Below are 121927 nucleotides of genomic sequence, written 5' to 3'. Positions count from 1 at the left end.
TCCTTTCCTCCTCAAGGACAGGGCCCTTCCTTACGGCCTGGGTGCACAGAGCCTGCAGAGACCAGGGCACATTCACACAACCCAGTCCATAAACGCTAGGGGAATGGCTGTGTGCCTCCATGTTGCATCTCGCTCTGTGGGTGGGACCTCCAGTCTCTGGGTATGCGGACACGGGTCCTCTGTGAGCCTCTGGGATGTGGAGCCAGAAGACTGCGCAGACACACACACACACACACACACACACACACACACACACACACACACCCCAGCTCCCCAGGCTGGGCAGACTCCAGGAGTCCCCTCTGCCCAGACAGAAGATGGGTGGGGGTGGGGGTGGGGTGGGGGACTGTGGAGCCCCAGGTGCGGCCTGTACCGCCTGCAGGTAACGAGAGCCTGGGGACCTGGGGACCTGGGGGAGGAGGGGCACGCCTGCTCCACTGGGCGCCCCCACCCCCACCCGCCCCTCCCAGAGGGCTTCCCCGGAGAATCCCCCAGGCTCTCGCGGGCGCCGTAGGGGTGGGGCAGCTCTGACGGACAGAGAGGGGTGCAGGCTGGGCCGGCGGCTGGGTCCGTGACCGCGGCGGCTGTGCGGGCTCCTGGTGCGCCCACGGCGGGGACGCCCAGGTGCCGGCGCCGTGCGGGCGACAAGCGCGTCTCTGCGGGGCTGCGCGGGGTCCGCGGAGCGGCTGGGGGCGCGCGGCGCGGGCGCGGCGCTGGGCGCGGGGGGCGCTCCCGGCCGGGATGAGCTCACCGCAGTCGCGCCGGGGCTGAGCGCCGAGCCGGGCGGCGGCGGGGCGGGCGGCGGCTCCTCGGCGGCTCCGCGGCGGAGCCGGGCCGCGGGCCACCATGCTGGGCCTGGACGCGTGTGAGCTGGGGGCGCAGCTGCTGGAGCTGCTCCGGCTGGCGCTGTGCGCCCGAGGTGAGCGGGCTGGGCTGGGGCCAGGGCGGCCACGTGGGCGGGGGTCTCGGGCGGAGGGTGGGGTGAGGAGGCTTCGGCCCGGGGCGGGGGCTCGCCCTCCCCCGCGGAAACTTTGGGGGCACTAGAGGGGAAATCGTGGCGTGGTCCCCCGCCTGGGCTCTGGCGGGGTGGGGCGGGCGTGGAGGGCTTCGTCCAGGGTAGACCTTGGCTGGGGGGGGTGGGGGGGGAGGCCGGGGAGGGGGGGAGGCGGAAGAAGGAGCCAAGAGTGGGCGGGTCTGTTTGTGAAGCCAGGGTGGCTGCGAGACCCTCTCCCCTTGGGAACCTGCCCCTGAGATCCCCCCTCCCTTGGGTGGGGCGAGGGCTCCTTCAGGGCGTGTGGTGATCATTGAGGAGCCTGGAGTGCAGAGAGCATGGACTGGAAAAGATCCTGTCCCAAAACACTGTGGGAAGGGGTTTAGCGAGACCCCTGCTGCCAGGCACCATGGGAAGGGGCTCGAGGAGACTCTGAGTCTGAAGGCGCCCAGGGAGGTAACCTCAGAGCATGAGCGCAGGCAGGGGTTTAGAGAGAAGCCCCTCTGTGCGCCAGGAACACTACGAAGAGAAACCCCTGGGACAGCAGGAAGGCTTTCCGAGATGTGAAGGGCAGGGCCTCTGCCCCAGGGAAGACCTCGGAGGTTGCCACTCCACAGTGGTGGCCTCCAGTCCTTGGGGCTGTGCCCCATTCAGGATCTTCCTTCCCCCCACCTTTGGCCTCAGAGTCAGGGAGGAGCCCCGGATGGATGGGTTGCTGGGCCAGAAAAGGCAGCTGGTGCCTCCGGGGTGTCGCTTGGCTCCCTCTCTCAGGAGCCTTCTCCAACCCCCCAGCCTCCTCCTAAAAGGTTTGGGTGCAGATGCTGCTCTGTTTCTTCCCAGACCACCTCTCTTCCCCGACACCCCATGCACCCCTCCCTCTCTGAGCACACATCCCTTTCCCTAACCCACCCCCCTCCCTGAACCAAGTCCCTCTGGGCACTGAGAGGCACAGCTGGCCAGGTGGGGGGCTTCGGTTTGATGAGTGAATGCCAGGGTCAGCTGGTCACAGCTGCTCATGCACCTCCCCAACCCTCAGTCCTCCTGACCGACAAGGAGGAGAGACAGCTGTCGCCCGACGAGGCACTGGATGAGGCCGTGCCTGAGTACCGGGCCCCGGGGAGGAAGAGCCTCCAGGAGATCCAGCAGCTGGACCCTGATGACGAGAGCCTGGTCAAGTACAAGCGGGCACTGCTGGGGCCCCTGCCACCCCTCATGGGTATGTAGGGCTCTGGGCCCGGAGGGGAGGGGCGGAGGCCGGGCAGCTGGGGCGGGGCGGGGGTGGTTGGGGGGGGGGAGCCGTCCTGGTGACTTCCGGTTTCTCCTCAGACCCGAGCCTGCCCAATGTGCAGGTGACCAGGCTGACGTTGATGTCTGAGCAGGCTCCAGGGCCCATCACCATGGACCTCACAGGTACTGCCCCCCCCCCCCCGTCGCCCGCCATGGGGCTCCTGGGGCAGGGTCTCCACTGTCACACTTAGCTACACTGTCCCTCGCAGGGGAGCTGGCTGCACTGAAAAACCAGGTGTTTGTCCTGAAGGAGGGTGTGGATTACAAAGTGAAGATTACCTTTAAGGTGAGGGCAGCTGTCGCGGGGGACACCTGCCAGCACAGGGCCAGCCCCCCCAGAGGGGCCCTTAACACCCTCTGTCCCCCAGGTCAATAAGGAGATCGTCAGTGGCCTCAAGTGTCTGCATCACACCTACCGCCAGGGCCTGCGTGGTGAGGGCAGCGAGGAGGGCTGGCCTGGGGGGCTGGGGGGGGGGCGGCTGCGGCAGAGGGTGGCCCCTGACAACCTCCCCCTCCCCCAGTGGACAAGGCGGTGTACATGGTGGGCAGTTATGGCCCTAGCGCCCAGGAGTATGAGTTTGTGACCCCGGTGGAGGAGGTGCCTCGAGGAGCCTTGGTGCGGGGTGCCTACGTGGTCACGTCCTTCTTCACTGACGATGACAGGACAGACCACATGTCCTGGGAGTGGGGCCTCCACATCTGCCAAGACTGGAAGAGCTGAACGTCCCCTACCCCGGGGGCTGTCCTCAGCCCACCTGGGGTCCTTGTTTCCCCTGCCCCTGCAGCCAGTGACCACACCCCCACACCCTCTGCTCCGGTCCTGGGACACCCCCTTCCTGGGCTGGCACTGTGCCCTGAACAGTCCTATTAAACGTCACCTTGTCTCGGTGCCCTTGGTGTTGCCTCTGTCTGCCTCCCCTCCCCCGGGGGTGGGGGGAGCCTCGTGGCCTTATCTTCCTGGGACTAGGACTGGGTGCCACGTGGCAGCTGCTGCTTGGCCCCCGGCCCCCTTATCTGCCCCCCGCCTCGTGGGCCCAGCACTGCCATGGACGGCCAGCTCCTGCTTGTGCTGCTGCTGCTGCTGCTTGGGGCCTCGGGCCCAGAGGGCCAGGGGCCAGGGCCCGGGGAGCCCGAGGAGGAGCCCCCCAAGGAGGAAATCCCTGAGGAGGATGGGATCTTGGTGCTGAGCCGGCGCAACCTGGGCCTGGCCCTGAGGGAGCACCGCACTCTGCTGGTGCAGTTCTGTGAGTGCACCGGGCCAGAGGGCTGGAGGACCCACAGGGGCCCCCCGGGGCGGGGGGGGGGGGTTCAACTCCCCACCCTGTGTATCCCGGGCTTGTGCACACTTGGCCCGTGGGCACTTGGCACTTGGCACTGTGGGCACTTGGCCCCCCGCTGTGCTCCTGGGGCTCCATGGAAGGGCACCTGAAGCAAAGCCCTGGGACTGAGCTGGGCCTGGGGGCGTCCAGCCTGAGCAGGGGAGGGTGGGGCTGGGGAGGGAGGCACAGGTGCAGGGAAGACCCTAGATCACCATCCATCTGCAACTCTTTCTGTGAGGGGCCACATAGCATTCAGGCCTATAGCATTCTGCTATGGATTAGAAAAAGAATAGGGGCGCCTGGGGGGGCTCAGTCGGTTAGGCGTCTGACTTTGGCTCAGGTCACGATCTCACAGTTTGTGAGTTCGAACCCTGCGTGGGGCTCTGTGCTGACAGCTCGGAGCCTGGAGCCTGCTTCGGATTCTGTGTCTCCCCCTCTGCCCCTCCCCAACTTGAGAGTGCACGCGCTCTCTCTCTCTCTCTAAATAAACATTAAATAAATAAACATTAAAGAAGACATGTTTTTAATGTTTATTTATGTTGAGAGAGCAAGCACGTGAGCAGGAGAGGGGAAGAGAGAGAGAGAGAGAGAGAATCCCAAGCAGGCTTTGCACTGTTATCTCAGAGCCCGATGTGGGGCTCGATCCCATGAATCGTGAGATCATGACCCCAGCCAAATTCAAGAGTCAGACAAACAGTCAACTAATTGAGCCCCCCAGGCGCCCCCTCTTCGGTGGATTCTTGCAAAACTTTACACACATGAAAGCCATTCCTAGATGGCAGGCTTCCGCAAGCAGGCACAGGTGGTCCAGGCAGCTGGAGGGTTCTTCTCAAACTCACTGTCAGGGCGGTGCTGGCCGCTGCACGCCCCCCCACCCCCACCGCCCGCCGCCCCCCGGTGTGGGACCTTGCGTCTGGCTCTGCTGCAGAGGGTCAGATGGGCCCCCAAAGGATTCGGGAAGCGTGGATAGGAGTGCTCTCTGCCAGACCTGACTGATCCCAAGGTTCTGGCCGGGAGGGAGCAGGAGCCGAGGCTGGGGCTGTGGAGGCCGGTCGGGGACACTCATGGCCCTGTCCCCCAGATGCCCCATGGTGTGGGCACTGCAAGGCACTGGCCCCCGAATACAGCAAGGCCGCAGCCCTGCTGGCGGCAGAGTCAGCCAAAGCCAGGCTGGCCAAGGTGGACGGGCCTGCAGAGACAGAGCTGACGGAGGAGTTTGCTGTGACCGCATACCCCACGCTCAAGTTCTTCCGCGATGGGAACCGCACACACCCGGAGGAGTACACCGGTAGGGGGAGCAGGCACGAGGGGGGCAGGGGCGGGGGGCTGGGCCCGGGCTGAGGGGACTCTTTGCAGGCCCCAGAGAGGCTGAGGGCATCGCTGAATGGCTGAGGCGGCGGGCGGGGCCCAGTGCCACCCGGCTGGAGGACGAGGACGGTGCCCAGGCACTGATCGACGGCCGGGATGTCGTGGTCATTGGCTTCTTCCAGGTGAGCTGGTGGTACTGGGGTCCAGGCCATGGGAGCAGGGCCCGCGGTGCCAGCTGACCTCACAGGCTTGGGGCTCCTTAGGACCTGCAGGACGAGGACGTGGCTACCTTCCTGGCCCTGGCCCAGGATGCCCTGGACATGACCTTTGGCCTCACTGACCAGCCAAAGCTCTTTCAGAAGTTTGGCCTCACCAAGGACACCGTGGTGCTCTTCAAGAAGGTGGGTCAGGGCCAAGGTGGGGGTCGGGGCTCAGGGCCGTGGCTCCTGCTGACCCCCGCTGAGTTGTCCAGTTTGACGAGGGCCGGGCAGACTTCCCAGTGGACGAAGAGCTGGGCCTGGATCAGGGCGACCTGTCGCACTTCCTCCTCACGCACAGCATGCGTCTGGTCACAGAATTCAACAGCCGGGTGAGTTGGACTGTGGGTGCATTTGCAGGGGTGGGGTCGTGTCCAGGGGAGCCAGCCCCCGCGAGTGCGGTTTGCCCTTGCAGACGTCGCCGAAGATCTTTTCGGCCAGGATCCTCAACCACCTGCTGCTGTTTGTCAACCAGACACTGGCCTCCCACCGGGAGCTGCTGGCTGGCTTCGGGGAGGCAGCTCCCCCATTCCGGGGGCAGGTACCGGCCGGGACGGGGGGAGGCGGGGTGGTGGGGATGTGGGCTGACCGGCACCGACTGCCTGCCGGCAGGTGCTGTTCGTGGTCGTGGACGTCGGTGCCGACAATGGCCACGTGCTGCAGTACTTCGGCCTCGAGGCCGAGGAGGCCCCCACCCTGCGCTTCATCAACATGGAGACCACCAAGAAGTACGCACCTGCACACGGGGGGCCGCTCACCGCAACCTCCGTCACCGCCTTCTGCCACGCAGTCCTCGGCGGCGAGGTCAAGGTCTGCTGCTGAACTGCCCACCCGGGAAAGGGGGGGGGGGCGGGAGGGGAGCAGCAGTGCCCAGGAGAGCCCCCCAGTGAAGCACCCGGCCTGGTTTCCCCCAGCCCTACCTCCTGAGCCAGAAGCTGCCCCCTGACTGGGATCGGCGGCCGGTCAAGACCCTCGTGGGCAAGAATTTTGAGCAGGTGGCTTTCGACGAAACCAAGAATGTGTTTATCAAGTTTTGTGAGTGTAGCGGGCCACGGGTGGTGGGCAGCGGGCAGGTGGGGGCCTCTGCTGGCTGTGCCAACGCCCCGCTGTCCTAGACGCCCCTTGGTGCACCCACTGCAAGGAGATGGCCGCGGCCTGGGAGGCCCTGGCCGAGAAGTACAAGGACCACGAGGACATCATCATTGCGGAACTGGACGCCACAGCCAACGAGCTGGAGGCTTTCCCTGTGCACGGCTTCCCTACCCTCAAGTTCTTCCCCGCGGGGCCGGGTCGCAAGGTGAGGTAGGGCAAGAGACCCCGTCTTCCTCGGTCTGCGGCTCGGTCCGCACCTTCCTCGGGCCTCGGCCATGGCCAAGAGATAGGGCAGGGCCTCCAGTGGCAGGGCCTGGGAGGATGTGGCCGGGGTGCAGGGCTGGGTGAGGCGTGTTCTCCAGCGCCTCGTGTCCCTCCTTAGGTGATTGAATACAAAAGCACCAGGGACCTGGAGACCTTCTCCAAGTTCCTGGACAACGGGGGCGAGCTGCCCGCAGAGGAGCCCACAGAGGAGCCCGCAGCCCCCTTGCCGGTGGGTGCCTCTTTCCCAAGGTTCCCAGTCTCTGGACGTGGCAGTGAGGGTGCCAGGGGCCGGGGTGAGTCAAGGGCACAGCTTCTAGCCGGGGCTCTGTGACCCTTTCCAGGAGACCCCAGCCAATTCCACCACGGAGCCCAAAGAGGAGCTGTAGTCGCCCCCCCCAGCATCACCGTCTGGTGCCCCCACACCGGATGGTTCACTGAGGAGCCAGTGAATAAAGAGCTTTTGATCCTGCACGGTGTGTGTGGTTCCTGAGCACGGCCGGCCCCCCGACCCCCAAGAACCTCCTGGGCCCGTTCCGTCTTGAATGCGTCCTAGCCCTTGCCCCCAGCCCTTCTGGGTGGGTCTCTGACCCAGATCTGGGTCTGGGAACCCACCCTCTCCAGAGCTGTCAGTGTACCTCCACCGGACACCCCCCACACACAGGGGACCCTCAGAGGCCTGAAGTGCCGTGGTGGACGATGGCAAACAGGCCACCAGGCTCCACCCACAGAAAACAGCTGTCTCCATCGCCGGAGAAGGTTCAAAAATGATTTTATTCCATTATTATCCAAGTACCTTTGAAAAGATAATTGTACAAGTCAGCGCATGAAAAATGGGCTGGGGCAGCCCCCTCCACCCCGCTGGCCCTGGCCTGAGAAATGTACATATTTACACGGGCCCTTAAAGGGGAGGTGGGGGGGCCCGGGACCCGCTGAGCCCGCGCTCTGGAAACGGAGGGTGGAGGAGGGAGAGCGCTCCGGGCTCCGGCGCCGGATCCACACAGTGGCAGGCAAGAGACAAGCTGTGTTGAAGGCACTCGGTGACATGTACAATTTACAGAGGCCCCCGCGGGGCCCCTGGCCCCCCAGGCCCGGGCCAGGCCCGAGCGGGGCTGGGCGCGGCGGACGAGTCCCAGGGGGAGGGGCAGAGCCTGCAGTGTGAGCGCGGGGTGAGGAGCGGGCGGGCCTACCCCGCGGTCAGCAGCAGGGCGACACGGAGGGCGGTCGAGGTGGCTCCGGGGCGGGCTCCCCGCCCAGGCGGACCGAGTATTGCTGAGGAGTGGACCGCGCACCCTCCTCGTCAGCTGCAGGACGGAGGCCTGTGGGACCCGCAGAGGGACCCCTGCCCGTCCGGACACAGACGGCCCGAAGAGGCGGGTGGCCTTCTGCCAGTAGTTGTGTTGTCTGCATACACACCACGCAGGTGACCCACAGGACCCTCGGAGGCCGCCCTGGCCCCTGCCCGACGAGGGCCCAACCTGGCGCGGAGGCCCGGCTGGCGGGTCAGTCCACCTTCTCCACCTTGCCGATGATCTTCTCCTCGAAGACCGGCAGGACGGTCTCATCTTCCCGAACCTCCTCAAACACCACGCCGCAGTCAAACTCGTCGCTCACCTTCTTGAAGTAGTATCTGGAGGACGCGGGCCAGAGGCGGCGAGAGGAGGTGAGGGCCTCGTCCCCTCCTCTGCTGGCCCAGCGGCCTCATCTCCCCTCCCGTGCACACAGACGCCGCAGGGCCCCGGCCGCCAACACGTGTGCTGCCCACCGCAGGGTCTCCCGCGCCGCCCGGCCCTCACCTGTAGTTGCCCTTCCTGGTCAGCAGCTCCTTGAACTGGCCCAGAGTGACGGCTCGGCCCCGCACCAGGGTCCGGTACGGGATGGGCTCCCCGCAGAAGTAATAGGCCACCACGATGCTGTCACACGGCTGGGCGCTCCCACTGCCCGCCTTCCTCTGCGACTTCGACCTGGGGGCAGAGGCGCAGCGGTGACCGCTGGGCTCGGGGTCACACAGGACACACCCCAAAGGGCTTCGGGCCCCCTACAAACAGGGGATAAGGACTAGAGAGGATGAGCCGGCCTGGCCGTGTGCAAACACCACGAGTGCGAAAGCCCGGATACCCCTCACCCGCAGGCGCCCTGTGGCCTCACTCCGTGTGGGGCCTCAACCAGAGGCTCCGGTCCGGCCACACTCTCCGAAATCTACAGCATGGATGCCAGCTCATCTCCCCTCGTGCCCGTGGCCTCCAGCCTCCCTGTGTTCTGAGCTGGCTGGAGCACGTCACCTCCTACCCAGACCACACGAACATGGTTTCTCAGGGCTAGAACCCATGGTGGATCCCATCGCGAGGCGTGGGAAAAAACGCAGCCCCCACCTCTAGGCTGGGCGACGCTACCTGTACCTTAGGAGAGGCCTGAAGCCCTAAAGCTTCAGAAACTCTGAACGCCAGAGGCTGGGCGAATGGCACCGTGTATGGGTCTGGAAATGAACCTGCCCGCCCCCCTACCCCCACCGCAGACAGCTGGTCTGAAGAGCAGAGGCAGTGGCCGGCCAGAATTGCAGGGAGGGCTGTGAGGCCAGCACGGTCTCCTGCCCGGGACCACTCCGAAGGGCCACCTGTCCTGATGGGTGACGAGATTGCACAGGCAGCGCGCCCTCCGTCCCGTAGTGGTCCCCGTCCCTGTGACCGCCCTGGAGCTGCCCAGGTGTGCTCGGACACAGCCCCTGGCCCCCACCAGCCACCCTGCCAGGAGCGGGTGCAGCGTCATGTCGGGAAGGCCTCCTGAGCTCACAACGGGACCCCCTGTCTCCCTGGTGCTCCAGGGGATAGAGGGGGCGGTTCCTTGGGCTAGCTGGCCGTCTGCTGCTCAAGCCGGGCTCCTGGGTGCCTGCTTTCCTTCCCTGAGTGCTGCAACCTAACATGGTGGCGGGGGTCCTCTGCAGAAGGGATGCAGGGCCCCTCCCCGCCCCAGAGACCACCCTCGAGGAGTGACCTGGTGGGGAAGCTCTAAGTCACTCAGGCATCCGGCTGGACGTGATGAGCCACTGTGTGGGATGAGGCGGGGGACCCCATTTCTGCTCTGTTCTGAGCAGAGGCACAGGGGTTGGGTGGCTGGCACCGTCTACATGAGGTCCCCAACACCTGCCCTGCACCACGCCTGCCTGGGGAGCGGACGCGCCAAGCACCTGTTCCCACGTTCCACGCAAGAACAGAGCCAGACAGACTCCGTGTGCTCACGGCACCCGGACACACACGCCCGCGGTGCTGGGCCAGGAGAGGCACCACCAGTCGCAGACCACCGAGCCCCAACGGCTGGCCGGGAAGCTCAGGAAAGTAAAGGCGGGTGGGCACACGGGGCCAGAGTGGAGGCAGCAGGTCAGAGCTCCCTCCCTGGCCCGGTGGCCACGTGTCACACAGGACGGCCCACGTCTCCTCTGACAGAGACCGGAAGCTTGAGGCCGGCTCCAGCTCTTCCGGCGCGACGCCCCAGATCCTGGGAACAGTGGCTCCCCCGCGGGAGGCGGAGTAAGCGGTACCGAGACCCTCGGGGGGCGCACGTACTCTGTCTCCGAGAGCTCCAAGTCGGACACGGCTGGCACCACGCTCAGCACAGGTGTGCACGCTGGCCTGACACAGGAGCGCCCCCGCTGGATGACCTCCTGCACATACCTAGGGAACAACCACGGCGGTGAGCTGCGTGTGCTGGGGTCGGGCCTCCGCCAAGGCTCCGCCGTGACAGTGGGGCCACAGACAGGCAGACGGAGCAGGAGCCCCGGGGAGGGTCCGTCACCGCCGAACCAGGCTCCCACCGTGTGGGGCGGACAAAACACCACACCACACCACACGACGGGGGCTTCCAGGGCTCCGTCGGGGCCGGTGAGGAAACACGAGGCTCCAGTTAATCCAGAGTTCCTGGACTCCTCGGCGGATGACACTCCGGGGAACCACCGACCCTTCCTCCACACTGAAAAGAGCCTTCGGGGACGGCCTGGCTCCGGCCTCGTCCGCGTGCTCATCCTCGTCCGCGCTCCTCTGCTGCTCCATCCCGAGCAGCTTTCCCAACAGCTGTCTGCCCCGGACGCGATGTTGTGCAGCCCTGACGGTGACTTGTCTTCCGCCAGCCGGGGCGGGGTGGGGGTGGGTCACCCCACAAGGAACTCGGACCTCCATCCGTGTCTGCAGTCGCTTACAAAAGGCCCACGTTCTGGACCGGCGACAAATGGAGACGCCGGAGCCGGTGGCCAAAACCCTGTCAGGAGCCTCACGGCCCAAATACGGATTCCCCAGAGGCTTGTGTGGACCAGTTTGGCGTCTCTGGCCGGCACGAGCACACACAGGGCCTGCCGGCTGCTGCGGTGAAGAGCAGACGTGAGCCCTACACCCCCAGTGCGTGGCAAGGACGACGTTCCCAGGCTCTGTGCAGCAGGGAAGACTTCCTACCCATATGCCCCAGCCCCTCCCCGCCGGCCACTCTGCCGCCCTGTCCGCCTCCAGGTCACAGGCCCCGTCAGACGAAGCAGCATCCGCAGCACCGAGCCGGCTCTCTGGTTCTATGTTGACAGGGTCACAGGGTGTGAGACAGGTGGCCATAAACGTGGTCACACTCAATGACCAGGGGACGCAGTCAGGCTCCTGGCTCTGCCCGATAAGACAGGTAGCAGGGATGGCCTGCATCCTGACACCAGCCTCCCAAGAGCTGGACGGCCCCCCACACAGTGAGGTCCCCAGGAAACATGCCCAGTGACCATGACTGGGCAAGGGGCGCTGGCAACGTCCAAGAACAGGGCCACCGTGTGACCATGCTCCGGGGCCTCGGTGGAAAATACAGATTTCCCGGATCTGTCCGGGAATTCCAACGCGCTGGTACATTTGGGGAAAAGTGACCTCAAGGCCCAGCAGAAAGGGCAGGGGAAGGCACATTCTGGCCTGGAGAGAAGACCGCCATCCACAAAGGGGTTCTCCCTAGGGTGAGCGGCAGGGCGTGGGGAGCCGCATTGGCCTGAGGCTGCGTCAGCAGTGGGCGGGGACTCTCTGGCCCTCAAGGCCCAGGAGGGCATGGCGCTGGGGACAATGGGGCTTGGGGTCCCTTGCAGAGAAGACTGTACCTCTACGCGTACTTCAGCAACATTCACCGTCCCACCTGTGCGTGGCACCGTTTATGGCTCCCCGCCCAAGGACCCCCCCAGGACCCCCACTCTGTAGCCTGCACAGCGGCCAGGGGGATCCTGACCGTAGTGTCTAGAAGCTCCGTGGAGCCCCGGGGCGAGTGCACACTCACAGAGGGGAGACGGCTCCCTCTCTACCCCAGGAGGACCCTCCCAGCCCCTTGTCACACAGCAAGGCCACGTGCTGTGCCCCGGGTGGCGCTCAGTGAAAGAAGAAACCAGGACTGCTGGGGGGTGCCCAGGCCTCGGGGGGCTACAGCCCCAAAGCAGTGCCAAGGCAGCCCTGATTGGAGGTGTGGCCTGCCCTCCCCGCTGCCCCCCTACCTCTGCTTTGAGGGTAATTTGCTGGCTCTCTTCTCTTCCTCCTCCAGCCGCCTGCGGGCCTCCTCCAGCTGGGTCAGAGGGTTGGGGGCTGGGTTGGGTGGCATGGTGGGGTCTTGAACGAAGAGGTGAGAGGGCTGGACGGAGTTGCGAAGCTGAGCGCTGACCCAAGGGTGCACGGCCCCGGGACGCTCCACGGACAAGGGCCTGGGGCTCTCGTGTACCTGCTGCTTCTTGGCACCGGAAGACCTTTGGGAGCAAAGGAACGAGTGTGGCAGCATCTGGAACCCTGGCCACAGGCGGGGCCAGTGGAGGCCACCAGGGGCACACCTGCCACCCCTCCCACCACACCACAGGACACCGTGCTCCTCTGCTGCACCCTCCTTTTGTAGCTCATTTTTATTTATTTATTACTTTTTTTAAGTTTTCTTTCTTTTTATTTTTTTAACATTTATTCATCTCAGAGAGACAGAGCACAAGCAGGGGAGGGGCAGAGAAAGAGGGAGACACAGAATCCCAAGCAGGCTCCAGGCTCTGAGCTGTCAGCACAGAGCCCGACGCGGGGCTCGAACTCACAAACTGTGAGATCATGACCTGAGCCCAAGTTGGACGCTTGACTGACTGAGTCACCCAGGTGCCCCTGTAACTCATTTTTAAAGAATTGTTTAAAGGTTGTTTATTTTCAGAAAGTGTGAGTGGAGGAGGAGCAGAGAGAGAGGGAGACACAGAATCCGAGGCAGGCCCCAGGCTCTGAGCTGTCAGCACAGAGCCTGACACGGGGCTTGAACTCTCAGACCGCAAGATCACGACCTGAGCTGAAGTCGGACGCTTCACCGACTGAGTCACCCAGGTGCCCCTTTTGTAACTAATTTTTAACAACTTTACTGAACTATGTCATACCCTATATAAAAACTTCAAAAAAAAAAAAAAACTTTTCACTGTTTTTAAAAAACATTTTAGTATCAAAATAAATGCTCTTTGTGAGAAAACTGAACCATATAGGAAATTCCAAAGTAAAAACAATCTAAAAATCTTAATTTAGAAGTACCTACTCTCATTATATTGGTATATTCTCCTTCCCGTTAAACACAATCAGCGTAACTCTAAACATACAATTTTTCATTTTTTCAAATGTTTCCCCCGTGGGATCACACACCTCTCTCTGCCTTCATTACCCAACACAAAACGCTCTAGAGCTGTGCAGTACAGCTCTTTGCAGCACGCTGAATTATACCGAAAACATCAGCCTCTCTTAGCCTTGGCTGGAGCCCTTGGAAAGGGGGGCTTTAGCACCAGGAGGGAACCCTGGAAGAGGGCCCCCAGGCTCAGTGCCCTCGCAGTCCCGGAACTGCCCCAGGAAAGATGGCATCTCCCTCCTAAAGAGCCCACGGGGCCAGCCACAGGGAGACCTTGGCTCTGGGGCCCACCCCCAGCCTCTCCTTGCCCCCCACCCACCTCCCATCGCCTGGCCCCCCCACGTCCTCCCTCTCTCGCTGCCCCATGCCTCCACCCCCCTGCCTACCTGTTGTATGATGTAAGAGCAACAAAGACAGAGGCACACTGTCCCCCAACTCCAGGGAGGCCAGGGAGACCTGGCAGGGATACTGAAATGCCACCATTTAAAATGGCCCATCCTGACATCAAGCACCTTCCAACCTGAGACTGTTTCCAGATGGGCCTTTTATTCTTCCACCACAGAAACCCTCCATCTGGCGTGGGAGGAACGGCCAGAACAGAGCCATTCCTTGTGGAAACCCGAAAAGGAAATCCAGAGAAACCCAACCAAAGCAGGAGAGGGGCTCTGGAAAGACCCTCACCCAGGACAGGTTTTGTGACCACAAAGGTGTCCGAACACTGGCGGGAGCCTTGTTCCCACAGTCACGTGGAGACCAGACACAGGGACCCACGGGTGGAGAGTCCCACGTCTCTGCTCAGGATGGGCTGGCTGGCAGGTGGTTACCCACTTCTCCCTTTCTCCCCTCCCCACCCCTCCCCACACCCCCCCCCCCCCACCGCCGCCACACACGCGCAATCTACCGTCCCCAACCATATCCAAAACAGACAGTCAGCGAAGCGGGAGACTGAGGAAGGAGGGGTGGCCAGCCCACCCACGGGCACCAGCCCCACGGCCCAGACAGCTGGTCTGGGGGTGAGGCGTGCAGTCCGGGCCAGCCCCAGTCCCCCATGGTCCCCCCAAAACGGACGGACCCACGCGAGGCGGCAATGGCACGTCTGGGGTCCTGGCTCCACACCCTCCAGAGCAGCCTCCGGCTCTGTGGGGCCAGTACAGAGTTCAGAGGGTGCAGACACCACCGACGGCTAGGGGGTGACTAGGTGCGATCAGAGAAGACTTGTCCTGCGCAGTCTGTCTGGAGTGGCGTCCAGGTACCTGCCTGACTGCCCCAGTAACTTAGGTCACTGTCGTGTGGAGGCGTCAGCCACCCAGAAAGCAGCTCGTGAGGGCAGCTGTGTGAAAGCGGGGCCCCCCTTGGCGGGCTGGGCGCAGCAAGAGGAGGTCAGGCAGAAATGTGGTGACTTGAGAACGAGCTCAGCAGCGGACGCTCTTGCCCAGGACACCGAAGCTGTGTCAGGACCCCAAGGCCGGCACAGGGCCCCACTCGGGGCAGGAGTCAGCGAGCTCACACGGCCACGGCCACGGGGTATAAGGACAGGTGGGTGGGGCCAGGCCGCAGCTTCAAAGACCCTGGCGGAACCGTGCTGTAGGCTCGTCAATTAGTGCCACACGCTGGTGCCCGCGCCACCCAGGACGCCGGGTGCCTTTTACCCGTGGCTTGTGTGGCCACACCCACCCGGGACACCGGCGCCTCTCACCCGTGGCCGGCCTTGCGGTGCCGGCTGATCTCCTTCTCCCCCTCGATGATCCACTGCATGATCTTTTGGTTCTTCTCCGCGTCTTCCGAGGGGCCAGGCACCTCGGCTCCCGCGCTCTTCCCTGACTCCGCCTTCTTGGCGTTTCTTCTGGAGGCAGTGCCAGACTTCCCGCTACAAAAGCAAGGGGCCGGGAGTCACCTGCTGCCTTTACTTTGTGGCCTGTTGCCGGAAAGCGGCTACCTGAACGTGGTGGCTTTGACAGAGCTGTGTGTCCTCGCGGGTTCCGCCCCAATGCCAGGGGGTTCTCTGAGGTTAGGCTGGTGGGGAGCACAACGCGTCCACGCAGCACCAGCTGGGAGGGCAGGAGCACCTGTCCTTCGCCCTCCCAGCCCCGCCACCCACCTGGTGGCAGCAGCACCGGGACCCAGTCACCCCTCACCCAGACGCCTCCCCCGAAACAGGTTACTCTCTATCCATGCACCCTTCTAAGGCCAGAGCCCTGGATGGCCTTGGACCCCAGGCAGGACCAGGCACTCATGCTGGGCGCTGGGGCCCTCTGGCCACCACATGCCCACGGTCTGTGCAGGCAACCCCGGCTGGACGACTTTTAAAGGGGAACTGTGGCCCAGAAAACTGAACAGAACCCTCAGGAGACACAGCCTCTCACTGTGACCCCTTCCTCCCCGGGAAGGCGCACGTGGCCCTTACTGATATAGGTTCAGGGATGAAGAAACCACAGCCCTGATCCCAAAGCAAGGCCCAGGCTGCCACAGACACTCACCTGTAGGCCAGGCTGTCGCTGGCATTGGGGGCGGTGCCCACACTCTCTGAGTGGCTACGGGGCTTGGCTGTGTGGCCGTGCAGCTCCGGGCCCCAAGAGAAGCTGCCCGGGATGCGGCGGGCGGCCTCAGCCTCAGCCTGCTCCTTGGGCCTGGCCGCCCCGTGGTGACTGTGGTGGTGGCCGTGCCTGTGCAGGTGTGGGCCGGCTGCATCCAGCTTCACCCCGGACTTAGGTGCGTGCTTACTGTGCCCAGGGGGCACGCCCCCTAGGACCCCCACAATCTTGGGCACGTGCCCGCTGTCAGGGGAACGGTGGCCGGGTCCCGGCGACTGACAGCCCGGCGTCCTCATGACCCGCTGCACATGCTCATCCAGGATGCTCTCAGGGTTCTCCTCGTGCGCGTCCCGCAGACCCACGCAGCCCACGTCTGCATAGCGGGGCGGGAAGTGGTGCCAGGCTGTGGCCAAAGGCAGCTTATGAGTGGCCCCCGGGGGACCAGAGGGCATGTCACCATCCTCACCTTCTTCCTCCTGCAGGACAAGGTCACGAGTCACCTCCTGGCACCGGCCGAGTCACAGAAACCTCGTCCTCACGGAAACAAAGAAATAGGCCCGCAACGCTCCATCTCGGGGGCCGGAAGCACCGAGCCCAGGATGAGCAGGCCAGGTGAGGCGCTGGGTGCTGGGGAGCGTGAGAGAGTGAGCACGCCCACCATGCACCAGGAGCTCGAGGACCACAACGCCCACCCAATCCCGCCCACTGAGAAACCTCCAGAGGGACTTAGTTCTTTTACGCTTCTCAATAAAGATATTTTTATTTCTTCAGTTGATTTTCCTAGTCCTCAATTTTATTTCCATGTTTTCCATTATATTTCCTTTTGTTTGCTTTTAAAGTTTATTTATTTTGGGGGGGGGGGGAAGGGCAGGGAGAGAGGGAGAGACACAGAATCCTAAGCAGGCTCCACTCTGTCAGCACAGAGCCTGATGTGGGGCCCAAACTCACAAACCGGGAGATCATGACCTGAGTCGAGATCAAGAGTCAGACGCTTAACCGACTGTGCAACCTGATCGTCCCTTTCCCATTACATTTTCAAAGGAAATACGCCCTTGTACAGAAGAGCTCGTTTTCTGCTTAATTGCTCTGCTCTGTGATTCTGGGTCAACTGTCACACTAAATCCAGTTGGGTTTCTCTGGAGTCTCTGGCAGCCAACAGGACCCTATCTGTAAATATAACATCTGACCAGCCAAGTCCTGTATTTATTTTCTCATCTCACTGAATTGTGGACACCAGAATAACGGTGGGTACAGCCGGTAGTGACCAGAAAGGATGGGACAGCTACCCCTGTACTGTACCAGAAACAAATCTCACAAAATCCACAAGAAACTTTTCACTTATGGGAAAGCGTCTCCACGTCACCAGGACAGGCGGTCAGCTGCAGACACTTCAGTCCACGCTCAGGTCGCAGGTGGCACGGAGCAGGACAGAGGGCAGGCGCATGGCTGCGGGGAGGGTGAACACGCCCCTCTCGGGCACACCGGGGCCCTGGGCTCCCCACCCCACGTCCCATGCCGGACCCCCCACTCTGCCCTCGACGGACACTGACCCCTACGGTTAAGGAGGAGGGGCTCTTGCAGTCCCCGGGGGGCGGCATGGGGTGGTGACGGACAGCTTGGGCTGAGAGCCAGCTTGTCTCAGTGGCTCTGAACATGTAGGAAATTGGTTTTACGGTTTTGAAATGTTACAGGTTCACCAAACTGTCTAGCTAAGAATTTTCACTTTCTTCTTTGTTCTTATTTTCCGAATTTTACAACAAAACTCTTATTTAAAAATTTGTAGTTATTCTTCTTTAAAAAAAGACTATAGTTTATGGCATATTTATATGAGCCTTATTTTGTAAAATCATACAAGACAGGGACTCTCACGTCCACGCGGATTCCCTGTACGTACGTAATTAGAATTGACTTTCTCCTGTTTTGTTTTAAACACTCAGGGCATCCGATGGCACCGCACAGCCAGCTGTGGGGCAGCGAGCCCCCCAGGGTCCGAGGGAAGCCTATGGGGACAGAGTGGCTACAGGCCAGAGACTGTGACATGGAGCCTGGCAATCCTGTCCAGACGCCACCGCGGGCCTGCCGATTTGTTCCCAAATCGATACCCAGGAAATGCAAGGGGCTACTCGTTTGAACATCTTGTGTTAAGTCACAGGCACTGGGCAACCCTCTGTGGCCGGGCCCAGCCCCCCATGACAGCTCCTGGGAGATCCAGGCACAACCGCACGCCCTTGACAGGGAGGCCGCAGACAACAGGAGACTAAGACTCAGACATGAGAAAAATACACCGAATACCGATGGCTGTTAAAATGCCCGTCCCGCACAGTGACCTGCAGGGCCACGGGCACACCGAGCCACGAGGACAAACTTGACACAATTACCACAGCCGGGTTCTACGGCAAGAAGGTTTGAAAGTCTCCTTCCTTAAACTTCTTTCACAAACCACAGGGTACTTTTACTTCGTGAGCGTACTCAGGAGGCACTGACGGAGGCGTGCTTGGGCCGCGGACGCGCCATGGTGCCAGCTCCACGACGGCACGCAAACCAGGGCTTGGCTCCTGTAAAACCCGCCGTGCCTCATGGCAACTCTGTGTCCGACACTGATTTCTCAAAGAAGGTTACCTGACAGGCCATGCCCTGACAGTCCCTTCACTCACGGAGGCCTCTGCTGGACCCTGACGGGGAAGGTGGCCTCCGTGGATGCCCACTGAACGTCCGCCCCCACCCTCGCTGCAACCCAGACTGGCAAACAGGCAGCGGGTCAGCACACGCCCGGCGCCCAGGCCAGCACTGCGCTGCCTACACGGGAGTCACCGGGTCACGACGAGGGAGGGAGACAAGAAGATGCCGGTAAGAAAAACCTAGTGTCCCTGCCCAGGTGCTTAAAAATACTTTCATAGGGGCGCCTGCGTGGCTCAGTCAGTTGAGCGGCCGACTTTGGCTCAGGTCATGATCTCTCGGTCCGTGAGTTCAAGCCCCATGCCGGGCTCTGTGCTGACAGCTCGGAGCCTAGAGCCTGCTTCTGTTTCTGTGTCTCCCTCTCTCTCTGGCCCTCCCCCATTCACACTCTGTCTCTCTCTGCCTTTCAAAAATGAATGTTAAAAAAAAAAACAAAAACTTTCATGCGGGCTCCCTCTCGGAGAGCACGCCATCTGGCCATTCACCTCGATGACCACCCCAGCCTTCCTGGTGCCCACCGCGAACCCCAGGTTTTGAAACGCTATTCGAAATCTGAAAAGTGTGGGGGGTGGACTGGCCCCTCATTTCAAACCTGGGTGTCATATGAGGGGGCTCCGGAACCCTGGACGGCAAGGGCACAGCACCGTGTGTGATGCATGGAGGGCAGGACAGGAAACCGCCAGGTGTGACTGTGGCTGGACCCCATGACAACCCTTACGATGGCATCTCCAGACTTCAGGTGCACATGACTCACCGGGGGAACACGGAAGGTGAGACAGCAGGCCCCTCCTGGGGGTTCGGACAGAGTCTGAGCAGGGCTCAGGTCCGTGTTGTAAGTGAGTATCGGGTGATCAGGTAGAGAAACAATTCCTTCAAGACAATCCTGTTTTGGGTGTGTTTTTCTTTGTGTTGTGTTTTGAGAGAGAGAAAGAGAGAAAGAAAGAGAGAGCAAGCCTGCAAGAGGGGCAGAGAGAGAGGGGAAGAGAGAATCCCACCAGGCTCCACGCTCAGCACAGAGTCCTATGTGGGGCTCAATCGCATGACCCTAGGATCACGACCTGAGCCAAAATCACGAGTCGGATGCCTACCAAGCGATGCGCCAGGCACCCCCACAGCAGTCATGGTTTGGGTTTCAGGCATCGGGCATGAGGTATTGAGGGAAAAAGTGCAAGACGCCACTCGTTGGTGACTGTTTTTCCTTCTTCTTTTTTTTAAAGCAAACTCCACACCCAACGTGGGGTTTGAACTCACAACCCTGAGAGGAAGAGTCGTACGCTCCACCGACCGAGCCGGCCGGGTGCTGCCAGTGGTGACCTTTCTTAGTTTCAGAAGGAGATTCCTACCTGCTGGAGAAAAGCAAAGGCCTGTCTCCAGCGACACAGTGGCGCCTGGCTCCGGGAGCACGGGGCACTGGGGCCTCGGGGACACACAGCCTGGTGAGGCGTGAGGAGCACGGGGAAGGCCGTGCTCAAGGGACATGTCTGTCATCAACATCTCAGGACGGAAACCCGAGCACACGTGGGAATGAGTCTTGCAGGATGACGCCCACAGGCCACATAAGCCACATGTCTCTTTGACAGCTACAGGCCGAGAAGTATCAGAGCAGGTAAGTCACAAACCACACGCAATTGTCCCAGCACTCCACGTTCTGCCCGGCAAGGCCACGGGTCAGAAAACAAGGCACAGGAGCCTATTTCTGAACGTGACCCTTTCTGCACTCGGGATGACAGGTGGGAGCCCCCAGGCCCCGTGCCAAGGGCACACTCTGCTCCACACGTGTGCCCGGCGCCCCTGGGACCTGGCGGGGCCGCGGGGGCATGTGGGACACGGGAGGGAGCGGGAAGGGGGTTGGGCTGAAAGGAGAGGTCAGTATGCACGTGGTACGCGTTGAGTCGTCTGCCAAAACTGCCTTCCTGAGCCGAGCCGATGTAGCTCCGATGTGGCCACCGCCTGGGGATGACAGCAGGGCGTGGTCTCTGCCAGCCTCTCCACACGTCCCCAGAAGCAGGTGGCACAGGAACCCCAGCTCCCCGCAGGCCAAGGAGCGGCTGCTGAGTGCCTTACTGGTTGCTCTCAGACCGGGCTCGGGGTCCCCGCCAGGGGGACCTCCTCCCCAGGAGACGGTGAAGACCGCACAGGAGCGGTGGCGGCTTCAGACGGGCCCCCGTCACAGGAGAGCGGCCAGCCACCAGGGCAGGGTCAGAGGGCGTCGGGAGCCAGCACTCTGGGAGACCCAGGAGGGAGCTCGTGGGAGCCTGAAGCTGCCCTTAACTCCACCAAAACGCAGTAAGATCATCCAGAACCCGAGCCGCACCGTGGCCTCTCCCAGAAGGCTCACTCACCATCCGGACGCGTTTCAGCCGCTCCTCCAGCTTCTCCTCGGCCTCCCGTGTCCGCTGGATGGCCTCCAGGCGGTGGATGAGCTCCGCGGCGAACTTCTGGGGCTCCACGCGGACTTCCTTTGGCATTCGGTAAGTGCGCTGCAAGGAGACACTGATTAGCCAGCCACGTGCAGCCTTGAACTGCCAGCCCCGTCAAGATGGCACACGGGCACTCTCTGGGCGACCAGGAGGAGCCCCGAACGTGCATTTTGTTTCGTTTTTTTCACTTGTTTTATTTTTTGTTTTTTTAAATTTATATCCAAACTAGTCAGCATGTAGTGCAACAGTGATTCCAGGAGTAGATTCCTTAGTGCCCCCTCCCCATTTAGCCCATCCCCCCTCCCACACCCCCTCCAGCAACCCTCCGTTGGTTCCCCATATTTATGAGTCTCTTCTCTTTTGTCCCCCTCCCTGTTTCTATATTATTTGTGTTTCCCTTCCCTAATGTTCATCTGTTTTGTCCCTTAAAGTCCTCACAGGAGTTTAGTCATGATTTTTGTCTTTCTCTAATTTCACTGAGCATAACACCCTCCAAGATTTCATTCTTTTTGATTGCCAAGTAATACTCCATCGTATAAATATACATCTTTTTTTAAATTTGTTTTTATTTATTTTTGAGACAGAGAGACAGAGCATGAGCAGGGGAGGGGCAGAGAGAGAGAGGGAGACACAGAACCTGAAGCAGGCTCCAGGCCCCGAGCTGGCAGCACAGAGCCCGACGCGGGGCTCGAACTCACAGACCGTGAGATCACGACCTGAGCTGAAGTCAGCCACTCAACCGACTGAGCTACCCAGGAGCCCCATATATCGCATCTTCTTTATCCATTCCTCCAGCAATGGACATTTGGACTCTTTCCATACTTTGGCTGTTGTTGATAGTGCTGCTATAAACATCGGGATACATGTGTCCCTTTGAAACAGCACACCTGTATCCCTTGGATAAACGCCTAGTAGTGCAATTGCTGGGTCGAAGGGTAGTTCTATTTTTAGGTTTTTGAGGAACCACCATACTGTTTTCCAGAGTGGCTACACCACTTTGCATTCCCAGAAACCTGCGTTTTCTCTTAAAACGAGTGTTCACACTTGCCCCTTCTGCTGGGTTCCTCACTGCCCCCTTTTCTTGTCTAAGGTCTCCTTTACCCAGCACTGAGCCAGGAGGGACAACAGAGCCCTGGTGACCATCACATTAGGTCTGTGTTAGGTCACTACATGTTTTAAAAGTCTAACATTACTGTTACCTAATCAGGCCTTATTTTAATTTGATCAGCTGTCCTAACAATATCTTTTAGCACAAACGTGTTTTAAAAATCTAAGCCACTTGGGCGCCTGGGTGGCTCAGTCAGTTAAGCATCCAAACCCTGATTTCAGCTCAGGTTCCAATCTCATGTTCAATCTCATGTTCTCAGCTCAGGTTCCTGAGTTCAAGCACCACACTGGGCTCTGTGCTGACAGCGGAGAGCCCAGTTTCGAGCCCTCTGTCCCCCTTTCTCTCTGCCACTCTCCAGCTTGCACTCTGTCTCTCTCTCAAAAATTAAAAAAATATACATATTTTTTAAAATCTAAGCCATCACCCCCCTGTTGAGGGGGATGGGGTCACCGGGGAGCTGCCAAGAGGAGGGGAGAGAGCCCAGGGGGCTCGGACAGGGCAGGAGGGCAGACGGAGGAGGGAGTAGCCCGAGACAGGGTGACACACAGGAATCCTCTCTGATCTCCTGGATGGATAGTGGCGATCTAGAACCCTGGACTTCAGATGCACAGCAAGCTGAGCAGGGAGGACTCCGTGTGGGGCAGGAGCCTGAGCGGGGGCAGTGCCCCTGGGCACAGTTTTGACTCTATGTTTCTCATCTACAAAACGACAGAACCTCAGAAACAGGTAAGCTTAAGTGAGAAAATCATGGGAAGGGCTCGGGGACAAATGCCCACGTGTGGGGCTATCACTGGCCTCGATGAGCTCAGGGGCGGCTGCAGAAAGCTCGGAAGCGTCCGGAGAGGGAAGCAGGGGAGGGCAAGCCCAGGACACAAGCTAACACTTCAACAGAGAGAGCTGGTGCGGAAGGTCCGGGGGTGCCCAGTGTTCTCAGAAGAGGCTGGGCAGTAGGGACAGCCATGAGGTTGAGACCCGGAAGGGAGTCTTTGCAGACAGCATATCCCAGTGGACAAGAAAGGCCCGAGGCCAGCAGGCTGGCTTCTCCGGGGACTGAACTGAGCAGAGGGCAGTGACCTGCATGAGACTGAGACAGCAAGGCCAGACGTCCAGGTGGCAAGCGCTGAGCAGCGCTGACCGTGAGACGGCACACGCAGAGAAAGGGCAGAGTGAGAAGTCCCCACGAGACGGAAACGCACCCACGTGGAGTGAGGACGCGTGCGAGGCTCGGCCCTGTGGCGGATGCCTGCCCCCAAGCTCAGGTGTTCTGGAAAAGAGCCTCTAGGCTGCACGGCTATGCTTCTGAAAATGGGAAACTGTCAGAAATGACAATAATTACCAGCTCTGTGGAAAAACGGGTAACGTTCCGGCTGTGGAGGAACAAAAGAAGTCACAAAGGAAAAAGTCCCAGTAATTACAACTGTGGACCTTCTGGGGAGTTCAGATGGCCCCTCCCTCGGGCATCAAGGAGTAGACCTTTCATGACTGGAAAGTCAGCGGGGTCCCCCACGTGGTGGTGCCTCTGTGCCCCTGCACCGACACCCACACACAGCCCCTCGTCCTGGCCCTGATCCCCTGGAAGTCACACAGCAAGGACCACCAGGCACAGCCCACCCGCCTACCTCGGGGCAGCAGAGCGTCTGCCTCTCGCCCGCGTTCCTGGACCTGCCTCCCCTGAGACCCACCCCAAGTCTCCGGCCCAACGACAAAGTAGACACGCACAGGTTCCTGGGGCAGGCGGGTGTCACCAGCCACAGAAGAGACACCCAAATCACAGGACTCCACGACCTCGGCCAAGATGGGAAACATTTTCTTCTGGTTTGTTAGATAAAAAATGTTGCCCTTAAAAGTAAAAGTCAGTTATTCTACTAGCAAAAATGGTTTTATTTAGGAGTAACAAAGAACTGCAACTGGGGACAAGCATTGTATGGCAAAAGTGATAGACTACTCCCACGAACAAAGGCAAAGACGTCATCTTACGGAGAAGGGGAGTTGGGAGGGCTGCTGTGAATGGAAGTCCACTGGAGAGAAGCAAGCGTCTGGGGCGACAAAGGCTTCTCCTTGGCTGAGCTGCAGGGGTGGGACGCAGTGGGTAGGGGACGCAGCGCGTCCTTCCCTGTAACGGACGCTCCTGCTGGGTTGGCACGAGAGCTCCCCCCACTGGCTTCCCGACTCCCCTTCGGTGAGTTTTCTCCTGCTTCATTTCCACGCCGGACAGAACGGATGCAGCATGCCCTCTCTTCGCTCTTAACTCCGAGCCACGTGCTGGCCTGTCTGACCTGACCACACAGCCAGGCTGGGCTCCAGGCTGTGCCCAGTGCTGACGGCAGACGCCAGCTCACCCAGGGAGTGCTTCTGCTGCTGAGACCCCCCCCCACCCGCGCCCCACCGCCTCAACGGGCTACCCAAGCACACCCCCGCCAGGCCCCTCTGCTGAGCTATCAGACAGATGCAGAGGGGCCCCTGGAGAGACCACGAAGCTCCCCACGCCACCGAGAAGCACGCGGGCGACATCTTCTAACGCTGGTCCCCGGAAAACGAAGCCCAGGCGGGTGAGGAGGCCGGTGACCTCTGCCCCCCCCCCCCCCCCCCCCCACCGCCCCCGGCATCTGCACCAACCGCCTGGCCGTGCCCAGTCCATCCCAGCCACGACCTGTTCCCCTGAACGTGTGAACAGCTCAAGGAGCAGGGCTCATTAAGCCTCCCCTGGAAGGTAACCAGCACTCAGAAGTCACCAGGACGCATAGGACTCCTACTTTCAACGAATGGTCGCACAGGGTCAGGCCCGAGGGTCAGCGTGGTGCCCAAGAACGTTCTTACCCCTGCCGGGGGGCTGGGCGACCAAGGCTGGAAGCCTGTGAGCCCACAGCACTGTCCACACCACACGGTAAAGCCAGGCTCTCGCTGCCATGCCTGCCTCTCTCAGCTCTGCCTTCACGCTGACTTGGCCAGGACCTTCCAGAGACTGAAGATGCCTTGCTTTCCTCGATTCTGGAACATTCCCCCAATGACACTTCTGACTCTTGTCTCTTCCTGATTCTCTGTGCCGCATTCTGAGACATCTTTCCAGGTCTATATTGCAGCTCACCAACTTTCTCTTTTGGTTTTCTTGAATATGCCGTTTAATTGCTTGAATCAGATCCTATCGCCAGAATTGGTTGGTAGGCGTCCCACAGAGGAGGGCTCCCTGACACGAGCATCCCTGGACCCGGAGGCCCCACAGGCCCTGCACGGCCACAGCGCTCAGCTGGACCGTTTCTCTGCACTCCCTCAGTCTGGAACGAGGCTGTCTCCTCTGGACTTATGTGACCCTGTGACTTTTGAAAATTTGAAGCCAGTTCTTGGGCAGGGTGGCCCTCAACGTGGGCTGTGTCCTGCTGATTTCTCCGGCAAGAGGCCCCGGGCCTCTCATGGTCCTCGAGGGGGCAGCATCCACAGGTCCCCTCACGGCCGAAGATGGCACCCCTGCCCCAAAGTCACTTTTTCCCATGGGAGCGACAGCTTCACCTGGGCCGGTGCAGGTGTCCTGCTGTTCATCACACTCCCGGTGTGTTCAGTCCGTCAGCAGAGACGTGCACGCTCCCGCCTCACCGCCACTGACCCTCACGCTTTGGTGGCCTGGTGGGAGGGAGCACCTCCACGTGGCTCCTGTGTCCACTCACCCCCTTCCTTTCTGGGACACAGGGTACCCAGGCACCCCTACTACTCCCCCTGCCCAGGCCCAGTCCTGAGTTTACACATCCATGAAGAGAGGAACCTGGGGGGTCAGTCAGTTAAGCGTCTGACTCGGTACCGACTCAGGTCACCATCTGAGACCGAGCCCTGCATCAGGCTCCGTGCTGACAGTACAGAGCCTACTTGGGATTCTCTGTCTCCCTCTCTCCCTGCCCTTCCCCCACTCCCTGCCCCCTCTCTAAAAATAAATAAATAACCCTTAAAAAAACCACAAAACACAAAGAACAAAAAAGATCTCTGAAGAGAGCTAGGAGACACACGCACCAGCCTACAGCGAGGTGAAGATGTGTGCAGGCCCCGGCTGCGCTCCGACTCCGGCTGGTGCTCCCTACGGGGGAGCCCTGAGGGGCCCCGGCAGCGTACACGCACACGCAGGCACACACGCGCACACAGACCACCGGCAGCAGCATGCACTCCTCCCGAGCACACGCTGTCGGCGCCTGGCTTAGGTCAAGTCTGTGCTGGGAGGTGACAAGATGCTTGACCAGGCTTTTCTGTTTTTTCCTTTTTTTAAACATTTATTTATTTATTTAGAAAGCACGCAAGCAGGGAGAGGCACAGAGAGAGAAAGAGAGAGAGAGAGAGAGGGAGAGAGAGAGAGGGGGAGGAAGAGAATCACAGGCAGGCTCCGCGCTGTCAGCACAGCACAGAGCCCGACACGGGGCCTGACTCCGCCAGCAGTGAGGTCATGACCTGAGCCGAACCTGAGGTCATGACACTGAACCGACCGGAGTCCCCCAGGTGCCCCTAACACTGACCACCCATCCTCTTCTCAGAAGCAAGAACACACCCACAACCTTTCTGCTCAACCATAAAAATCACCTTTCTTACCTGGAAATTAGCTAAAAGACTCTAAGCAAAGAACTGGCCACGGATGAGTGTGCGGTGACCCCGAGAGACGTCCCCTTCACCTGCACAGGAACCGCGGACAGCTGCTCGCAGCACCAACGGTTTGAGACTCCTGCAAGCCCTCCTTCTCTTCCCTGAGAAGTCTTTCCCGTTCGGTCGGCACGCCAAGATAAAGAGGTCTCTGCAGGTGGGGGCGGGCTGCCTGCCTGCTCTGCGAAGCCCCCCCTCCGGCTCCCACAGTCGGGGGGACTACTGTCACCTCACTATTTCCTCCCAGGAGGCGAAGCTGAGGCACCTCCCACAGCAAGCGCTCACAGTAACTTGGGATCAGAGGCGCTGAGCATCGCCACCGTCAGGCTTCCGCATGGAGCCACAGTGAGGTGGCCCGTGCAGGGGCCGGGCCCGGTATCGAGCCAGGGACAGGGGTTCAGAGCTGCTCTCCCACATCGAGGAGCAGCACGTCACTTAGCAGGACGGGAAGACTGCACAGCAGGTGCTACGTGAGGCCCTCCCTGCCCCTGTGAAGGGAACGAGTGGGCCTACAAGTCGCCCACGCTGTCCTCGCCAGCCTGCAGGGCGTGACCTCGTGTTGACCACACGCTATGCCTGGACATGAGCTGAGCCCGCGGGAAGCAATGCCCTTCCCGCTGCTCAGTGCCACAGTGGCCAGGGGTGGAGGGAGAAAGGGTGGGCATGGTCCCAGAGGGCCCAGGAGACAGGGCGCAGGGCTGCGCGGCCAGAACTTACAGGGATGTGAGGTAGGGGCACCCGCCCGTTGACCTGGACGCTCTCTTGCATCTCCCGGCGGTGCTGCTTACGGGTCCTGTACGGCGGGACTCCATCCCTGTCCGGAGGAGAGAGAGCCCGGCGTGAGTGCAAGACAAACAGCTCAGGGAAGTGCAGCTGGCGAGGCCTGCTCTCTACGGCCGGAGAGCTAACAAGGGTGTCTCCGTTTTCTAAAGCAGTGGACAAGGGGCACCTCGGTGGCTCAGTAGGATGAGCGTCATTTCATTTTATTCTTCATTTCAGCTCAAGTCATGATCCCGGAGTCGCGGGATCGAGCCCCTGTCGGGTCCCACACTGAGCATAGAGCCTGCTTAAGATTCTTGCTCTCTCCCTCTGCCCCTCCCCCACTTGTGTTCTCTCTCAAAACTTGAAGGGGAAGGGGCGCCTGGGTGGCTCCGTCGGTTAAGCATCTGACTTCGGCCCAGGTCACAATCTCGCGGTTTGTGAGTTTGAGCCCCGCGTCGGGTTCTGTGCTGACAGCTCAGAGCCTGGAGCCTGCTTCAGATTCTGTGTCTCCCTCTCTCTCTGCCCCTCCCCTGCTTATGCTCTGTCTCTCTGTCTCAAAAATAAATAAAAACATAAAAAAAAATAAAATTGGGGGTGAAGAAAAGCAGGAAAGGAATATGTGACAGAGACCGTATGTGGCCACAAAGCCTGAAACATTCACTGACCTGTCACTGAACGCCCAGGTGCCTGTCTGGCAGCGGTGCTGTAAACAGACCAAAACATGGACAGCCAAGACAATTTAGATCCCACTGGAACAGATCTCCCAGGTTCTATATTACCTGCTGTCTTCCAAGGTAGACTGGAAAGGCAGCGTTCTCTCTCTGAGGGTACACAAATTAGCTTCCTTGATGTAAGTTTTAGTTATAAACCCTCTTGAAGATTGTAATAAATGTATGAATCAAATCACATGTTGTCTGTACATGACTGAATGTACCTACTCAAGACACATGCCAGCTCTAACACCTCACCCACTGCACGGACCCGATCCCTCCAGCTCTCCAGTCCTCTCCGCACTTTATATCTACGCTAAGAAGCACAGTGGCCAACAGGAGCCACTGTGACGTGACGATGCCCGCCAGAGCAGGATGCCTAGAGAGAGTGGCTCCTCTGGGTCCCCACCTCTTCCTCACTGAAGAACTCCTGAGCGGGTTCCCAGCTCTGACAGCTGGAAGGGAGGGGTCTGTAAACCATCTGGCTGTTGAAAGACCTCGGCCTCCCTGGCCTCCAGTGGGTGAAGATCTGCGTCCCCTGGCCTCCTTCCCGAGCACGGCCCAGGGAAGGGGGTGTGGGGGGACAGGGCTGGGGCGCTCTCAGAGCAGTGCTCCTACTTGCCAGCAGGATCCACACGTGCACACAATTCTGATCTCATTTCTTAACTGCTGGGCCCCCAGCTCGGCGGCTTTGCTTACAGGCAGGGATGCAACATTCTCCTCTTAAAATCATATTCCTGAGAGCCCTGGTCTGGGTGGAAAGGGTAGACTTTGGCTGAATGAGGCAGAACGAGGCTGGGACAGCCCATCTCTCCTGTCACTGCCTCGGTGTCCCGGCTATCAGGGCACCAGCTGGGTGTGCAGTGTGACTGGCTCAGCACTCCAGCAGGGGCACCTCAGGGGACAGCTGTCAAGCAGCAGGCAAGTCAAATGCATTAAAAGATGTCGTCATCTGCCCGGAGGGTTTTGCCCAGGTGTCCCGAGCCACCAACTTGTTTCTCATACGCTTTGACCAGGCACTGGTTAAAGGTCCCACATGCCTCCGGATGAGGCACTGTCTTTGGACGCCCACGTCCAAAGTCTAGTGAGCCATGCCACCGTTTTTACTGTGTGGTTGACGTGCTGAGGGCAGCTGTGCCCAGGAGAAATAATGTAAAGAAACACACCGTGCTACTTTTTGCCTCTGACGTATATTCAAATACATTCTAAATTTATTCCTACGTTTTTTTGAAAAAAATTTTTAAAAAGCATATATTTATTTATTTATTATTATTATGTTTGTTTGTTTGTTTGTTTTTTACTTGAGAGAAAGAGGGAGAGCACACACACACAGGGGAGGGAGCAGAAGGAAAGAGGGGGAAAATGTTTTTAATGTTTATTTTTTGAGATGGAGAGAGGGAGACAGGGAGACAGGGAGAGAGGGAGTGCACACAAGTAGGGGAGGGGCAGGGAGACAGGGGGCCACAGGATCCCAAGCAGGCTCTGTGCTGTCAGCACAGGGCCCAACACGGGCTTCAAACTCACGAACCATGAGATCATGACCTGAGCCAAAGTCGGACGCTTAACCAATAGCCACCCAGGCGCCCCTACTATTCCTATGTTTCTCAGTCTTAGAGTAAGCCAACATGAACAGAATATCAGGAAAAAAATACTTTAAAAACTTTAGATCTTCCCTTTAGCAAACATATGGCCTTTTCTTACAGTGAATTAACAGACTTTACGAGAAAAATGTGCTGGCAAACGAATCTTCATTGTAGTAACCAGTTTCTGGGAGGAGAAAACCAAACAGCACGAAAGCACGATCCCGAGCCGTCAGGTGCGAGTGGGGGTCACAGTGGGCACAGCTAAAAGCACAGTCATTTCAAGTAAGAAACTGCTAAAAACACGTCAACATTTTATCTTAAAGATGTGATGCAAAGGGGGTGGCTGAGGGCTGAGGGGCTCAGTTGGTTGAGCCTCCTTGGGATTCTCTTTTTCCCTCTCTCTGCCCCCCCCTCCCCGCTTGCTCTCTCTCTCTCTAAAAATAAACTAAAACAAAGGGGGGGAGGCACCTGGGTGGTTCAGTCGGTTGGGCATCCGACTTTGGCTCAGGTCACGATCTTGTGATTTGTGAGTTCCAGCCCCGCATCAGGCTCTGTGCTGACAGTTCAGAGCCTGGAGCCGGCTTCAGATTCTGTGTCTCCCCCTCTCTCTGCCCCTCCCATGCTCTTTTCTGTCTCTCTCTGTCTCTCTATAATAAATAAACGTTAAATAAAAAAAAAAAAAGATGTGACACAAAGATGGATGAAATAGTCAATATACACACACAAGTTGAACCCAAAGGGAGAGACCCGTCTTGTGACATCACCACCATGTGGCCACCAAAGAGGAAAAGAGAAATGGGCCCTGGATGCGCGGCGACACAGGGTAGCCTGCAGAAGCGGCGAGTGCACACCACAGGCAGGGGCGTAGGCAAAGGGGAGGCAGCAAGTATGAAAATGGTGCAGAAAGTGGGACCACAAATTTAAAAAAGGGTTTAGTAACCCTTTTTTTTCTTTCTTATTTAACCCTACCTGATTTTCCAAAATGTTTCCCGTGAAGAAACAAGCTGGCTGGGGAAGAAATCCCCCAGCGACTGGTTGACAGTTGCTGCCCACCCCCCCACCCCACTCCCCGCCCCACTGGTGGTCCTGGCCCACACCCCTGCAGCCTCTGTGCGGGGAGGGTGCCCGCGGTTCGGCCCCCAGCCCCTGGCCCTGGCCGGGACTTGCCATCAGTGGTGGTCAGATGGCGAATGGCACACAGTCTTAGAGCTGGGTACGTCTGATGTTCATGGGTGGCCAAGACCCCACATGACGTTGATAGGCTGGTTGGGCAATGCCCTGATATAACAACAGGGTGTTTTACACCACTCTTTGGGTGGTCCCAAAAAGCCACCTACCAAAGCAAAGGAAGAGTGTTGGAAAATAAGTACTTTCTCACAAAGGGAGGGCTTCCCTGGGGAGGACGATGGGAGAATACGGTCCACTGTCACGACCGAGGGCCGCTAAGGCTCAAGGTGGTTCTTGATGGTCACTGAGGCCTCAGAGATGTGTTGCAGCCCCAGTAGCTGTCCCTGAATCGACCAGGGAGTGGGGCTGGCCCGGAACCAGCTGTAACGACTCCCCTCCGGCTCCTGTCTTCCCATCCCCTATGCCAAGTAGGTGACAGGGAGTAGATTTTGAACAGTGACAAGTACGGAGAGGCACCCCTGCCCAGGAAGCAGCCCTGCCACAGGAGGCCTGCACCCCCACCGCCCACCCTGCTTGGCCACCTGTCTGTAAAGCGAACCCCAGACCGAACGCCGAAGACAAAACTGAAGCACGGCATGAGAATCTGGGCAGCTCTGGAATCTGCTTCCTTAGTTTCTTCTCTTTCAAAGGTCCCAGCAGCCTTGGCCTGGGGAGAAGCAGTAGCTGCAGCCCCGGGACCATCAAGGACACGTCCCGCAGCGCGGACTGTCCGTGCAGCAGCGGGGGTCCTGCCGGGGTTCGCCCAAGAAGGGGGGACTCACACGCTGCTGTCGGTGAGGGACAGGCTGTCGGCATCACTGGATAGGCTCTGCTGCTCACTGTCATTGGCACTGGTGGCCGGGGCGAGGGCGTAGCCGGAGCTGACGTAGTAGGGGTTGGCAGGCTCCCGCCATGACCCGCACCTGTAAACAGGGATCAAAGGTCAGCAGCAGCCCAAGGACACGTGCGCAATCACCCACATCCACGGGCGAGTATCCGTGCAGATACCGATTTATGAACCGCGCATGTAAAGAATCCAGAAAACACAGCACAAGGGGCCGGTGCCTCCGTCCTGCCTCCGGCCCCTCTGCTCTTCCCAGAGGGATCGGTTAAGCCCCGGGCATCTTCCGGATCTTTGGCGTGCATTTAGGCAGACGTGTAAGTGCGCACACACTTGTCACCTCGGTTTGCGCTTTTATGCATGTCACTACAAACGGGACGTGTGCCATTCTGCTCTCGGGCCTTCTAAAGAACGCTGCTGGCAGGCTTACTTGCCGCACAGCGGGGCGCACCTCCACCACCAGCAGCAGCGACACCGGTGCCCCTACCCCCGCTGCTTCTCCCCAGAGTCTGAGGCCACAGGAGGCCACGACCCCTTCAAGGAGCCAGCCGGGACTCTGGCGCACGAGTGTGACAAGGCTCACGGGACGCAGGCGGGAGCCGGGGGTGAAGGTAAACGTGCGTCTACGGAGGCTGCAAGCTGCCCGCCGGGTGTGGAGTTGGACGCTCAATGGACCGAGCTCCCGGGCACCCTCGGGGCCAGTCACACCGCAATGACTTCTGGGGGCAATGACTTCTGGGGGCCGTGCTGTTCTCCTGTCAAGGAACCCCCCCCCCCACGCCCCGCCAGGCACCTCCTCCTCCCAGATTGCCCTCCGGTAGCGACAAGGGGCTCAGGGAAATCGAAGATGTTCTGTGATGGCTGCCGGGATATGGGGGCCTCGCAGGACCCGCCCGACTGCCGCCCCGTCGGGAGCCCCGGCCTCACTCTGTCGAGCGCACCACGACCCACAGTGCCCAGCGTGCGCCAAGCGCGGGGACCTGGGGCACATCACGGTGGCCCTCAGACTCCAGTGTCCTCAGTGCAGAGAGGGAGAGGAGACCGTCTCTACGGGGACGGAACCCCTGTGGACAACCATCGCCTCACTGGGCCCGATTCGTGCCACGCACAGACTCAGAAAAAGGTGCCCTAACGAGACTGGGGACCAGGCCCCTCGGTACCCTGAACCCCATCATGCAGGACGTGCAGGGCCAGGCAGCACGGCCAGAAGAGAGGCCCGATCGAAGGGGGACCAACTCCCCGGGGGCCTTGGCATCCGGTCTCAGGAGAGGTGGCACCTGAGGCCACGAAAATGAGAAAAGTGCCAGCCAGGTGGTCCTCCTATTCTGGCCAATGAGGCCACAGCACCGGATGGAGACACAGCCACCGAAGTTCTGTGCTGGCTCAGGAAACGTGCTCCACGTCCGTCTCCAGAAAGGAGTAGGTCACCGTCCAACACCACGCAGTTTCTCTGACCCACCCACCCACAGCCGCCAAAGCCTCTGGGGAGGCCACTAACGGGTTCCAGCCAGCTGGGAGCAGGGGCAGGGCCCAAAGGCTCCTAGTACACAACATGTCCCGTCCAAGGGCTCATAGGAAGGGATGGGGACGAGGACAGAGACACCGATGCCTGTCCCTGGTCTTGTGCCTGTGTACATTTCCTTATCTAGATCATTCCTACCGTGAAGCAGACAGAATGATGAGAGCCTGCCACATCAAAACTCTTTAAGAATCATACAATTTCATTTTTATTACTTTAAACAATTTTTGTAAAAAGTAGGCTCTACATCCAACATGGGGCTCAAACTCATGACCTGGAGATCAAGTGCAACGACGGAGCCAGCCAGCCGTCCCACCATAAAACATTATTTTTATTTTATTTTTTTTAAAATTTTTTTTTTTTTTCAAAACATTATTTTTAAATGACACTGTTATTCCTCTTCTATACTTAAAAACATAAAACCACCAATATCGTCACCATAATAACCACAGCACTGGAATCCAGATCACAGGCTAAGTGCTAAACTGTTTTTTCAGTTTCACCATTACGAGTAAGGAATATTAAACTTTGGTTACTTTCTGTAAACACTCATTTGGTCAAACGAGAAAAAAAACTCCAACTTAAAGAGGAAAAGGCATCCCGGCTTGGAAGCCCAAGCCCGCAGAGCACGCGCTCCACCCCTGCACCTGCTCACCTTTGCCCTCCCCCTATGCAAGAACCCCGTCCAGCAGGACATAGCCTTCGACTCCGATGTGTCCAAGACTGTGTGTCTTACGCCTCAGACAGTTCCCCAGCGTGCCTCCCACATGTATAAAAAAGTCCATCTTGGGGTGCCTGGGTGGCTCAGTTGGTTGAGCATCTGACTTCGGCTTGGGTCATGATCTCACAGTTCGTGACTTGGAGCCCCGCGTCGGGCTCTGTGCTGACAGCTCGAAGTCTGGAGCCGGCTTCAGATTCTTTGTGTGTGTGTGTGTCTCTCTCTCTCTCTCTCTGCCCCTCCCCCAGTTGTGCTCTGTCTCTGTGTCTCAAAAATAAATAAATGTAGGGGTGCCTGGGTGGCGCAGTCGGTTAAGCGTCCGACTTCAGCCAGGTCACGATCTCGCGGTCCGTGAGTTCAAGCCCCGCGCCAGGCTCTGGGCTGATGGCTCAGAGCCTGGAGCCTGTTTCCGATTCTGTGTCTCCCTCTCTCTCTGCCCCTCCCCCGTTCATGCTCTGTCTCTCTCTGTCCCAAAAATAAATAAACGTTGAAAAAAAAAAATTTTAAATAAATAAATAAATAAATAAATAAATAAATAAATAAATAAATGTAAAAAAAAAAATCAACAAAAAAAGTCCATCTTTAGGTGAAAAGCAAGAACAACATGGTTTAATGTTCCACAGCCTGCAGCACAGAGCCAAGCCCACTACGTACATGAGCTCTGAGTCCAGATGACAAAGGGAAGAAAGAAGAAAGAGCCACACCAGACAGAACAGAAGAGGAAGGGGTGCCTGGGGGGCTCAGTCAGTTGAGCGTCCGACTTTAGCTCAGGTCATGATCTCACGGTTCCCGAGTTTGAGCCCAACGTCGGGGTCTGCACTGACAGCTCTGAGCCTGCTTAAGATCTCTCTCTCTGCCCCTCACCCTCTCGTTCTTTCGAAATATATAAATACATTTTTTAAAATAATAAAAAAGAAGAGAGGAAGAGTTATCGGTTATCTTTTCCCCTTTTAAACTTGTAGACAATAAAGCTGGCTCTTGGAATCAAGACCGTTAGTGCCCTGGGCCTTCGCTGCAGGCTGACACCACAGAAAGTTCTGGCCAATGACCTGCGAGAGGAAATGTCATGTGGGGGAGCCCATGTCCCTACAAGACAGCCAGAAACGGAGACAGGGAGAGCGTGCGTGTGCTCACACACACGCACACACACACACGGGCACAGCAAACGTAGCCAACCTCCCAGGTGCTGCGGCCAGAAAAATGCCCACTGCTCTGTCCCTTTCGATGTTCTCAGAATAAAACCTGGACGGGCCCACATATGCCCAACCGGGAACATCCTGCCTCTGTGCTGCCTTTTCTCCTGGGATGCCGTTTGCAGGACTTGGGTTTTCCATCTTTTCATGTTTAACTTGTTATTCTACTTTCGTGTGTCTGCTGGGAAAGCTAGCCTTGTTAAGATCCAGCTGGACAATCTTTCTTCCAATCAAACAATTTGGTCCTGCTGCATCTGGTGTGACTACTAAGGGAACAGGGGTTGTCCACCACCTTGTTATCTGCTGTCTGTCCTTCTAGACCGTGTTTTTTGCTTCTTTCTTGCCTTCTTCTGGCTGTTTATTTTCCATCTCCTCTCTCTAATAAAGTAACCCTTCGGTCAGTAGTTCCTGTAAAGATCACAACACAATCCCAGGATCATGGCATCAAGCCCCGGGTCTGGACCAGAGATCCGTCCCCCGGGGACACCGGGAAATGTGGCCCACTCCACGGAAGGCCAGGGGCCTTCCCAGGCTGGCTGCCGGCAGCCTCTCCCACTCCCAGCGCTCAGGCCAGGCGCACACCAACCCCTCGCCCATAAGGCCTTGCTCCCTGCGCTGAGCCCAGACGTGCCCCCGGAACAGGGGCAGAGGCGGTTCAACACCGACATGATGCGGCCTGCCGACCCAGAAGACAAGCTCAGATGTGTTTCGCTGCCCGGTTATGGACCGTAGAGTGTTTTTCTCCCTCCTGCCTCCTTTAACCTGGGCCCTCGTCCTTACCAACACGACGTTCTCAAGAGTCCAGGCAGTTACCCTACACAACGGTTCACTATTTCCTTGTGGTGACACTCACTGGGCACTCTTGGGCAGGAATGTCACAGAAGTGATGCTGAATCACATCAAGAGCACCAGGTGGGTTCGTCCCAGGACTGGTAGCAAACCAAGTGCCAGCCAATTTTTTCCACTTCATTATTTTTCTTTTGTTATCAAATAGGCAATTGCGGGGACATACTGAGATACATACGAACTGTTACCACCCGGTGATTTTCCAACCCCTTCCTTTGGCGGCACACCCACAGCTGGCTGGTGTTCTACCGTAAGGAAGATGTTCTCTCCATCTGCATTCATTTACATCCGTGTGGACCTCAGATGGCTTCATCCAATGGATTACAACCCATTCATTTCTTTTCTGCTCATACTCGGCACGGCCCTGTCGGCCTAGGAACGCGCCCGCACTCTCTGGCATTCCCTGCCCCAGCACTGAGATTTTCACCAAGAGGGTGTCTGTTAACTGTGTTATCTGGATTCCCGTGGTTTTCTTTCTTTCTTTTTAATGCTTATTTTTGAGAGAAAGGGAGAAAGAGAGAGGGAGACCCAGAATCCAGAGCAGGCTCCTGGCTTGGAGCTGTCAGCACAGAGCCCGATGCGGGGCTCGAACTCAGGGACCCTGAGATCGTGATGTGAGCCAAAGTCAGATGCCTAACCGACTGAGCCCCCCAGATGTCCCCTTCCCTCTCTTTTTATCATCCCATTGTCGTATATCCCTGAGCACATGGTTATTTTTCATTCAGTATCTGATTATTTTGGACAGAGGGCCAGACACTGTGTGGGAAAACCCTTCCACCGTGGCAGCCAGGGATGACACATCCTTCTCCAGAGCACATACGTGTGACAGGGCATGTGGCTGGGGCACCAGGGTCCCCAGCCACCTTAATCCACTGTCAGGAACTGAGAGATGCTGGGTGAGGCTGCAGACCGGGGAGACGGGAGGGCTCGCGTCCTGCAAGTGTGTCCCTCCTCGAGGGCAGGGCACCTCCCTCCTAGACAGGCCCCGGCCTGCCGGGGCCCAAGAGCCATACTGCCAGGCTCGCCCACCTGGGCTCCCTCCTCCCTGAACGGGGCTGCGCGCCTTGCTGCTTGGGTAGCTCTGCGAAGCCTTCAGCCAGATAAAAGACAGAAGAACAGGGGTGCCCGGGTGGCTCGGTCGGTTGGGCGTCCGACTTCGGCTCAGGTCATGATCTCGCGGTCCGTGAGTTCGAGCCCCGCGTCGGGCTCTGTGCTGACAGCTCAGAGCCTGGAGCCTGCCTCAGATTCTGTGTCTCCCTCTCTCTCTGCCCCTCCTGTTCATGCTCTGTCTCTCTCTGTCTCAAAAATAAACAAACGTTAAAAAGAAATTTTTTTTTAATAAATAAAGACAGAAGAACAAAACCAGGTCTCAACATTTCCAGTTATGCTCAGTAGGATGTCTGCCCTGAACGGCCTAACTTCTCCGCGTAGGGAGACCTCTCATCTCCTAGAAATCCTGTGATGAAGGATGTCCCCTAACTAGCACTCTCCCCAGGCGAAACGTGAAATGGAGATTAGGCCTGTCCCCCTGCCCGACTGCCCGGAGCGTAAACGTGCGCCCTTGCCCCACAGGGAAGCTCCCGTCGACCTCAAACGCCCCGAGGAAGAGGCTTGTGATTTTTACTCGGAAGTGCAGGTGCACACTGCATTCTGCTTCACGTGACGTGCCCGTCCGTGGAGACACAAAGGTAACGCCCTGAGTGATTTAGCAGTGAGTCCGCTCGGTGCTCCAGAGGAGCGCTCGGGTGTCTGTCTGGCCACAGCTCTGCCGGCTCAGGTGGGGAGGCAAGACCGCCACGCTCCTGTGACCAGCTGGCCCCACTGTGCCTCCTGTGTCCACACTGGTCTGCAGGGACTGTCGGGGGCCAGACACGCACACCCCACACGGTCCTTCCTAGCGAGCCAGGAGGTCTCTGGTCAGCTGCTGAGGTGACAGATGGGCCTCCCAGCTAATGAGTCAAGGAGGCCACACGGGCTCGCTCTCTCCTCTGTTGATTTTCTTCATCTGAAATGACGCTAATCCTTGTTACGGCCCCTGCTCCGACCCCCCATCCACGCTGGCTCACTGGCTGTGTGCTCGGCAGCGGCCAGCACAGAGACAATAAACAAGCCGTCGGTACCAACCGCGGGTACCAAGCACCATGCCACCCACCTCCTGACCCCGGTCAGCTTGGCGTCTATGTCTCAACCTGAAAGCCCTCTGTTCGGTGCCACCTGCCGGGCTTGGCCAAGCCCTGCCCCTAGCAGGGTCACTGCTGTGTCCAGACCTGTCCCTTTGCCGAATACCTACACCCTACCAGCTCAAGCAATTCTAGACTGCGCGCACAGGTCAATCAGTAGAGGAGTTCTACCGCCACAGAGATCAGAGCAGAGGTCCTCCCTGAGCAGACGGTGAAGTGGGCTGGTGCCCCGGCCTTCTCCTTCTGGGCAATCCTAGGGCCTCAAGGCAGCGTGGCAGCATTGACTTGTGCGCCCCCAGCTGGCAGGCAATTGCTGCAGCACAGAATTTAATTCCCTGTGGGTGTATCCTTAAGCCCAAGACATGAGTGTCGTGACCTATACGTTTATTAGTTCTTACTGACCCGCGCTGACCACTTCAGCACTTCAGGTGTCCGCTGGGGGCCTTTCAGTCGGCGCGCGGTATCCTCCGGCACCGTGCACAGAACCCTCGTGGCCGTGGCCATCCTTCACTCCCAAGTGTGAGACCAACCACTGCTCCTCGAAGGTCTTTTCTTCCTCCGCGGCTGGCGTTCTCCGACGTCGCTGCGCGCCCTCGACGTGAAGACCGATCCATCCTTCTTCTTCCCTGCCACCTTGAGGATCATTTCCTCTGGCTCACCCTCTTCCAAGTGACTCATCTGCTGAATCTGTCCATGGGACTTTTATGACGGCTGTTGTCGATCTTAAGTTCTTAAATCGTCCGCTGTGGTGGATACTAGCTTCGTGTGCTACTTAAATTCAATCAAAATTATATACGTTGAAAGTGCGCCTCCTCAGGCACACTGGCCACATTACGGGTGCTCCTGCACGGTGCGCCCCGGGCCGGTGAGCCGGGCGGCTGGCGAGGACTGCTCCACCCTCACAAGGCACCGGCCCACAAGATCTAATTGGCTGCTTCAAAGTTGCTGCATCACTGTTTCCTGTCCCCTGGAGAACCTGTCGGGTAAACTGTGATCTTCTGGACTTGAGAGCACTTACATTTTATAGGCTGTCTGAGACCCCCTGTCCGGAGCCTTCCCGAGGGTCACTCTGGCCTCTGCTTCCGGTGGCTCACCCTCTGCGTACCTGCTCACCTGTCGCTGCGGACTGGCTGTTTTGTTACAAAGTTTTCTGCAGGAGTCGCTATGGGCTAGGATAACGTGCCTTCTGCCAGAAGCCAGACTCGCCTGCACCCAGTTTGAGGCCCGTGCTCCTGGGGTGACTGTGGCTTTGAGTCCATGCTTCTGGGCCGCCCAGCCCAGTCCAGAAGCATCCCCGGTCTGAGGCTGGGGTCTGTGCCACCCAGCCCTGTGAGGTGACAAAGGAAACTCCAAAATGTCCCCAAATTTGACCTCAGGGTCAAAGATCCTCCCTGATACTTTGCTTGTTGGATTTTCCTCTATATGTTTAGTCTGATCAGTTCAGGAACACATTGTTTTTTTTTAACGTTTATTTACTTTTGAGAGGGAGAGACAGACAGAGCGCAGGATGGGGAGACAGAGAATCCGAAGCAGGCTCCAGGCTCCGAGCCGTCAGCACAGAGCCCGACACGGGGCTCGAACTCACCGACTACGAGGTCATGACCTGAGCTGAAGTGGGTCACCCAACCAACTGAGCCAACCAGGCGCCCCTACAACACATTTTTTTTTTTAATGTTTATTCATTTTGAGAAAAAGAGTGAAGGGTAGGGGCAGAGAGACAGGGAGACAGAGGATCCCAAGCAGGCTCTGTGCTGTCAGCACGCAACCTGATTCTGGGCTCGGACCCACGACCTCGGGATCACGACCTGAGCCAGTATCGAGACGGACGCCTAACTGACCGAGCCACCCAGACGCCCCGAACACATTTTTTATCCTAGGAAATGTCGACCTTGTAGAGTAGTAGACGGAACAGTGTATGAACCCAAGGCTCACCTCCACAGTGACCGCTTCACGGCCAGCCTGTCTCCCCTGGTCCTTGCACACCTTGCTCAGCCCTGTCGCCCCTGGGGGTGCAGAGCCCGGCCACGCGCATGCCCTCGACTGCTGTAGCCGTTGCAACAGAAGGGAGGTCAGGAGACCTGGCCCCGGCTGGAAGCACGAAGTCCTGCGGTTGTGCGGGCGGGAAGCAGGGGCCACGCACACCTTCTCTCGGGTGTCTTCCCTCATACTCCGCAAGGTGTAAGGAAAGCCAGAAGACGTCATCATTGTGTGAACAGCGGCCAACGCCGGCTTCCTCCCCTGCGTGGCCTGCTCACACACAGCCGCGCGCGTGAGGGCAGCTACAGCCTGGAGCTGGGGCCCAGACAGCGCTGGCTCTGCCCTCTCCATTTGCAGCAGGACCTTCCCCGCTCACCCTCTGCTAGTCCTGTGGCCGGGCCTGGTTTCCTCACCTGCAAACCAGAGACAAAACACACGCAGGCCTCACAGGCCCACACACACGGGTGGTGGGAGCAAGTTGGGGCCTCACCCCCTCAGGCCAGAGTGCTCCTGGGAAAACGCCCGGAGAGAAGTGGGGATTTGGTTTCTGTTTCTGTGCTCTTTGTTTTCGGGGGTTTTTGTTTGTTTCTGTGTTTCTAAAAATTCTGCGGAAAACTGAACAGTGACAGAAGTTCTGGGAAGGAACAGTAATAATGGAACAAGTGGAAAGAGGAGAAGGTGGCAGGCTCTGGCGCACTGCTTCTGCCCCAGAGCTTTCCTTCGTAACACAAGTGTACGGTCAAAAATAAGAAAGGTTAAGAACGTAAGATGTACTCCCTACATAAACAGGTACGTTTATCATCCCCATTCCAGAGACGAGGAACTGAGACTAAGGGAAGTTAAATACCTCAGGTGCCGAGGCCCGTGAGACACTGAAGAAACGCAGGAAGCGGGGGGTGGGGTGGGGTGGGGGGGTCAGAAAGTTAGAAGGCAAAGCCCAGGCCAGGCCCTCCCACCAGGGACCACACTGGGGGCTTCACTTTTTATTCTGAGCGCAATGGGCCTCACCAAAGAGTTTGGAGATGTGGCTTCTTATATGGAAGTGAGAGCAGGGGACAGAGTGAGGTGGGGTGGCCTGGCCTGGAAGGCGTGAGAGGCCAGAGACCCGGCAGCCAACAGCGGGCAGGTGGGGAATGGAGTCAGGGAAAGTACTCACACTTGAAAACAGTCATCTCTTTATTGAACGGAAAAGCCTTCTGACAGGCAGGAAGGGCCAAGGAGGAGGCCTGGTGTCAGCTTGTCTGCCTCGCTCTGACAGAGCTTGCCCCCCCCGCCCCCCCCGCCGTGTGCGTCTCCCCTGTCCTCGCGTGAGGGTCAAGCCCTGACCCAGAGCGCTGCCTGGCTGTGCCCCTCGGTGAGGCCTGGAGTCGAGGCCACTCGCTGACCTCGGTGAGGCCACCACACTGGAATGGCCAGCATCCAAGGACTCGCCGTCTGTGCCTGCACTCAGGTGGCTCACAGACGACACGGGCAGCCCGGGCGCAGACGGCTCCTTCGGCCGCCGACCTGGGACAACGTCTTGACACCCTGTTCACCCGCTCCGGGGTGACCTGAGCCGCCTCCCGCCTGGAGCATCCCTGACTAAAGGGTGAGGACGTGACCTGCCGAGAGAGCCTGACGGGGCTCATTCCCACGCCAGCACGCTGCGCGGGGACGGCCTTCGGGGCCGCAACGCGGGACGCTCACCATGGCCGTGAGCCCCACGAGCAGGCAGATGCTGCTGGCATGTGCGGACACTCTGTCCCTGCTCCAAGCTCCCTCTGCCCTCTCTCAGCGTCACTCGCTGGTCCCAAACACTCTCAGCTTCCCCGGTGACCTTCTATTAAGAATTCATGGGGCGCCTGGGTGGCGCAGTCGGTTAAGCGTCCAACTTCAGCCAGGTCACGATCTCGCGGTCCGTGAGTTCGAGCCCCGCGTCGGGCTCTGGGCTGATGGCTCAGAGCCTGGAGCCTGTCTCCGATTCTGTGTCTCCCTCTCTCTCTGCCCTTCCCCCGTTCATGCTCTGTCTCTCTCTGTCCCAAAAATAAATAAACGTTGAAAAAAGAAATTAAAAAAAAAAAAAAAAAAAGAATTCATGAGACGGGGCGCCTGGGTGGCACAGTCGGTTAAGCGTCCGACTTCAGCCAGGTCACGATCTCGCGGTCCGTGAGTTCGAGCCCCGCGTCAGACTCTGGGCTGATGGCTCAGAGCCTGGAGCCTGTTTCCGATTCTGTGTCTCCCTCTCTCTCTGCCCCTCCCCCGTTCATGCTCTGTCTCTCTCTGTCCCAAAAATAAATAAAAAACGTTGAAAAAAAAAATTAAAAAAAAAAAAAGAATTCATGAGAACAGTCTCCACCCTGAAAAATACTTGGCAAACTGTTGTCCACCTGCTGTCAGCGAGCTGCAGAGGTGTGTGCGCTCAGTTAAGGGGACTCACAGGCCACATCCTCTGGTTTTAAGCTTGCTTTATCTATTAATCTATCTAACATCTAGCATCTAGCATCTATCAAAAGTAAGTTCAAGGCCCAACGTGGGGCTCAAACTCATGACCTCAACTTCAAGAGTCGCTGCTCCACTAAGCCAGCCAAACGCCCCCATCAGCTAATTCTAATGAAAGTTCAGCACAAATGAACAAATGCCTAAAATGATTCCGGCAAAGTAAGAACACACCAGGGAGCTCAGTCAGTGGAACGTGTGGCTCTTGATCTTGGGGTTGTGATTTCAAGTCCCATGTTGGGCCCAGAGCTTAACTTAGAAAGTAAGTGAAGGGCATCTGTGTGGCTCAGTCAGTTAAGGGTCCGACTTCAGTTCAGGTCATGATCTCACCACTCGTGAGTTGGAGCCCCACGTCAGGCTCTGTGTTGACAGATCAAAGCCTGGAGCCTGCTCCGGATTCTGTGTCTCCTTCTCTCTCTGTCCATCCCTCACTTGTTTTCTCTCTCTCTCTCTCTCTCTCTCTCTCAAAAATAAATAATTTTTTTAAAAAAGCGAATAAAAATAAAATAGAAATTGAGAAATAGGTCAAGCTTCAAGCCATTCCACAATAGCCCTTAAACACACACCCATAAATTCAAGAGGTTTTCAGCCTTTAAAACCGCATGCCTGGAAATCAGGCCTTTCTCATCAAATACTTGAAGAGAATACTGTTAAGTTCATTTAAGGATATAAAAATTAATGGCAAAAAAACTTAACAGCAAAAAGCCAAAAAATAAATGGCCAGCCCACTGCCCCTGGGTGTGAGGGGGGCCTCTCAGTAGCCAGGGGGAAGTCTGCTCCCTGGGTATCGCTACAAGCAGTGTCCAGACCTTACCCTGCCCCTCCCCCTCCCCCTCTCTGCCTCCTGTCCCCAAGGTTCCCCCCCCCCCCATCCTCAGCAAGAAGCTGCTGCCTGCCATGCCACTTCAGTGGGCGGACATCGCTGCGGAGAAACAGCAGACCATGTGCCCAGGACAGAGTGTCACTGTTTCCCTAAAGCACTCCCAGCCATTCTGGAGGCAGGTTGCCTTCCCCTGCTACTATTCTGAAACCTGGGCTCTGGAGTTAACAGTCAACTTTCCTAGAACGCTCACCTGTGAGCGAGCACTGGAAGACAGGTCAGGGATGAGCTGCGGCCACCACGGCAGTTCCCAGGACACGCGGGCGCCCAGACCAGACGGTGAACACGGGCCTCTGGGAAGACCACGCGCCCATGTCCACGGGAGACGCCCCCTTTCCGATGAGCACCTGTGGAGGCAGCCCCGGCCCCTCACGCCTCTCTTGCGGCTTCTGCCTGAGCTCTTTCGCAGGCCTCGGCCTGTCACCGCGACCTGAGCCCGCGACCTGAGCTCTGCCACGGGGCTAGGGGTGCCGGGGGGCTGGCGGCAGCAGGCCGCAGTCGGCCCATGTGTGCCCCCCCAGCCGGCCCCTTCCCAAGGCCTGTGAGCCCCTCGGCAGCCTCATCGCCCATCCCCAGACGTCTCCGTCCCAGGGGACCCTGGGACCTGTCAGGTCAGAGGGATGCGATCACAGAATTGCCGGCTGTGACATGTCAGCGTTCTGGCACCCAGAGAGCCGTGGCAAGGACAGGCGCCGTGGTCAGAACCCCACTGTCCGCAAGACACGGAAAACCCGCCTTCAAACAACACAGGCAGAAAGGGGTTTGGCACAGAAGGCAGGTGAGTGGGTCTGGAGAAAGCTGATGAGCCCACAAGCCTGCCTCTTCCTGAGCACTGGCCTCAGACCAGTTCCTGCCCAAGCCTAGAGCCCGCACTCGACCTCAGTTCACAGACGGGCCTCAGCCACGTCCCCTGCCTCACAATCCCCCCACCCCTGGGGTCCAGGGAAAGGGCTCTGGCAGCAGATGGGCAGTGAACAGTCACGGGGCAGACAGGAAACCATGGACGCCACCACTGCTGGCTTCCAGAAGGGCAAGCCAAGGGCTTTGGCGTGTGTTGTCCCGTACCCCAGAAGGCATAACGGCCTTCATCACCTTGAGGACAAGGGGGAACAGGCATAAACTGCCCTAACTCCATCAACACTGTGGAGCAAAGAGCCTGAGTGGACGGCCAACCCGTGGGGGGCCGAACCCACAACGCCCAGCGCCCTCTGTACTAACCAGCACCCTCCACAGGGTGGAGACTTTCAGGCAAGTGTCAGAGGTGGTGGTGTGGTGTCTTTTGGTGTTTAAATCTGTTTTCTTTAGGGGCACCCGGGTGGCTCAGTCAGCTGAGCGTCCGACTCTTGATTTCGGTTCAGGTCACGATCCCACGGTTCGTGGTACAAGCACTACATCAGGCTCTGCGCTAACGGTGGGGACCCTGCCTGAGATTCTCTCTCTCCTCTCTCTGACCCTCCACCACTCGCTCTCTCTGTCCAAATAAATAAATAAGCTTAAAAAATATACATATATATCCACATATTAAACCTTTTTTTCTATTTAAACATAGTTGACACACCATGCTATAGTAACTTCACACGCACAACACTGTGACTCCACACGTCTACACGATACGCTGTGCTCATTACGAGAGTAGCCACCATCTTCACCATGCACTGTGCCTTTGAACCCGGTGACACGTTCATCCCATAACTGCAAGCCTGGATCCCCTACTCGCCTTCACCCATTTGGCCTGTCCCAGCGGGTACTTCTTGGTCATATCCTGGCTCGGTGCACACACACACAGCCACGGCCCCAAGGATGCTGGTTCCATCGAGGGTACTTCCCGGGTGAGCCTCCCTGAGCCTCCTGGGGAAGAGGGTGGCGGTGTGGACACACGCACCAGGGGGAGGCTGGAAAGCAGCTAAGGAAACAAGCCATCACCGGAAGGAGACACAGGCACAAAGCGCTACTCAGCAGAAGGTCCTCTGGTGGACCTGCAGGGACCACGTGACCGTGGCTGGGTCATGACCAGCAGCTCCCAGATGGACTTGTCCACGGCAGCTTAATACAAACAACTGGAAACGACGTCAACACAAGTTTACACTGTGAGGTCACAGAACCACAAACCACACATTAGGTTATGAGATACATCAATTCACCTGATAGCTATTGTGAGAAGACAAATAATAATTTACACCAGAAACAAAGCAACGCGTCAGTGTTACTCACTTCACCTCTGCAGAACCAAGGGGAGGGACGACCTGGCTGAGCCCTGACCCTGCCAGGGCAGACACCAATCTGCACCCTCGGAGTCAGCAGCCCACAGTCAGGGCAGGCGAGGACAGCAGGGGCACGCTACCGAGCAACCTCCTGCCAGAGGCCACAAGCAGCCTCCCGTGTCCCCGGCCCCTCCGTGGAGCCTGGTCCTCACCAAGACCCCAGTGACAGCGGCTGCGCACAGGAGCCCACGCCTGTCACAGTCCTGCGGAAGCAAACGGGTGGGCTCTGCCCAAGCCCTTCTACCTTCGGGTACTGCTGTCCCCCCGCGTGTGAAAGCCTCGTTCCCTTACGTGAAAGCACGTAACAGCCATACGAAGTGTGCCACACAATCCACTGCACGTAATTAAAGCACAGAACGTAATGGCTTCTGTGACGTGTCCACACCCATGAAACCATCAGCACAACCAAGATCATAAAGGCACCTATCACCCTGAAGTTTCCTTGTGCCCCTCTGGAGCTCCTCTGTTCAGTCCCTCCACCCCTGCCGTCACCAGTGGGCACATCTGTGCCCCTCTGGAACTCCTCTGTCACTACTGGGCACATCTGTTCTGAGATCTGTGCAGGCTCTGCTCCCATCGGTAGTCTGTGGGTGACACTGCGTGGCACTGCGTGACACTGTGTGGGTGACACCCTCTGTGGGTGACACTGCGTGGCACAGAGGCCCCATGGCTTGTTTCTACACCCGCCTGGCAAGGGCCACCCTAGCTGTTCCCGCAGTGACAGAGGTTCCTTCTGCCAAAGAGCAGCACCCTCCCCAAGGCCTCAGTTTACCGAGGGGAGGGAGTGCGAGTCTAGAACCGCATCTGAGCAGGAGGCCACCAGCAGACTCTGTTCCGCTGCCCTGAAGGAGCCACCCACCGAGTGAGAAGACCATCACCCAAACCCAGAGTGACGTGGCTGGGCCCCTGGCCCAGCTTCTGCCCAGCGCCCGCCTGGCACGCACAGGGTCAGCCCTCAGGAAGAAGAAAGGAGGGCCGGCCTCCTAACAAAGCGGTAACAGCTCTGTCTTCTCACGCTACAGAGACTTCAACACCACAAAGAAATGACCAAGACAAAGGAGCGAGAAGGTTTAGGACGGACGTTTCCTCATTTCAAATCAAAGTCTTCACAAACTGCAGCGCACCGGCCCCCAGAAATGACACATTTCTGTGTTTCTGCAGCCGCAGACACCATTTCAGGGCACAGGGCCCACACTCACTCACAAAACAAATAACTGATCTTTGCATCCAAACATCAAAACGTTTATATTAAAAATGACAGAGGGACTCCTGGGTGGCTCAATCGGTTAAGTTTCTGGCTCTTGAGTTCAGATCAGGTCACGATCTCATGGTTCATGGGATCGAGTCCCATGTCAGACTCCATGCTGAGCATGGAGCCTGCTTAAGAGCCTCCTTCCCTCTCTCTCTCCCCCCTCCCCTGCTTGTGCTTGCTCTCTCTCTCTTTAAAAAAAAAAAAAAAAAAAGAGAGAGAGAGAGAGAGAGAAAGAAAGGAAAGAAATAAAAATGACAGAAATCAGGCCAATGTCAGCTATAAAAATCTCTATCTTACATGCTCTGTGCAGAAATCAAACAATCAGGAATTCGGTCTCTACACAAACCATGAGCCAAGGTTAACGGCACCCTGTGCTGGCTCCTACACTCCCCAACTGACACGCCCATCACAAGCTTTAGTGTCAGGCACCTGGGGCACCACTGGGGGCAGGAGCAGGTACAGTGAGGGGCCACTCACAGACCATCAAGCACATGCACTGCCCCTGATAGAGCTCAGAGGGAACAGGGTGGGAGGAGATGACAGCTAACTGAGTCACCTGGCAGGACCAGGTAAGAGCTTCCTGATCACTCACTTTGCTACCTGTGCATGAGGTGGCCCCTGCTCTCACATTCCTGCAGGCATTCTATTTATTTTTATTATACAGCGGTGCGCCCCGCCCAACACTGTGCACGAACTCTGGACTACGTAACATATAAAAGGCCCTTTTGGTCAGAATCAAACAGTGAGACAGGGGACGTGCGTTCTGTGGCACAGGCACACTGGTGGCCGCTGGGTGACCTCTCCACTTGCCCCCCACTGCCAGGCGTGGACAGAAGAGAACCCTGACTCTAGAATGGTCCCCGGGGCCAAATCCCACCTCTCCACCACTTGTCTGACCTTGATCAGGTTGCCATTCATCCCCTGCCAAGTACAACGACAATGGCCACTCAATTCTTTACAAAGGTTCCGAGAGTCGGGGCACCTGGGTGGCTCAGTTAAGCGTCCGACTTCAGCTCAGGTCACAATCTCACCGCTCCTGGGTTCGAGACCCACCTCAGGCTCGCTCGCTATCAATGCCTGCTTCGGATCCTCTGTCCCCTTCCCTCCCCCTCCCCTGGCTCACACTCCCTCTCTCAAAAATAAATAAAACATTAAAAATATATTTAGGGGCGCCTGGGTGGCTCAGTCGGTTAAGCGTCCGACTTCAGCTCAGGTCACGATCTCACAGACCGTGAGTTCAAGCCCCGCATCGGGCTCTGGGCTGATGGCTCAGAGCCTGGAGCCTGCTTCCGATTCTGTGTCTCCCTCTCTCTCTGCCCCTCCCCCATTCATGCTCTGTCTCTCTCTGTCCGCAAAATAAATAAACATTAAAAAAAAAATTTGTTTTTTTAAATATATTTTAAAAAAATTTAAAGAATAAAGGTTCCAAGTGTCCTAAGGAATAGTACTCATAACGCATCTGCTGGGGGCTAGAATATGAAGCAGAAAGCCGTCAGGAGAGACCACAACCATGCTGCCCTCGCACCGTGCCCCTCGCATCCAGAGACAGAAGGACTAGATGGTAAAGCCCGCAGGCTGCAGTTAGAACCCACGATTCCACCTAACTTACTTATTAGGAGAGTCAATACGAACGCTGAACAAACCAGACTCAAGGCTCTAAAGTCAGAAGAATCATGCTCACGGGAGCCCAAGTGCTCATGAGCTGGAAAGGCACAGCAAGACTCCCAGCTGGAAAGACAGATTCACACACAGATTCACAGAGGAGGGGGCAGGCAGGGCAGCCCTCCCCCGCCCCCCCACGGCATCACTTCCTCTCTGCTCCCATCTTACGTGTAGTTGTGCTGTTGAAACCAGCTCTTCACAATGACTGCTGGAAACACATATTGTGGGTAACGTGGATTAGGGTCCCATCTTCCTGGGGGAAAACAAAGATTATGTATGTGCCAAGATCTACAGGGATCTAGACAGAACAGTGCCATCTCTGAGCAGTGGGATATTACATCATTGCTCATTTGCTCATCTGTATTTTCTAGTTTTCCTGCCCTAAATGTATTTTTTTTTACTCTTTTTCTTTCTTTCAGAGACAGTGTGTGAGAGTGGGGGGGGGGGGGGGGGGGGGGGGGGGGGGGGGGGGGGGGGGGGGGGGGGGGGGGGGGGGGGGGGGGGGGGGGGGGGGGGGGGGGGGGGGGGGGGGGGGGGGGGGGGGGGGGGGGGGGAGGGGAGAGACAGAGTGAGAGAGAGGGAGGGAGGGAGGAAGGATACTAAGCAGGCTCCACGCGCCTAGGGCCATGAATCACGACCTGAACCAGTAATGTCAAGAGTCTGAGCCACTCGGGCGCCTCACCAAATGTATCTCTTATATAATTTTGACAACGACGTGTCTCAATATATTATCTCTGCAGAACAGTTATTGAAATGCGTAGAACAACACACACGAAGAATGCTTTGACAACTGTGAAACAGGACACAGAAATCACTGATGGAACTTCCCAGTGAGAGCTCCCGCATGATGAGTTAACAAAACCGGAGACCCTGATCCTCTCTGCTCAGCATAAATCAGCTTTACCCTGCTCACTGCCAGTGTGTTACAGGTCAGTGCAATTCTCTTCAGGGCCTAGACTTACATAAATGTTTCACAACTGATTTTAGATTCTCGTGGATCTGAGGAAGAGAACGCTGAGGTAGTAGTGTTTCAAAAGTGGAGAAAAAACATTTTACAGAATCTCCCATTGTAGTTTTAAATCAATCTTTCTCAGTGCAACGGTGCACTGAGGCAGGTCAGCCTGCCTGGTAGTGCCTTCTCCCGGAGACCCCAACCCCTTACTCCAGCCTTGAGCCCTCAAACCAGAGCTCCAGCGAATTTACCAGTTGCCAAGAAGAAGTGCCAATCACACTTCACAAACTCAGTAGCAACAAACATTTAGCAATAGCAACTCCCAATTAATTGCAGGTCATTTAGAGTAATCTACTGTGATACTATCTGTACCTACCCCCCTAAGGTCTTTCAAACACGAGCTAGAGAACTACAGGACACTCTGGACCTGGGTCCTTACTGCCGTCAAAATGGCAGATCACGCGTCGGGACTGATAATCTCCTTAGCACAGGTCCAACCAGTCAATAACCCGAAACGAGGCGCGGAGGCTTATGTTGCAATCCTACGATCCCACAAAACTGCTCAGCAGCCCGGTTCTCAGCGCTGGAGCTACAAGCCCGGAACAGTGGCTTTAGAAAAACAAGGCTTATTGAAAATCACCTTTAAAAAGCACTTAGGAGTCTAGTCGCAAATTCTGTTCCCTTGAAGTGACTTAGTAACCACTAAGGACTCCCAGCCTCGGGTTGCCCTCTTTACTTCTTCACGTCATCGGGTAACCCTCAAGACCTTCTCCGAGCTCACAGGTCGCCTGACAGTCCCCACACCTGCAGGACACTGGTCTTTCCTTGCCTGAGCACAGAGAAGCAGCCTCCGTGCAAAGACTGAAAACCTGGAGGAGAAACAGAGAACCTCTGGGTAGCCTGAGCTATTTGATTTCTCTGCTTATGCGTTTTCTTTCACAATGTTTCAAAAGGTTTTTCTTTTTCAAGGGGTTTTACTTTACCCAGATGAACTTAGCATGACCACCTGTGCAAAAGCCGAACCACAAAGGATCCATCCCATGTTTCCGTATGTAAAGAGAACGTATAGTGATAACTGAGCATGTGAGAGCACGGCCTGGGCTGCTTTCGTTTGCCAGTCTTTGTTCACCACGCAAATGGGGTTGTCTTTAAAGTACCCCCGGCGCAGCCCCACGCAGCCCCACAAAACTTCAGATTCCAAACCGAATGAAGTTTCAAAGGACCAAGGTGCGAGCCCCCTCCGTCATCGGGATCTCCATCGAGGCATACGTGCTGCTGGCCTCACCCCACACCGATCTCTGGCTCAGAAGAGAGTGCCAGGGCTGATAAGGCCCGACTCGACGCTGCCACTTCCACACCCGTGAACTGCAGAGGCCGCCTGGAAGGTGGGACAGGGCCGCAATGCCGGGCGCCACAGACGAGTGCTCCAGGTAAGGATGGGGAGGACTCCATCACAGGTGTAGCTGTGGGCCTCTGTCTCCTGCGCCCCCGGCAAGGCGATCAATGACGCGTAGCCTGCTGCGGAGAACCAAAAGCCGAGCCCTGCATCTTCGCGTGGTGGCGTGCACACACGCCCGATACACACAGGACATGTGGGACTGAACCTCCCTCGCCTGTGTTTGCTGGGCAAGCCTACACATGCCAAGCCCCTGGGCACGCTCCTCATTTAGGCCGGCCAGCTGTGTCCGTCCTCTTCCCCTATAGCGAACCTGGCCACTGATCCATCCAATCCCCTTTGTCACATGGGGAATGGGGCAAAAACTAGGTGCGTAAAAGCTACGTAATTCAAAACACAAAGAAAATCCTAGAAACATTTGCAGTAATTAGTACAGTCATCTTTATAACTGAAAAATGAACACATATTCAATAGATCCAGAGTGTGTACTCGATACATACCATACTCTCTGTGAACGATCTGATTATTTTCGGCCATATCCATTTCTTTTTTTGTTTTTTCTTAATGTTTATTTTTCAGAGAGGCATAGGAGGCACAGAGAGAGAGGGGAACAAAGGATTCAAAGCGGGCTTTGTACGGGCAGCAGAGACCCCAACATGGGGCTCGAACCCGCTATGAGATTGTCACCTGAGCCGAGGTTGGATGCTTAACTGGCTGAGCCATGCAGGCACCCAGGTCATATCGATTTCTCATATGAAAATCTCAATGTTTTTTAATGTTTATCTATTTTTGACAGAGAGATAAAGAGACAGAGAGTGGGGGAAGGGCAGAGAGAGAGGGAGACAAAGAATCTGAAGCAGGCTCCAGGCTTCGAGCTGTCAACAAAGAGCCCGACGCAGGGCTCAAAATCACGGACCATGAAATCATGACCTGAGCTGAAGCTTAGCCGACTGAGCCACCCAACCGCCCTTACTTTAAATTTTTTTTTTGACGTTTATTCATTTTTGAGAGACAGAGCGCAAGCAGGGGAGGGACAGAGAGAGAGAGGGAGACACAGAATCCGAAGCAGGCTCCAGACTCCGAGGTGACAGCACAGAGCCTGACGCGAGGCTCGAACTCACGAACCGCAAGATCATGACCCGAGCTGAAGTCGGCCGCTTAACCGACTGAGCCACCCAGGCTCCCCGAGAAAATCTCTACTTTAAAGTGTATTAGGTATTGGGGAGTCTGGGTAGCTCAGTTGGTGAAGTGGTCGACTCTTGATTTTGGTTTAAGTCATGATCTCATGGCTCTTGAGTTCAAGCCCCACATCAGGCTCCGCGCTCACTGCACGGAGCCTGCTTCGGATCCTCTGTCTCCCTCTTTCTGGCCCTCTCTTGCTCACGCTCACTCTCTCTCAAAAATAAACATTAAAAATTTTTAAATAAAGTGTATTAAGTATTAAAAATGTAATATGTTTGGGGCGCCTGGGTGGCGCAGCCGGTTAAGCGTCCGACTTCAGCCAGGTCACGATCTCGCGGTCCGTGGGTTCGAGCCCCGCGTCGGGCTCTGGGCTGATGGCTCAGAGCCTGGAGCCTGTTTCCGATTCTGTGTCTCCCTCTCTCTCTGCCCCTCCCCCGTTCATGCTCTGTCTCTCTCTGTCCCAAAAATAAATAAAAAACGTTGAAAAAAAAATGTAATATGTTTATGTTAATACGAACATGCGTAAAGACGTTGTGGAAGGACACCCAATAAATTACTCACATTATTTACCTCCACGCAGTCAATCCTTGCAGGGCAGGTAGGCCAAGAGTGATGAGGGGGAGACTGGGGAAGTGGAGGGTTCCATCTTTCGAAATATATTTGCATTTTACAAACTGTGGGGCATAGACTTCAGTGCCTGCTCGCGTACCTGACCACAGCAGGCTATGACACAGTCTGCAGAAGAAATGCCACTGAAGACAGCTCTCAGGACGAGAAAGATAGTCACTGCAAGGCCGAACAGCCTCCCTGCCCAAAGGCCATTTCAAGTCACATCCAGAGAAACAGGCACACCTATCAGCACCCGCTCATCTTTTCAGACTCTTCTCTTCTGACTCCTACCTAGTTCAAAATCACACAGAAACATCTAACACGAGGGTTCATCAAAAATAAGCTCTAGGGCACCTGGGTGGCACAGTCAGTTCAGCGTCCGACTCTTGATCTCGGCTCAGGTCATGATCTGACAGTTCATGAGTTCAAGCCCCGTGTAGGGTTCTGCACTGATGGTGCAGAACCTGCTTGGGATTCCGTCTCTCCTTCTCTCTGCCCCTCCCCTGCTTGTACGTGCACATGCTCTCAAAATAAATACATTTTTAAAAATAAATAAATAAAAAATAAATATAATAATAGTAATAAAAAACACAATCTTGGGGCGCCTGGGTGGCTCCGCCGGTTGAGTGTCCAACTTTGGCTCAGGTCATGATCTCATGGTTCGTGGGTTCGTGCCCCGTGTTGGGCTCTGTGCTGACAGCTCCGGTCCTGGAGCCTGCTTCAGATTCTGTGTCTCCCTCTCTCTCTCTCTGCCCCTTCCCTGCTCATACTCTATCTGTCTGTCTCTCTCAAAAGTAAATAAAACATTTAAAAAAGGAATATCCATATACAAAACCATATCCAGCTTAAAAAAGAAACAACTTATATACAAGAATATAGAAAAATTAAAAGTAAAAGATTAGAAACACAGTCATGCATATATTAACAAAAGAAAATTTGGGGTAGCATTAGCAATATCAAAGTAGATTTTAAAACAAGAAGCTTTGTCAGACATAAAGAGAGAAATTTCATAATAATAAAAAGACCAGTCCACAAGGAAAATATAATGACTCTAAATTTGTTTGCATGCAAACTACGGGTTCAAAACACGTAAAGCAAAACCTAACAGCAACAGTACACCCGAAACTAATAAAACACTGTGTGTTAATTATACTTAAAAAAAAAAAAAAACTAACAAAATCAGAAACAGACATTCACATTCATGATGGGAGATTTTAGCCCATCAATTCAGCCTCAACACTCACTAGCAGTGGTACATACAAGCCACGGCTTGTTTCTGTACACTTAGTAAATCAGACAGAATTTCTGAGTTTACCTATTTTTTAAAAACATGTTGACTTCTTTATCAAAAGTGAAAGGTCCAAAAGGTAAAACCAATGCAGAAGTTGTGGCTGGCCGTGACTACAAACCACAATTGGGTAGCAGCTTCCTTAATAAAAGATAGGAACCCAAAAGACAATGTGACAGCAATGGCTCAAGTGCATAGGGCTATCAAATCCTGCAAGTCCCGCAAATGATTTCTAATGGCTACAATCATTTCAACTCAACACATATCTATCAACAGCAGACCTGCAAACCACTATTTTAAGCCAAGAGACAGAAATAAGGCAAAGGTACAGTCCCTTCTCAAAGGGCTTTGAATTGTTGAAAGTTAAACTTGAAAGTTGTTTCAATATACCTTTACCATTTCCCACCACCATCACCCCCACCCCCACCATCACTATCATCATCACCCCCCACCCACCCCTCCCCACCCCACCCCCACCATCACCCCCACCCCAACTCCCCCCACCACCCCCACCACTCTCACCATCACCCCCACCCCTCCCCACCCCACCCCCACTCTCACCATCACCATCACCCCCACCCCCCCATCTCCCACCACCACCACCGCCACCCCCCCACCCCCCATCTCCCACCACCACCCCCACCCCTCCCCACCCCACCCCCCCTCTCACCATCACCATTACCCCCACCCCCACTCTCACCATCACCCCCACGCCCACCCCCACCAGCCAGAATCACCCAGGATCACCCAATAATCTCCACATTGTTAAACCTCATGACTATCAGTCCCCATCTCACTTCACCTACCGGCAGCATTTGATAGCTAATCATTCCATCCTTCCATCTGGCTTCCAAGGCACCACCCTCAACTGGTTTCTTCCTACCTCATCTCCTTCTTGCTTCCTATCCATCCCCAAAGCCTCAGCCGTGGAGTGTCACTTGACTCCTGGGGATGTCAACAATGCTCACAGCTCTAGATACCATCAATACACTGACGACCTGAGAGGCCAAAGCAGAAGCTGCAGTGGCTTTTCTAACCCCATCAGAATGTCCCATCACCTCTCTGGGCTCACCTCCCCACGGCTCTCCCTTTGAGTGCTCTGCTCCGGCCATGCTGCCCCGCTTGCTTCCCCTCTTCTTCCTCCTCCAGGTACATGGTTTGTGCTCTCACTTTCTTGAGGTCTTGCTCGGAAGTCATCCTCTCAAATGGGACCCTCTCTGGCAACACTTTGTTAAAATCACAACGCTTCCTCTGCCCCTTACTGCCCTTTCCCCTCTTATACCTCACCACAGTACTTGTCACCATCTGGAATATTCTATGTTTCATTCATCTTTTACTGCTCCCTGTTAAAAGAAACTGTAAGCTCCGCGGGCGGAGGGATTTTTGTCTGCTCTCTTCGCTGGTGAAACTCTGGCTTCTAGAAGAGTATCTGACACAGAGGGCACTCAACGAATGAACGTGTCTGTATTTCTGTCAACTCTCCTTTCAGAGGGGCAGCGCATCAGGCCACACAGTAGAAACATCTGTTCCCATCTGCTCACACGCAGCTTTTCTCGGACATGCGTGCCCCACGGTGTTTATACTCTCCTCTTGTTCTCCAAACACCACGATCGTAACATAGTCCACCAGAACAGGGATCGATTGTCCTGAGATGAACCAAGGGTCCTCAAGAAGGTGCAGTAAGAAACCCAGTCACACCAGAGGGAGAAACGGTACCCACATCCCCCCCAGACACCAACCCCTCCAGCTACATTCAGTACAGACAAGCCTCACACCCGGGATAAACGTTCCCCCGAGAAGATCCACGTCCACATACAACTTTTACCCACTGAGTGATCTCAGATTATTAAAGGTGTCCTGAATGAATTTGTATTAAAAAAGAAAGAATCCTTTCACGATGCTGCCACCTCCACATTACATATTTCAAGGTAATTACATCAGACCTCCCCCAAACAGCAGGTTCACATATCCTTCATGGATTTCTTCTCAGAGTTCTCTTACCTGTGCAAATAAGGCCCAGCTCTACAGAAACAAGGAGCAGGCTTCCCCCACACATGTGCAGGACTTCTTGGCAATAACCAACCGTACCTCCCTACCGAGGGCTGGGTAGAGGGCATAATGCTAAATACAGGTTGTTGAGCACCAGTGAAGGGCTAGTTAGACCTGGAGGGCCCGGTGTGAGGACCGGCATGAAGACACAGCATGAAGACACAGCCCTCCATCACACACTCCTGGAGGACGCTGGACAAACAGTCTCTGTAAAAATGAAGATGAGGGGCACCTGGGTGGCTCAGTCGGTTGAGCGGCCGACTTCGGCTCGGGTCATGATCTCGCGGTCTGTGAGTTCGAGACCCGCGTCGGGCTCTGTGCTGACAGCTCAGAGCCTGGAGCCTGTTTCAGATTCTGTGTTTCCCTTTCTCTGACCCTCCCCTGTTCATGCTCTGTCTCTGTCTCAAAAATAAATAAACGTTAAAAAAAAAAAATTAAAAAAAAAAATGAGGGGCGCCTGGGTGGCGCAGTCGGTTAAGCATCCGACTTCAGCCAGGTCACGATCTCGCGGTCCGTGAGTTCGAGCCCCGCGTCAGGCTCTGGGCTGATGGCTGGGAGCCTGGAGCCTGTTTCCGTTTCTGTGTCTCCCTCTCTCTCTGCCCCTCCCCCGTTCATGCTCTGTCTCTCTCTGTCCCAAAAATAAATAAGAAACGTTGAAAAAAAAATTAAAAATAAATAAATTTTAAAAATGAAGGCAAAAGGCTCCTGATCTGGGGAAATCAGGTACAGGGAAGACATTAGGGGGCTCAGGACCGAAAACTGAGAGACTAGGCGAAAGTCTGTATTCTCACCTGGGAAACCCCAAACTCCTGTACCTACTTAGCGCCAGAATCCAACAGACAGCCCCCACAAAAAGGAGACATGAAGCATCCCTGTCAAGGAGAAGCAAATGACCCAGAGAAAAGACCACAACAAAGTCCACAGGTGGCGTGAACACTCTGAGCACACTGCTCCAAAAGGCCGCCTCGCACACAGCTTTCAACCAGCATCTGTAGTGCCTCACTGTGAAACACGAAGGAACAGCCAAGGATCACCACTTGGGTAGAACTTCCAGCAAGGAACACAGGAACCACAGCAGACCCATAAGAAAGGAACTCAGAGGACACAGAGACTACCTTACCCAGAAAGCTGGGCAAAACAATAATTAAGAAGTTATAACTGACATCTCCAGAAAGATTTTTAACAGATGTTGACCCATGAACACAACAACAAAGACAAATGTTTTGTTTTTGTTTTTTTTCAGAGTGTGCATTCAAAAAACAAGGGCAGAAAAATTTAATAGATCAGAAAACACAACAAAAAGAAATGGAAAATAGGAGAAAGATTTAGAATTTAAAGGCTTGTTCCAGATGGTCCAACATCTAAATAATAGGAACCCTGAAACAAAGAAACCGTGAACGTGGAAAATAGGAAATTATCAAAGAAGTAACATTTAACAAATTCCCAGAATTGAAGGACTAGTTTGTTCAGCACAACGAAGCAAAAACCACAGAGCAGGCACAGTGCGATGAGAAAGCGCTGCTGACGGGGCGCCCAGAAATGCTCCCAGAGAGGGGACCCACGACCAAGGGTTATGAATAGAATGGACTCAGGCTTCCCCAGCACAAGGCCCTAAGAAAGAAGACGAGGCGCAAACCCTTGAATTTCTGAAGGAGACACCACCGCCCCAACTGGAATTCTAAGCCCATTCGACCTCTCCCCCACTCACGGCAGTCACAGGGTACCGCGCCCCAGTCACACGGCACCACGTGGCAGTCACACGGCAGTCACACAGCAGTCACAGCAGTCTACACAGCAGTGAATGAAGAACCACCTGAAGGGAAGTGGGAAGAGGGAGGGTTTTAGGAGACATGTCTCTTGGAGAAAAACAGTTTGTCTGACAGGTTTTATAATGCAGCGACATATATACGCAAGGCATTTCTTAAGCTGATACAGAGTAAGGGAAAATGTACATCACAAAGTGAAATAACTAATCGAAGGGAAAAATGCAGCTCTTAAAATTCAAAAAACACAAAAAAGTGATACTTCTTAACAATAAAAAAACGTTTAGGGGCACCTGGGTGGCTCAGTCAGTTAAGCCTCTGACTTCAGTGGCTTCACTTCACTTCAGTGGCATCACTTCGTGATGATCTCATGATTCATGGGTTTCGAGCCCCACATCAGGCGTTGTGTTAATGGCTCAGTGCCTGGAGCCTGCTTCGGATTCTGTGTCTCCCTCTCTCTCTGCCCCTCCCCCGCGTGCATGCGCTCGCCCGCTCTCTCTCTCCCTAAGAAATAAACATTTTAAAAATTAAAGATTTTTTTTTTAAAAGAAAGAAAAAGCTTGGTCCAGCTCAGCAATGAATACACCAAATATGGATGGAAGCCAAACCTAGGGTGTACCAACAAATAGGGTGGGTGGCAGGGAGCCAGAACCCTAACAGAGATGGTCTAATAGCAGGTGGCCTACAGACAGCAGTAGGGACACAGGACTCAAGGCGGCTGTGAGGGCCTGAAAGCCTACATCACCCCAAACCCTATGTTGGAGTCCCGGCCCCCGGCATTTCTGCATTTAGAGGGGGTGCCTCTACGGAAGTTGTGAAGGCTACACAAGGTCGTAAGAGCCCTGACGACAGGACTTAGCACCCCTTACTCGGACACAGCAGGGGGGGGGGGCCTGCTCCCTCACCACCCACAGGGTGAAATGGTGAGACAGTGGCCCTGCTGGGGCCTTGATGTGGCACCTCCAGCCCCCCACACTGAGAAATAAATGTCTGCCATCTAAGCCCCAAGTGCACAGTGTTTTGTTGTGGCGGCAGAGCGGACACACAGGAGGCTCAGACACAGACGGAAGTGGCCGTCCTGGAGAGGCTGGGAGGAAGGACATGGGACTGCTAAGGGTTTTGGGGGTCTTTTTTAAGGTTTTTTTAAGGGGGCGCCTGGGTGGCTCAGTCGGTTGAGTGTCTGACTTCGGTTCAGGTCATGATTTCACGGTTCATGAGTTCAAGCCCTGCATCGGACTCCGTGTCTCCCTCTCTCCCACTCACGCATGTTCACTCGCTCGCTCTCTCTCTCTCATTCTCAAAAATAAATAAACGTTAAAAAAATTTTTAATGACATTAAAAAAATAATATAAATAAATAAATAAATCTAAGATCATATTAAAAGGAAACATTTCATGCATCCTTCTTAAAGAAAATATAGACTTTTGAAAAGCAGATAATTCAGGCCTCCATGCAACCTGTTTCTATACACCTGATTTCTATAAATATGTCTTGAAGAAACTTGGAAAACGCAGTGAAGCCAAAAGCCTACGTTCTCCAGCTGTACAGACACAATCCCTGTGCGACCACCCGTGCTACTGGACATTCAAGTTACTCTGTTAGCTGTCACGAGCAGTGCTGCCAGCAACATTCTTTATGGCTTTTTTTTTTTTTTTTTTAAGTAGGCTCTACACTCAGCGTGGGGCTTGAATTCACGACCCTGAGATCAAGAGTCACACGCTCCGACTGAGCCAGCAGGGCACCCATTACGGTTACTTTAAAATGTTGGTTCAAGAGAAGACACTGGCCCTACACCGAAGGTGAGTTAGTTAAGATCCAGAGAGGGTCAATGCCAAAAACAAACAAACAAACGAAACCAAAAAGCATTTAAATAACTCAAAGTGCACAAAGCCGGATGAGCTGAGGGCTCGGGAACGGACCGATGGCGCCCACCAGACCACCTAACCACCTCTGTCCCCTGAAACTGGAAGAGCCAACCCCAGCTACTACCAGAAATTTCCCTGCCTCACAGAGAAGGCTCAAGGGCCAGCACTGGAACACAGCTAGCGATGGGGGGCTGCCCACAGGGGTGCAGCAGGCCCTGTGCACGGCCTCTCCTGTGAGCTCTCTGAAGACGCCGAAGTGGTTCACTTTAACAAAGTCAGGCAACCAGCCTGGGTCCCGGGAAGGGACTGAAGAGATACACTGAGTTGTTTATTCAGATCAACGCTTCTTGGAATTAACGGGCTCTAAGAGGACCCTGAGTGGCTCACAGAACCGACCACCTGTACCGATGTGACACAAAGGGAAAATACAGCAACACAGACTTCCTTCCCCACACACAGGTATGCAGCCTCAAGCAGGCCGCAGACTTCGACTGCCCTTCTTTCCTACTGAACTACCTACCACTACTCACCCAAGTCTCCTTCCAGTAGCTGCGGGGTAAACTGATGTAATGCAGCCGGGATTCTAGAACAGATTACGAGGGCTGGTGACTACGGTCAAATTCAAATCTCTGTGACACCAGGGCACAAACACGGGAATGCGCTGGTCACGGCAGGCGGCTGACCTATAGGTATGGCTCAGTTCCAAGAAGTGCACCCAAGCCAAGCACACCAGCCCCACGCTCTCCTGAAATCATCCTGAAATAGCGGCATGTCAGAGCCACGGGCAGTGCCGTCCGTGCAAAGGGTCTGGGCAACAACATTGCTCATGGGCTCTCTGCAAGCACTTCCCTGTCATAAGCCCACTGACGCAAAGGCCCAAGCAAAGGGGCCTCTCTATTCCAGAATTCTCCAGTCTGATGGCTATCTGCAGATACTTTCCCAGACTCTGTTGAAACCTGTCAAAGACCATGGAGTTTTACATGACTTTAGCGGACCAAAAAACACTTCGACTCTCCTTAACTCGCTTAAAAATTTTAATGGCCATGTACACCACTGACAGGTAGAGGAAATGCATACAGCATGATCGTGCCTCTGTGACGGAGCCCAGCACGGGCACACGCGTATCACAGGAGCTTGGGGTCAAGTCAGGTGCCGTGGGAAGCCCCGGCGGCGCTGGAGAAAGGGAAGACGCCGTCACACTTGCACTTAGGAGGGACTGCTTTGGTGCTGTGGGGAGAAGAGACAGAGGCCCAGACAGAAGGTTCTGTGTGACCCAGGAAGAGGTGGTGGGAGCCAGCACGCAGAAAGCAGGAAGCAGAGGGATTCGACACACACTTGGTGGGGAACCAGGACTGGACGCTGTACTGGATACACAGGTGAACAAAGCAGGGATCGGAGTGCTTGGTTGGCCTGGTAGATGCCGGTACCACTTCCGCAGGTTGCAATGGTTACGAGAGGGACAGGTTTGGGGCGGGAGGTACTATGCCTCCCCTGAAGGGAATTTTTTCTTTAAATTTTTTTTCAATGTTTATTTTATTTTTGAGAGAGAGAGGCAGAGCACTAGCAGGGGAGGGGGCAGAGAGAGAAGGAGACACAGAATATGAAGCAGGCTTCAGGCTCCGAGCTGTCAGCACACAGCCCGAAGCAGGGCTCAAACCCACGAACCGTGAGATCATGACCTGAGCCGAAGTCGGATACTCAACCAACTGAGCCACCCAGGCGCCCCATGAAGGGAATATATTATTAAAATCTGGACATGGCATTCCTATCCTTGAAACCATTTGTAATCCAGATACGAATTCCACCAACATCTAGCACTGTTGGTGAAATTCAGATGACGAAGGAGGGGAATGGGGCAGGCATAGGCCGCACCCCCAGGCGCGATCGCACGGGACCCCGTGACAACCTCATTTGGCAGGTATCACCTCATCCTCCCCAGCTCACACGTGAGCACAGAGAGGTACAGCAACTTTCCCTCCGTCACAAAACAGAAGACTGACCTCACAAGACACTGTCTAGTGGAGAAGTCACTAAGTGAGGAGTCATTAAGCTAAACCACCAAGCTTCACGTTCTCCCCGTCCAGCTGGCAAGGTGAGTGAGACGACGTGCAAACTCCCGACCCAGGAACCCACAGCTGCACACCAAGGGCTGTCCGAAAACGTCTCCAGTCACCTCCTCTGGGATCATCTGTTCAGTTAGAAGAATTCATCTAGTTGAACGGGTCACACATCTAGAAGATGATGAGGGAATGCCAACGGGCCCCGGTCTCTCCCTAAGCTTCATGCCCCTACTGAAAGGAACTACCAGCACTGCAGTAGAAGCAGGGGGAGGGCTTTAGGGAGAGCCAGACGCTCGCTACACTCCATAACAGATGGTCTAAAAATTCAATGGCGAAGATAATTTGCTGGTGGTCAAACCGAACAGACTCACTATTAAGCACACAAATGCACACACTGTACCCTCTGCAGCCAGGCCACCGTCCCCAGACTGTACCCTCCACAGCCAGGCCGCCGTCCCCAGAGCCACAGCCTGAACCACACCCCACTCCACTTGAACTCCAATCAGAAATCCAAAACCAATCTTGCTTTTCTGCATTCCGTGGAAATTATATACATTTGGAGCATTTCCTCTTCTTACATTTTTCTCTAGACCTTTTAAATACAGTCAATGAGGGGCGCCTGGGTGGCGCAGTCGGTTAAGCGTCCGACTTCAGCCAGGTCATGATCTCGCGGTCCGTGAGTTCGAGCCCCGCGTCGGGCTCTGGGCTGATGGCTCGGAGCCTGGAGCCTGTTTCCGATTCTGTGTCTCCCTCTCTCTCTGCCCCTCCCCCATTCATGCTCTGTCTCTCTCTGTCCCAAAAATAAATAAATGTTTGAAAAAAAATAAATTAATTAAAAAAAAAAAATACAGTCAATGAGCCAAGCATCAGGACAGACAGTTCCTTAGTCAAAATATGAAGGGGCCCTGGAAAGGACCAGCTGTCTGCCCTTTAAATGTGGAGCCGCTCCTGCTATAAACGGCATCCACGGTCCACTCTCTGGCCATGACCATGATGACCAGCCCTGACCAGAAGCACCCTACTGGGCTGGCCCACCAGGAAGACACAAGAAAAAATGTGGGACCCTGTCCTTAGGGAACTTCCCACCGGATGAAGAAGGTAAGGGTAGCAGACAGAAACAGAAAGCGCTTGCCAACGTCAGTCATTAAAACCAGCAGTAACTGCGGGGGCGCCTGGGTGGCTCAGTCGGTTGGGCGTCCAACTTCGGCTCAGGTCATGATCTCGCGGTCCATGACTTCGAGCCCCGTGTCGGGCTCTGTGCTGACTGCTCAGAGCCTGGAGCCTGTTTCAGATTCTGTGCCTCCCTCTCTCTCTGACCCTCCCCCGTTCATGCTCTGTCTCTCTCTGTCTCAAAAATAAATAAACGTTAAAAAAAAAACCAAACCAGCAGTGACTGCGAAGCGTGGGTGGTTGAAAGACTGAGGCAGGTGACCAACCAGGCCCTCCCACACAGTCCCTCAAGGCATCTGGGGGGCCAGCGCATGCTTTTCATGGGGGAGTAAACCTTGAGCCTGCCAGCTACTGTCCCACAGTCCCTGGGCCCTACACCTGATGCCAAATCATTCACACACCCTCTGCCACTTCTACACCAGTGAACACGATGGGTGGGAGCCAACCAAAGTCCTATTCAGAGTTCCACCAACTGTGGGCAATGAAGACTGGGAAAGTCTGTGCAGAGACACAGAGAACAGCAAGGGATTCTGGGATCCCGTGGCCCAGGGGCTCGAAATGGCCCCAGGTGAGCAGGATAAAAGCAGAAGGCCAGGGAGCACCGCTGCTTTCCCAGGTGTGACAGAGACCTGGGTAACGCTCATCTAACTTTCCTCAAGTTGCCTCCATGAGAAACAGCCACGTGCCCACACATAAGGCCAAGTGAGGACAGACACTCAGGCCTCCTATCGGGAAACAGGGAAAATGCTTACCTGGTCAGGGAGGCTGAACACCAGAGGGCACGCGTGGAGCAGCCCCAGGATGGTGAACTCAAGGAACCGTGAAGTTCTAGGTTCGGGAGAACCCCCGAGTCATCTTGTCCTAGATAGTGGCCCTGGTGACACACGTCTCCAGGCACAATCAGTGCTTAGGAGAGGCACCTGTAGGGCACCTGGGTGGCTCAGACGGTGAGGCGTGCCACTCTTGATTTAGGCTCAGGTCATGACCTCACAGCTCATGAGATCGAGCCCAATGTCAGGCTCCACACTGACCGCACGGAGCCTGATTGGCATGGCGCTCACCCAGAGGAGGTGAAAACTCCCATCCGCACAAAAACCTGCACACAGGTATGTATGTACTGCAGCTTTACTCATGATTGCCAAAGCTTGGGGACAGCCACGACGTCCTTCAGCAGGTGACAGATAAATTAACTGTGGTCGATCCCCACAATGAACTAGTATTCAACCCTGGGGTGCCTTGGTGGCTCAGTTACATGTCTGCCTTTGGCTCAGGTCATGATCTTGTAGTTTGTGAGTTCGAACCCCACGATGCCCTCTTTGCTGACAGCGTGGAGCTTGCTTGGGATTCTCTCTCTCTCTGTGCCTCCCCCACTCGTGCTCTCTCTCACTCTCAAAATAAACATTAATAAATAAATAAATAAATAAATAAATAAACGTAGATAAAAGAAAAAGAAATGCTCCATCAAGCCATGGGAAGCCACGCAGGAAGCTCAAACGCGTGTTACCAAGTGAAAGACGCCGGTGAGAAAAGGCTACACTGTAGGGGTCCAACTACATGACATTCTGGAAAAGGCAGAACTGTGTTAAAAAAAAACAAAACGCAGTTATCTGGGGTTGGGGGAGAGGAGAGGCTGAATAGGCAGGACAGTGACACTACTCTGTGTCGCTGCAATGGTGGAAACCGGTCATCGTCCATTCATCCAAACCCACAGTGTCCAACACCAAAAATGGACCCTAACGTAGACTTTGGGTGGTGATGCCGTGTTGATGCAGGTTCAGCAGCTGTAACAAAGGTAGTGCTCTGCTGACAACGGAGGAGGCTGTGTGTTGGTGGGGGTGGGGGGTGGGGGTGGGGGTAATGGGAAACCTCTGGACCTTCCTTTCATTTTTGTTGATAACCTAAAATTGCTCTAAAATAATAAAGCCTTTGGGGCACCTGGGTGGCTCAGTTGGTCCGACTTCAGCTCAGGTCAGGACCTCACGGTTCCAGTGTTCGAGCCCCACGTTGGGCTCTGTGCTGACAGCTCAGAGCCTGGAGCTGCTCCGGATTCTGTGTCTCCCTCTCTCTCTGCCCCTCCCCCGCTCATGCTCTGTCTCTCTCTCTCTCTCTCTCAAAAATAAACAAACATTTTTTAAAAACTTAAAAAAAATAAAAACTGTGTCAGTTGCTAGCCTTACTCAGAAAAACTTCATGGTTAAGTTCTGTCCTAAAAAGCTTGCTATATCGACAGCATTCAGCTAAAGACAATGAGCAAAAGTCACACAAAAATTAGTTCAAATGGGGTATCTTGAATCCCATCACTTAAATGATATTTAAAACTTAGAAACGTTTAATCCTGTGCTTATTAAGCAAGTAGCCAGTTTCTCTGCCACAGTGAGCTTGAAGGAACGATCCAGGTTTTGAATAACTCCACGGGAGAGCCACAGCACGAAGTTTCTGACTCCTGATTAAGTCAGTGTGGTCAGCAGGGTCACACAGATGCCACGCTTTGAAGGTTTCAGGGGCAGAAGTCCCCAGGACCAGCTACAGGGAAATGACGGGACACGGGAGTGGCCTACCAACATGTGCTAACATCGGCCAGAGGCTCCAACCCACGGCCAAAATCTCCAGTAACCGCCGGGGAACCACCAAGAAAAGAGGATGAAGACACAGGTTTCCCAAGCTGTAACAACTTCTCGATTAACACCACTGGTGCTTCCAAAGTTGCAAGGAGCCTGTAGGCAAAGGCTCCCCCCACGACTTCACACTTCACACGATGCTGGGAACGGACCACACAGCAGCAGGAGGAAAAGGCCGCCCCTAGAATTCCACCCAGAGGACGTTCCCCAAGTGCTCTGATACTCTGCTGCACGGTAGTGTCCTCCCCCACCCCTCCCCAACCTCCAGGAAGAATCTCAGAAAACCCGTACAAAATGCAACAATCCAGAATTCTCTAAGGATTGATGCTTTCAGATGTTCACTCCTCTCCAGGAAGCCAAAAGGATTATGCCTATCGCGTAAATCCAACTTCTATGCAAGACGATACAAATTTCACTGCTAAAGGGTAAGTTTCAGCATCTTTCTGAGTTTCAACGATTTCTAAGACTTCCCACGTTCTCAATGACTTACAAAGCCACATATTTCAGACTGTTCTTGATAAAAGTCTCAACTTACAAATGTCAAACACATTTAAGGACAAATGTGCAGGTGTCACGAGTAAGGACTCAAACCACAAGTCACCCACAGCAGCAGGAGCATATCCACCTAGGGGCTGGAAGACAAGACCACTCCTTACCCACACCTCTCCCCTGCGGGTTCTCTGGGTCTCGGACGTGCGCATAGACACGGACGCCTGGTACCTGACTCACCTGAATTCTCTGCCTTCGCTGGACCGTCTACTTGAGGAGGCCCGCGGGGCAGCCGTCTCCAGAAGCAGCTTCTGCGTGAGCCTGCCAGGGGGAGCAGGGTCTCTGCCGCTGTCTTCGTGCAGGTCCTGGTCACACTTCCATTCCTCATCTTCATTCAAAGTGGGCAGGTATCCAGGGATGCCCTTCCCTGTCCCCGACCCAGAGCTCTGGTCACTACAGAGCTTTGGGCTCTCCGAGCCTGTCCTCGTATATTCCAAATAAATATCAGACTTGAGGAAGGAGGGGTAGGTGTTTTCTTCCATGGTGGACTGGATCTCCGTCTGGGCCTGGTCAAACATGGCAGGATCTATCAGCTGCTTCATGATGCAGTCCTTTATGAAGCTCTTGGTAGCTGGCTTAGTTTGCCTGGATACGATGCCGTTGTTATCGAGGATATATTTGCGGTAAATGGCTTTGGCCAACTTCAGCCTCTTTTCCTCATTCGAGTCACAGGGCTCCAGCTTCCTGAAGCCGCTGCAGGCGAACCAGAAGTCCAGCAGGTCAGCACAGTCCTCCTGCTTCAGGAAAGTCCTAAACAGGTTTATCCCATCTTGATCGTCCAGTAACGAGTGCAACGACTCGGCCCACTTCAAGTATGGCGGGGTGGGGGAGGCGCTGCCCTCAGGCTCATACCCCAGGTCCAGATCCGAGCGCCTTGGTGTGGCTGCTGAAGTCTCACCTTTAACCCCGGCACCCTTCCCGGAGCAGAAGCTGTGGCTGATGGGCCTGGGGTCTGTGGACACCAGTTCGCCCTCCTCACCAGGCACTGGGGGTCGGGGGGCATCTTCGGTGAAACTCGCTCCGAGGTCCAAAGGGAAACCCTGCTCTTGGATACTCATTGTGGGATCCTGCGTCACTGTACAATGAGCGCGGCACCCTAATAATCAGTACTTACAGCTCCAAAGTGAATCAATCTGTCCTGTTGAAACCATGAAGAGGACAAGGATTAGGAAAGGGGGGTCCATGGAAACATGACCACAGAGGTTTTCTCAAGACAAGACTCGCCGTGGTGCCCTCCCGCTCGAACTCACAGCCAGAAATTCGGTTTATGTTTCAATCACTGTCACAAGGTTTGTGCTACGTGAAAACCATCTCTGGGAACTCTTACAACTACAGGAATGCCTCTGGACGTAACAAATGAATGCCCAGGACAGGGGGAGCGCCTCTCCCGTCAAGGGTCGTTCTCCGAGAACGTTATGGAGACCGGCAGCCTGGGGACCTCCCGTCTCAGCCACAACCAGTCCTGCTCTGCAAGCTCCAGGGAGACAGGACTGGAGGAAGGAAACGTGCCCTGTAATCCTCGTGGCCGTGTAAACTCGGGTGAGGGCTGGCTCCTCACGTGTTGAGACGGGGCGGCCCCACCAGCACTGCAGGTCGCTGCCACACTCAGATACCAAAAGGTGGACACGTCACACAGCAGAAGCGGGGTGTCACATCTGCTCCCCACATTCCCTAGGCCCACAGCCACGACGCCTTCTGCCCACCCCATCGCTTCACACGTCGTGTGCCTCCTAACATGTGCAAACACACAGGCGTTCCCTTACTTCCCAACACACAACTACACGAACAAGGATGGGTCACCTTCGGTGCCTTCGCCCAAGTGATCCAAGGACACCCCCTCCCCCTCACAGAGCGGCCTTCTCATGTCACCAGTGTGGACAATCTTTAAAATGCTCCCACCAGAAAGCTGCACCTGACCTTGCTTCTAAGGAAAGCGTCCTTCTGACAGCAAGTGGCAATTTAGTACTCTGAGGAAAAGAGAAGGCGTAGGAAAAAAAAAAACGAAATCCAAACACAGTTACACCTTTCAGCTAAGGAAGCACACGGCTCACGATTCCACTCCGTGAGCTCAAAACCAAACCACCCACCCCCTCAGAGACCGGAGTGTTGCAGGCGTTGTTGCTGCTGCTGCTGCAAGCCTGCCTCAGGTGCGAAGGAGGCAACCCTGGGTCAGAACTCGTCCGCGGCCTTCCGTCCCCGCTGCCGTACCCTACAGGAGCTCACAGAGCCCGCGAGCTGAGCTACACGTCCCGACCTGGCCGGACAGGTGACCACAACTCGGCCTACCAGGATCCAAGGGGTCTGGCTACAAGTGGGCTGGGGAGAAGCGTGTCAAGTCCAAACGCCGAGGGCACCAAACAAGCCAGAGGGAGAAAAATTAACTCCTAAAACCTGGTCCCTCACAAAGGGTGGCTCTTCCTGGCCACCACCCCACACTGTGGGCCACGGCCGACACGGGATCTGCCCCCACGCCTGGGCTGTCACGCTGTACGTACCGCACCTGCCCGCGGCTGCTGATGGCTAGAAGGCAGAAGGGAATGGGTCACAATAACGTGCCCCAGATGACATTTCTGCAGCTAATGACTTTTTACAAAAACTACTGGGGAGGCTGTAATCTCAGCAGGAATAGCCTGCTTCTTAAGGTCAAGGCCCGTGGGCTGTGGCACCCTGCTGTCACGGACCGCTTCAACTGCAAAGGCGCTTTCTTTGAGCCCCCTCAACATGAATGAGCACCTGTGGTGTCGTAGCTCCAGCCCAGCTCATGGACATCTAACGTCCTCTTGTCCAGGATGCCTTCTCAGGAAGGAGGGCCCATGCCTGGCCTGAGCCTTACCCTGAGAGATAACTCTTTAGTTCACAAGCCTTGACAAAGATCCGAGTCCCTGTGTTCCAATGGGACGTTAATTACATGTCGCCGTCACCTGCTCTGAAGACGCTGATGTCTCCTGTGTACATTATTAGCAGCAACCTGATTAAACATTTTCCACAAGGTCTGCAGCACCTAACACAAGGTCTTGCAACCAACAGGCACCAATGAATATTTAATTCATCGACATGAAGGCAAACGACAATTGTCAGAAAAGCCAAACGTTAGCCCTTCATAGATGCTGAACCATCGTGCTACAAAAACAGCAAGAAACTCAAGATTCTAGCCCTTTATTACCAAACTGCGGTTGTCGTTAAAAGCTAACGTTTTAATTCATGTATGAACAAGTCCCCCTAATCATTCTAAACTATTTTCCATTGTCCTGAAGAAACAGTTCTTATAATTCACATCTATTTTTGGCTGTCAACTGACAGAAGACGTCTGGTGTCCCTGAAAGGACGTGAACACCTCTCGGAATCACTGGCATTATCGAAACGCCCCCTAATTCCTGCAGTCTCTGGGTTCCCACACAGAAGCGCACCAGGCGTTCAGCGTCTACACACGTACATACCACACATAAAGCAGCTCTATTAATTCACAGAGTCAAATGCCCACAAGCATCGAATACGGCCAACAGCCTGTAACCACCATCAATAAAAGGATTCCATAAAAGTAATGTACAACTGTGATACCAGACTTAAAGTCTCCCGTAGTCACTGCGGAGGCAAACCCCTGGGTTCCACGGCAGCCAGCTCCATACCAGAGAGATATAGATGCTTACTTATTTCACTCCAATATAGCTTTTTAACTCTTAATTTACGTGCAGTGTGAAAATAACAGAGCGTGACTGTGACATTCTCCTAACTGCCCATCATTAAACTCGGAAAGGGTTAGGGCCACTGTTTTACAATGTAATCCATTCCTCCGCCACCTAAATTCTCAAATAGCCCAAAAAAGTCCACTTAGCTTTCCTGAGGCTAGAAACCCAAGAAACACCCACACCTGCTGGAAATCCAACAGAAACGTCGTATTCTGTATGCCTGTCCAACCCTGTCCCTCAAGAGAAGTTCTTAAAACTGAAACCCAAACACTGCTATCCTGAAAGGTCAGGTTGGACCATGTGTGTTCTTCAAAACAGGGCCTGTAGATCCAAGTATGCGTGAGATTCTTCTTTTAGAAGCACAGAGCATAAATGCAAGCAAATGGGAGGGGCTGAGATGCACGGCAAGGAGTCTTCTTACATTATCTTAGAGAGGAGCTGAGAAAAGTCCCCGGAGAACTGGTTCTGTGTGTGTTTCCTCTAACGTCCTCGGTGCCCAGCTAAAAGTTTCACAGCCCTGGCCATGCAGCTCTAGCTTCGTGGGGGACTGAATTCCAAAATGTGGGGTGGAGAAAGAAGCTAAGACCCACACCCAAAAGAGAGTTCTGGGGGCAAGGCATCAACCTGAAAGAGTACAGCCACTCAGAGCAGCCAAACCACAGCCTGGAACCAGCTCAGGCACCTCTGCCTCGGAGGCAGTGCCCGCCTTGGGTTTCAGACTCACTCATTCCTACTTTCTGCTGCGGGGGAGAGGGAAGGGATGTGCTACTGTCCAGCCTCCGTCCAGGGTCTCTGCACACGGCGGCTCCTCTGCACCCCACACACACCCGAAACAGGCTCCAGGCCCGCGACTGACACCAACCAACCAAACACATCAGCTGCGCGCCCTGGCCTCCTCCAGGAAGACCGTTCCCCACCCCCTCTCACACAACCCTGGTTCTTCCTTACACTCTTCCACTCACCTAGAGCAAGGGACTGCCCTTTCGGAACCGAACCCCGCACTTTTCCGGGTTCACACAGCCCTATATCAACGGCCCTTGCTAGCATCCCCTCTGACACACCTGCCCTCACAGCCTGGAACCCCACACACCTTCCTCGCACACCACACGGTCTGTACACCCGGCCCGCACAACCTGCTCAGTGCTGCAAGCCTCCCCGCACGCGCCCCCAGCCCGCACCCTCCGAGCCCGTCTTCCGGGTCCCGCGCCGGGCCCGCCCGGCCCGGCCTACGCGGCCTACAATGAGCGGCCGCACGGGCCCGCGCCCCGCAGTACCGCGCGCCCGGCCCGCACTACTCACCCGCGCGCGTCGGCGGCGGCGACGGCAGGGCCCCGGCCCTGCTCGCGGAGCGGCGCGGCGCGGCCCATGAGCTCAGCGGCGGCGAGGCGGGCGGGACGGGGCGGGGGCGCGGCCCCGGGCGGCCCCCATGGCAGCGGCGGCGCGGCGGCCCGGAGGCGGGCGCGGGGCAGGCCGCGGGGGCGCCGCCGAGGCCGGCCGCCCGCTCTCACCCGCCTGCACCGGGGAACGCGGCTCCGGCCCGACTCCGGCCGGTCCTGCGGGCGGCGACGGCGGCCGCGAACGCTTCCCCGAGCGGGGAGCCCGAGCCCAGAGCGCCGAAGCCCAGGCCGGAGCGCCCCCGCCGGCGCCGCCCGGAAGTGCGGGGGCGGGGCCGGAGCGCGGGGCGGGGCCGGGAGCGTGGGGGCGAGGCCGGGAGCGTGGGGGCGAGGCCGACAACGTGAGGCGGGGCCAAGCGCGTGAGGCGGGCCGAGAGCGCGGGACGGGGCGGGGCCGGGCGTGCGGGGCGGGGCCGGACGTGCGGCGCGACCGGAGCGTGGGGCGGGGCCGAAGGCTCGAGGCGGGACCAGGACGCAGGCAGTCCCTAGGCCGTGGGGCGGGGATGGAACGTGAAGCGCTACCCAGAGCGTGCGGCGGGCCGAAGCGCGGGGCGAGGCAGGGGCTTGGGGCGGGGCCGTGAGCGTGCGGCTGGGCCGAAGCACCAGGCGGAGCTGTATTGTGAGGCGGATCCCGGGGCTTGAGGCGGGCCTTGGAGCGTGGGGATGTGATACGGACAGGAGGCGAGACCGGGGCGTGGGGCGGAGCCGAGAGCATGGGGTGGGATCGAAACGTGAGGGCGGGACAGGGACGAGGGACACCGCCAGGAGCGTGGGGCGGGGCTTGGAGCGTGGGAGCGGAACCGAGACCGTGGGGCGGGCCGAGAGTGGGAGGCGGCGGGGCCAGGTCATGGGGCGGGGCCAGTAGCATGGGGCGGGACGGGGACGACGGGCGAGGATAGCAACGTGGGGCGCGGCCGCAGCGCTGTGGGTAGGGCCGGAGCGTGGGGCCGTCCGAGAGGGTTGGGGCAGAGCCGAGACCTGGAGCCTGAGTACTGGGAAGGGCGAAGAGCGGGAAGGCTATACCTGGGCGTAAGGGTGGGCCCTGAGCTCGGAGGCGGAGCCAAAAGCGTCCTGGAGGGCCCCGAGCGTGAGGCGGAGTCAAAGGAGTGGGTGTGGCCAAATTGCTGGTGTGGGTCCGGTGCCTCGAGCGTGGGGCGGGACAAGGACCCGGGAGCAGGCTATGCGAAATTGCAGTCCCCTCCCAGCAGGGCAGCTGCGTCCGGGAGGGTGGTCTGTGGAGACACCCCTGCGAAGGTCCCTGAGGGACTGTGGCCACCAGGGAGACCTGGCCTGGTGCACTGAGCGGTCAGGCGGCTCTCTTGGGCACTGCGAGGCGCACACCACGTCTCAGCCCTTTTCTGCTGCCCACACGGGTGTCCACCAGCCCGGGTCTCCACAAGTTAGCACCCACAGGCCAGGGCCGCACCCAACCGGTCTCCCACCCCTGCAGAGGGAGCATCTCGTGCATGGGCGGGCAGGGTGGCCAGGGGGACTGGAGACCTCGCTCGGGGACTGCCTGGCCGGCCCTGCACAGGAGAACCCTCGCAGGACGTCCAACAACTGCCCACAGCATTGAAGGAAGCAGGTGTGCGGGAGTTGGGCGGTTGGAAGGCACAGCCAGGCTGACCTGGAGCTGACCCTTGGTAACGTCCAGTCCCTCTGTCCCTCTGCTTGTTACCCCTCAGCTGGCCCAGTCCCTGAGAAAGTGGGTTAGGGCTCCACCCTCCCTTAGTCCCCAGTGGGTTTGGACTCGAGGCCAGGGCTGAGTGGTGGTAAATGCTGGTTGTCACTTGGACAGGAGCCCCCACCTGCAAAGAACTGTGTGCTGAGATTCCACCATGTTGGGCTTGCCTGCTCAACTGCTCCCAGGCACCATCCAGAGTGTGGACAAGGGCTCTCCTTCCTACCACTGCCTTCGGGTCACAAGCGCACAGGCCAGCCTGAGAGCAAGGGCTTCCTATACCCACCACACCTCTCCCCATCTCCCCATCCCTGTCACCACGGCAGCTCTTGCCCAACCTGCAAACCCAGCTGGCCCCTCCCTAAGGACGTGGCACCAGATATTGATCACTGCCCCTAAGCAATTGCTTCTGGTGTCCCCCATGACACCCAGGACCCTGTGCTCCACGGAGCCACGCTGGGCTTGGTACCTCAAGAAATGCTCCCAGCAGCCCCCAGAGGGTGGCTATACCCCCATTCTATAGGCCAGCGCATCTTCTGGATACTGCTCGCCCTCACTGCCCACCCTCATCCTTCTCGTCTCCAGACCAGAGCAGAAGTCCTGACTGGGGGCTCCATGAGCCATGGGCCATCCTCCCACCCAACTGCCCACCGGTGGTGCCTTGCCTGGGGTGAGCAGGTATGGAGGGAGAGCCAGCACCCAGCCATTGCCAGCCTGCCAAGTCTCAAATAGCATCCGATACCCGGGGTTTTGTAGGAAAGGGGGGCAGCGAGGGATGAGGGCCACTGAGGAAGCATCCCCAGCCTACCAAGAGCCCAGGTCACCCAGGGCCATCATTATGCCTCAGAGCAGGCTGGGCAAGGCTGGGGCTGTAGATGAGGAGCCTACAGTACTGAATGCACACTGGCCCCACTAGGGTCATGGCACTGGGGGGTCACTCTCACCCACATCTAGCTGGGATGGCCCCAGGCTCCACCCTGCTCAGCCTAGGAGTCTTAGAGGAGACAAGGCATAGCGGGTGGCCTTCAAGGCACAGCAAGGTCTCTCTGGGGTGTGGGAGTCCTGGGTGGGCTGGAGAGACAGCAAGAATTCCCAGATATTGGCCCGCAGGTTGCCTCCCCGCTCCCAGGCACAGGTCCCCAGTGCTTGCCTTGGTTCTGCAGAGCTGCTGCTGTGGCCAGGCCAGGCTCCCGGGGCTGTGTCCATGTCCATCCTCCTCCTGGCCCATGGCGGCAGGTGTCCCCAGGCCCTGGGACCACAACAGGGCCCTCGGACCCCTGGCTCCTTGGGGCCCCAGCCCTGCAGGGACAGGAAGGGAGTCAGAAGGCCTGCTACAGTGGATTACAACTGTGGGCATGAAGGGGAGATTGAGCAGGGTGGGAGTGGGGACAGACCAGAGGAGGGAGCTCAGGGAAGGCTCTGAAGAGGAGGAGGCGGAGAGGGCAAAAGTGAGGGCCCGCGGTGGAGAGGGAGACCTGACGGGGACTGTGTCAGCCACCCACAGATGAAACCAGACAAAGAGCCACAGGGGCCTCCCTTCTGAAGGGCTGAGTTCCTCGACGGAGCACCCGCTTTTCGCTTTCCCAGTGAGGGGCACTGGAGTTTGCCAGCAGAGGCTTGGGTTTAACTGTGGATGATATTTGTTCAGGAGTTCCATGAGCCACGTGAAGAACTTAAGACCAGAAATGAAATTCTTTTCTTCAACTTAGACACAAAATGAATACTCTGAAATAAAGTGGACTTTGGCGGCTTACACGTGTGTGTCCGCTTGGCTGAGGAAGACCACTTATAAAAAGCGATCCAAAGAAGTCATCTAAGTGCACCAAGGAGTAGGCTAAGGCGCGTCCAGCATGGCCTGACATGGGATGAAAACCAGCAGCAGAGAGCAAAGCTGCAGAAATAGGGTACTGTGAGTGGCACGTCCCCATTGTCTTCCGAGAGGGGAGGACAGGAAGGATGGTTCTCATTTGGGCTTCTGGAGGGAGATAGGAGACTCAGGCTGAACCTCTTCTGGGCTCTCCCTTCCCTGCCCCTCTCCCCTGTCCACAGGTGTCAGAGGTGGCGGGGGGGGGGGGCAGGTGAGGCCCTGAAGCGGGGAGGGAGGCTCATCCAGTTAACGATGAGTGAGGCATGGACTCCCCTTTGGAGGCACAGCCCCAGCCGCACTGGCCAGCCACCTTCTTGGCCATAAGCCAAGCCCCTGTGTTCCATCCCTCTTCCCCAAGTGTCCTTTTCTCACCGGTTCTGAGCCCAGGAGGACGGCCCAGTGTTGTTTGTGTCCCCATCCCAAGCCCAAAGAAGGAGGCAGAGATGTGACAACAAGGCCGTGAGATAGAACACCAAGGAAAGGCCACAAGACCACACATACCGGGTGCCCGTTTTTGTGAACACAGAAAATGTGCACGTAAAAGCGAGAAGACTAAAAAACTATTCCAGGGTATTAATACGGGCCACTGTCGGAGTGCAGTTAGGGCTGGGTTCCGTTATCTTCTTTCTGCATTCAAGGAGACGTTCTGCGGCCATGTGACTGTTACCAACGCATGGAAATCACAAAGGTGTGCGGCAGACGCCATCTTCCTACCCGTGATCAGTGTAAACTAACCCAGGGGAGCGAGGACCCCGGGGGAGAGTGCAGAGCTGCCCGCTGGGCAGACTCAGGCAGGCCTGTGGCCCCAGGACCAGTGAGAAGGTGCCGAGTCTAGCTTCCAGGGCCGGCCAGCCCAGCTCGCTGTGGCCACTCCAGGCTGGGGCCCCCCTGGGCGCCGACTCCACGGCAGGCAGGCCCCCGCCTCTCTCCTCCCTGTGCACGCCTTGGGGCAGGTGTGTCGTCCACGCTGGCATTTCACACCCCTCTTCCTGTTTGGGGTTCTCTCACAGCTCTTCAGCTAAAGCTGCGTCAGGCGGACACCCCCGAAGTGACCCAGGTCCCAGTGCCAAGCTGGGGCAGTAGGGGGATATAAGGTCAGGGCTTTGCCTCAAACCAGCCGGCTCCAGAGTCAGCTCGGTGTTGACACCTGGCGTGACTGTCACCTTCTAACCCTGCTGCTGCGTGTCACCCTGGCCTGATGGTCCCTACTCCTAGGAGCCGTCGTCAGCTGCATTCGGGGTTTGTCACACATTATTGTGCGCTCCCCTTTCATAGGTGAGGGGGTCCCATGGCAGAGGTGGGCAGAGTGAAGCACTCAGCCATTGTCAGCCATGTGGCAGTCCCCTCAGAGACAGCCACTGTGGTCACTGTGCTTTTTCCCCACTTGCTTAGCATTCCAGGGTGCCAGGCCCAGCTGGCCAATGCTGTGATTGTCCCACGTCCCCTGCATAGACAACTCACCCAGCAGACCTGACACGGCCCCCCACATCTCGGCTGGCCCCCATGTGTCAAGGGTCAGGCCTCAAGGCCACCAGGAAAGCCGTGGCATGGTAGCAGGCATGTAGCCCCAGGGCAGCACACTCCATCCCAGGGTGCCATCCACACCCAGCCCAACTTGGGTCTCACCTCCAGTGTCCTGAGGGGTTCCTGTCACTCCAGACAGAAGGGCATAGCAGGACACCTTCCCATACTGCCTCTATGGAGGATTCTGACCCTTTGGTGGGGATGTGTCCTGGAGGTCTAGGACACAGTCGAGTAGGCTCATGATTAGAGGGCAGTCCTTGAGTGAGTTCCGAGTGGGCCCTGCCAGCCACAGGGGCCTGGGAGACGAGAGGGAAGAGCGCCTCACCAGTTTGGGAGCCTCAGGGACATAGGGGTGCAGCCAGGGCTGACCCAGCTCCCACCTCCCTGAAGACACATCTATCTATGGCAAGGTGGGTACCTCTCTCTTGGCAAGGGAGGGTCCTGACCCAACCCTGCTGGCCCCAGAGGTCTGTGGCAACCCTCCGAGAATGAGTCTCAGTCTCAGGGTGGGGCCAGTGGCTGGCAGTGGTCAAAGAAGGAAGGGCCTGCTGACCTCCCCCAACCCCAGCACCGTTTTCCCAGGAACTGTAGCATCTGAGTTCAGGAGCCTTCAGCCCAGCTTGTAGAAGCAGCCGCTGAAGTCCCACCTTCCCAGGTGGCCTCAGGTCACTTCCCTTTCTGGTCTCGGGCACACCTGCCCTCTTGCCGTACTGACGCTTATACCAGGCAGACTTGCACCTTTGTCTCCGCCATTCCTTCACCTGGAATGTCCTTCCGTGACCTGACCACCCCACCCCCGAAGGCCTCTCTCAGCACCAGGAGCTCACATTGCCCCTCTGTTGGCTATCTTTTCTCTTTCTGTCGGAGACATCTCATTCAGCTCCAGCAGGCCTATGCAGGTCCAGGAACCAGGGGCAGCCCCTCGGGCTAGCAGCTAGGGGACTTGGTCATGGGAGGCAGGGAGGTGCCAGCCCAGGCTGGCTGGCTGCCTTTGCCCACGGCCACACCCACACCCTCCGGGTCAGCCTCTGCCAGCCCCTGGCCTCTCGGCCACCTGCCTCCCACCGTGCTGTCCAGAGATGTCTCTTTCGGCTGCCTAGGAGCCCTGCGGCCGCTGTGGCCAAGTTATAAGTATGTGATTATGTATGCCGAGGTCCCTCCGGCCCTTTGTTGCTGCAGAATCTGTCCCAGCAAACAAAAGTGCACTGGATTAGCCACAGTGGATTAAAAGATTTGCTTCTCAGAGTTTACCTAACAACCCGACAGTCCTGCCTGCAGAGGCTTTGAACCTCAGGACGTGCTCAGCAGGCCATCTGGGAGCTCTCGGCTTCTGCGGGCAACAGGATGGCGGTCAGGGTGATTACAGGCAGCTACCGCCCCTCACACTCTGCTCTGTCTGCAGCCAGGCCTGTGCCTGTGGCCTGTGCTCGTGGCCTGTGCTCTTGGCAGGCCCGTCTGGGTCAAACTTTGGGGGCGAGACCAGACTCCAGGACAAGGTGGAGGAGGCTGAGGTAGGGGAACGAGGCCCAGCCAGGACCACCTTCCAGAGGGCCTGCCGCCCAGGGCCCAGGCATGGTGGGGACCAGGCCTTGCCTCCCCCAGCCCTACCCCCTGGGCACGTCCACACACTGCACACAGCAATAAGGCCACGAGCAACATGGAGGGTGGCCGTGGTGGGCAGGGACACGCCAGGCTCCACCATGCTGCAGCGCATGGCCCCACTACTGCCACCCCGTGGTGTACGTTCCTGCACACGCGTGCACGCGCGCTCGCGCACGCGCGCGCGCATACACACACACACACACACACACACACACAAGCGTGTCCCTCTTTGATCTCCAAAGGACGCTTCATTTACAAGCTCTTAATCGCAGCTGCCTTTTCAGGGCCTGTCCGCTAAAGTCCCGAGTAATGGGATTTGGCACTTCTGATCCATCTTGGTCTGGCCGTTCCCCAGGACAGGTGGACATTTTTTTTCCTCTTTTGCACTTCTTTTTTTTTTTTTTTTTTCCTTTTCAAAAATAAAACGCTCCTGAAACTGCACTGACTTGACGTGGCTTGTCGCCCAGCCCTACAAGCGGGGCCAGGAGAGGGGCCAGGTGGCCGGCACACCAAGGGCCTGGCCAGTTGGGGGTCTTTGATGCGGCTTCCATGTGAAATCTGAGTGAAAGACGTAGGAGAACGATTTCGGGACCACGGTGCCGTGGGATTCATCCTGCCTCGTGCGTTTCCCTTTGTCTCCCTTCCCGTGACCCTTCTTTGGGACGTTTGGGGAGAGGGTCCCAGGGCAGGTGCGGGCGTGTGTGCAAGCGTGCGCATGAGGGTGCAGAGGGCAGGGTGGGCTGAGTGAGGGCAGGGCCTCAACCATAAGAACAATGGGCAGCAGGGAGCACATCCACCTGTCCGCCTGTTCGTCTGTCCGTCCATCTGCCCGCCCGGCTTACCTCACCTGCCTGGCTCCGTGTGCCTGCTCGCGCCCCACCATCCCGCGGTCCGCCATGATGGGCTTGGCCGTCCGTCTGAGCACTTTCAGCCACTCCAGGACGCGGGTCCCTGCTCTTGGCCACTGTGTGGCTGGGAGGAAGAAGTGTGACTCTGGGCTGCAGCTCGGGCTCCCACCGCCGATTGGCTGAGGCAGGGACCAGATGACGGCCTCAGAACCCTATGGTAGCCATGGCAACCAGCCCCTTTAGACACCGCCACCCGGAGCCACTCCTGACTGCCGAGGGAGCAGGCAGTGCCGACGTGGGCCCACACCAGGGTCCCCTTGGAGAGTAGGGTCAAGCATGAGTGGACCCTGCTCCTATACCAGCTGTTGAGTGTGTGTGTGTGTGTGTGTGTGTGTGTTTCTTGTATGTCCGGTTTGAAGGGTCCCTGTCCCTCTCTTGGGACGTGTCCTGTCTCACCACCTGGTGGAGGCAGGAACAATGTCTTTTTAGCCTCTACTTCCACGAGGATTTCAGGTCAGGCTTGCCCCAGGGGCTGAAGGCCAGCCCCTCTGGTGAGAAAACAATGGATGACAGCGGTAGGAGGAAGGGCAGGGGCAATTCCCCATGCTAAGGGAGACAGAGCCAGGCTCTCAATCCACCTCAGACCCCAAAGGTCCTTCCAGCCTCTTCTCTGCCTGCCAGCCCCTCCTCCACACTTTCACAGACCTACTGAACACACAGGCTCACACAATCCCCAATCAAGAGCCTTTAGAGGCCCCAGGCTGGCCCTGCTGCTTCACAGACCCAGTGTCTGTGTCCCCAACCATGCAGGACTCCGAGACTTCAGTCAAACCCAGCACTTTCCAACCCTGCAGGAACTAAGTACACACCTGTGACTCTACCTGCTCTTCCCTTGGTCTGAACTCCTAGGGTCTCTCGGCACCAGCCCCTTGGTAAAGCCTTCCCGGGTGTCTCAAGACAGGGTTCTCATCAAGGGCGCAACGCAGCATTACCCCAAGGACTGACCATCCTGGGAGCTGCAAGGCAGTGAACACCCTGGAGCCGAGCTACCCCCATCTCCATGAGAGTCCGAACATTCTTGGCTCAGCACAAACTAGTCAAGGCTCCCATGAAATCCAAGGGAGAGCCCTGGGAAGCCACCTCCCTCTTCCCGGCCCAGGCCCAGCCCACACCTGCTGAACATATGAGGAAGTGAGTAACAGCCATAGGCCTATGAGCAGGTGTGAGTCCCAAGTCCCCAGGAAGAGGCCAGGGACTGCTGAGGAAGCCACTGCCCGGGTCAGAGGGACACAGAGAACAGCGGGAGTGGGCTCAGGGTGGGCCGGGCTGGGCATAGAGCCACATGGCTCAGCCAGCCCACCGCCCCCACCTTGGTCCCAGACTTCTCCACGCTGGCTCGTCCCTCCCTAAGCTGCTCAGTCACAGCCTCGAGGGCAGGCTGTCGGTGAGGACATAGGCCAGGGTCAGCTGGAAGTGGCGGAAGGCCCAGGGGCTGAGGGAGAGGTCGGGGAGGGCTCCGGCATGCTGTGCCAGTGGGTGCTGGATGGCGTAGGACTGGTTCTGTGGAGCAACTTCAGCTGACCCAGGGCTCCAGCTTTGGGGCAGGCGGCTGGCAGGGGTAGGAGGGAGAGGTGTTCAGGGGTTCTGGAGCACAGGCTGAGGGAGAAGGACGGTACACGTGGCTGGGCCTCACTACAGCTCCTCTGGGCTCCTAGCACCCCGACGCAGCCAGCTGGCACAGGGCCAAGATGTGAAGACCTGCCTGTAGTCTCCACACCCGCCACCTGCAAGCCAGTGCACCCCTGAACAGGACTCCATTAAGACCCTCAAGGTGAGGGGACTGGGCCACACCTCTCCTGACCTCAGCTGTCCTTCCTAGGCCTCGAGGCATCACGGTGTTGATGGTCACACTTGTCAGGGCCCTCCACCGCCCAGGTGTCAAGGGACCTCTCCATCTACAGCTAGTGATGGTTGACCCTCGTGGCCCTTGAATGGATGGGCTGTCACGGACACATAGGGACTCGGCCAACCGAAGGGCTACATGGGGAGCAAGGGGACTTGCCGGAGCTCCTAGAGGGGCGGGGCAGGGACAGGGGCACAGCCTGTCTTCCCACTAGGGGCCAGCGCAAGGCAGCTCTGGCTTCGGCGGGCTTGACCTGGGTCAGTACAACTACCCAGCCCACCACAGAGGCCCGAGGGGCTGCAGGGACTCAATGAGGGGACTGGAGACGGTCAGGGACACAGACACAGCTGACTAGCAGAGGTGTGGCCCATGGGGGAAAAATAAGGAGGAAGAGGGCTGGAGGGGAAATGGAGCCTGCTGGGCTCCCACAGCTAAGCTCCCAATTGGTGTGTGTGTGTGTGTGTGTGTGTGTGTGTGTGTGTGTGTGTGTGTGTGTGAGCATGTACAGTCCCTGTGTCCCCTTCCCACCTTCTGGAAGGGGGAACAGTGTGGCAGATTCTCCCTGCTAGGGGCCTTCCCACACCTGAGTTATTGTTTCATTTGGGGTGGGGAGGGGAATCTGTCACTCACCGAGAGTTCCTGACCTTGCCTGAGTCAAGGGTATTTGTGGGAATTTGATGAAACGGACACTGACTCTACCAGAAAAGGGCCAAAGCCACAGCCAGGCCCACTGCAGGGTACGGGGAGGTGAGCACCGCTGAGTCGCATCAAGCTCTGCTGACCAGCAGCACCGGAGGCCAGTCTGGGCTGTCCTTGTGGAAACCCCATGTCCCCAGGGAGGGCAGAGGGGCGGCCTTGTTTTTCTCTGTGCTGCCCCCAAGCGCGGTGACCCACTGCAGGTGCATCTCCACTTCAGATACTCTTGCCTGGCCCGCCAGTGCTGACAGGGGGACCCAGGCCAGAGTCCACCCTCCTCGACTGTGGCCCCCACCCTGCTCCAGCCCCACACCTTGTGCCAGCAATTACAAACACTACAGGTCCTGGTAGGAGCTCCCCCAACCTTGACCTGTAGCCTTACTGGGAGCAGGAAAGAGCAGAAGAGCAAGGTGTGACTGAGAGCCACGGCCAGTGAACTGGGGACGTCCTGGGTACACAGCATGGGGGCGGGTGGGGGTGGCCTCAGGTGACAAAGGCAGGGCTACCAAGGCATCAGTTTGATTCAGTTCAGGGCTAACCATGGGAACCGTGAAGTGGGGGCCAGGAGGGCTGCCGGGTCCAGAACACCACCGACCTAGCTGGAGCCGGGGGCTCTGGTTCGCGTAGCTAGGCTGGGCCTTGAGGCCATCCAGAGCCGGGGCACAGGTGGGCTGGGCACCGTCAGCTTTTGGTAAAATTTTAGAAAAATTAAAAACTGTTCACAGTGTTAGAGCATCACGTGAAGAAACAATCATGTGCATCAAAACACGGGTCCAGAGGCGTGTCCCAGAGAAGTCGGGACTGATGACAGCATTTCCCGGCTTCGTCGACACCTCAGGATCACTCCACAGAGGGCAGGCCCCGACCCTAGATGACCTCCCTATGCTGTGGGATCTCCAGGACCCTCCTGAGGCTGTGTTCACTGCCCAGCCCTGCCCACTGGGCCAGCTGCATGCTCCCTCTGGCCTCCACCTCCGTGAACACAGCCCAGATGTCCTCACTTCCACAACAGCCCTCAGAAGATCTGGGTGTTCCTTGGTCAGCTGCCAGAACCAGGTCAGGGGAGTCCCTCCCTGTGCTCCCAGAGAGATCTGAATGGGTCTCAATGCTCAGTACTCCCAAGGAAGGGTTGCGGAGGAGGGTCAAAGCACCCCCAAATTTCAGGGCAGGAGCGGGCTCAGGTACCTGGCCCAGCCTCTCCCTGGGAATCCCATCCCTGCACCTCCCGACCCGGTAGGGGCACTTGCCACCCTGAATGGCCAGCACAGATCTTTCCCTGTCACCCCAAGTCAAGCCACAGCCTCCCTGCCCCCGCTCTGGAGAACACTCCAGATGGGTGGAGAAGTGCAATCGGGGAAGGACCTATTGCAAGACGTCTTCAACTACACTAGACTCTCTCCCAGAGGAAAAGAGCTCGGCCACGTCCTGGGTCCCTGGGGCAGGGCGTGACGAGGTCGAGGACTACTCAGGAAAGCTCCGCTCCTCCCAGCAAAGCAGCACACACATGGCCCGGCTCAGACTTTACTTGTGCTGCCCCCACTTCAGGGGGGAGGGGGTGCCACAGAGGCAGCAAGACGGCCCCAGACCTCTCAGGATCCTGGGGCAAAAGACCCCTTGGGGCCTCCACAAAGCTCACCCAACCCTGGGAGCTACTGAGTCAGCACACAAGAACGAGTTCATCCACTACCCAAATACGGCCCTCGCCACCACCCCAGGCTCAGTGTCCACGGTGCCGCAGGGCGGGGTGGCTGCACATGGCTGTCTGGCGTGGGTCACTGTGCGGTCAGTTCTTGTTGGCTCTCTTCTGCACTACCACTGGCTCAGACAGTGTCTGGTGCTGAAGCCGCTCAATCAGCCTCTCCACGTAGACCTTGAACAGAGGAGTCGGGTCCTATGGGAGTGAGACAGGGTCAGGATAAGTTGCTCTGGGGAAGGTCCAAATCCAGTTGGCCAAACACCAAGGGGAATCTGGCACAAGAAGACTGGACCCCTCAGGCTTGGCCACAGACACCGGTCCAGAGGACAGTGACCCTGTCCATGAGACAGGGGCCACCTTCCCTTGGGACATAGGGATCAGGCATCTGTGGCTACAGTTAAGGTGGCAGAGAACAGGGGCAGTGGCTGCTGTGCCGTGTGGGTTCCCTTTTCCAGTAGCGACCACAAGCTCAGACCCTTCTAGGGTACACACACAAAAAGACCTCAACTAGGGGCGCCTAGGGGCTTAGTCGGTCAAGCTTCTGGCTTCCACTCAGGTCATGATCTCATGGCTCACAAGTTCGAGCCCCGTGTCAAGCTCTGTGCTGACATCTCACAGCCTGGAGCCTGCTTTGGAGTCTGTGTCTCCCTCTCTCTCTGCCCCTCCCCTGCTCACGCTCTTTCTCTCTCTCTCTCAAATAAACATTAAAAAAGAAAAAAAGAAAAAAAAGAAAGACCTCAACTGGCTAACAGGAAGACCGCAGGGCAAGAAGGCGTTAGGCAGCCAAATAAACCAAAGGTGCCACCAAGAGTCTTTCTGTTCCTAAACTTATGAAGCTAGCTGGGGGCGGGGTGGGGGTGGTAGACAGGAGAGGGTCAGACCCTCGAGGGGAGGGCACGCGCTACAGGGAACCCAAGACCATGGCTCCATTGGGGCAGCTCCTCCCCAGACCCACCCAGGGCAGTGGCCACCAGCCCAGGTTCCCCAAGGCAGCCCTGCCCCCACCCCATCTGCCTGCTAGTGCTCAGCGGTTGGTGCTCACACATGCTCACCTGCTCCTCCAGGAGCCTCTGCTTCTCCAAAGCCTCATCTAGCGTCAGGCCGACCCACTCAGCCTCTGCCTCTGGGATGACAAACTCCTGCACAGGAGGGACCAGGCCCACAATGAGGACAGAGGCACCAGCCAACGGGGCCCTCAAGGAGCAGGAAGTACGAGCCAAAGCCCTTACCTTGTACTTTTCGTAGATGGCCGCCCGCTTCTTGGGGTTGTCTGGGTGCAGCTGGGGGTCCTGTCGGGCCAGCCGCAGCAGCATCCCTCGCTTCAGGTCCATCCCGAACTTGGAACACAGGTCCTCCTTCGGAGTCTGGCAGGAGGCTACGCGTGGGGCCAGGTGTGGCTGGCCATGCCCCGCCCACCCGAGGGCTGACCCCACCAGGCGCCTCCCCGACAGGTGGAGGGCTCCAGGCCATCACAGGACAAAGGACTGTGAGCTGAAACAGGTGTGCCCCACCAAGTCTCTCACTAGCCAGGAGACTCCACTGTGTGCTGACCCGCAGAGCCCTGACCCCCCTCCCCGCTTGCCTTGAGGATGTAGAAGTCGAACCCGTAAGCCTCGTCAATAAGGTCCAGGGTCCGCATGGTCACTGTGACGGTGAATTTCGTGTCCAGTATCTCACTGTAGAGCTGGCGCTGAAACAGCTGTGGTTTCCACACCTTCTTCACCCTCTTGGAGAGCTAAAGGAACAACAGAGAACCTACCTGAGACTCAGGACACGGAGCCAGAGGACCAGCCCCCACCTGTGGATCCAGAGATCGGCTTCTCCTCAGCCAGTCTAGCACCTCCTGACCCTGCCTGGGTTGCCGGTGCGTGTTCCACATGTACGACCATAACTCCGTGGTCTACAGGCCATCACATTCCAAACCAGGGACCAAGGGACCAAGGGCAAAGGGAGATGTCAGCCTGAGAGCCACCAGGCAGGGGGCTCAGCAGCCCCTCCAGACTGCCCACTGGAGACTGCACCGTGCGCAGGGCTGATGTCCTAACTGCGATGACAAGGTGGTAGTGCCAGCCCTGTACGTGTCACAGACACACTGTGGCATGTCAAGCCAACAGGTGACTGAAGACCTGACCTCCCCCTACCTCCTCTCACGCACAGATCCCCTCACTCCTCATCCCTACACTTGATCTGGTACCCACCCCAGGGTCTCTGCACTTACTGTTTCTGGTAGAGACCACCGCCCTGTCTCAGGATACCCAACTGGCTTCACAGAGTAACGTTTGCCAGAAACGCGTCTTCACAAATGAGCATGCCTCTTCAACGGAGCGGTGTCTGCACCATACTGTAAGCGCACCACCCCGCCCCCGGCCCTCCACGCCCACCTTTGGAGCACAGCACTGAGCCCGGAGCAGCAAAACCCAGAGGAGCGGCCCCCCGCCCCCACCCCCAGCCTGTCCTGCTCACGTACCTTGTCGTTGTTGGTGTATCTGTGACCCAGGACCCAGCCCTCCCCACCCCAGAGACCCAGCTGGGACTCTGGCGGGTAGTAAACGGGAACGGGCACATCCTCCACACGCTCCCGCTGCCCATTCTTGGGGTTGATCTTGAACTTAACCCCGTGCGGCCTGTAGTGCACAGGAGTGGGCGTTCGCGCAGGCTCCTGCGAGCGCAGGTAGTGCCGGGGCAAGCGGGAGCAGATACCCTCCCGCAGCCGGAGCTGTTTCCAAAGGCCAACCGGGACCTTGTGCAGGGGCATCGCGGCGAGCCTGGAAGGGGCGGGGGGCAGGGGGGCAAGGGGCGGGGGGCGGGGCGCCGTCACTCCGCAGCCCGGCCGCACTCCGGCCCTGACCCCCGACGCCAGCTGGTAGCTCCCGATCCCGACCCAGACCTCCGACACCAGACCCCTGACTCCCGCCCCCGCCCCCGCCCCCCCGCGCGGCCTCGACCTCCGACCCCGACCCCGACCTCCGACCCAGACTACCGGCGCGGCCCTGACCCTCGACGCCGGCCTCTTGACTTCTGACCCCGACCCGGACTACCCGCGCGGCTTCGCCCCCCGCCCCCTGACTCTAGACCCTGGCCGCGACCTGCGGCCCCTACTCCGCCCCAGTGAGCCGAACCGCGCACCCCCCGACCCCTGCACCGCCTACCTCTCCAAGTTCCGCGCCCCACCGGAACCAGAAATCCTGACGCAGAGCATGGCCCGCTATCCGCCGCTGACTGGCTGAAAAGCCCGTCCGTCTACCCTCGTCCCGCCCCCTCTCCCGCCTTTAGGGACCGTGCAAAAAGTCCAGCAGTGACGGCGGCGGCTCCAGGCACCGTCAGCAAATGAGGCCCCTTTTGCCTCGAGCGGAGCCGGGGGCAGGGCGGGGCGAAGCTTGTCATCCCAGGTCCCACTCCCCCTCCTCCCCGAAGGAGAGCAGAAATCAATGAAAAACGCTTGTGTCTTGAAATATCACTGTAGAATATTAAATTCATCAATCACAGCGAAAGAAGGGCTACATAAAAATATGTCCTCTTGTCTTAAAATTTTTTACCCCCCAAAACACCATATATAAATGTCTCCCCTTTACAAGCCTTGAGTGACCTAGTGGCCAAGTGCAGGGTGAAAGGGGTGGGGGAGGCCTCCAGGGAGGCCACACCTTGGACACGACCAAGAAGGGAACCCCCCCCCCCCCCTGCAGCCAGTAGGCAGGATGGGCTGGGCTGCATGCCCGCACCCCACCCACAGCGGCCTCGCTTCCTGTGGCCACCTCCCCTGGTCCTATAGCAGCAGCCCACTGCAGTTTTGTCTTAGGGGAGGGGCAGGGCACTGACCCTAGGGCAGTCAGCCCCCCTTATCCTGCTTCTTCCACAGAGGAGGCATAAAGGCCCAGCCAGATCTCTGGGAAGCCCCTCCCCAAACACACAGTTGAGCCCGGTGCAGGGCTACAGTCATCACCTCCTCTCCGGGGAGCAACTCATCCTTCTGAGTTCCAGACAAGGTCCCAGGAACCCCAGGGAAGGCTGAAGGCACGGACCTGGGGCAAAGCGTGCCAGGTTGTATCACACCCCTAGAGCAGCTCGGCAGCCCCTCCCAAAGAAGCCCTTCTCAAGGGCCTGCAGCTCCAAAGCTGAGAGCCAAAGGGAGGGGCAGGGCAGGACCAGACAGCCAAATGCCAGCTTCTCCATGTCACTCATGGCAGCCCCAGTGCCCATCAGCTCCCTGGGGACTACGGACACCTCCACCCACACTACTGCATCGGTGGGAAGCATCCCCATGCTTGAGGAAGGCTGGCATCAGGGAGGCAGGGAGGGCACAGCTCCCAGGCCCAGTGGGGCGGGGCCTGTGGGAGGTGAGCTCAGGTGTCCCTTGTCCCCTTGGGTGTCACATCACAACCTCACAGGGGAATGGGGCAATGGGGGAGTCTTTCTCCACATGTCCAAGCATCTCTACGCCAGAAGAACACAGAACCTGGCCCTGTATGGTACCTGTGGTCTCCAGGCAGCCAGGCCCAGGCCCCAGGGGCCCCTGCAGACACCAGCTGGGACCTGTGGAGGGGCCACGGGAGCCAGCACCTGGCAGGCACAAGGCAGGTGGGAGGTGTGGTCCTCTCCCCAGGAGGAAGCAAAAGGGTGCACAGGGCAATTTTATTCAGTTGGAAATCGGTCTGGACAGACTCGTTCTTCGGTCATATCCCTGGCCAGTGAGGTTCATCATCACAGCCGCAGGCGTCCCCGAGCCGGCCATGTCACGTCACCGCGTACAGCTCCTCTCGGTGGCTCTTACAGATCTGATAGCGGCACGTGAGCTTCTGCGAGCAGGCCCAGGGCTCGGTGTGCTCCTCTCGCGGCGGCAGCAGGAAGGCCGCACTTCCCGCCAGCAGCATGTGCCAGATGCTGTGGGTGTAGTAATAGTTGTCACTGGTCATCATAGAGGTGTAGATGGCCACAGCCACAGCGGCCATGGAGATGCCGGGCAGGAGGAAAAAGCCCCAGCGCTGCCAGGAGGTCGGGTAGCACTGGCGCCGGTGCCCGCAGCGGTACACCTGGAGGAAACCGCCCGTGAGCGACAGCACAGGAGGCTGTGGACACAGTTCCCAGGGGCCTACCGGGTCTGGGCAGTGGGGCCGTGTGTGGCTGCTTGGAGAGGACTCAAGGCCAGGACTCGGGCCCAGGCCCAGAGACATGGCCAGAACGAAGGGCCAGGCTCTCTTCCCCCGGGGAAAGAGTCTGTGGGGAGCCCCGATTCTCTCCAATCCCGCCCCCCCCCCACCCGCCGGGGCCAGGGGGCTGGGCAGGACCTGCCCCAGCTCCTTACCCACATGGTGACCATAACCACAAAGGCAAAGAGACAAGGCCCCATCATATTCCAGGCACCCCTGCGGTCCAGCTGCAAGGACATGGCGAAGACCAGTGTGCCCAGGAGAAACAGGACCTGGGCAAGACACAGGGATGACCGCAGGCTCACATGGACCCTCAGCCAGAGTCATTCTTGACAGAACATGGTCTAGCAGGACAGGTGGACCGGGCATGTGTGCCATCCCCCCGCCCCCCGCCCCGCCCAGGCTGCTGCCCCGCTCTGTCCTGCTCTGCTGGCTGGGAGGGAGGGGCCTCTCGTCCAGCTCACGCATTGCCGGGACCCCGCGCTCCCACCGATCTGTCCACAGGTGGATTTCTCAGGCACAAACTTGGCCAGGCAAGGTACCGGGGGCACGTGTCTTTATCAGCCAGGGCCAGCTGACGCAGAAAAGTCCCCAAAATGTCCCGAGCACCAGGGACTGCAGGAGCAGAGCTGGGGCTTACTGGGGAGGTCTGGCCTACGGGTGGGGCTCTAGGCCTCCTCTCCGAATGGGGCTCTGGGAGAGACCGGCTGGGGCCCTCACTGCACCCTGCCCACCACCTTTCTTTCCTGGCGGCCTCCAAGCAGCAGCCCCCTCACCACTACCGGCAGCTTCTGCCAGCAGGCAAATGGTCATCACAAGAGATGAGCAGTTTCTAAGAGCTGAGCCTGCTTTCTGGGGTCTTCTTCAACGTGCTGCATGCCGGGCCTCTGCTCCCCTAGAGCCCAGACTCGGGTGTCAGGAGCCACTCACATGTTTCAAGGCCGCCTTCAGCCGCGCCATGCAGAGGATGGTGACCCAGATGGACACCCCAGAGCCCAGAAAGTCGCAGTACTGCAATGTGTCATAGCTGAGGATGCACAGCACCGCCTCCCCGGGCTGGTCACAGGCATGGTAGAACTGTGGAGCAGGCCGGTGAGCGGCAGCCCATCCCCCCCCTCCCCTGCCCCCGCCCAAGTCCCCAGGGGAGTGAGGCCAGCCTACCGTGGAGAAGAACATGGTGTAGGCATAGACGGAGGCCTCCACCAGGAGGAGGCGGTGCACGGAGATGGCAATGGGAGCCAGGAACATGAGGTTGCTGAGGGTGAGAAGGAGGGTGGCCACCCTCTGCTGGGCCACCGTCTGGGCCGTGCTGTTGTCCGTGCAGCTCCACCCACGCCAACCTGTGGGCCAATGCGACGCCAAGGGGGCTGAGGCCAAGAGAGGGGGCGTACCCCTCACCTAGAGCTCTGCACAGAAGCCCCCTCCTCACCCAGGAGCAGGCTGGGACAGACTGGGGCAGGTGTGGGCAGGGGAGTCCAAGGTCAGGAGGCAGCACTATGTCTGGGGGTGCCACTCTGTGCCTGTGGGGGGACTGAGGAGACATAGTAGGAATGGGGAGGGGGCGTTTGCACTTGTTCTGCAGGGTCACTCTCCAGCCGCGGCAGAGCTGACGTGGGCTCCCAGAGGACGGCGCCGGGCTCAGAAGCCAAGGGGAAAACGTCTGCAGGCAGGGCGCCTGGCTGGCTCAGCCAGAGGAACATGCAACTCTTGATCTCAAGGTCATGAGTTTGAGCCCCACGTGTAGAGATTACTTAAATACATAAACTTAAAAAAAAAGGGGGGGGGGCGCCCGGGTGGCTAAGTCGGTCAAGTGACCGACTCCTGATGTTGGCGAGAGTCACCATCTCACAGTTCGTCAGTTCAAGCCCTGCGTCGGGCTGGGTGCTGACAGTGTAGAGCCTGCTTGGGATTTTCTCTCTCTCCCTCTCTGTCTCTCCCCTCCCCCACTCAGGCTCTCTCTCTCCCAAAATAAATCAATAAACTTGACAAAGAAAGTGTCTGGAAGCACCCAGGCCTGGCGCTCACCTGCCTTGCAGCTGCAGCCTGCATACAAGTAGCTGTGTCTGCGCAGCAGAAGACACTGGCCATAGGGTCCACAGTCATTCAGGCAAGGCACCAAGTACAAGGTGGTCTCCACGAGGACCGAGGTCTGCTCACACTCCCTGTGAGGAAGGAGCCACAGGAGGGCTAGCTGCTGACAGCTGGTAGCCAGTCCCCTGTCACTGCTCCCAGCAGGCTCTCGGACACACGACCCCAGACTCGAGGCCCCCAGGCTCCAAGCCTCAGAGGTCGGCAGCTGTGAGCTCTGCTGAGGCCGAGATGCCCTGTCCCCATTGCTATTCCCTGAGTCCCAGTCTCCCAGGGCTGTGCCTGGACTGGTACCCCTCCTCGTGTCCTGATGCCCAGGGCTGCAGCAAGGAGAGTGACCAGATGGAGGAGAGGGACCCTTCACAACCCCCAGAGGGCAACCGACCCCATGGGGCTTGTAGAGAGCTTGGTCACTCCCAGACTTGGACCTGGGCAGCCCCAGGCATGGTCCTGATGCAATGATCCAGCTGCCTGCCCCAGCCGGTAGCCCCCGCGTGTACTTACTCAGGACTCTCGGGGCATACGAGCTGCAGGGAGAGGTACCAGTTGTCTGTCTCTGGATAGGGGATGACGAGGTCGGCCTGGCGTGATGAGGCACTCAGAGACAGGGGGTAGCCCTGGAAGAAGGCTGTAGGGAAGTGGGAAGGCGTGGTCAGAGGTGGCCAGAGGGGCTGGCCTGGGTTGCTTGGCCAGATGCTGCCTGCCCGTACCTGTAGTGCAGTTGAGCGACGTGTTAAAGCTGAGGAAGGGCGAGGCCGCATTCACGCAGACCACGACCAAGGTGTTGTTGGTGACCGCAGTCTGGAAGGAGAGGCCATGTACAGTCAGCCCCAGCCCCGGGGCAGCTGCCCAAAGTTCCCGCTCTGTCTGGTGCTGGGCACCATTGTCTGTGGCTCCTGCTGGCCCAGGGCCCCGCCGGGACCCTTCCTTACAGGCCTGCGGACACCCAGGCTGATCCCACACACAGCCCCGTTCCCTTAGATACAGCCTATAGAACAGGCCTTCCTTTCCTGAAAAAGAACCCCTATTCTGCCCCAACACCCGTTGGGGTCATCTTGTTGCCTGAAAGGCTGACCTCGTCCCCGCGCCAAAGTCAGCGCAGGACGACCTGAACCGCATCCCTCAGCCCGGCCAGGTGTGAGCCCGGAGCTGAGCCAGGCCACGGGGTGCTCCCAGACAAAGGTACCTGGTTGGCCTGCAGGGAGACGGTGAGGGAGCCCCCGCTGTCCATGCCAGTGTTGAGGTGCAGCCGCAGCACCGAGGGCACGGCTGACTGCACCAGCATGGAGACCCTGTCCACGGGCCGGAAGCGTACAGATACCACGTCCATGTCTTCTCGAAGGACCGGGTAGCTCATGAGGCAGAAGGGCCCGCTGCCCAGCCTGCTGCTCCTGCCCGGGCCACGGGAGCCGGGGCTTGGGGGCAGCAGGCCAGCGGAGGCGTTACAGCTCTGGTTTGTGCCGCTCGGCAAGAGGTGCTGGGAGTTCAGGGTCCACGGCCTGCAGGCTGTCAGGAGGACAAGGGGCTCAGGCGCAGGAAGGCCTGGGGGTTGGTGGCAGGGGGCAGAGTCACCCGCACCCTGCCCTCTCCACGCGGCCCACCTGTGAGCGCAGCTACAGCCCTGAAGGCCACCGACACATGAGGCCCGGCCAGGCTCCTGGCTGTCACTTGCAGCCACCGGTCCCAGGGCGGCGAAGGCAACAGCAGGTGGCAGGCCCAACTGGGGCTAACGCACGTGAGCACCTTCTGGAAGTTCCTGGGCAGGGTGGCCGAGCCCACAGTAAGGCGAACAGGGCAGCCCAGACTCCCGTTGGTCGCACAGCCCTGCAGCTCCAGCCGCAGCTCCCGGGTATTCTCAGGGATGAAGATTCTGCGGCCAAGGGGATGCGGTCTCGCTCAGGCCCTGTGGCCCCCAGCGCCCTCCTGTGTCACTCTCACCCGGGATGTTGCCCAAAGGGGGCTGGGCATCCGGCCCCGAGACCCAGGCCCACACACTGAGGATGGTGGGAGCGCCCACTCTACCCAACCTGGAGGCTCGGCCTCCCCAAGGGCCCCACTCACTTGAGGTAGCTGGGGTGGGACAGGAGAGTCTGTGGAAGGGGGACATCAGGCTCCAGGATGAACACCTCGACTGCCCGCAGGACAAGCATGTCCGGCTGGAAGATGTAGGCACAGGTGGGCACAAAACCCTAGGGAGAGAGTGAAGTTCGGGGGAGAAGAAAAGGCAGACATGGGGCGGTCAGGGCCAGACCAGAGGGCCCAGGTGTGGAACAGGGGGCAGGCAGGACTGGACCAGAGCAGGGCAGCAGAGCCCAGAGAGAAGTCTGCCCTGAGGAGGGCAATGACGGCCACTGGGCACTCATGCACTGAGAGTCCTGTCCCCCCACCGCCGGAAGGCAGCCCCCTTACCTTCACCTCAATCTTCTGGGATGAGGGCGGCAGGTGGGCGGCCACAAACCAGTCCCCGGGTGCTGGGTGGGAGATGTTGACGGACGCGTTGCTCTGCAGCATCTTGATGAGGAAGGAGGGCTGCACGGAGGTGTTGGCGGGGAAGCTGGTGTCCAGAGGGTTGATGACAGGAGGGGCGCCATAACGGAAGTACCTGGAGGCAGGGAGAGCAGGACAGGCGTCGGGCGTGGAGCCTGGGAGAGCCTGGGCAGGCAGGCGGGCGGGCGGGCAGGCGGGCACCTACACAGTGATCTCCACGTCGGTGCACGCAGGGCCGCCGCCCCGGGACACTTGCAGCAGCCAGCGCAGCAGCACGGTGTCCGGGGGCACGCGGAAATGGAAGAGCCTGGCGCTTCCGTACCAGCTGTAGAAAGACAGCTTCTGTGGGGACTGCGAGAACTGCTCCGACACCAGCCTGACGTCTGCGGGGACACGGCGCCGTCAGCCAGGCCAGGCCCCCACGTCCTCACGGAGGCCGCGACAGGCGCCCGGCGCGCTGACTCTGACCTCTCGCTGTCCCCGGCAGCCCCGGCGGCTGGCTCTCGCTCGGCAGGGGCCCGGGACTCACGAGTTGTCCCTCTGCCATCACACTCCCACTCAGCTTCCACGTATCCAACGTCTCCACCCCCGCCATCCATCTCTCCGCGGCTCGGGCTCTGACCCTGAAGCCATTTCTCTGCCACCTCTGCCCAGACCACCCACATCCCGCCCACCGGGCACCCCTTATCACTGTAGCAGCTTCCAGAACGAGTCCCCCAGCATGTCACCCCAAATGCCTCAGACCTTAGAAGCAGGACAGACCTCATCCTGCCTGTCCCCCGACCCCCACCTTCTGCACGCTGTCATGGCCTCACTCAGTCCCCCTCACAGTGCAGCCCTGGCAGGTCTGGGGCCAAGAGGTGGAGGCTGAGGGACGTAGGGAGTGTTCGGGGTGGGAACCCAGCCCCAGCCTCACATCTGCCCTGGGCACCGGATACCGGGATGGTTCCCCACCTCCTCGGATCCTCCCTGCCCCGTTCTGTGGAGCCTGTGGGGCCTGCCGTGGTTGCACCTGACAGGTGAGGGGATTCAAGTCTGGAGGCTGGCCACCTGTTCAGGCCCATGATGATGTGAGCCTGAATCCCCACCAACCCAGAGAGGTAGCAAGCGGAGACCTGGGGGGAGGGGAACCCTGGACCGGAAGCCTGGCCAGCTGTGAAGACAGAGGGAGGGCAGCTGGTTCCCATGCTCTAGTGGGCATGTGTCCATGCAGAGTGGCACGGACAAGGCAGGGGCCCCTGGCAGCAGACTGCCTGCAGCCCCAGCCTGGGGCGTCCCTGTGCCCACCCTCGGAACACCTCTCAGGTCTCCACCACGGTGGCTCCCTGGCTCCCCTTCCCTCCCCCCTCTACACATGTGCACTGACACTCAGTTGTTGTCACACCAACCTTTCGAGGACTGGCTCAGTGTCCGGGGGCTCGGCACAGAGGCCCGAGGCCCCAGCCTAGACTAGGCCCCTCCTGGGAGTGTCCACTCACTGAGTACAACCTGCACCAGGACCGGTGCCCAACACCATGAATGTGCCCCCCAAACCCTCCTTCTTGGGGTTCCCACCCTGGGTGTTCTCTGTGCTCTTGGGGGCAGACAAGCAGATGTGGGGTCCAGCCATGAGGCGCCCGGGTTGCATGCCGGGGAGTCCAGGCCCAGGAGCAGCTCGGACCTCATGCCTCCTGTGACCTTGAGTGTCCCTTCCTTTCTCTGGGTTCCAGCTTCCTCGTGAGTTGGCTGAGGTGGATGGCACCACCCCCTCTCAGGTGCCCTGCCTTCCAAAGTTAATGGATATTAAAATGCTTCTGGAAGAAATGCACTGTGGACACAGTAGGGTGTGGCTTCCTCTCCTCCAAGCTGACCTCTCTCTGCCCCACCAGGAGAGTGGCTGGCTGACACCACCCCAGCAGAGCAGGCCGGGCCCCTCAAGGTAAGCTGGAGGAGCAGGTCAGAGGGCCAGGTGACCAACCCTTCTGCTAGCCTGCTGACCTTCCCATGGAGTCACCTCAAGAAAAGACAGTAACCCACTTATGAAGTCAGTCTGAGTTCCAGAGGAGCTCCACACAGTGGGGTGTGAAGAGGTGGGCTCCATGCAGGACGAGCTCCAGAATTTCCATGTGGCTGCTGGCCACATGGTCCCATCCAGCGGTCTGTGGCCTGAATACTAGGAGGCCAGGAGCTACTGAACTAACACAAACTTCCCCCTGAGGCGGCTGTGGCCCTTAGGATAACATGATGAGAGGGGCCGAGAAAAGTGCTAGGGAGCTGAGGCAGGACAGCCCCCACCCCCACCTCAGGACCAGGGGGCCTGAGAGAAACAGGCAGCCAGCTGAGCCCCCAGTACCTTGACCTAAAAGTGCAAGGCCTTCTGGCCCCCACCAGCCCTGGGGTGCCAGTCTGAGCACACCTGGAATGCAGTTGGTGGCTCTGAAGTTTCAGCAGGTGCATGAGAGACGAGACCTGCTCAAGGTCACCCTAAGAAGCAGAACCCTTCCAGCCCCTCAGCACCCCAGCTCTACAGCCCGACCTCCCTTCCCAAGATACCCAGGCACTCATCTTGCTGAACACCAGGCGATTAGCACATTATCTCTGATATCAGGGAGCACAGGCTTCATGCACACCAGCCCTGCCCCACAGTCCCCTCCAAGGACACAGGGTTACAGGGAAAGGAAAGAAAGTCCCTGAGCCTGTCCTGGGAACCCAAGTGAGGGCACACTACCCCACACACTCTGAAGCAGGACAGGGACCCAGTGCCCAGACCCTAGAAGCCAGGGCCACACAGTTGCCTGCCCCCTCAGCAGGCCTGGGAGGTGAGGGGCTGCCCCAAGTTTTCCATCTCCCTAAGCCCCTCACCAGTGAGCCCTCATCCAGCCCTGAACCCAGGATGGAGAAAAAGGTGCATGTGAGGGTGACAATATGCAATCCAATGGAGCAGTTGAATCGGGGGCCAGTCTCGGGGGGAAAACACCTTTCATTTCAAGCTGTGCCAAGCTCAGAAACCGGAGGCACAGCCCTCAAGGAAATAGGAGCTTGGAGGGTTTCAGAGAAGGGGGGGAGAGGCAGGGAGCCAGGGAGTGGAGGGAGAGAGCTCCAGGCTGTGCTGGCTAAGCCACCTGCTGCCCAGAGGGGCATCTGGGCCCCCCTAACCCAGCCAGCCCAGCCAGCGGTCCTCAGGAAGACCCAGGCCACAGTCAGGGGAGACCACTCAGCACTCCCAGGGTCTTATCTCAGGCGGGTCAGAGGGGCAGCGTCTCCAGGTCTATGGGGGGCTCAGCCCAGGGTGCGGACTCTCAAGGGACAGAACCACCTGGCCCACCAGGCCCCTCAGGTCCACCGGGGAGCCAGCCTCCAAGAAGCAATGCCAGGTGTTCAAAGTCACTACACTTGTCGCCGTGGGAGGGGTGAAGAGGCGGCCCCACTCCAGGATCTAAGCAACTTTCTCCCAACTCCGCCCTTCTCAGAGGCCACATGGGGGCCCTGGATCCCACCACACTGCCCTTCTTCCCAGCGGGCCTTGCGGCTAGACCCTGGGTTGAGTCCCCCCGCACCCCTCCACCTCCGCGTCCCTCCGCGCGGCAGTCGTGCCCTACCGAAAGGCGTTGGGAAGAAGCAGAAAGGGAGAGCGCACTACGAGGGGCGCGTCTGGCCGAACCCGGCACTGGGGACAGTGCAGGGGGCGCTGGCGTCCTTGCCACCCCGACTGCCCACCAGGGGATGCTCACAAGGGCTTGTCCTTAGCTCCCAGCCCGGCGTGGGGACCTGGGCCCCGGGCCCGCGCCAGGTGAGCGCACAGGCGACCCCAGGTGAGTCACAATCCCGACCCCGCCCCCTTCCCTGCTGCCGCCGGCCGCCCCCCGCCTCCCCCCGCCCCACGGCGCCCTCAGGTCCGCGCGGGCTCACCGCTCTTCTTGGCGTCGCCGGCAGCCGCAGGCGGGGCCCCAGCGAGCAGCAGCAGCAGCAGCGGCCCCGCCACCGCGACCGCCACCGCCGCGCCCCGGGTCCCGGTCCCAGCCCGGCCCATGGCTCCGCGCTCGGCCCGGCGCTAACCGGACCGCGTCCCCGGCCGCCCGCCCCCGCCGCCGCCCGGGCAGCCTCCGCCGCCACTGCGGCCCCCGCCGCCGCTTCTGCCCCGGGCTCCCATCGTCCCGGCCGGTCCCAGCCGCCGGCGCCCCGGGCACTTCCGCCTGCGAGGCCCCGCCCCGCGGGTGCCGTGCCCTGCCCGAGCCTGACCGGGGGACCGGGGTCGCAGAAAGGATGCGGGCTGGGGGCCGAGGCGGGCGGAGGGCAACGTGGGGACGGAGGGGGCGCTGGGGGAGGTCGCAGACTTAGGGGAACGCCGACCCACGGCCGTGCGCGCAGATGCGGGAGGCAGGGCGAGATAGGGTGGAGGGTCACGCGGGACGCGCGGGGGACGTGGGACCGAGGGCGCGGGGGAGTCGCGGGAGGGAGGGGGCGCGAGGGACGTGGGACCGAGGGGGCGCGCGGGGGCAGAGGACCGAGGGGACACGGGTGGGCGGGCAGAGGGCTTGAGCGGGACCGAGTGGGGCGCGCGGCTGACGTGGGACGGAGGGCGCGCGGGGGACGTGGGACCGAGGAGGCGCGGGGGACGTGGGACCGAGGGGACGCTGGGGACGTGGGAAGGAGAAGGCGCGGGGGACGTGCGTCAGACCGAGGGGGCACGGGGACGTGGGACGGAGAGGACGCGGGGGACGAGGGACGGAGGACGCGCGGGGAGGTGGGACCGAGGGGGCACGGGGACGTGGGAAGGAGGGGACGCGGGGAACGTGGGACCGAGGAGGCGCTGGAGACGTGGGAAAGAGGACGCGAGGGGGACGTGGGACCTAAGGGGCACGAGGCGAGGGGGGGGGGCAGAGGGGAGGACCCAGGGATTCAGAAGGGAAAGTGGCAGGACGTGAATTGGAACGCGCGGCGGGGGGGGGGGGGGGGGCGCAAATGCTTCCTGCAGTCTCTAGGGGTCCAGGCTACGCGTGTCTGGGTTCCCTGAACCGTGAGGGGGGAGATGCGCGATGTGGGCCGAGAGGCCCCGCGCGCAGGAAGCAGGTGGAAACTCGCGCCCACCAAGAGGTGAGTCCTGCGCGCCTTTCTGCCTCCGTGGATCTTGACTCTGCGCCTCCAGCCCCTCAGAGCTGGGCTCCCCAGGCCAGGCCTTCCCGCCCTTGAAGCCGCTACAAGGGTCGCCCTTCACACCAGGAAGCCGCTAGAAGTGTGTGTGAAGAAAACTTTTATGGAAAGATGAAAAGGCTTCGTGTACATGTGGGAATTTCGGACTCTAAGGTGGTGATTCACATCAGTGAGTGGGATTCACCCCTCACCCTTCACATTGGCTTAGATTCCAAACAAGTTAGATTTAGGCATTAAAAAGAAATGATGGAGAGACTAGAAGAAACTTGGGGGAACTTTTTCAGAGTCCCCTGGAAGGGAAGGCATTTCTGAACATGACCTCCAATCCGAGGACCAGAAGCAGACTGAGAAATTCAACTACCTGAAACCAAAGCTTTCAAAGCTTTCGGCGGAGCAAAACTGCGTTAAGCAAGGTCAAAAAAACAATCCACGAATTGGGAAGGACAGGCTTGCAACTCCGATCGCAAATGGCCAATCTAAATACGATTGACAATAAAGAGTTTAATAATGCAGAGCCCCTACAAATCACTAACAAAGTGCCACCCTCCAATAAATCCAAGGACCCTCCTGGAAAGGGTATGCAAATGAACAGGACTGGGCTCCAACCTCCCTCCTTCAAGAAATGCAAATTGAAAAGCACCTAGATGCGTGTCTTATTTATACCCAACAAACCTGCAGAGTTGAAAAAGGTTGATCACCTGGCAGGGTGAGATTGTGGACCCACAGTCATCCCTGTATTCAGTGAGCGGCAGTGACAGCTTCCAGAAGCCTCTGGACTCAGCTACCAGAGTGACAAGAGCACATAGCTTTGCCTCGGTCACCTTTGTGCGCCTTCCCTGCAGAGGTGCTCACACGGTGTGAGGCTGCCTATGGTTCAGTACACAGACGGGTATTGCTCATTAGGGAATGGCGTATTCAAACCACGAACACATCACTGGCCAAACCCTGATACGGTGTGGCTGTGAGAGGAAAACCAGGAAACTCTGTGTACTGATTGGGGGTGGTCTACCTGACTCACCTTTAGCTGATAAAAGAAAAGGGCGGAACAATGTGTCCAGAAAGCTACCGTATTTGTAGGGAAATGGTTTTAATTTGCACGCACCAAAGGCATAGAATGCATCGGGCAGCAGGTTATGCTGAATGACTCTGAGGGAGGGAGCCTGGTGGCCAAGGGTTGGAAGGAGGGGCTTGACCTGTTTGTATCTTTTGCATTTGGTACTGCTGGGGACAGGGGGTTGGGGGTTGTTGAGAGTTTAAAGAAGGGAGGGAGGAAGAAACTGACCGCAGAAAGCTGGAAAGTGGGGTGGCGAGTGGAGACCCAGGGAGGACAAAGGCCAAGGTGTGAAGCCATCAAAGAGACTCTTTGTTCCTTTGGGATCTAGGCTGGGCCCTCCTCACCCCTGGCCGTTCTCAATTTAAAGGGACAGAGGTCAGTTCTGGGATTTTGCTGAGCCGTGATTTCAAGCACTGTGCTGACCCAGGGTCAGTCGTGCTGGGACAGCAGCTGTGGTCAGCACTGAGCACTGGAGGCTGTTCCTGCCCTGGCCTGAGCGACGCACTCCGGGGGCCTCCCCTGAGTGTGTCACTGCAGTATGAGGCTCCACAGGTAGGAGGGGACGTGACAGACACCCTGTCCCAGTGCTGTGTCTGGGGGCAAGTGAGTTTGTAGACAGACCTGGAGCCCTGGGCTGGAGTCAGGAGATCTGTGCTAAGGACCAAAGCATTAGCAGTGGGAAGAACCCTAGGACCCACCTCAGAGGGCTTCAGTTTAAAGACAGGAAGCTGAGGCCCCCACCGCGAAGGGTCCTGTCCCGAGAGGGGCTCTTGTATTCCGCCTCAAATCACACAGAAAAATTAATTCTAAGGGACTTAGAACACAGCCCTTAGAACAAAAGGGTGGGAAATAATTAAGCAATATGGACAGGAAATTGGGGAATCACGAAGGAAAAGTTACTCTGGCCCACTCTTGATTTCAGCTCAGATCATGATCTCACGGTTAGTTCATGGGTTGGAGAACTGCATCTGGCTCTGCACTGACAGCTCAGAGCCTGCTTGGGATTCTCTCCTTCTCTCTCTCTGCCCCTCCCCCACTTGTTCTCTGTCTCTCAAAATAAGTAAACATTTAGAAAAATTAAAAAAAATCATTGTTTATTTTTATAAAAATGTTATGTAAGTAGGGGCACCTAGGTGGTTCAGTCCGTAGAACACAGGACTATTTTCTTTTCTTTTCTTTTTTTTGAGAGTGAGGGGAGGAGGGGCAGAGAGAGAGGGGAAACAGAGAGAATCCCAAGCAGACTAGACCTCAGGAACTATGAGATCATGACCTGTGCCCAAATCAAGAGCTGGATGCCTAACCAACTGAGCCACCCAGGTGCCCCGAGCGCTTGACTCTTGATCTCTGGGTTGTGAGTTCGAGTCCCACTTTGGGGGTAGAGGTTACTTTTTAAAACTGTTATGTAAGAATAAAAACTGTGAAAGTAAAAAGTAGGATAAGAGTCATCAAGTCAAGGGGCGCCTGGGTGGCGCAGTCGGTTAAGCGTCCGACTTCAGCCAGGTCACGATCTCGTGGTCCGTGAGTTCGAGCCCCGCGTCGGGCTCTGGGCTGTTGGCTCGGAGCCTGGAGCCTGTTTCCAATTCTGTGTCTCCCTCTCTCTCTGCCCCTCTCCCGTTCATGCTCTGTCTCTCTCTGTCCCAAAAATAAATAAACGTTGAAACAAGAAAAAGAATAGATAAAACAGGGGTGCCTGGCTGGCTCAGTCGGTGGAGCGTGCAACTCTTGATCTCAGGGTTGTGATTTTAAGCCCCATGTTGGGTGCAGAGATCGCTAAAAACGTAAATAAACTCTAAAAAAAAAGAATAGCCCAAATAAAGACATTTTCAAATAAAAGAAAGTGAATAGGGTGTTGCCAGAAAATTAGAATGATAAGAAATGCTAAAAAGATAGATGTTTTCTTAACACATACAGTAACAATAATAAATATATTTAACTATATTGTTATTACCACTTTGAGGTGTAACTTGAAATCTCGGGATTGTGATATCTCCTGCCTTCTTCTTTCTTTCTTTTTTTTTTAAGTTTATTTATTTATTTTGAGAGACAGAGAGAGTGTGTGAGCAGGGGAAGGGCAGAGAGGGAGGGAGAGAGACAGAATCTCAAGTAGGCTCCACAATGTCATCGCGGAGCTCAGCGCAGGGCTCCAACTCACAAACTGTGAAATCATGACCTGAGCTGAAATCAAGAGTCAGACGCTTAACCAACTGAGCCACCCAGGCACCCCTCTCCACCCCCCCCCCCCCACTTAAGATTACTTTGGCTCCTCAGGGTCTTTTTTGGTTCAAACGGTATGATGCTGACAAAAATAGATGCATACACCAATGAAATGGAATAGAAAGCCCGGAAATAAACCCATGCTTGTATGGTCAACTAATCTACAACAAAAGGAGGCAAAAATATACAACGGGGTAAAAATAACATTTTCAATAAATGGTGCTGGGAAAACTGGACAGCTGTATGCACAGGAATGAACCTGGACCGCTTTCTTACACCACACACAAACTCAAAATGGATTAAAGACCTAAATGTGAGATGTGAAACCAAAAAGCCCCTAGAAGAGAACACAGGCAGTAATTTCTTTGACGTCAGCCGTAGCAACATTTTTCTAGATCTGTCTCTGCAAGTGAGGGAAATAAAAGCAAAAATAAACGATTGAGACCACACCAAAATAAAAAGCTTTTGCACAGCAGGCTAAAACATCAACATGAAAACAAGACAATCTACTGAATGAGAGAAGATATTTGCCAATGACATATCTGATAAGAGGTTAATATCCAAAATATATGAAGAATTTAGGGGCACCTGGGGGGCTCAGTCGGTTAAGCATCCAACTCTTGACTTCGGCTCAGGTCATGATCTCATGGTCTGGTGATCGAGCCCCACATCAGGCTCTGCGCTGACAGTGCAGAGGCTGCTTGGGATTCTCTGTCCCTCTCTCTCTGCCCCTCTGCCTCACTCGTGCTCTCTCACTCTCTCTCAAATGAACTTGAAGGAAAAAAGAATTTATACAACTCAATACCAAAAAACTTATAATAATTGGATTTAAAAATGGGCAGAGGACCTGAATAGACAGTTTTCCAAGGAAGACATACAGCTGGGCAACAGATACATGAAAAGGTGCCCAACATCATTCATCATCAGGGAAATACTAATTAAAACAACAGTGAGATATCTCCTCACACCTATCAGAATGGCCAGAATCAAAAAGACAAGAAATAATAAGCGTTGATGAGGATGTGGAGACAAGGGAACCCTTGTGCACTGTTGGTTGGAATGCAAACTGATGCAATCAGTGTGGAAAACAGTATGGAGGGGCGCCTGGGTGGCTCAGATGGTTAGGTGTCCAACTGTTGGTTTTGGCTCAGGTCACAATCTCATGGTTCATGGGATCAAGCCCCGTGTTGGGCTCTGTGCTGATGGTGGAGCCTGTCTGCGATTCTCTCTCTCTCTCTCTCTCTCTCTCTCTCTCTCTCTCTCTCTCTCTCTGCCCCTCCCGTGCATGCTCTCTCTGTGTCTCTCAAAATGAATAAACAAACTTAAAAAAAAAAAACAGTATGGAGTTTCCCCCCCTAAAATTAATGTGATCCCATACATCCACCGCTGGGTATTTACCCAAAGAAAATGAAGATACTCACTTAAAAAGATACATGCACCCCTAAGTTTATTGCAGCATTATATACAATAGCCAAGATGCATGTCTGGCAGGCTCAGTTGGTAGAGCATGCAACTCATGGTCTCAGGGTTGTGAGTTCAAACCCCATGTTGGGTGTGGAGCCTACTAAAAAGAAAATAAGAGCACCTCAGTGGCTCAGCCGGTTGGTTGGACTTTTGCTCAGGTCATGATCTCACAGTTCCTGAGTTTGAGCCCCACATGGGGCTCTCTGCTGTCAGCACAGAGCCCCGCGTCAGATCTTCTGACCCCTTCTCTTTCTGTCCCCTGTTCGTTCTCCCCCTCTCTCAAATCAAATTAAAAAAATAGAACAAAACAAGACTAGCCAAGATATGGAAGCAGCCCAAGTGTCCATCGATAGATGAACAGATGGGGTGCCCCCTGGTTGAGTTGGTGGAACGTGTGACACTGGATCTCAGAATCATGAGTTTGAGCCCCACGTTGGGTATAGAGTTACCCTTTTATTTATTTATTTATTTATTTATTTATTTATTTATTTATTTATTTTAATGTTTATTTTTGAGAGAGAGAGAGAGACAGAGCGTGAGTGGGGAGGGGCAGAGAGAGAGGGAGACACGGAATCCGAAGCAGGCTCCAGGCTCCAAGCTGTCAGCACAGAGCCCCACGCGGGGCTCCCACCCACGAACTGTGAGAGCGTGCCCTGAGCCAAGGTGGACGCTCAACCAACTGAGCCCCCCAGGCACCCTGATAGCTCATGCTTTTTATTGCTGAATAATATCACTGGTAGGGATGCATCACAGAATGTGTATCCATTCACCCCACCGAAGGACACCTTGGTTGCTTCCAAGTTTGGCAATTGTGAATAAAGCTGCTATAAATATCTATGTGCAGATTTTTGTGTATGTAAATTTTCAACTCATTTGAATAAACACCAGGGAGCATGATTGCTGGATCATGTGTTTAGTTTCCTAAGAAACCGCCAAACTATCTTCCAGAGCGGCCTCACCACCACCCTTCATTTCCACCAGCAGCCAGGGAGAATTCCTGCTGTTCCACATTTTTTATCAACAATTGGCGTTGTCAGTGTTTGGATTTTGTCTCTTGTGATATCTTCATGGTGTCACTCTTTTCCTTTATAATGAGTGCTTTTTGTGCCTAAACAAACTCTTCCCCACAGAAGACTGTGAATATATTTTCCCATCTTCTAAAAGGTTTATATAGATTTTCCTTTCATATTTCGGTCTTTCATATGCCTGAAACTTATTTTTATGTACATCTAGATCGGGTAAGGAGTATTGCCACCTTAACAAGGTTAAGTCTTCCAAACCATAAACATGGGATTTTCCTCAATTTATTTAAATCTTCTTTAATTTCTGTCAACAATGATTTGTAGCTTTCAGGGTGTAAGAAATCAAAAGGGAAATCTGAGAAATACTTTGAGATGAATGCAAATGAAGGCACACATATAAAAAGTTATACAATAGAGGGGCGCTGGGTGGCTCAGTCGGTTAAGTGTCCGACTTCCGCTCAGGTCATGATCTCATTGTTGGTTCGAGCCCCCCGTCGGGCTCTGTGCTGACAGCTCAGAGCCTGGAGTCTGCTTCGGATTCTGTGTCTCCCTCCCTCTCTGCCCCTCCCCTGCTCGCACTCTGTCTCTGTCTCTCTCTCAAAAATAAATAAACATTAAAAAAAATTTTTTAAATACATAAATAAAAAGTTATGCAATAGAGCAGAAGCAGTGTTTAGAGGGAGATTTATACCTGTAAATGTCTACACTAAGAGTGAAAAACTGTCTTGTAAAAATTAATGAAGGGAAACCTCATTAAAGTGGAGTCAGGAGGTCGGAAGTGGGACCTGTCACTCAACCTCCATTACAGGAGGGATGGCCAATTACAGACTCCAACACAACTGTCAATTACATTTCAATAGAAGAATAATCTCCAAGAAAGAAACATCAAGTAAAAGCCCCAATAGGGAGGGACACCTGGGTGGTTCAGTCGGTTGAGCCTCCGACTTCCGCTTAGGTCGTGATCTCGCGGTTTGTGAGTTCGAACCCAGCGACGGGCTCTGTGCTGACGCTGCATGTCTCCCTCTCTCTGCTCCTCCCCTACTCACGCTCTGTCTCTTTCTCAAAAATGAATAAACATAAAGCCCCACTAGGGCAAGATGTGCATTGAATAAGAATACGAAGATAATATAAGAATAAATCACCCCTCGGGGCGCCTGGCTAGCTCAGGTGGTTAAGCCTCCGACTTCCCCTCAGGTCATGATCTCAAGGTTCGGGGGTTCGAGCCCCGCGTGGGGCTCTGTGCTGACAGCTCGGAGCCTGGAGCTGCTTCGGATTCTGTGCCCCCTCTCTCTCTGCCCCTCCCCTGCTCACGCTCTGTCTCTCTCTCTCTCTCTCTCAAAAATAAATAAACGTTACAAATAAATTTAAAAAAAAAGGAATAAATCACCCCTGCAACTCAGTCAAAAATAAACTCTCAGCACCCCGGAATCTTTTTTTCTCCAATGGACTATTGTTGAAAACAACCCCTCCTAAATTCCGCCTCCATCTCTGTAAAATAAAGTCCTCCTTTTCCATTAACAGCATATATAGTTTTTCAAAAGTTCATTAAATAAGATCTAGTAAGATCTACGATTTCAAACTGGAACCGGCCACCATCACCACCCCTACACTATTGTAACAAAATACCTGTTTCTTTCTCAACTCCGCCCTCCCCTTCCCGCCCTCCCCTCCGCCCCTCCCTCTCCGGCCCCGCCCCTATCGCCTCCGCCCCGCCCCCCACCCTCCGCTACTCCCCGCCCTTCTCCCCATCCTCCCCTCCGCTCCGCCCTCCCCTTCCCTCCCTCCCCTCCGCCCCTCCCTCTCTCTTCCGCCCCGCCCTCCCCTTCCTTTTCTCCCCTCCGCCCCGCCCTTCTCAGCTCCGCTCCGCCCCTCCCTCCACTCCTCCCCGCCCTTCTCCCCATCCTCCCCTCTGCCCCTGCCTCTCTCTTCCGCCCCGCCCTCCCCGTCCCTCCGCTCCGCCCTTTCTCCCTGCGGGCTCCGTTGCCCGCCTTCTTTCCGCGCTCCGCCAGCGGCCCGCGGGCCGAGGGTAATGGGCGGCCTCTTGGGGCGCGCGGCGCTGCCGGGGTTGCTGAGCGGCCCGCGGGCCGCAGGCCCAAGCCTGCTCGCACGCCCCAGCTCGGGTGAGTGGTCCCGCCCGTCGGCGACCGGCGGAGGGGGGAGACGGGCGGGGGCGTAGCCCGGCCTTTGTTGGCGCGCGTGTGGCCGCTGGCCGCCTGGCTGTCTAGATGGCCTCGGGTTCCCGCCGGGCGGGCCGGGGGCGCCCTGCACGTCTTTCTTCACCGCTCGCTGCTCCCCCCCGCCATCCGCCCACCGTCCCGGCTTGCTTGGGGGCCGGAGCGGGGGGTGCCCTCAAGGGTCCAGAGCAGGAGGAAACCCGAGAGGCCTGGTGGCCACGAGAGGCAGTGATGAGGGTTGCAGCGGACCTGGGGCGGCTGTGGGGGGCATTCTGAGCAGATGAACAGCCCCACACGGAGCCGCTGCCCTGGGAGCGTTTTTCTGCAGGCCCTAACTCCATCCGGCTCATCCCCGCCTGGGGTCCTGGGGCCCGTATCTGTAGCGGGTTCTCCCCGTAATTGCGACCCACAGGGTGCTCCCGAGAGCCAGATGTCTTCGTGTTCCAAACTCTGGAAGGAGTGAACTGCCCCGTTCTCAGGGACAAGTCAGCTGGCAGCCGGCCAGGCTGCACAGACGGCCCCTAGGCACTGGGTTTGGGGGGGGCAGACAAGCCAGGGGGCTTCTTCCAGGGGGCTTCATTCAGTCCTGAAGAGAAGTGGGGGGCGCCTACTGCCTGCTTTCCAGTCTCTGCACACCTTGTGGTTGATTTTCCCCCCGGAGGTGGGAAGCCGCAGATGCAGACCCCTCCAGGGACACTGGCCTGTCCCCATCCTATCCTTTCTCTTCCAGTTCTGTTCTCCGTCTTTGTGAGACATCCAGGGTTTAGGCTTCTCTCAAAGGCACATTTGACCCTGGACCTAGTGCTGAGGGTCAGCGTAACAATGTGGCAGGGGGCTGATGGGTGATGGGTGATGACGCCTCCTGTCTCCCTGGCAGTGTCGTCTAGAGAAGACTGGGGCCCGGCCCAGTCCTGTATTTGGGTCTGGAAGCGTCCTGTCTTGAAACCCACCAGCAGCACAGAGTTCCTGTTTGGCCAGTGAGGGTGTGCGAGGAGGAACCCTCTCCCGTCTCCCCACCTACAGACACCCTCTACCTTCCACCTTCCTCCTCAGCCCCCAGCTCCCTTTTGTCCCAGTGTGTGCAGGGAAGGTGCACCTCACTAGTCCCTGGTTCCCCGCCGTTCCTGCACCTTGGACCTAGAAGAGATGGGGTTTGGGTCCTTCCTTGTGTGGCAGGCTGGGAGTTGAGACAGTGTTGGCCATCACTCCCAAGGGTGGGAGTCAAAAGCAAGGACGAGAGTTGTGTCTGCTTTCCAGCGTGGCATCTCTGGGCCTCTGGGTGGCCAGTGAGCGGAGCTGTGCCTCCCCAACTCTTGAAGATGCCTTCTCAGGCACGCTGTGTCCATCATGGGTGCTCCTGCCACTGCATGGGAGGAGCCACGGCCCCTCTGACAGGCTGGAAGCACGGGGGACCCACTGTCCTGCTTGTCCCTGAAAGGCAGCGCCATGCCGGGCATTAGTTGGCTGTGGACCCGGCACTTCTCCCCTCCAGAGCTGTTCTGGAGAGGCAGACACTGTGAGGCCCAGCTGGCACCTGGACCCGGGCAGGGGAATCCGGGTTCAGGGAGATGTGAAAGGGTCAGGCACCTGATTCCCCATCTTCTCAAGGAGGGTCTTCCTGGACCCGGGAGCGGACCCTGGTTGCAGTGAAGCCAGATGGGGTGCAGCGGCGACTCGTTGGGGATGTGATCCAGCGCTTTGAGAGGAGGGGCTTCAAGCTGGTGGGGATGAAGATGCTGCAGGTACCCGGGCTCTCGATCCAGGGGTGCCCTCGAGGGGACTGGGAGTGGGGGACTTCTCCCGGACCCCAGCCCTTCACATCTCAGCCCTGCGTCAGGAGCGTCCTGGTATTGGCAGAAGGGGAACGGTGGGGAGGTGTCTGCTGGCGGGCCAGCCCATTTTGCTGCTATTTGCAAGGTGCCCTGAGGTCAAGGTACCGTGGTCACTGCCCTAGCGTCCAGCGGGGTTCCCAGTCCAGGGGCTCCTCTCACCCCTTACCCCAATGCCACCCAGGCGCCAGAGACAGTCCTTGCCGAGCACTACCATGACCTGCGGAGGAAGCCCTTCTACCCAGCCCTCATCAGCTACATGACCTCCGGCCCCGTGGTGGCCATGGTACGGCAGGCAGGGGTGGCGGAAGGGGTGGAGGTCCCTGGACTGAGCCCAGACCTGCTGAGTCCTTGGCAGTCGCCACGTCTCCCAACCTCCCTTATCTCTGTGCTGCAGGTCTGGGAAGGCCCCAACGTGGTCTGCTCCTCGAGGGCCATGATAGGACACACCAACTCAGCTGAGGCTGCCCCCGGCACCATCAGGGGGGACTTCAGCGTCCACATCAGCAGGTCTGGGGACCCTGACACACTCAGCCACTGGAGCTGATGGGCCAGCTCATCAGGGTTGAGGAGGGCCTCAGTGTGGGGTGGCAGTCTGCTCCCAAGGCAGATCCATGGGACCTGGGCCAAAGTAAAGCCAGAAGAGATTTTCGATGCTGGGATGTCGCACACACCTCACGTTTGCAAGCACAGGTTTTTCAAAGCCCTTTGCGCACAGGAGCTGATAATGCATTCTCTGTGTGCTGTGTGTGAACTCTGCCGTCATTTTGTTTCCTGACTCTGTGTTGCCAGACACCCCACAGGGTTGGCACTGGATGATTGGTGGGAACGTGAGGCTCCCAGAATGGTCAGGGCAGGTCGTGAGGTTGTGGGTAAGAGGCCAAGGCCAGGCTGGAGAGCCAGTCTTCCATTCCTGTTCTTGCTTTCCCCTCTGCACAATACCGGGCTCGTTCCTCTTAACAGTACGGAATCGGCAGATAGTCCCCGGGACCCCCAAGGTGCACACTGAACTCTGTGCCTTACCTTTGCCACCTATCACTTGGCACAGGAACATCGTCCACGCCAGCGACTCCGTGGAGGGGGCCCAGAGGGAGATCCAGCTATGGTTTCAGAGCAGTGAGCTCGTGGACTGGGCAGAAGAAGGCCACCAGAGCAGCACCTACCCAGCCTGAGCACCCGGGCTGCCCTCAGCCACCCGGGATCAACTACCTCTGTCGACAAGAACTTGAGCCCACACCGCGGTCTGCCCTTCTGTCCCAGACCACCTCCCTGTCTACCTTCTGCCCCACCCCAGCCCAGAGGGGTTGAATAACCAACTTTATGTGCCTTCTAATATCCTAGCCAGTAACAACTTGGACCAAGTTCTTTCTGTACCAAAGTGCCAGACTGACAGTCTTTGGGGCATCTCCAAGAGTGGGTACTGTGACCTCCCTTCCCCCAAAGCCGGGGGCTGGGGAGGGGAGCAACATGAAAATTCACTGTGTTGTGTATGGGGTGGATTGCTTGTTAGTTTGTGCCATCTCTGAGGTAGGGATGAGGACGAGGACTTTATGCAAATTATGAGTTTGAGTGTTGAAATAAAGCGTACCTTCTCACACATCAGTAGGGGATCAATTTATTGAATGTATCAGACAGGCAGGGGTCCAAAGACCCACAGCCTGAAATGGGGAGGAATCTGAGGTGAGCCCTGGAGCTGGTGCTGCCCATTCGTCTGATCATGCTGAATGAGGAACGGACTGCCTTGGGCAGGACTGGAGGGTGGCAAGAAGGGGTGTGGAGGGGACCCACTGAGACCACCCCCAGGGCAGAAGGCCTGGTAACCACGGCCCCCTCCCCTCTAGGTGGCTTCACGTGGACACTGGAATTGCCTCATGTCTCCTTGTTTTCACGTTAGCACCATATACCTTACGCTTCACCCCCGGTCCTCATGTGTGTCCCGGGGCACTTGTCACAGGTACTGGACATTGCATATCATTACATCTGCTGAGGCCGCCTTGGTCCTCACTCTACTTTTTGACATCTTCGAAGAGAAGTGCCCGGTTGGCGGGGGCCTTTAAACGCTAAGTGCCCCCCAAACCAGATGTTTTAAATGCACAGCGGGGGCACCAAACGTCCGCAGTGTCTGGTTGGCTCCGACCACGGCACTGACTCCCAATATTGTCAAAAGGACTCAGGGACGGAGACGGTTCAGAACCGTGCCCATTGAGTCTCCACGGCGGGAAGCCGCCGGCCGCGCGGTGTTCACCGAGACCTACCTCCGGTCCCAGCGGGTCGCGCGGCCGCTGTGGGCGGAGCGTCACGGGAGCGGCGAAGGCCGCTGTGGGCGGGGTGTCTTGGGAGGAGGGTGGTGGATGCTGTAGGCGGAGCGTCCTGGAAAGAGCGTCGATGGAGCTGTGGGCGGGGCTAGCGGGGCGGTCGGCCCAGTGGGCGGAGCGTCACGGGAGAGGCGAGGGCCGCTGTGGGCGGGACGTCCTGGAAAGAGCTTGAATGAAGCTGTGGGCGGGGCTAGCGGGGAGGTCGGCCCAGTGGGATGAGCGTCACGGAAGAGGCGAGGGCCGCTGTGGGCAGGGCATTCTGGGAGGAGAGTGGAGGCCGCTGTGGGCGGAGCGTCACGGAGAGGCGAGGGCCGACTTGGGCGGGGGCGTCTAGGAGGAGCAAGAAGGCGGCTGTGGGCTGGCCTAGCGGGGCCTCCGGATCTGGGTCCGGGCGAGTGCTGAGCGCCTACGCTTCTATCCGGCGGTGGGTCTCCGCTGCTGTCGGATCCTGGGTAGGTCCCTGTTGCGCTCGCCGCCCTTAACCCGCACCGAGAGCCATGGCCCAGCCGCCGCCCGACGTCAGTGAGGACGAGTGTCTTCCCGAGTACCGCCATCTCTTCTGCCCGGACCTGCTACGGTGAGGGCCGAGTCGGGGGCTCCCTAGGGGCGTGCAACCTCTGCAGGGGTGGCTCGGGGACCTGCGGTTTTACTAGGGTGTGTGGCGACCCCGTGCCTGGCGGCCGGACAGTCTCAATGTCCAGGTGGCGCTGGGGACGCAAGTGCTCTGGTATTTTGACATTCGCCTTGTTGGGAGCACGTTCTGTTTGTCTTGGTCAGTGGCGGTGGGTGTTCCCAGTGGTGGTCCTGGGAAAGTGGAGTGAGGGGCCTGTGGAGGAAGGCTTGTGTGTCTTGAAAATATTTCTCACTTTTAAGTTTCTTGTTGTTGTTTTTTGTTTTTTAAAGTAGGCTCCATGCCTTGCCCAACGTGGGCTTGAACTCCTGACACAGATCAAGATTTGCATGCTTTACTGACTGAGCCAGTTAGGAGCCCCTTAACTGATAACTTTCTGAATAGAGGTTTTTAGGTTGAAATAATTTTTTCCCCGAAAACCCAGAAAGCATAGGAATGCAGCCTTTAAAAAGTAGCGTTTCATTTTCTTACAAAAGTCATCCCTGTTACTTACTAACAATTCAAATCTGATAGAAGTGCCCAGTGCAGGGAGCCAAAATCTTCCCAGAACCACTGGCTTCCTCCCACCCACTAAGTCAACAAGCATCTATCTCTTTAAAATTTTTTTTTCAACGTTTTTATTTATTTTTGGGACAGAGAGAGACAGAGCATGAACGGGGGAGGGGCAGAGAGAGGGAGACACAGAATCAGAAACAGGCTCCAGGCTCTGAGCCATCAACCCAGAGCCCGATGCAGGGCTCGAACTCACAGACGGCGAGATCGGGACCTGGCTGAAGTCAAGTCGGACGCTCAACCGACTGCGCCACCCAGGCGCCCCAAGCATCTATCTCTTTAAAGTTCTTCCTGTTAAAAAAGATAAGTAAATAAAGTGCTTCCTGTTTTCTTAGGGACAAAGTGGCCTTCATCACAGGTGGTGGCTCTGGGATTGGGTTCCGAATTGCTGAGATTTTCATGCGGTGAGCACTGCTCTGTGTACTCTGTGCACTCCCAGCCCCCTGAAACTTGTTCCACTTTGCCTGGACCCCACTGGATCCTGAGATCCCTGGGCAAGATGCTGGGGGGAGGTGGGAACCCCTCTAGGCCACAGGGCATCAGAGAGCATCTGAAAGGGGTCATGCGCTTTCCTGAAGGAGGCAGGACTCTAGGGTCTTGTCCTAGAGATTAGTTGAGATGATGACTCTGGCCCCAGCACCCTCATTTATACAAAGAGGGAGGGTTCAGCAGGTTGAGGTCACTGCTGCCAAGCTCCCTGGGCCTCGTGGAGCCAGGGTCAGGATGAGCTGAGTTGACCCCAGTAGTGTGGAGAGCACAGTGTCTCTTGGGACAGGAGATCTTGACCTCAGGCCCAGGTCAACCACTTGTGCCCCCACCCCCACCCCAGGAAAGGACCAGGGTTAGGCTGGGGTTGAGGAAAAGGAAGCCTGCTGATATCCTAGAGACCCTCCCCGGTTTTCCCCAGGCCCCCACTGTTCATACCAGAGAGGTGAGTCTCACTGGGTGAGATTCGGGGATTCATCCATTCCAGGTGAATTTATTTTCCAAGCTGGTGACTTTGTGCATGTTGCTGCTCTGAGCAGAGTGTAGCCAGCTGTGCTGAGGGGCCTTTTGAGGATTAGATGGGACCTACTCAGCGGGTAGTAGCTGCTGTTGTTACTGTGAGGCTGAGTTTGTCAGGAGGCGAGGCAACGCAGGGACCCTGGCCTCAGAAGGGGCTCTCTCTGTCCTTCACTCCAACTTCACAGGGAGAGGCCAGGGCACATGGGGCCAAGCCAGGAGGACCCAGCAGGGCCCATACAGATGCCTGGGCTGTGCATCTGAGGCTCACAGCTGCCTCAGTGCTGTGCGCATGGTGTTTGGGGCACGGCCCACATGTCTCTGTGGCTGGGATACCCTATTGCCAGAGGGACCCAGACAGGAGACCCCAGGGTGGACACCATTGGTGCGGCTGGCTCTGCTCAGACCCCTGTGTTCTCTGCCCGCTGTGCCTTCAGCCCGGGGCTGATGCTTCAGCCCAAGAGAGCCTTGGGGGAAGGGAGCTCTGCCTAGAGCACCGGGCAGGAGCCCACCTGGGCGTGTCCCTTGTGCCTTGATGCTCTCACGCTTTACAGGCACGGCTGCCACACTGTCATCGCCAGCAGAAGCCTTCCAAGAGTGTCAATGGTGAGTGGGTTTCTCCTGTGCCCACCCCATCCGTGGCTAGCTGTGGGGGCCCAGAGCCTGTGCCTGGAGGGTCCTGAGGCCCAGAGGATGGTGACACTAAAACCTGTTCCTCCCCCAGATATGGAACCTCAGTGGAAGTGGCCTCCTCCCAGGGACACCCCTGGCTTTTTACAAAACCTAATTTTTGTGAGGAGGCCCTCGTGTTGGGTGGTATTGTTGCCCCAAGAGAGATCTCAGCTCATATGGATTTTGAGGGTGGTTCACAGGTCCCGTCCACCTGGGAGGAGAGTCTCACCCCTGCCACAGCTGGTCTCGGGGACGAGAAGTCAGCGGGGGCCATTGTTGACCCATGACCAGTGACCAGTGGCCTGGAGGGTAATGTGGAAGGAGGATCCTGGCTCCAGGCCAAGGCCACTGGGCCGCTGTCCACTTCTCTTCCCATCTGGCTTCTAGGCTGCCAGAAAGCTGGCTGCTGCCACTGGCCAGCGATGCCTGCCTTTGTCTCTGGACGTGCGCGCTCCCCCGGCCATCACAGCTGCTGTGGACCAGGCACTGAAGGAGTTTGGGAAAATTGACATTCTCATTAACTGTGAGTGGCTGCTGGGTGAGGCCCCGGGGCCTCTGATGGGTCACAGTACCAGACCTCCCTGTTGCGGGGGCCTCAGGACTCCTGTCCTGAGCCCCTGGCTCCTTCTGGGTCAGTGCAATCATGGAGAAGGTTGGACATCCTATGAACTTGGCTGGATCGCAGAGCTGGGGCACTCTCGTGTCTCAAACTTCTCCCTTTAAAAAAAAGATAGGCTTAATTTTTTTTAGTAGGGTTCAAGATGTACAGAACAATCAAGCAGCTGGTACACAGAATTGCACCCCCCCCCACACACACACAGGGGCCTCTTGTTAACATCCTGCACTTGTTACAGTCGGTGAACCAGAATGATAGGTATCATTAGCCAGTCTGTAGTTCATGTCAAGGTTCACTTTTTGCTGAAATTCCCTCTTAGAAACACGGGGTATATAAATCTCCTGCAGCTAACGAAATACCACGAGCTGAGTGGCTTAAAACAATGGAAATATATTCTCTCACACTTCTGGAGGTCACAGATCCAAAACCAAGGTGTCGGCAGGGCCGGCCCCTCGGACGGACCCCGGGGAGAGTCAGTCCCAGGCCTCTCTCTCAGCTTCTGGTGTTGCTGGCGACCCTCGGTGCTCGTTGGCTTGGGGCCGCGTCGCTCCAGTCTCTGCCTGCCTCTTTGCATGGCCTCCCTCGTGTTTCTCTGTGTCTTTTCTCCTTTCCTCAGGGGGGCACTGGTCCTTGGATGTAGGCCCCCCCTAAGATGATGTCATCTTAACTTGATTGCCTCCAAAAGAGCTTATTTCCAGATAATTCTCACTCACAGGTGCCAGGGATTAGCACTTCCTGTGTCTGTTTGAGGAGCACAATCCAGCCCAGAAGATCCATCCTGCCCTGTCATGCAAGAATTTACCCAACTGCTTGGGCCCCTCCCCCATCTAGCCTGGACCATCCTGAGGGTCCCTGTGTCCTAACTGCCTGGAGCTCCAGCACCAGCCACTGTCTCCTTGCACCCCGCAGGTGCAGCCGGAAACTTCCTGTGCCCTGCCAGCACATTGTCCTTCAACGCCTTCAAGACCGTGATGGACATTGACACCTTGGGCACCTTCAACACGTCTCGTGTGCTTTATGAGAAGTTCTTCCGGGTGAGCGTCCTTTCCACGTGGGAAAGGCGTCTTCTGGCCACCTGCTCACTGTGCTCCCCCATGTGTTCCAGGACCATGGAGGGGTGATCGTGAACATCACTGCGACCCTGGGCAGCCGGGGGCAGGTGCTTCAAGTGCACGCAGGCTCTGCCAAGGCGGCTGTGGGTATGGGCACACCCTCTGGTCTGCCTGCCTGGGCTCCCGTTGGGTCCCTCTCCGGCCTGTCCCTGGAGGCCCACGGTGTCCTGGTAAAGCTAAGCACAGTGGTGGGCAGTGGAGAGGGCCGGCCCTGGCCCTGAGCCCCGACCCATACCCAAGCCGCCCCAGAAAGCAGAGCAGCCCTGCACCCCTCCTCATGCCTACCTTCCTTCTGTGCAGATGCAATGACACGGCACTTGGCTGTGGAGTGGGGTCCCCAGAACATCCGTGTCAACAGCCTCGCCCCTGGCCTCATCAGCGGCACAGAGGGGTTCTGGCGGCTGGGTAAGCCCCTTCCGGAGCTTCGTGCCCCACAGTACCTCTGTGGGCTCCCCTCCCACCTGGCTGGGACAGGCGCACGATGAGGGCCGATTCCTCATGGCTCCCAGGGCTGGCAAAGAGTCCGTCCCCAAGCCAAGTCTGGGCCGTTATTGGTGAGCACACCTGTGACAGACTAACGGTCAGCCAGACGTGGGCAGCTGTTCCTCGGAGCTAGAGGCTACACGGCTGCTGGCCTTGATGTATGAGCCAGACACAAAGTGGGATACCCGTTAGAGCTTCCGGAACCCTGACCCTGTGTGTGGCAGAAAGCCCCGTGCTGCTTCTGTAGCCATGTTCTTTCTTACCTTGCCTGTGCCAGCCCTGCCCTCGGTGTTCCTAGATGTGGTTTAGGGAAAGAAGGGAGTGGAGGGCCCTGGGTCCCAGGGCTCATGGTGCTAAGCCACCTGCTGCCCTTCCAGGTGGCCCCCAAGCCAGTGTCATCACGAAGGTTCTGGCCATCCCCCTTCAGAGGCTGGGCAATAAGACAGACGTTGCCCACAGCGCGCTGTTCCTGGCCAGCCCTTTGGCATCCCACGTGACCGGCGCTGTGCTGGTGGTGGACGGCGGGGCGTGGCTGACACTCCCTAACGACCTCAAGTTACTGGCAGATTTTGAATCCTTCTCTGCTAAGCTCTAGGTGATGTGCTGCTCCCACGTTTAGGGTTCACCCGTGTCCTTGGCCCCCTCCCCGAAACTCCCACCCGGGGGGCTGATGGGCACTGCTGGGCCCTGTTGTGTTTCACCTCCGTCCCTCGGGTGTATTTCTAGATGTGTTCTTGGGAACTTTTGGGTTTCGACTACCCCAGTAGGCCAAGCTGTGGGTAGGGCAAGGCCAGAGAGGCGTCTTTTTGAGCTGGTGGGGTGGTGCTGGGAGGGGGCCCGGCCCAATGTAGTTGTACCCCAGACCTCAGGGCCTCTCTGCAAATCAGGACGGGCATGCTTGCCTGCAGCAGATGGGAACCCCTCTCTTTGGGAGCTCCCCTGGATGACCTTCTCTGGAGACCTGAGGGCCTGCTGGGCCCATGCAGGCATGGGGAGAGGGTACCCTTGCTCTCTGCCTTCCCCTTCTCTCCCACTAGTCTCCATGCTGCGGCCAGCCTCTGAGGCCTACTCACCCTAGTTCCCTGAGCAGCATATTCCTCTGAGGAAGGCTGAGGAGGTGGCTCTGCCTCTGAGCCCCTCTGTCCCCCAAGCCTCCTGGGTCCCCAACTTCAGGCTGAGGGCAGGAACATTCTAGGGTCGTTGCTGACTCCTGTCCTGTCTGAGGGGTGGATGTGGTGGAGGGATACCCCAGGAGCTCACAGCGTATGGTTACAGCATGGAGCCATGGTTGGTTCCGTAATGACCCCCATCCACCCTGGAGGTGGCTTTGTTGGTGGGCACAGGTGAGGCTGAGAAGCCCCTATTCTGAGGCCCTCTGTGGTTTGCTTGCCGGCAGACACGTTCTCAGTGCCCAGGGCACGCGGTGACCGGGCAGTGGGAGGGAGTGCACCCCAGGCTGGCACCACAGTCACTGGGCTGAGGGACACTCATCTTGGGGAGCTCTGGAAGGTTGCAGAAGGGGTTGCTGGCGTCCATCCCCCTGGGAGACGCATGGGGCCCGGCAGCCTGCTCTCCTGGCCCGGCGCTGACGGGGATCTGCGGCATGCTTCCTGGGTGCTGCCAGGGGCTGCGCAGGAGGCAGACGCTGGCGCCCCTCGGTCTTCCCCCGTGACCTTGGCATCTGCTGCAATTCCAGACAGGTGTCTGAGGCAAAGGAGGCCTTCTGAAGGGAATCTTGTCCACAACCCCTCTTGGGACGCCTCCTGCGGTGCTCTTTCCAGGACCTGCCTCCCACCCACAGAGAGCATCAAACTGGACAGTGCAGCGGCATCTGAATCCGAGACTGGCCTCTCCCCCGGGAGCCATGCTGTGTCCACCTTCCCTCCCCCCGGCCCCATCTCCCGTGCTCGGGCAGGAGTGACCAGGCTATGATGCTGCCCGCTGAGCTGCCCGCACCACGCGGGTGTCACCAGAGGGGCTTTGACATTCCAGAGCTGCCCCGGGAGTGGGGATGCAGCCAAGGTGCTGCCCCACGTGCCTGCCCTGCCTCGCCCCGGCCTGGGAGGCCTTCATTCTGCTGCTGCAGAAAGCGGGTGTCCCATGGGTGTCCTGAGGCAGCCCTGCTGCAGGAAGTGGGCCTTTCAGGCTCCCTGTCTTCCCTTCCTGGCTCTTCCATTTTGGGATCTTATTCGGCTAAACCAGGAAGCCAAACCAGGGAGACTAGAAAAGCATCTTTGACCCCTCCCACCCCAGGCCTGGTATCCTGGATCCCCTTACCAGGGTGTCGGGCTGCATACGGGATCCCCTGCCTGGGGGTCACCCATCCCTATCAGCCTTTGGTGACACGGGCTGGGTTGCTCCCCACCTGTCCTGGCACCAGTCTGTCCTTTGCTGGGACGTCCTAGTGGACTTAGTCCTTTGCCATTCAGAGACTACTTTCTAGGTCCTCCAGCTGGCCATGGTCTTCATCAGCACCCCCCATAGTTCCAAAGGGCTCAGAAAATTCTGGCCTCGGGTGCCTCGGGGGCACAGTCGGTTGAGGGTCTGACTCTTGATTTTGGCTCAGGTCGGGAGTTCACGGTTCGTGGGATCCAGCCCTGTGCTGACAGTGGAGCCTGCTTGGGATTCTCTCTCTCTCTCTCTCTCTCTCTCTCTCTCTCTCTCTCTCTCTCTCTTCCCCTCCCCCTCTTTCTCTCTCTCTCAGAATAAATAAATAAACAAATTTTAAAAACTACTCTTTTTACTATGAAACATCTATTTGTTGGACTTTGCGAACGTTTTTTTATTCTTCGTTTATTTTTGAGAGACAGCGAGACAGTACAAGTGGGGGAGGAACAGAGAGAGAGAGAGACAGAGAGACACAGAATCTGAAGCAGGCTCCAGACTCTGAGCTGTCAGCACAGAGCCCAAAATGGGCTCAAACTCACAAACCGTGAGATCATGACCTGAGCTGAAGTCAGACGCTTAACCGATGGAGCCACCCAGGCGCCCCTGCAAAAATTTTTAGGAGGAAGAGGGTGATGCTTGAAAAGAATCATGGGTGATCCGGTCATTTGGAGTGGGGGGTGCTTCCTTCCTGTCCTCCTCCGGTGAGGGGTTTAGAGGCCCCCTCCTGCCTCCTACCTGATACTTCCTGAGGCACAGGCACTGGGAGGCTGCCTGCTTCCCTGGTGGGAGGGGGTGTGCTCAGGCCAGCCAGGTCCCCAAGGGGGCCGCCTTGCCCTGCAAGTCCCGGTTTGCTCCTGGACAGTGCTGGCCGCCGTTAGAGCATGGAGCTTCAGTTCTCTGCCCCAGGTGCCACATCACACGTCCCTTGTCCCGGAGCCTTTGTTCCATGGAAAGAGACTGTACCTGTCTTTGAAGATGCAGGGGAGTGGTAAGGAGGCCCCAGAACCACACTGGCTGAGAAGCCACCTGGCAGACGGTGCTCCACTTGCTTTAAAGGTGCTTCTTGTCACGGAGACCGGAATGTGGTGGCATCATGTCCGCCAGCAAGGCAGACGAATGGGTCCTTCTCATGCAGCTGGGTGGAAACACAAAGCAGTGAGAGTGGCGACTGGGCAGGCTGGCCAGCGAAAGACAGAGGCTGTCATTAGACAACCCCCGCCGGCCGAGCTTGGGTTGTGGTCCTTCCTTGAGGAAGGACCTGGGTGGTGGCCAGAGGTAGGCTGACGGCCAGGGTCTCTGCTGCCTTTGAAGGCTGGGACGCACAGCTGAGGTGCAAACTCCCTCCCACGGGGTATCTGGCCAAAAACAAAAACAAAAACGAAAAAAAAACAACACTTGCTGGGACTCAACAATGGCTTACTTCCAGGAGGACAGAGTCTGGAAAGAAGGTTGCAGGACCAGGCCTTTTACTGCTGCGTCAGCGTTCTCCGAAGGAGCAGGACCAATAGGATATATGGAGGTACACCCGAGGGGGTTTGTTAGAGGGGTGGCTCACGCCACTGTGGAGCCCCAAGAAGTCCCACGTTCTCTGTGTATGAGCTGGAGACCCAGGAAAGCTGGCGGTATGATTCAGTCCGAGTCCGAAGGCCTGAGAAACAGGCACTCTGGTGGCCAAGGGTAGGAAAGGATGGATGTTCCAGCTCGAGCAGAGGGAGAGGGAGTCGTCCTTCCTCTGCCCGTCTGTTCTCCTGGGGCCATCAGTGGATGGCATCAGTGATGCCGCCCACATTGGTGACGGCAGATAATCTTCACTCAGTCTACCAAATCCAACGCCAGTCTCTTCCAGAAACACCCAGAAAAACTGTTTCACTCTGTCGTTGACTGCCTGCATGTGGTGGTCATTTGGCTATGAGATAGACCCTCTCTGTTTGGCTCCCTGCACCCACCCGGGTTGTCCCTTGGGTCTTGGGAGGCTGCTGGCGGCCCCTGGGTCACAGGCACACTCAGCGGTGCCACTTGCTTGGTGGTGAGGCTGGTGGGCCCCACGCACAGGCTGGCGAGAGGACCAGGGGGTGCGGGCAGATGGCCCCAGCAGTGGCACTCAGGCTCTGTGGCGATTGACAGAGAACTAAGTTGTCCTCTTTCACATTAGCCATCTCTAGATTCCCTCGGGAAGTGTCAGGTTCTCTGAAAGGACGGGTCATTCCGTGCACGTGAACCCCGGTCAGAGTTTCCTGCAACCTTCGCCATAGAAGCTGATCTCCGGGCCACCCTGAGCTCCCCGTTCGATGGTGAGGGGGTCCGGCTTTCATCCCTTCGAACCACGTGAGACCAGGAGCCAAAGCAGAGGACTGCCAGCCACAGAGGCAGTGCAGCCTTTCAGCCTCTCCCATTCCTTCACCAGCGTCTCAGGGAGCAGATAGGCATTTTTGGAAAGCTCCGCGTGCCTTATCTGTTGAATGAATAAATGAACCAATCCCAGCTTATTCACCCTATGCCGTGTGAGCCACACAGATTATTCCTGAGACATCCCACCATGCAACGGACGTCCGGGTGTTCTCGCCCTTGTGATACAGAAAGCAAAGGAAACCTCGAAATGCTCTGAAAGAAGGAGTGCTGATTTGGGGAGTTTCTCTCTGCCCACTCCTCCTGTTGTCATGGTAACTTGGTAGAATTCGGCGGTGGCTCGCATGAGCTGGCTTTGTGCTTGGTGTCACCTTAGAAAGGCCCAGAGGTCAGCACCAGGCACTAAGGCCGGTTTCCCAAAAGCCAGACTTGAGCCGTGCCCTTCTCTTGGTCCCTGGGTTGGCACGCCCTCCCCGTGTTTGTCTCTGGTCGCTCTGGGTCGTTCACCTCACCCCTCCCCATCCCCCTCTTCGCTCACACACTATCCACCAAGTGCACACTGAGCTCCTGCTTGTGCCCGGCACCCTGGCTGAGGACCGAGTCGTGGGCACCCCCGAGTCTCCTGAACTTCTGCGCTCTCTGCCTCGGCATCTGTGCACGTGGACTCGCTGAGTAACGCGGGAAGAATGAGGAGTCCCAAGAACCCCCACAATTGGAGGCTCAGTAGATGTTCCTCTCTCCTCTGACCCTCACATCACCTTGTCCTTATCCTATGGATTAGAGCAAGCCCGCTTCTCTCGGTCAAGCCCCCACCCTACATAGCAGGTCCCCGGGAGGGGGAGGGCCTTGCTCCTTCCTGCCCTACATAGAGGCCCGGTCACGCTGCAGCTAGGTCCCATGGAGGAGGGTGGATGAACTCTCCAGGGTAGGGTTTCCCTGGCGGCACATGGGCCCCCTCAGGCATCTCCCTCAGGATACTGAGGCTAGTCTGTGTTGGATGCTGGCATCAGAAATCTGCCCTGGGGGCGCCTGGGTGGCTCTGTCGGTTGAGCGTCCAACTTCGGCTCAGCTCTGGTCATGATCTCGAAGATCACGATTTCAAGTTCCGCGTGGGGCTCTGTGCTGACAGCTCAGAGCCTGGAGCCTGCTTTGGATTCTGTGCCTCTCTTCCTCTCTCTCTGCCCCTCCCCCGCTAGCACTCTGTCTGTCTCAGAAATAAACCTTAAAAAAACTTTTTTAATTGCATCTTAAAAAAAAAAAGAAATCTACTCTTACTCTGGCTGTTCAGATCCAAAGAAAGGGAATGTGTGAGAGCGCTCCTGGGCTCCTTCACTGGCTCCAACGGTGGGTGTGCTAGGGCTCTAGGGCCCAGGGGTGAGCACCCCTTCCTTCTTCCACTTCTCCCTCTCCCTGGGAACCTGCACATTCCCCTCGCTGCACATCAGCTCTCTCTACGACCAGGTCCCAGCCACTGTGTGTTCAAGCTGCAGCCCAACCCCTGGAGAGAAGGGCTGCCTTCCTTCCCTCAGAGTCACATCCCCAGTCCTGAGGAAAGGTACCCATTCACTCCGTGCGGATCAGGAGTCTAGCGTTTTTCAATAAGCCGCAGCCAAGGTTTGATCACACATATGAACACGGCAACTCCCATTACAGCTACGGGCTTGGAGAGGGGCTGCTTCTAGAAAATGTGTTAGCAGACCATCCCATGTGGATCCTGACTGACACCAAGGAAGCTCACTGAAGACCAACGTGTAGCCTAGCGTGCTGGGGTGTGTGTGTGTGTGTGTGTGTGTGTGTGTGTGTGTCTACTCTTTTCCAGTGACCAGGTGAGTCTTAGGTCTCCCTCTGGTGAAATCCAAAGGCCGGGTGGAAGATGGCAGAGATTGCCTAAGTCTGTGCTCTATCCACACTCCCCGCCCCTATCTCAGGGCCAGGGCTCTGCCCTACTCAACCTTTCTGTCCTGGGGAGCATGGTGGAGACTGAATCTTTCTTTGGACCTTCCTTTTCCCTGCCCTTTGTAACTCGGTTCTTTGGTGAAACAGTACCCCCCCACCCCCACCCCCCAGACAGGGAGTTGATGGATTTCACAGGGTTCTCCCTGGACTCTGGTGCAGATCGTTGGGAGCAGACCCACATAACTTTCTCAACAAGCAGAGGATTCTATGACTCTTTATTCATTTGTTTTGATTACCTCTTGTATTATTTCTTCCAGTAATAAATGTAATCAATATGGGTGTCACTAACTGAACTCTCAGAGGATAATTTTATTGCCAATTCTTGGAGTTTGAGGGCCACCT

At 57.2% G+C, this 121927-nt stretch overlaps 7 protein-coding genes across 18 annotated transcripts; 4 read left to right on the top strand and 3 right to left on the bottom strand.

The window, feature by feature from the left end:
* Window positions 1-543: 543 nt before the first annotated feature.
* On the top strand, window positions 544-3167 carry ARHGDIG (Rho GDP dissociation inhibitor gamma). Its single transcript, XM_043561167.1, has 6 exons — window positions 544-919; window positions 2028-2207; window positions 2318-2401; window positions 2488-2564; window positions 2647-2710; window positions 2800-3167. Exons 1-6 carry the CDS (start codon window positions 847-849, stop codon window positions 2997-2999), a joined length of 678 nt encoding a protein of 225 aa, XP_043417102.1. The 5' UTR covers window positions 544-846; the 3' UTR covers window positions 3000-3167.
* A 30-nt stretch (window positions 3168-3197) lies between these two features.
* Window positions 3198-6989, top strand: PDIA2 (protein disulfide isomerase family A member 2). Of its 2 annotated transcripts, XM_043561165.1 has the most exons (11): window positions 3198-3522; window positions 4679-4885; window positions 4954-5087; window positions 5169-5306; window positions 5378-5494; window positions 5578-5703; window positions 5775-5972; window positions 6077-6197; window positions 6278-6459; window positions 6637-6747; window positions 6860-6989. In XM_043561165.1, the coding sequence occupies exons 1-11, from the start codon at window positions 3324-3326 to the stop codon at window positions 6902-6904; spliced, it is 1578 nt and encodes a 525-aa protein (XP_043417100.1). In that variant the 5' UTR covers window positions 3198-3323; the 3' UTR covers window positions 6905-6989. The 2 variants fall into 2 exon arrangements, with proteins under 2 accessions (XP_043417100.1, XP_043417101.1); XM_043561166.1 differs by lacking the exon at window positions 5578-5703.
* Window positions 6990-7270: 281 nt separating this feature from the next.
* On the bottom strand, window positions 7271-71054 carry AXIN1 (axin 1). 2 transcript variants are annotated; one of them, XM_043561154.1, is made up of 11 exons: window positions 70995-71054; window positions 66190-67147; window positions 31487-31627; window positions 27200-27296; window positions 20686-20823; window positions 15614-16143; window positions 14833-15003; window positions 12004-12249; window positions 10076-10183; window positions 8312-8479; window positions 7271-8145 (listed from the first exon to the last, which is right to left on the bottom strand). In XM_043561154.1, the coding sequence occupies exons 2-11, from the start codon at window positions 67065-67067 to the stop codon at window positions 8019-8021; spliced, it is 2604 nt and encodes an 867-aa protein (XP_043417089.1). In that variant the 5' UTR covers window positions 67068-67147; window positions 70995-71054; the 3' UTR covers window positions 7271-8018. The 2 variants fall into 2 exon arrangements, with proteins under 2 accessions (XP_043417089.1, XP_043417090.1); XM_043561155.1 differs by lacking the exon at window positions 10076-10183.
* Window positions 71055-82717: 11663 nt separating this feature from the next.
* MRPL28 (mitochondrial ribosomal protein L28) lies at window positions 82718-86150 on the bottom strand. Of its 2 annotated transcripts, none has more exons than XM_043561152.1 (6): window positions 86056-86150; window positions 85374-85671; window positions 84489-84641; window positions 84136-84270; window positions 83959-84045; window positions 82718-83101 (listed from the first exon to the last, which is right to left on the bottom strand). In XM_043561152.1, exons 1-6 carry the CDS (start codon window positions 86103-86105, stop codon window positions 82994-82996), a joined length of 831 nt encoding a protein of 276 aa, XP_043417087.1. In that variant the 5' UTR covers window positions 86106-86150; the 3' UTR covers window positions 82718-82993. The 2 variants fall into 2 exon arrangements, with proteins under 2 accessions (XP_043417087.1, XP_043417088.1); XM_043561153.1 differs by having other exon boundaries at window positions 85993-86061.
* Window positions 86151-87521: 1371 nt separating this feature from the next.
* PGAP6 (post-glycosylphosphatidylinositol attachment to proteins 6) lies at window positions 87522-96675 on the bottom strand. 4 transcript variants are annotated; one of them, XM_043561150.1, is made up of 13 exons: window positions 96514-96675; window positions 92831-93008; window positions 92548-92740; window positions 92200-92327; window positions 91740-92008; window positions 91325-91644; window positions 90849-90939; window positions 90643-90766; window positions 90076-90212; window positions 89212-89417; window positions 88981-89127; window positions 88206-88322; window positions 87522-87784 (listed from the first exon to the last, which is right to left on the bottom strand). In XM_043561150.1, the coding sequence occupies exons 1-13, from the start codon at window positions 96632-96634 to the stop codon at window positions 87671-87673; spliced, it is 2145 nt and encodes a 714-aa protein (XP_043417085.1). In that variant the 5' UTR covers window positions 96635-96675; the 3' UTR covers window positions 87522-87670. The 4 variants fall into 4 exon arrangements, with proteins under 4 accessions (XP_043417085.1, XP_043417083.1, XP_043417084.1 ...); XM_043561148.1 differs by having other exon boundaries at window positions 87522-87933; window positions 96514-96674; XM_043561149.1 differs by having other exon boundaries at window positions 87522-87933; window positions 89212-89390; window positions 96514-96672.
* Window positions 96676-105460: 8785 nt separating this feature from the next.
* Window positions 105461-109114, top strand: NME4 (NME/NM23 nucleoside diphosphate kinase 4). Its single transcript, XM_043561147.1, has 5 exons — window positions 105461-105629; window positions 107292-107425; window positions 107697-107798; window positions 107910-108022; window positions 108561-109114. The coding sequence occupies exons 1-5, from the start codon at window positions 105539-105541 to the stop codon at window positions 108682-108684; spliced, it is 564 nt and encodes a 187-aa protein (XP_043417082.1). The 5' UTR covers window positions 105461-105538; the 3' UTR covers window positions 108685-109114.
* A 952-nt stretch (window positions 109115-110066) lies between these two features.
* Window positions 110067-119778, top strand: DECR2 (2,4-dienoyl-CoA reductase 2). 6 transcript variants are annotated; one of them, XM_043561145.1, is made up of 9 exons: window positions 110084-110404; window positions 111346-111414; window positions 112567-112618; window positions 113072-113207; window positions 114210-114334; window positions 114406-114499; window positions 114713-114817; window positions 118710-118802; window positions 119436-119778. In XM_043561145.1, the coding sequence occupies exons 1-9, from the start codon at window positions 110325-110327 to the stop codon at window positions 119498-119500; spliced, it is 819 nt and encodes a 272-aa protein (XP_043417080.1). In that variant the 5' UTR covers window positions 110084-110324; the 3' UTR covers window positions 119501-119778. The 6 variants fall into 6 exon arrangements, with proteins under 6 accessions (XP_043417081.1, XP_043417080.1, XP_043417077.1 ...); XM_043561142.1 differs by lacking the exon at window positions 119436-119778 and adding an exon at window positions 115273-115490 and having other exon boundaries at window positions 110093-110404; XM_043561144.1 differs by lacking the exons at window positions 118710-118802; window positions 119436-119778 and adding exons at window positions 115273-115490; window positions 116596-116706 and having other exon boundaries at window positions 110094-110404.
* Window positions 119779-121927: the final 2149 nt, after the last annotated feature.

This window comes from Prionailurus bengalensis, chromosome E3 (genome assembly GCF_016509475.1).
Source record: "Prionailurus bengalensis isolate Pbe53 chromosome E3, Fcat_Pben_1.1_paternal_pri, whole genome shotgun sequence".
Taxonomy (NCBI): Eukaryota; Metazoa; Chordata; class Mammalia; order Carnivora; family Felidae; genus Prionailurus; species Prionailurus bengalensis.
This window is presented reverse-complemented; position numbering and strand designations above follow the sequence as displayed.

Coding starts and splice junctions, on each gene's coding strand:
- NME4 (XM_043561147.1), top strand. CDS start 105,539: ATGGGCGGCCTCTTGGGGCGCGCGGCGCTGCCGGGGTTGCTGAGCGGC. Junction 107,799..107,909: donor CCGGCCCCGTGGTGGCCATG/GTACGGCAGGCA, acceptor TCTGTGCTGCAG/GTCTGGGAAGGCCCCAACGT. Junction 108,023..108,560: donor TTCAGCGTCCACATCAGCAG/GTCTGGGGACCC, acceptor CACTTGGCACAG/GAACATCGTCCACGCCAGCG.
- DECR2 (XM_043561141.1), top strand. CDS start 110,325: ATGGCCCAGCCGCCGCCCGACGTCAGTGAGGACGAGTGTCTTCCCGAG. Junction 111,415..112,566: donor ATTGCTGAGATTTTCATGCG/GTGAGCACTGCT, acceptor CACGCTTTACAG/GCACGGCTGCCACACTGTCA. Junction 114,818..116,591: donor AGAGGGGTTCTGGCGGCTGG/GTAAGCCCCTTC, acceptor CTGCAATTCCAG/ACAGGTGTCTGAGGCAAAGG.
- MRPL28 (XM_043561152.1), bottom strand. CDS start 86,105: ATGCTCTGCGTCAGGATTTCTGGTTCCGGTGGGGCGCGGAACTTGGAG. Junction 84,642..85,373: donor GATACACCAACAACGACAAG/GTACGTGAGCAG, acceptor TTGTTCCTTTAG/CTCTCCAAGAGGGTGAAGAA. Junction 83,102..83,958: donor AGAGGCTCCTGGAGGAGCAG/GTGAGCATGTGT, acceptor TCACTCCCATAG/GACCCGACTCCTCTGTTCAA.
- ARHGDIG (XM_043561167.1), top strand. CDS start 847: ATGCTGGGCCTGGACGCGTGTGAGCTGGGGGCGCAGCTGCTGGAGCTG. Junction 2,208..2,317: donor GCCCCTGCCACCCCTCATGG/GTATGTAGGGCT, acceptor GTTTCTCCTCAG/ACCCGAGCCTGCCCAATGTG. Junction 2,402..2,487: donor CATCACCATGGACCTCACAG/GTACTGCCCCCC, acceptor TGTCCCTCGCAG/GGGAGCTGGCTGCACTGAAA.
- PGAP6 (XM_043561148.1), bottom strand. CDS start 96,634: ATGGGCCGGGCTGGGACCGGGACCCGGGGCGCGGCGGTGGCGGTCGCG. Junction 92,328..92,547: donor CCCAGAAGATTGAGGTGAAG/GTAAGGGGGCTG, acceptor CTCTCTCCCTAG/GGTTTTGTGCCCACCTGTGC. Junction 92,009..92,199: donor TCCCACCCCAGCTACCTCAA/GTGAGTGGGGCC, acceptor CCTTGGCCGCAG/AATCTTCATCCCTGAGAATA.
- PDIA2 (XM_043561165.1), top strand. CDS start 3,324: ATGGACGGCCAGCTCCTGCTTGTGCTGCTGCTGCTGCTGCTTGGGGCC. Junction 4,886..4,953: donor ACACCCGGAGGAGTACACCG/GTAGGGGGAGCA, acceptor GACTCTTTGCAG/GCCCCAGAGAGGCTGAGGGC. Junction 5,307..5,377: donor CCGTGGTGCTCTTCAAGAAG/GTGGGTCAGGGC, acceptor TGAGTTGTCCAG/TTTGACGAGGGCCGGGCAGA.
- AXIN1 (XM_043561154.1), bottom strand. CDS start 67,067: ATGAGTATCCAAGAGCAGGGTTTCCCTTTGGACCTCGGAGCGAGTTTC. Junction 20,824..27,199: donor TGCCCCTACCTCACATCCCT/GTAAGTTCTGGC, acceptor GTCTCCTTGCAG/CGCACTTACCGAATGCCAAA. Junction 8,146..8,311: donor ACCAGGAAGGGCAACTACAG/GTGAGGGCCGGG, acceptor CGCGTCCTCCAG/ATACTACTTCAAGAAGGTGA.